At 42.3% G+C, this 144179-nt stretch overlaps 1 long non-coding RNA gene and 1 pseudogene across 1 annotated transcript; both read right to left on the bottom strand.

Moving 5' to 3' along the window:
- Positions 1-50155: 50155 nt before the first annotated feature.
- On the bottom strand, positions 50156-121653 carry LOC123478931 (uncharacterized). The gene is made up of 3 exons (XR_006654351.3): positions 121528-121653; positions 119167-119230; positions 50156-50337 (listed from the first exon to the last, which is right to left on the bottom strand). It is a non-coding gene; the product is annotated as an uncharacterized lncRNA (long non-coding RNA).
- LOC112298207 (U4 spliceosomal RNA) lies at positions 90507-90612 on the bottom strand (annotated as a pseudogene).
- Positions 121654-144179: the final 22526 nt, after the last annotated feature.

The following is a 144179-nucleotide window of genomic DNA, read 5'->3' as shown; positions in this document are numbered from 1 at the left end:
CACATCTCCTCTGCGAGTTGCTAGCTCTAGTCCAGCCACCAGAGACCCAGCCCTGTACTCTCCCTGTGAGGAGACTGAGAGGCAGAGGAGGCGTGGGATCCCTGACTGCCGGGGTACGGCAAGGAGGGAAGTTCTTCACGGGAGCAACACGATATAGGCTGATGTTTACTTCCAGAGGCGGATCTAGGATCGTGTTCTTTTTCATTTAAGCCTTGACCCAGGGACAAGGATTTATGGCCATCTCATATCCCCTAGACGGGCAGTAGGAAGAAAGAGTACGATTCCGCCAGAATAGGGGAGTTAAGGGTTACAGTATCTGATTGTTCCGCAGGAGGGCGGGTGGCATGCTGTGAACGTCCTGCAGAGTCCTTCCTGTTCATTCTGGGGGAGAATATATTTCCAGTAGTGGATTTTGTAAGTACCAGGATTTTAGTAGGTACCAGATCTTGTTGCCCTGGGCAGTCCTGGGGAGACGGCATGGGGGCCTTGCTCTATGGAGCCAGTGGGGTGTGGCACAGATTCTTGGTGAGGGTGGCCAAGTCTTGAGAGGGGAGGTTCTCCAGCTACAAAGAATCTACTCATCCTTTCAGAACATGTACCTTAAAGAATAGGTTGACCATAGGACCCTGTTTTCCTGGGTCAATACCAGGCATTTATATTCTAATTATGTGCATTCCTTTTAACCAGGAGGCTGGGTAACAAACTGTATGGTCGCCCTAACTAAAAGTTACTACATTCCAAATCTAACTTTTTGTGTCATAATCAAATCACAATCGTCCACTTGTAAACTGCCCACTTTATCCTGAAAGCTTATGATCTTCAGCTAGATCACCTTTAGGGGACAGACTGTCAGACTGTCACCTTTAGGGGACAGTCTATTCAAAAGTGACATTTGTTTGGGGCAGCTGGCCAATGTGAGGAGAGCCATCGTCTCTAAAGATCAACATTGAGTGGAGCCTAAGGAATGGTATTTTCAGTTTTGGGGGGTTGGACAGAAAAGACATCACAAAGGAAATATTTTGAGTAAAGGGGGAAAGATGTCGCAGGCAGAGGAGACAGTGAACCAAGGCTCAGAAGTAAGAAGTAGCATTGAAGCCTTTGGAGAACTGAAAGGCGACCCAAATGGCCGAAGTGCAGGGAGCAAGCTGGGTGGAGAGGTCTTAGAAAAGAGGCTGGAGGGAGGGGCGGCTTCGGGATCACAGAGCCCTCGGGCCTTGCTGGCGACTTTCAGTTTCAGTGGTTGGTCATTGGAATTCGTACCTGGCTGGTCCTCTGAATACTCGGGGTTTACTTTTTACTTTTTGGAACGGGTTTTAAATGCACATTTTTCCCAAGCATACCACACTTTTTTTTTTATATAATTGAGGAAATGTAAATATTGACTGAGTATTGATTATGTTAAGGAACTGTTGTTACATTTGTAGTTCTGCAAACAATATTTTAAAAGTCTTTAATTTTTCTTTTCTGGGATGTATACCTAAGTACATAGGGATCAAATAATATAATGTCTGAGATTAGCTTTAAAATGCTCCAGCAGAAATAAAAGGGGAAAAGGAGATTCTGAAAAATATGGGGGTGTGTACAGGGAAATGGGGGTGGGTACAGGGAAATGATGACCGTTGACGTTAGGGACAGCGACAGGCTTAAGTGAATTGATTTCTCGTATTTTCTGCCTTTGAGTATGTTTAGAAATGTTATTAGAAGTTAAAAAGATAAACTGCATAGTCCCTGGGTCTCACCACAGATCTACTGGGTAGTAGGATCGGATATAGAGATTGGATTGAAAGGTGATAGGAGTGGGTGGTGGCAAGGGGGTCTTCTAGAAAGCAAAAACAATTATCCAGGAGAGAGACAATGAAGGGTTGAATCTCAGCAGTAGAGGTGGGGCAAGGAGGAGGGACAGGAGATGTTAGTTGGAACTCACTATGTTACAGAACAGACCCGGGGGGTGGGGGTGAACAATATACTATTACCGAATAGACCCACCCTTGTGTTCCAGGGGTCCCCCACCCTATACTAGGTTCGCCTTGCCTGCCGCCAGGAGAAGATGTCTCTCAATGCCAGAGATTGGTGAAAAGGAAAGGGATTATTTATTTAAAGAGTTATACAAACTTAAGAGTAATAACTTAATGTCTTTATTGAGATCCCAAAGTCCTTTAGAATACCCACAAATGCACAGTCCTCCCTTCCCCCTCTGCCTAGTCCTGGATACTGTGTCTCAGAAAAAGAAATAGAAGTCCGTGGTTCTTCTCTGCCCAAGCTGCGTGGTCCCAAAACGACCCCAAATGGCTGCCGCCCCTGGGTTTAAATCCCAGGCCCAATCTTCCTCTGCCGCACCATTTCTGACTCCTCCCACAATTGGCTGCAGCTGCCTGCATTCCCTATCCTTTCAGCTTTTCTGGGCTGCCATAGTAAGTCTGGGCTGGTATGGCCCTGTGGTGTGGAGCCAATCATCTCCAAGCTTTTACACAGGTTCTGTAACCAGGGGGAGTTGCCTCGAAGTTACATCATAGGTTGGAGTCACTCCCATCCCCCTGCCTCAGAGTGTGGCCACAGCTGTTTAACATATCTTATGAAACCAGTTAAAGGTTATAGATATGTTAAACGATCGTTCCAGAGGTTATCTGCAAAACTGTTGCTATTCAAAGCACCTCTCAATGGCCCTGCTCCTTGCGTCCCATCCCCCAACTCACACTTGTGGGGGTGAGGACATCCTATATATTTTTTTTTCTAATATTTCCTGGACACTGAGTTCTGGACCCCATTACAAATCCCTATTTGGGGCCCCTCCCTTGGCTGCACCCTGTTACAACTAGACAAGACCTAGTATCGGATGAGATTGAGAAGGTAAAGGTGACTCTTGAAAGACTGAATGAATGAGCAAATGAATGGTGCCATTACAGACGTGGGAAATACAGAAGGAACAGATGTGAAGAATGAAAACTAGGACTCATAGTTTTGGTTACACCAAGTCTCCTCTGTTAATGTCATTTCAATATGTTTGCCACATTTCTTATTACTCAAAATCACCTAGACTTCAACGGCATGCAAATCATGCAGTTTCTCTGCCTTGTCTTCCAGGAAGGAGTTTGTCTTTATTCAGGGTTTCCAGCAGGTCTGCCTTTGAATTAGTTTGACCTGATTCACTGCTCACAGAGGCGCATGCCATCAACCTGCCTGCGTCTTGTGTTTTACCCCTCTGCCTTTTTCCACTATCGCACCTCTTGTCATTAGAAAGAAGGAACAGGCCAAGGCTTCTTGGCACACAAAGCACAGGGTCCTCTCTCGTCTTTAATCCTCCAGAAAGTGGGACGGTGTGTGTAACGCACCCATAGGCACTAAGCCCCTGAGATCAGAGGCATCTGTGCTCCTGGAATTGATGGTTTTTTTCCCAGTCATTTCTTTCTTTTTTTTTTCAGCTGTAAGAACCTGAGCCTGAGACATGACATCTTTTATGAAATCCAGTTAAACCCCAAGCTTTCAAACAACTAGGTTTAGGTTTGCCCAAGGGACACAAGGAAGTGGCCTGTGAGCCCCTTCTGTGATGGGAACCTCCCTAGAGATGGGGTCTTCCCTGTAATCTCTGTGGGCTTTCTGCAGAAAGCCATATTTCTTCCTAGTCTTTCTCTCCATCCCTGTCTGAACCCGCCTTCGTCTTCCTAATGGCTAATTAAAAAATTACAACCAAGAGCATTAAATAGTAAACCCCTTCCCCGCTGTTCTCCATTTAATTTCTGAGGCTCTAAGCAAAATGTCTTAAAAGAGAATTAGAAAGAGCAACCTTTCTGCTTGCAAACTGCAAGATAAACAGCCTTGTAGTGAGGAAAGGCTTTTATTCTAATGGGTGATCCTTCAATGCGGTGTATGATTGGGTGTTATTTACATCTCACTCCAGAAAGATAAAGTTCAGAGGGTCACATGCTCACCAACATTATGACTTTTCACTTGCGCGCATTCAAGAAGGGGGTGTGTGTTTCCTCTTCCCTTGGTGCCTGTCGATTCCATTCCACAATGAGGCAACTCCGAGTTTTAAAATTCACAATTATTTCTTTTTCATTTGAGTTAGAAGTCTGAGCTTGATGAAAACTCATCTCAATTCATCATGTGCACACTTAAGCAGCTGCCTGATTCCATTTGCAAAGAGAGATCTTGGAAGGCAGTGTCTAAATAATAATCAACACAGTATTCCACTTGTATTTGTTTATACATTATCTTAACACTTTATTACACATTTTAATAGGACAAGAGTTTAAAAGCCGGAATCAGACATAGTCAGCTCGGTCTATTTTAGATTGTTCATCATCAATTGTTTTTTCTTGTGATTATACAGTTTTACTTTATCATCCCTTTGATAACAATTTCTGCATGAAAATTGACTTTATATTTCATTTTTCCCGTCTGTTATCTTAGCGGCATTCAGACGCAAACACCCTTTGTGCTGCACTGGTAATATAACTGATCAGGCGAAGCTGGGCCATAAGAAATCAAAACCATAATAATGTCTTTGGGTTTTGCATTTTAAATACTGTGTTCATTGTTGCACTGAGGTTTCTGATCCCTTTCCAGACATTACGGAGATTACCTTTGGTAATGCCTATTTCATTGTACTTTGATATAAAATAATGTGTGCCATAAATCATGTGAGCGACTGTCATTAAACAGGAAAGCACCTACTTAGAATATGTAACAATTTGCTTTTCTAATTTGAAAAAGATTGAGGCATTTTAATTATAGGAGGTCTTTGTAAATGAGACTGGAATTCAATACAAAATTGTATTCTTTATGGAATTGTAGATTAGAAATTATAAAATCCTTATTCATTAATTTTACATTATTTTTTTTTTGCAAGCACTAAATAAAAACATTCTTAGGAGGGTTTTCTAAATAAAGCACTATCCTTTTGTCACGATTAATCTGAAAAAAAAGTTGGGCTCACTTCTTTCAGAAAAAGGAAAAAGAGAATCAGTAGTTATTGCAGATTAGCCGGTAACTGTACATTTAAGAAATTCCTCAGTTTAGAGTTAGGAATATCGTTGTCTAAGAAGTTGAGAAAAGACAAAGAAGGGACGTAAAGTGACAAGGGGTGGGGGGAGAACTATTTTAAATTATTTCAAGATTGCTTCCATTTGGAGGAGAATGAAGGGCTGGAGCCTTGGCCGTGAAGAACAATTTAAAATTATTGGAGCCCTCCTCTTTAAAGGTGATCGGGGCTCTGAACATGGACATTATAGCAAGATTTAAAATTATGAGAGCTCTTCACATTATTTAAAACATTGATTTTTTATATAATGGATTTCCCCGTTTTATTTCTTCAGTGGCTAGGTAATTACGGCGGCCTAGAAACGGAGCTACTTCATTCTGAAACTGGTATTTTTTCTTTGGCTTCTTCCCCTTTCTTTTCTTTTGTCCCCCCTCCCCCCATAATAAGTTTTCTAGTTTCCCTTGCTGCTGGGACAGACACATCATTCTTTGTTCTTGCTCATAAATCACTCTGTGACCAAGGAACCAGGAAGTTATTAGGGGTGAGGGGAAGGTCAGGTCAAAAATTCAGATTGATCTAACCTATTCTCGCAAAATAGCACTTTACCTACCTCAGACCTAAAATGAAGGGCCAATGCAAAGCTGCTCCAGCATGACTTTTAGTGGTGGCTCAGGAGGGAGCGGGCTTCTGCAGCTTTTACAGGGAGTGTAACAAAGAACCAGAGGACCTGCCAAGTTGTCATGAGTATTTAGTTCCAATTACATTTGCCCATACACACCATTCCCAGGACACTTTTTTCCTTCGCCTGTTCGTCCTGTCTCTCTTCCCTTCTTCCTTTGTCTCTCATCAACATGGACAGTTAAGAAGGAAATTCTAAAGATTCACTGTGAAGGCTGATCAAACGGTTAAGATCCTTTAGTTGGAAATTCTAGATGTTTTTGTCTTTGTGTTAGAAATTGGTCTTGGGTACCTGCACACACAGTCTGTATAGACCGTCGAGGGGAGCGATGCGAGAGAATCTGCAAGGACCCTCGTCTGAACAACAAATATGTGTCTTCCCCATCTTTCTCTGCAGCCAAAGAGAAAATTCCTTCCCCTTTCCCTGTCCTCTTCCTTGGCGGGTGAACTATTGGGTAAAGGGCAGAAGGGGTGGTGGATGCGTTTTTGTAAAAAAGCTGTATCAAAGTGAATCAGACATAGTATCAAGTTTTTACCAGCCTGAACTCACACTTGCCACATGCAAGGCTTTTGGCCTTTTGCGCCAATCGTAACTTCAGTCTAAATCTAAAGGCACAGGGAAAGCAATAGAGCAAAGCTATCCAGATGTTGCTCAGTCTGTGCGATTGTAAATCTCACAGCACCAGCTTTCCATCCAGATTTGAGTGCATTGGGAACTATGTGAACATGCCAAGACATACTGGTTTCTCGAAATGTCTGGCCGTTTCTATATGAAGTTTGGGACAGCTGTACTGAGGTAAGCAATAAAACTGTGATAATAAGGAACATTTCCACATCAACTCACTGAACTACTGATCTATAATGAGGACCAAACTCAGAGGTGAAGGAGGATGATTCTTCATTATTGTTATTTTTAAACTCAGTGTCAATTATTCAAATTATTCCTTGACTTTAGCTTTGGTCAAGATTTCGGGGTGTTTGAGACCAATTTATATACATAGGGTGGGCAACATTAGGTTTACATAATAAAAATAAATAAGAATTAATAAACAGTAACGCAAGAATAAAGTGTGTATTTTACATACAACTGTATACCCATTTTTGCCCACTTTGTATGTCCCACTTTATTCCAAATAAGTTGAATTTCAATTTTACTTTTTTAAATCAATTAAAATAGCATAGGAACATGTTATAGTTCTTTGAGTTTATAAAAGTTTGTCTTATCATTACATGTAAGACCCAAGGAGTCCTCTTTGGATTTCAAAATCTGGGGCTGACTCTCAGGGCCCAGGCTGGGGGTCGGATTGTGCATTCCGAAAGCTGAGGGCTTGGTCTGGGCGTGCCTCCAGTGTGGCCCCTGACATCACAGCTCGCCCTGGGGAAGGAGAAGGTGTGGCAAGTCAATCGACTTTTCCTGGTGCCTTCTCATTCTTGGTCACTTCCCAGCTCGTTGCCTCCTCCTCTGTGGGACAGACAGAACATTACAGGATGCAGGCCCAGAACGCCACGCCTGGGATTGGTGATAAACCATTTGCATCCCTTGGCAGGGATTTGCAAGGCAGTGCAACTAGAGTTTGGGAAGTAATGGGGCACCCCTGAATTCCTGACCATTTCTCCCAAGAAGACTGACCATTGATCAAACAGAGGTTGAAATGGTAGGAAAAAAAATAAACAATTGAACAAAACCAAAAATTAAATGTGATTTATTTTATATTATGTGAACTTTTAAATTCTCAGCCTTTTAGTAATCAGAAATTGGGGGGGGGTTGTTTTGTTGGTTTTTTGATGACTAATTTTACTGTCTGATGGTACTAGGAAGACTAGACTTTGAAAGCAGTGAAATCATTCCGTGGGAAAAGGAAGGAAGCGGAGGCAGGTCCATAAAGATGACAGCTGCTACTCTCTCGGCACCACCTGACGGGCGGGCTGGGGGCAGCTGACACACACGCGTCACGGGACATGTGTGAGCACCATTACGGAGGCATCGGCCCCCTCAAGCCTTCTTTTTGGTTACAGTTGGGAAATATTGAAGCTATTAAGGTCTCATTTGCTCTTCTCTGGAATTTGAAAATTATTTTTCCTGGCATTACTCATTTTTTTCCCAAAATAGATCTCGTTCTTCCTTTTTTAAAACTATAACATGGCCCTCAGCGGTTACTTCATATATTTTCCTGTTATTTATTTTGAAAGAGTCTTGCAGCTCTAGGAAAACATGACAAATTGCAGGAGGAGGTGGTAGCAACAAAAAGAAGAAAATGTTAGTGACCTCTATTTACAGAGAAAATCAGCCCGGTTTTCTCCGAGCAGGGTCACTTGTTTTTTTGTTGTGTTTTCTTTATTTGTTTCTTTGTTTCTCTTTGGAGACCCTTGGCAAATAAGAAAGCAAGCACTGTCCAAACATGGATTCCAAACTGCGGTATACTTCAAATATTTATATGTAACAACTTAATTACTGTGAAACACACAGAAATAAAATGACCATATGTTTACGTTCATTTGAAGATAAGGTCACAAGTTAAAATTCGAGGCCTTCATGAGCTGTGGGACAAACAGCTCATCCCCGAGCTCCCAGCTCCAAGCAGGACACATGCCTGTCCTGCCACATTACCTGCACGTAGGCCTCGCTTAGGGCTCCAAATCATACTAGCTGCCTTCCCCTCCCTTCTGCCCTTTAAAAATCTGATGGAGACATGAACCTGCAAGATGGTCTTAGGGCACTGTTTTCTACGATGAATAAACTTGAGTGAAATTCTTTTTACCTTGCAGACGTTGGTCCACGCGAAGGGAAGGTGTGGTCTGGTGAGAAAAGGCAGCTCACCTGCACCCATGATGGTGTGTTGCTCGCTCACGAGGAAATTGAAAAAAGAGTCGCAGCACTTCTGAGCTGCCAGGGGAACTACAGGCTTTCTCTGCCCTCTGGTTTTCTTCTGGGGCCTTGATGAGATATATCCACCTGGGAATCAAAAGCAACATTGATGAATTTTATTTTGTCAGCTTCTTTTTTAAAAACATTTAATTTTTATTGTGTAAAATTTTAAACACGAAAAAATAAAGAGAAGTTGCTATCACCAATCTACAATATTGGCCAGTGATGCACCTGAAGATGCACGCATGTGGAGCCCTGGTCGGGTGGCTCAGTTGGTTGGAGCGTCGTCCCACACACCGGAAGGTTGTGGGTTTGATCTCTGGTCAGGGTGTGTATGGAAGGCAACCTATCAGTGTTTCTCTCCCTCATCTATCTATCTCTCTCTGTTCCTCTCTCCCCTTCCCTCTCTCTAAAATCAATAAAAAAAACATATCCTTGAGTGAAGATTAAAAAAATACACATCTGTGGACATGTCTGCGGGAGATGGAGGGTGAGTGTTTTAGCTCCATGGCGGTCTTCGGTTCACACCTGTGCATTCATGCAACTAACCCTCATCCACCTGCATCGCAGACGGCTTCTGAATTGCTTTTGGATCAGGAAAACTGTACCATTGTCACGGAAACAGGGATTCAAAGAGAAGAAGGTTAGAATGACTTATTCCTAAATTGGTGCTTTCCTCATTCTTAATTTATGACTGGTAGGTACTTTAAACATGTTTATTAACAACTAGGGACAAAGAGAAAAAAACTACTGGCTGAACCCCAACTCATGTTTTCTGCTTAGCTGCTTGCTTTGAGCGGAGCCAGACTGTGTGTGCGCCTGTACGTGTCAAAATGAGAAGGAAAAACCAAGTTGAAGAAAGAGAAATACCTCAAGAAAAATTGCAGCCATGGCAATCCTTGGACCAGGCTCTTGCAGAACACACCTGGCTTCTGGAAAGGATGCTTTGCTTACTGTCAGTGATAATGTCAAGCCCAGGGTGCAACGAAGAATATCTAACAGGGTCACTGATGTATCCCATTGTGGAAAGTGAAGTTGTACAGCGCTGTATCCAGGTTTTCCTTTGATATTATCACCATGTGATGACATGGCTTCTAATTAAAAATCGGTGCCAAAGATGATGCAGAACTGAATTGGCACTGGGAGCATTGATTGACGTGCTGTTAGGAGGTGTCAGGGTTTACTAAACAGAAGGACACGATTGCAGGCAGCCCTGTCACCAAAGGACCTACAGTTGGGGAAATACTCTGTGTGTTTCAGTCTCCCCGCCCCTGAGAGCTGAAGATGTTTGCGTTCTAGACAGGTGGGTGCAAGAGCGTCCAAAGGGACTGGTGAGAGGTGTTTGTGAACGTAAAGTGCTCTGGGATCTGTGCCAAAGGAAAAGACCCTCCCCAGCCCATAGAACGGCCCATCCCATCAAAGTCTCCAAAGGCTGGGCTGGCTTCAAGGGTGAGTGGTCTGAGCCACCAAAAGGTCCCTACACTCCTTTAATGAACTGTTGTCGCAAACTTGTTCATTTTTGAACAAGGGGCCGCACATTAATTTCACACTGGGTCCCATAGTCAGTCCTGTCCAGAGGCTCCTCTGCGGTGAACCACTGGGGGCTGGGTGGCTGGGCTGTCTTCCGAGGAGAGCGCTGCAGAGCCGCCACTGCCTCCTTCACATCTGGGGCTCCCCTGACAGACTGGGGAAATGGAACCAGTGCTGGTGTTGGGAAGACTTCTGAGTGCCAAACTGCACATCAGGACAGCCCAAATTCTAAAACACTCTGTAAGAAAACCTTGGGGTCACGAGGACCTCGGTAAAGTTCTTTAAGATAAACATCTACTCTGGGAAAACTAAAGCGGATCCCCTGTAGAGTGTCATGTCTTGACGACCAGGGCTCACTTCGTCTTCTGCTGCGTCATCTCTCTGTGTGAAGCGTTACTCGAGTTCAACAATTTTTACAATCTGAAAACACTCCATTCTGTAACATTGGCTGTGTTTTGTTGGTTAATGTTCGAATACTTCATGCTCTCAATGACAGCAATTTTTTCTGATTTTGTGGATTCTTCTAAAATTTAGGTTTTAACTCACTTGATTTTCTAACAAGCAGCATGGTTTGTCTCTTTGTTCGTGCTTCCCTGCTAAGAGTTTATAGGGCTAGAAGCAGTAATTAAACATCTTGGATTCCATGGAGGTTTAAGAACCCTTGTGCATTAATTACTTCTATAAATGGCCAAGGATGGAATAGTGCATGTCTTTAGGAAATTTTTTTTTAAAGATTTTATTTATTTATTTTTAGACAGAGGTGAAGGAAAGGAGAAAGAGAGGAAGAGAAACATCAATGGGTGGTTGCTTCTTGCGTGCCCCCTACTGGGGACCTGGCCCACAACCCAGGTATGTGCCCTAAACTGGGAATTGAACCAGCGACGCTTTGATTTGCAGTCTGGCATACAACCACTGAGCCACACCAACCAGGGCTTTAAGAAATTTTTTAACAAAACCTTTACATCTCCATATTCTGAGGTAAAGAGATCACACCCTCAGGAAAACAGCTGCTGAGGAGCCTGGGGCCTGGATTAGCGCTCTCAGTGGACAACAGGTGAGTGGTGGGTGAGGCAGGACCAGAACCCAGGTCTTCTATGGGACCCACATTTATATGAAGTCTACAAGGATGTTATCACATTTATTTAGCCCTTGAACCTGATAGTCCCCCTCCGTATTTCCCCAGGCTATGAAATGCCTGGATTGGTAAATTGCTATAGGGCTTTGATTTATTTCTTGTTGCTTAGGAAGCAGCACCTCACATATCATAACACTTTTCTTTAAAGGTTTCCTGCCTGGAGAATGGACACACAGTGGGTTTTCCCTTCATCCAAAATCTGCATGGCACTTGCTCTATTTGTGGTCGGAAGAGGTAAGAAATGATCCCCTCCCCCTTTTATGTTTCTGTTTCAGTTTTGCACCAAATGAAAGAGAAATAAAGGTCAGACAGATGGAAATCCAAGTCCCAGCTTCGAGAATGAGGCATAGGTCCATGGAGTACCCCTTACCTCAGCCCAGGCTGCGGGTGTCCCCGAGGCTTGAGAAGTCCAGAGCAGGCAGGCTCCGCCAAGTAGGTAGCTCCTCAGGAGAGAACCGCCAAGCGCTGGCTGATCCTGCGTAGTTCCTTCTCTCCAGAAGGAACAGAGAGAGATGCTAAGAAAGCAACTCTGATTTTGGAAAATTCTTCATCTGAAAACATGAGGAGTTCATCTGAAACATGAGGAGTAAGTATTCCCCAACAATAAATATAAGAAAATAGTTATTTCTCTTGCATTTAACATAGGATGATATCAAAAAGTGATGTGCTACGAATTCATATTCCAATAACTGAGAATTTTTTAAAGGTGAAAAACAGATCCCTTAAAGAACATTTACTATCTCGAAATTTTTATCAGTCACTTATGAAGGAGAAATTTACTTTAAAGAACTTTTAAACTTACCTGTACATATAAAACAATGGCTGGGTTCATTAACCACATTATTATTTTTTACTTATAAAAATTTCCATTAGAATGTCTACATGCTCATACTACAGCAGACGTGTTCAAGTATCTGTACATTCCTGGAAGGAGAGTCAGGTATTTCTCTAAAACAGTCTCTAATTCGTGATTATAACAGCAATGATTTCAACAAGGATGCCCCCAAACCTCCCCATTTGTATGAATTGGGGATGTTTTAACACGTTAGCAATTCCAGGCTTGTTTCACATGGAGAGAAGTGTGGCCACCCAAAGACCTTTAATGGTTTTTGTCACCGGGCTGCCCGTCTCCCAGAGAGGTCTGTTTCCACTCGGTCCTTTCCTTAAGAGAACTATTAATTTGACTGAGGCACTAAGATGCTAGAGAGCAGCGAGCCTGTCAGGGCCGCCTGCAAAGCTGGCCCTTTAAGACTGACTCGCACAGGAGCCCATTCAGGCTAATGTGAAACCCAGCAGTGCCAGGAGAGGATTCAGTGCTGGTTTGAGTTAAGCTGAGTCTGAGCGAGTCTCTTCCTTTACACAGAACATTTGCAAACATTAAAAAGTGAACTGGGCTTCCTTATTTCAGGGTTAGAGCTTTCTGGTGTTATGGGACAAAGAAGAAGATAATTCAGTTAGGGAGTAACACAATCACCTTTGATAAATTGCGTTTTTAGGTCATCTTGGATGCAAAAAGGATATTGGATGGGGGCAGGGTGGTCTGCCTAATTTATTCCTGAAATTTGCCAGCGCTGGGAAGGAAGGGTACCTGTCTGTGTGTCGTTAGGCTCTCTGCTGGAACGCATATCTGTTGGAGGGGAGTGTTTGCCCGCTTGGAGGAGGCAGCAGGCTCTCTTTGGGGAGATTTGTTACAATGATGATGATTATTGTTGGATTATTATAGTTGCTCACTGGCAGGATTATAGTTAAAGATTTGGCAGTGTTTACATTATAAATGATTATTTTTACAGCTCAGCTATTAAAGTTTACTTAGGTCTGAAATTTGATATACAAGCTTTCCATCCAGGAGTGCTTTCCTTTCAAATAGAATTTTAAAAAATGGTTAATAAAATCGGTCTGTCTAATTTTTCTGAGTTATATGAGTATTCTGGAAAAAACAGAAGTGTATCGTTTGTATAAGCTTCCTAACACTTTTTTGTTTTCATTTGGCCTTGAGTTTAAACAAGATGCTATAAAATTTAACTTCATCAAACTGAGCTTGGATGGACTGACAAGAAATAATAGTATACACAGAGCTAGACTAGAGAAAAGAAGTTACATTTAACTTTTAAAACTCTACCTGTGGCCCAGAGTGGAAGACCTTTTGGAGCAATCATCACTGTGCATTTTTATTATGCATTTTATACCCTTAAGTACATAATCACTTGCTCATGTCTATCTGATAAATAATGAGATTTTTATTTCACATTTGCATTGTTAATTACAGCGTATTACTGAAGTGAGATACCAGGCATCTGTTATTAATAGAATGTAATTTTTTTAATAACAAGGGCACTTTAAATAGACTAAGAGACAGCATCCTTTATTGGAGGCCACTTAGCTCTGTTGATAGCTTTTTGTTTGGAATTTAGGGGAGATTCAGCAGAAAACAAGGAATAACACCACGTGAATGGAGGCTTTCAAGATAAAATATAATGTGACTTACAGCCTGGCAGGAGTCTGTGTTCTCACCTTCGAGGAAGGAGTCACAAGTTTTGCAAATGCAAAAGCAGTAAGAGCAGTGTTCATGTCTTGGAGAAGGTGAAAAATCGCACCCACGAGTTCCCTCTAAATGATTGACAGCCCCTGGTCACAACACGAGGGTTCACTCAGGACAGCCAGTTCCAGGGGTCTCAGGGTCATCACTGTCACCACCCAAAGAACGTTCTTCAGAGCACAGCTCATTTTCCCCCTGCCTTCTTTGGCTGGAGTCTTGTTGCGAGGTGGTATAGTGAGAACAGAAACAGCTGAAGAATCTAGGAGCCAGGCAATTCTCCATCTGCCCGTTATAATAACCACCCATGTGGCGCTACCTCTCTAGTAAATGAGGAGTACTGACTGTTGCCCTTCCAGCCCCTGAGGGCTGCTGCTAGGATCACGGTGCAATAAACACCCCGGAGGACAGAAGATGCACCATAAACATGCAGTAATCAAGTAATGACTGCCCTTTGGGAAGTGCTCTGCATGTCAGTGTTTGATGCTTTTTTTTTCATTTGTTCGTTCGTTTGTTTGGGGTATTTTGGCAACACATTGTACAGCTTTATCTGCTACAACCATGGAGATATAGAGCTGTTCCAGCACCACAAAGGAACTCCCTCAAGTTACTCCTTAATAGTCATACTTTCCCCTCAATGCCAGCCTGATCTATTCTTCATCATTACGATTTTGTTATTTTGAGAATGCTACTGTATATAGATGGAATCATACAGCACGTAACCTCCTGAGCCCTGGCTTTCCTCTTAGTCTAATTTCCTTGGGATTTATCCAAGCTGTTGCCTGCATCGTAGTCCATTCCAGGGATTTTCAACCTTTTTCATCTCATGGCACATATAAACTAATTACTAAAATTCTGCGGCACACCAAAAATGTTATATTTTTTACCAATCTGACAAAAAATAGGTATAGTTTTGTTTCATTCACATGGACAACTATTGATATACTGCCTGTTGTCATTTTTTAATTTGACAGCCTAAGAAAAGAGAGGCCAGTGCCCGTGACCCAAGAGTCAGGTACTGCATGTTGTAAACGTCCTCGCGGGGCGCCTGGTGCCCACTCTTCATCCGCCCGCTCTTCATCCGCCCACTCCTAAAGGACGACGCTTGTTTCTGGTTTGGGGCTACTATAAATAAAATGGCTTTGAGCGTTCATGCACAGGTTTTTCTATAAACACAAGTTTCTGTTTCTTTAAGAGAAATGTGCAGACGTATGGTTGTTGGGTCACATGGTAGGTGCATGTTTAACCACATAAGAAGCTATTTTCTAGAGTGACTTTGCCTTTTTATATTCCTACTAGCAATGTATGAAAGATCTGGTTCTTGTGAATCCACACCAGCACTTGTTACGATCAGCATTCTTACTTCAGCCATTTCAATAGGGATGTCCTGGTATATGTCCTTGTAGCTGTAATCTGCATTTCACTGTTGGCTAATGACAGTGCACAACGTTTCATGTATTACTTACCGTCCATATGTCCTGTTTGCTAGAGTACCTGTTCAAGTCATTTCCTCACTTTTCCAGTAGCAAATGGGCTTTTGAAGAAGGTTTGCTCTCTGTTAGGACTGTACTCTCCCCGTGGCACCTTCATGACAGGCTGTAGTCATGCAGTAAATCACTTTCTGACCACTGTGAGCGTGGGCCATGCCGTGATGGGCCACAAGGCAGCCCTCAGGAAAAAACGTGCTGCAGCTTCCTTCTAACGTAGCTTTTCTTGGTTCCATATTCCATGTTTGTATGCTAGAAACCCTTGTGGTCTTTCACCAGCGATGGGAAAATCTCACTAATTCTGAATGATGAAGCAAGAAGGAGAGTAGAACAAGGATGCCTCGAGGGAAATTACAGGTGAAGAGATGCTTTTAAAGAAATGTGGCTAGAAGTCTGACTCCCATTGAGAAATCAAGAAAGTTGGACACATAAATATTAAATGCAACATAATAATTGATTTAGGGGGTGATTAACTCCATTAAAATGGAATGAGAATTGAGAGTTCACTTTATAAAAGAAATCTTTCATTCACTTTTACTATGCACTCAAAATATTAACTTGAAAACTTTACTTGTCCAGGTCTGAATCTTTTTCTTAAATTATAACATACCTGAAAATTCCTATGAAAGTGCATGTAAACATTTTACATGTGTAAATGCTAAAAAGTAAATTAAAGTAATCTAAGTAAAATAAAATTTACGATAGTCTTACTTTGAATATTAAAAATGGAACTGCCCTTTGACACAGCAATTCCGCTGCTGGGGTTATACCCTAAGAACCCTGAAACACCCATCCAAAAGAACCTATGCACCCCAATGTTCATAGCAACACAATTTACAAGTACTGGAAGCAACCTAAGTGCCCATCAGCAAATGAGTGGATCCAAAAACTATGGTACATTTATACAATGGAATTCTATGCAGCAGAGAGAAAGAAGGAGCTTATACACTTTGCAACAGCATGGATGGAACTGGAGAGCATTATGCTAGGTGAAATAAGCCAGGCGGTGAGGGACAAATACCATATGATCTCACCTTTAACTGGAACATAATCAACAGAAGAAAAAAGCAAACAAAATATAACCAGAGACATTGAAGTTAAGAACAATCTAACAATAGCCAGAGGGGAGTGGGGAGGGGATAGTGAGGAGAGGGGTTTACAGGAGCTACTATAAAGGACACATGGACAAAATCAAGGGGGAGGGTGGAGGTGGGGGAGGGAGGTGGGTTTGGCTGGGGTGGGGTGGAGGGATGGGGAGAAAAGGCAGACAACTGTAATTGAATAACAATAAAAAAATCTAATTAAAGAACAAATTTTTTTAATAGAGAAGGAAATGTGTGATTTAAGAAGCTGAAAGAATATAGTAGAAAGACTCTTAGTATGAAGAGTAGCTATTTTGCAGACTTTCATATTAAAATCCCTCTACTTAAAGCCACCTCCTTAGACCTGGGCATCTGGGCCCTGGCCTTGGATTTTGCATTAGAGACCCTACTTTGGCCCAGTCCAAGTGCTTTCCTCCCTTCAAGGAGAGGATTCCGAGTAGTCAGTGGAACACTTACCTGGGCTTGCACCATACCATCCCTTCAGGCACATCTCAGGTCCCAGGGACCTGGAATTCCCTGAGTCTGCTTCCAGGGCTTGGAAAGACCAGGCTTCTTCCTCCGCACCACTTTCGTCTCCTTCCCCCAGGCTAACTAGGCTTCTGGCGTGCTCATTGCTCATTCAGGAGCGCCCGGGGTGGGGGGTGGGTGGGGGGAAGCTCTTGTTTAGGGTGTGGTTGTGGCCTGAGTTTGCATTTTGCGCTGGAGTTCTCCATTCCTGCATGTGAGGCTTTTCCTGCCTGGGATGGAGCCAGGTGTGGGAGAGATGGGGACAGGCAGCAGGCTGAGGTGGGAGCGGGAGGTGGGCTGGGCCCAGGCTCCACAGACACGAGGGCCAGGCCTGGTGTAAGAATGATCCTGCAAGTCTTCACACACACAAAGGATGTATTTCAGGCTCTAACTGAAAATTTACCTGTGCCACAACTGAAATATCTCCGTTGTTAATTCACGCTCTGTTTCACGTTGTGATAGAGATATTCTTTCTGACAACTCCTATACTGTGTCATGCAGTTTAGAACTTAATTCTACTCTGTCACTTACAGAAGCTATTGTTTTATATGAGTTTTATTTTATTTTGTCTCAACTAGACTGTAAGTCCCTAGAGATAAAAAAAAAAAAATAAGACTTATGTCTCTGTGGTATGCACCTACAATGTCTAGCAGAATTTTGAATACAGAGTAAATAATAAATACATGTTGCTTGATTGCTAAACCTATAATGCCTTATAAATAGGTTAAATAAGATGGGCTAACAGTTTCAAACTTGAGGTTGTTGAGCGGGCAAAGAGCATTTTCTCCAGTACAAAAGAAAAAAAATAGGGGAAGGGAGAGTAAAGGCAAAGAAAGTCATTTCAGCACCTGGCATACCTCAGGGATGGAACCTGTAAAAGGGTCTTTCACAGCCCCTCCCCTTCCCCACGTTCTACCATTCACCTCAGAGTCTTTAAAATTGATACACAGACCTAGAGGCATCTCGTAGACAGAGCTGATCTCAGTTGTAAAAACAGTGGTAAGCAAGGGATTTGCAGAGCTCTGCTGTTTCACAGCAAACAACTTATTTACGCCCAGATCAATAGTAAGTAAACAGAACGGTTTTATGTGTGATTATGAGGATTATGTGTTAGAGAATCTGCTTTTGCTATTGAGGCACAGTCAACAGTAACTTCCTCTGCCCTTCTACTCTGATACTACCATGGTTTCCCATAACAATATCAACAAGAGTAAGCTTATTCTCCTCAAAATCAGTTTCTCTTATATTCTGAGAACAGTAGCATGAATGCTCCTGCAGTGAAAGGCTGTAATTCACCTAACAATCTAGCATGGTCTGATTTGGCAATCTTTAGACTAGACTAGACTCCCTGCCTGTACGTCCAGCTTTACTCTGAGAATGGGGCCATCCTTCCTGTAAAGCAGAGGGTCTCAGAGTGTGGTCCAAAGGCCAAGGGGAGTCCTGAGATTCTCGGGTTGTCTGCAGGATCCGTATTCCTTTAACAACAACAGTGGTATGTTATTTTCTTCCTCACTCTCACTCTGTCATGAGCATCCAGTGGCATTTTCCAGAGGCCACATGCCATGTGATGACATCATTACTCTCAGGGATAAGGTACTGTATGCTTGTGGATACTGGGCTCTTAGAGATTACTCAGTCTTAATTGCTAACATAGTAAATACTGATAGATATAACCCTCACAAACAAAAGCACTTTGGGTTTCTCCAGTTTTAAAGGTGTAAAAAGGGTCCTGAGGGTAAAGTGAATGACTACCTACTCGTACATCTCCAGTTAACCCTTGGGTATACCAAAGTTCAGTGGAAAGTCATAAAGGGGATTAAAAGTTAGATTTATAAGAAGAGATGGAAGGAATTGGGATTGATCAGCCCAGAGAAAAGGAGAGAGGGAGATGCCTTAAAAATGATCTTTCGGGTGGGCAGACTGTTGATGCACAGGACAAGAAGAAATTGGCCTGAAGTAGCATGTATGAGATTTAAACTGGAGATAAAAAGGGATTCTGACAGGGGTTGTGAAACAGCTGAGTGCGTGACTGACAGGAGCTGTGGAATCTTCTGCGCTGGAGGTCTTCAGAAACTGAATAGATTTCCATCTGTCTGGGATGATTTAAATGTGACCATGCCAGAAAGGCGAGGAGATGGAGCAGATGATGTCTTGGGCTGCCCTTCCAGCCCTTGGTTCTATAATTAACTTGATGAAAGGAGCTGTGGCAATTTGCAGTGAAGGGTTTAGGCAGGAATGTGCTTGCTGATCTTGGGATAGGTTTTGCGTGGGAAAGCCAGGGTCTGTTTCATGGCTGGTGGCGATCCCCTATCATCCAGCGAAATGACTGATGCCCAGAGAGGTCCACTCCAGGTCAGATTTAGAAAGAGTGGGCCCCAGCTCCCTGCAGAACCTCTCTCATTGTCTAGGAATAGGGAGAAAGATTTGGTAGGCTGATTTTAATCAGCCCAGGTAGGACCTGGAAAATTTCAAATATTAGATATAGGTTTTTGGGCATGGAATGCTCATGATTCTAAAGAAAAAAAATACAATTGTTAATTTTATGAAAAGACTATCAGAAAGTCTGAATAGAAAGTATGAGAATAATGCTCTTCATGTACACAGGCTTTCAATTTTAGGTGTATGGGTACTCTCTTTTTTCCTTATAGAAGTAGTAGAATTTCATTGCTTCTAGTTTTCAAAGATTGTTTTGCATTTTGGAGGTTAAAGTTTCCTTGTACTAAGTCAGAGATCCAGAGATTTAGCTAAATTCTAGTGTAGTTTGTTTCTTTTGCTTATCACTTGAATTTTCAAGAACAATTTGCCTGGGCCAAAACAAGAGAAGGGAAAGAATGCACATTTTCTGGGGTTCTTGTTGGATCCTGACAGTAGGAGCAAAATAGTAGAAATCTGTAGAACCATCTGGGATAATGAGCTGGATTAGAGAATATAAACAAGATTTTATCTAAATTTGGACCCAATCATTATGGTCTATGTTGACATTTAAATATTTGTATCAGGCATTATCTTGGCTTGGGCTGATTGATAGAAAGCAGAGAAAGAAGACAGGGCTGGGAATAACCCCTTGGGTACTTTTAGAGACTGTAGGGTAGCTTGATCAGATATTCAGGAAAACAGCCCTGGCAGATAGCAGATAAGCCATTGTGGGAAATGATTACCAGGCTCTATCTATCTCCAAAAGATTGTAAGAAGCTACTGACCTGTCTTTTGACAAAGCCTCCGTGTTGAATGAAATGGGAAGACCAGGCCTAGGGCAACAAGGTAAATAAGCACTCTGTCCCAGAAAAGAGGCACGGGGAGAAGTTTATGGAAGCTCTAAGACAAAAAGCCTCTTTGAATTTTAAGACCCATGTCATGCAAATACTCAATTAAAATAAGGTGTCTTCTAACCTTATTGTGTGCCTCAAATTCATGCCCCTCCAAACTGAAAGAGAGAGGGAGAGGGAGGAAGAGACAGTGGCTGGGGAAGGAAGAGAAGGAGAGAGGAAAAGAGGAGAGAATAAAATTATCACTCTATCTTCCTAGCAAAATTTTCTTATTTTTGTAAAAATACTGTGCTTTGAAAAGCTGATATATTTTTCAAATTTTTATACTAATATAAAAAAGATGTAAAGATGACAAAAAGATACAAAGATGGCATTAAAAAATAATATAATCACTGGTTTTATTTTTCCTCTGTCCTTTACGTGGGGAAGTTACAAATTATTTTCAAGAGAGGAACATGACATTTCCACAGATGGGTACTTTCTAGTACAAATGTAAATTGCAGAGTGAATAACTTTTTCTTTTTCCATGGGAAATGGTCTCTGTAGTTGGACAAAAGTTACTTTAAAAAGATAAGAAACAAGAAAAACACTTTGCATAATTACAATTGAAGTAGATATAGTTGTGCTTAAGTTTCTGCATTACCTGTGTATTTATTTTCTCTCTTTCCAATTCCTCCACCAAACTTTTTTGGAATCAGGTTTCAAACTTGAAATAATGTCTGCTCTGTGTGAATTTAGATGTGTGGGAGTGTGTGCAAGTGTATTTTACCCCACACTTTCTAAAGCTTCATCTGAGAGCTTTGTTTTGTAAAATTCACTACACTTGGAAGCATAGATTTTTTTTCTTGTTGGGGCAGAAATCAACCATTCCAATTCCCGTATTTTAATGAATGGAACAAGAAACCCAAAGTGGGTCCCAAAGTCTGACAGTAACAGAACTCAGAAGAAATATTGGGGTTATTTCCTATATTCAACTTAAAAAGTATTTCACATTGATTTGCTCATTTTTCAGCAAAATCATGCCTTTTGAAGAAACCATATTGATCCCAGCATTAGTAAAAAACACAGAATCTGAGATGTAAGGAACATGGGCTCTAGAAAGATTGACTTAAAAGCATTGCTCATTTTATCCTTCAGTTTTGTAGAAGGGCCTGGGGAGAAGCACTTTCAACCTTGAAATGAGCAGAATGCTCAGTGTAGAATGGACTCCATGTTTGGTTAGACCACAATGAAGTGTGTTGAAAGCCATTAGCAATTAAGAGTATGGCTCCGTGCTGATTTGCTTTATGGTATATTTCATGCTGCTCATGCACAGTGGGTAATACACATGGATTCAGCATAAATTTAATTTTGCACATTAAGTAAAGTGCAATAGATAAATTATGCCTGAAGAGGAGCCACCAGCTGCTCTAGGCACTTCAACTAATGCACCCCAGAGGTGCCTGAGCACATCAGTTGTGTCGAACCACTAATGCATCCTGGATATCTGCATGGATACATTTGCTGTGTGGAGCCAGGAGTAGCCTCTTGGATGTCAGGGAGGGGCTGGGGAAAGGAACTGGTCCCATTTCCTGTGCTAATCTGCCCTACCCCTACTGCACTGCCCTGTGCCCCGAGCTCTTGATCCTTCTTTGCCAAGCCTGGCTGGCCTCAGTCAAGGGCTTGACCGAAGGGTCCTAGACAGGATTTTCCCATGACCCGAGGAAGTGAGAAGGTGCGGGAGGGACCCCCAAGAGTCCCTCCCTGGCTTAGTTGAAGGATCCAGAATCCATATGAAAGGGCATCCCACTGTGGATTCAGAAATCGGAAAGGATGCATTACTGCAAAGATGGCTGAATTAGAGCTGCTGGGGGAACGCTTACTCTTGAATTTCTTGGCATCCTTGGACCTCATTTCTCAACCTTAATGTTCACTTTATGGTCATTTTTTTTTGTATTTAATATATCCACATCCCATACAGGGAATTGAAGCAGAACACTCCAAGGGCTTTAAGGAAGAAAACAGATCTCCACTCTGTGGCAGGATTCATTCCTGTGGCTGGGAAGGGTGATGACATGCTTTAAGTTATTTGAGATGAGTAAGCAGTTACAAGTTCCACTGGAAATGTGGCTCTGAAGGTTTACAGCCAAACCCTGATAATGGAAGTTTCATCCTCTTGGCCACCCCCTCCTGGGGCCCCGTGACTGCACCTGTTCCAGGCTTGTGCTCTTTCCCACGAGGTGGAGAGGAATGCCTCGTTGGCACCTGTCATCGTGTCCTTTTGCCCATCGAAAGCACCCTGCTAGGACTGGCTTTCTCCTAGTAGTCCTTTTAGCTCACCCTTTTCTGGGTTGGACGGACTTTATTGGAGGCTGCTGTATGGTAGAAAAGAAAACCCAAACTCTGGGAGCCCCGTGAAAGGGCAGAGCAGACAGTTAAAGTGTGGTAAAAGGAACCACTTACCTTGAGTCAGACTCCACACTAACTCCTTCACTTGCATCATCTAAGTTGTCATCGGCACCCTATTATTTTCACTGTGCAGAGGAGAACCTGAGGTTTTGAAACTCAAGTTATTTGCCCAAGGGCAGATGCTGCTAGAAAAAGCAGAACCAGTGGTCAGCTCCAGAGAGCAGGATGTAGGACCCATGTTCTTCGCCATCACATTACTCTGTGTTATACAGCACTTTGGTACATTTTGACCCCGAGCTGTGGTTTTTCTTTCCCTGCAAAATAACATAGGTGGTCTTGAACTCATTCTTTTTTAAACAGACAAAGCAGATCACTCTGTCTTTCTTTTTTTAAAGTATATTTTATTGATTATGCTATTAGAGTTGTCCTAATATTTTTCCCCTTTGCACCCCTCTGCCCTGTACCCCCATTCTCTCCAGCATCCCCCCACCTTAGTTCATGTCCATGGGTCATGCATATAAGTTATTTGGCTTCTCCATTTCCTGTCCTGTTCTTAACCTCTCCCTGTCTATGGTGTACCTACCAATTATGCTTCTTATTCTCTGTACCTTTTCCCCCATTCTCTCCCCTCCCCCTCCCTGCTGATAACCCTCCAGGTGATCTCCATTTCTACGATTCTGTTCCTGTTCTAGTTGTTTCCTTAGTTTTTGTTTTTTCAGATTCAGTTGTTGATAGTTGTGAGTTTGTTGTCATTTTACTGCTCATAGTTTCGATCGTCTTCTTTTTCTTAAATAAGTCCCTTTACATTTCATATAATAATGGCTTGGTGATGATGAACTCCTTTAGCTTTACCTTGTCTGGGGAGCACTTTATTTGCCCTTCAGTTCTAAATGAGAGCTTTGCTGGATAGAGAAATCTAGATCGTATGTCTTTGCTTTTCATCACTTTGAATACTTCTTGCCAGTCCCTTCTAGCCTGCAAAGTTTCCTTTGAGAAATCAGCTGATAGTGTTATGGGAACTCCTTTGTAGTTAACTCTCTGCTTTTCTCTTGCTGCTTTTACGATTCTTCATCTTTAATCTTTGGCATTTTATTTTATTTTTTTGTATTGCCTATCATTTTATTTTATTTTTAAAGTACATTTTATTGATTATGCTAATACAGTTGTCTCAATTTTTTTCTCCCCTTTATCCCCCTCTGCCCTGTACTGCCCCCCTCCCGCCCCATAGCATTAATCTTTCACCTTTAACACTTGTCATTTTAATTATGATGTGTCTTGGTGTTGCCCTGTTTGGGTCCAACTTGTTTGGGACTCTCTGTGTTTCTTGGACTTGTATGTCTACTTCCTTTGCCAGATTAGGTAGGTTTTCTTTCATTATTTTTTCAAATAAGTTTTTGATTTCTTGCTCTTCCTCTTCTCCTTCTGGCATCCCTGATTCAGACGTTGGCACATTTGGAGATGTCCCAGAGTCTTCTTAAACTCTCATTTTTTTTGAATTCTTGTTTTTTCATTATGACCTGGTTGACTTTATTTCTTCCTTATGTTCCAAATCGTTTATTTGAACCCTGGCTTCCTTTCCTTCACTGTTGGTTCTCTGTGGATTTTTCTTTATTTCACTTAGTGTAGCCTTCATTTCTTCCCTTATGTATTTGCTGTACTCAGTGAGATCTCCAAGCATCCTTATCATCAGGGTTTTGCACTCTGCATCTGCTAGGTTGGCTATCTCCATTTTGCTTAGTTCTTTTACTGGGGTTTTGATCTGTTCTTTCTTTTGGGTCATATTTCTTTGTCTCCTTATTTGGCAGCCTCCCTGTGCTTGTTTCTGTGTGGGGGGTAGAGCTGCTTTGACCCTGTCTTGGCACACCCACTGCATTGTAAGGGGTGAAGCCCTAGGTATTTGCCAGGGTGGTATAACCCGCTTCACCACTTTGTGGTGCTGTGTGTGGAGGTGGGTCTGAGAGGGAACAATGCCACTTGCTCAGTTCTCTCCCCATTTCCAGTCACTTCGTCCACTTCCCACATGTGACTGGCACCCTTCTAGCTGCTGCTCTGGTGGTGAATCCCAGAGTGGGTGGGTTTGCATACATTCTAGGGCTGTGGGACTTCTTTAAACTGACTCTCCTGAGAGACCAGCAGTTTATTCTGGTGCCCCAACCCTCACTGGTTTTTACAGCCAGAAGTTATGAGCCTTTGTTTCCCAGCTGAAACCCCAGGCTGCATGCTCTGGTCTGGGGCTGGGATGGCTTACTCCTCAGGTGTCCCTCCCGGTTTTTATCTACCACATGTGAATGTGGGACCGCCTGTTCCGCTGGTCACCTCTGCCTGTCTCCACACTGCATCCTCTCTGCCCGCCCCCCACCCCGCACCATCCTACCTGTCTGGATGAATGTTTCTTCTTTAAATCCTTAGTTGTCAGACTTCCATACAGTTCAATTTTTCTGGCAATTCTGGTTGTATTTTGTTTTGAGGTTAGTTGTGATCTTTCTTATGGTTGTGCAAGGAGGCAAAGTGTGTCTCTCTATGCCTCCATCTTGGCTGGAAGTAGGTCACTCTGTCTTTCAATGGAGACTTTCTTCTGCAAGGAGACTGGTAAGGATGTTCTTCACATAGGAAGTCTATTCATGATGAATCATTTTTGTTCCCTCTGATGTTCTAGAGGAAGATTCTGACATAGTAGGAGAGAGAGAGAGACTCCTATTATCCCCTAGTTTGTTGACTGATTTATAAAAATCAACTTCACTTTGGAGGCTTCCAATGCTCCCTCTAGAAGAACATAAGTCACAAGAGTATAGACTTCTGGGTCTTTTGAGGTCCCTCCTTGGGCTCAGTTAGAGGAAGGGATCTGGGAGGGACCCTTCCAGTGGTACACTGGAGCCTGTTTGCACCAGCTTTGAGAGACCTTTGTTCGCATCTCTTCCCAATTCCCTGTGCAGTGACATCATGTTGGTACCTTGACATGGAATTGGACATGGTAGGAGTTCTTATACCACAGAACTTTGGAAGGACTAAAAGTCAGGGCTTTCTTCTTTTCTGGAGAGTCATTTGTGAGATACTTATCAGGACACCATGGGCATGTGTTCATGGCTTCACAGGCCTTTAAGACTGTTCCAGATACTTAGTAGTTCTCACTCCATTAGCTTTTCAGTCCAAACTCTTGGAAACATATAAAGCCTCACTCATGCCCTGGGTTTTAGCAATGTTGAAGTTCGGCATTACTATTAGGGCCAGCAGAAGGTGTTGTGATAACACGGAAAGCAAGCATACGGTGGTAGACTGCACCAACACCCTTTCCTAAACACAGCCGTGCCCCACACAGGAACGCGAAGGTACTACGAACATCGATAAAGAAACAAGATACATAACCTTTGACACATATTATTACTGCAGACAGAAATGCTCTTCACCAATGACGATTTCCACTTTGGATCCAGTTTGCACTGAGTAGGATCAGAATGTCCTTAAACTAAGCATTAGATTCCCAGGATTCCATCCTTAACTTACCTAAAATTCCCTACAGAACCCGGATACACTCATTTAACCCATCTGCATGAGTTGCTGGCACACTAATATTTCACTTAGTGTTCTGTATTTGCAGGCAACAACTACAGAATTTTAGTGGAAGAGAAATCACTAGAAGATTTTTGGACAACTCAGAGAACAAATGGGAAGATGGGAGAGCCAAGCTCTGAGAGGAACCACCACCAGGGCATTCATGCAAACCAGTCGTCTTCTTGGTAGCTAACAGCCACTGTGAGGGAGTCGTCCACAGCCACGTGTCCCTCCCATTATGGCACACTCTGCTTAAAGTTCAATGTTGCTGAGAACTTGGGAGGGGTAAGGACAGAACACCTCCACACAAAGGCAATTTCCTAAAAGGAAATCAGGATATATTAGCAAAATACTGAAAAGTAGATGGAGCGTGACCAGCCTATACCTCCCCAATTTCATCGTAACATTCAATGGAGAAGCCCAGAAACCACTGTGCCGTTCACAAATGAAGAATTTATAACATGTCTTGAACTCCTATGATGAGGTTTTGAAGACCTCTGTCATTTCTGAACCATAATCTTGAGCAGGATTTTGTTTTTACCTTGAAACTGAAAAGTCAAAGACTTATATTGTGTCATTTATAGACGTCTATGAGCTTGTATTAGATCCACTTCTTGTTCCATTTATGTTTCCGCCTAGTGTGGTTTCTTTCTTCTTTATGCCTACTTCTAATTTATGTTATGTAGCTATATATTACATATGCTCCTAAGCTTCCTAGAATCCTTTTTGCAACAATGGAGTGTATAAATAAATAGATACATGTAATCATTTCTTAGGGTTCTTTTCTAATTTTAATACCCTATTGTTCTCATTCGGAAAATAGGATATTCAAGTGAATAGAATATGCTCTCTTAAATTCAAATATAGTATCAGAGTCGCCCTGTCTTGACTGATACTTACTCAAAACACAGAGTTGCTTTTTAAATCTCTTTATTTAAATTCACATGCAGAGGAAAGCAATACCGGAGAAGCAAGAGGAATGGTAATTATTTCCCTGGAGAACAATAATTTTGCAATAAATTTCAAAAACAGCACGATTTAGCAAATTAAGCTTACAGCCAAGGATATTAAATAGAGTTAACTTTGTAGAAATAAATTCTGATACCACAGGCTTCAAACATTACTTTAAATGTGTTCATTTTGAAAAAAGTCCAGTGAAGGGGCCCTAAGGCTTTGGTTTGGGATGTTGGGTTTTGTTTTTAAAGGCTAGAGGAGTGAAGGCTTTTTCACATCAGCCAGGATAGAAGGAATACGTGTCTATATGTGCACTTTATTTTGATATTGCTACACTGATGAGTACGCAACACCGACAGCAACACCCCCTTCAAAGGGAACTCGTGCTTTGCAGCCTTGTGTCTGTGCTTTGGCAACTCCGTACGGGAACAGCACTTCTTTGATCCTATACTTAATACTGATGTTGTTTATGTTTCAATGTTAAAGAATAACTCTTAAAGCCACATGCCCTAAGGTCAACAATAAAGGCACATTCTTGCCTTTTAGAACAGTATACAGCAAATCTTAGGCTTCCTTCTGTACCATGTACTTCGCTACAGCATCTGAGAGGGCTTGAATGGAGTGATAATTCATTATGAAAGCCTTTCTTTTTAACTCCTCAACGTAGGTGCTCTCACCTGTTCAATTGCTACTTGAACTTTTTTTCTTTTTTTGCCTACTCTCTACTGGCGAATCAAAGCATCAATCCAATAAATAAATAAATAAATAAATAAAGATACATACAATGAACAACTCAGGCATGTGTGCACACACACACCCTATCCATCCATCCATCCATCCATCCACCTAGTAGATACTGTTTCTTTCTCTACCTCAACCCAGGGGAATGGGACAGATGGCAGGCCAGAGCTGGCCCTCTCTCACTTAAGTTTGAAGCATTCCTCCCAAAGTGCTGATGCTGGTCCACTGTCAGACTACACTGCACTCTCATTAATATTAACAGTTTCCTCTAAAGTGTCTTACTCTTTGACTCTTTCTGTTTAAAGAAACCTTTATTTTTATACTGGTTGCTTAGTCACCATCAAGAAATTCCAAGATCTCTGAAGCAGGAATATGCAGGAAATGGGCATTACAGTTCCTTGTTCTTTGGAGGTAGCATAGAGTGATTTTTGAAAGACCTGGAGAAATTGTGGTTAGATCCATCTAAGTTGAAATACTTTCTACTTTAGAAGTGAACTGTGCTGAAGAATTAGCCATGCTGGTGTTGACACTGACCTGCTGTAGTACAGGTCATTACTATGAAACCCCATCTAAATGCCTATGCATGTCTGTGCGCTCGTGTGTTGCCGAAGATAACATATGTACTAGTTACAGTTGGAGTGTTTTTGTAGAAGAAAACTGAGATTATATGTGACCACCTTAATCTAATCAAGTCGAGCATTTGTCTCCTCTTGACCTGTTTATTGGTTGATAGCCAGCCTAGGTGACTAATAGGCGAGGATGGGAAAGGCTCTTACTGTTTAGTTTTTGTTTTGTTTTCTTGTGAAGTCAAAAGGGTGACTGTTTGGCCTAGTAATCAGATGTGAACTACTCATACAAGTGTCTGGTTCGAATGCTTTCTTTGATTGCTGCTGATGAATCAAATCTCTTTAGTCTAACCTTGGCCTCCAATCCCAGACTCCCTCCGAACTTGCTTCCACAATAACACGTGCAGCAAATCTGCGATCTTGCCAAACCACCTGAAAAGAATTATTTTCTTGCACACACAAAAAATAATTGTCAGTTCTTTAAACTTCAGACTGTAATGGTTTGAATAATTAAAACCTTTTCTACACCTCGGTATCACTCCCAAAGGTTAAATACGTTTCTGTTCTAGCATCTACAGGACAATTATGGGAAAGTGAATGAGTTTTTTTCTCTGAAAAGACATAGAAACCAAGTAGTATTTTTTGTGCCTGCAAATCCTTTTGGGTCTAAAGAACCAGCAAGATAATAAATTGTTTTGCTAAAAACAGGAAGTTTGGCAAAGATGCAAAAGTACAGCTAAACTTTGGCCAGGCAACCCAAAACATTGTGTTCTTCTTTGAAAGTATTTCCAGCAAGAAAAAAAAAAGGAGTGCCTTGAATGCATAGTTTAAGAAACAGTGAAGGCATCTGGCAACATGAGCCGCTTGCCAAACTTGCGGTTGTGCTGTGCTTGCTGATGGAAAGATGTGCCAGTTTGCGATGACTTATGTCACGCACAGCTGGAAACCCATGCATAAATAAGACCTCGAATGTTGTGAAGTCCAAAAAGATTCAAGGAAATATTCCCCCTTTTTGCTCCCTTTATCCAAACCGTGAAAACTATTAAGTAAAATAAAAGGAATTATTTAGAGTTTAGATAGGGAAAAGCCGGCTTCAGATTTCTCAGGGAAACCTCTTTCTAGGCAGGCGAGAGCATTCAATCAGTTGAGACACATTCTAGAAGTTGTTAGATCTTTTTCTTCCCCGCCTCCTCCCAAATTCTTCGTACTCACTCGTGCCAGCTTTATTAATATGATTGTGATGATGTGGCATCTGTTTTGGACAGAGCTGATAGGACTATAATTTTCGCTTTAGTCCATCAGTCTGGAAGTACTTCAAAATATGGGCCAGAAAAAATAAAGAAATTAAAACCCAAGACGTCTGGAAAGAATAGTATCGTGCTTCTGTCAGTTTGAGCTGTGGCAAACCCTGGGATGCCTTGATCGGATGAGAATGTGCAGGAGACAGGCGGGGTGCTTCTCGGGCTGCAGGGCCTTGTCTGACTGCCTGTGGCAATGGGGCTCCTTTTGTCCTCATCCCACACCCAGTGATTTGGGTCATGGTTTTGAATTTATGATTGGAGGAGAGGAACTTCTAATTTTAGTTCTTACCACCTGTTGGGACTGAGACAATGGTCTGATTCCCTTAGTTTCTTATTTCAGTAGGGGGAGCAGGAGGCAGAGCGTCCTGAGACGGTCAGCAAATGGATTCAGCACCTTAGGCCAGGGGCCTTAGGGACACCTGTTTGGGGCAACCAAGAACAAGCCCAGAGAAAAATGACCCCTCTTTTTTGTCTTGTGAGATGGGCTTGCTCTGGTCACTATTCTCTTTCTCTGCCTACTTTTCGCTAATTAGTTTTCCTTTTGAGGCACCTCTTGATTTGAATTGCAAACTGTTCTCTCTTAGAGGGGACACTGAGCTGGCCAGCAGCCTCCTGTAGCCCTGCCTTGGGGATATGGACTTCTGGCTCTGCCCCTGCAGCTGGTGACCAAGTCGATTCTCACTAAGTCCTGGTTTCTTCCTCTGCCGATGAGTCATTATAATGGCACCCACCTTAAAGCCATGTGAAGAAGAATAAATAGGTGTACGGAAGCAAGGAATGGACACTCTGGGTCGCATTGATCTGCACGTGATGGACATATGGTGACAGCGATGGGGACGAGACAGCCCACAGTGTGATTTCCTCTCCCCAGGGGGCCAGTAGAAACACTGCAGGTTTTCTCAGCATCGGTTTGTTCTTTTTCGGGACAGATGCTACCAGCTCTGAGTTTGGTATATTTAAGTATTTATATGTATTTGGGTGGGCAAAAGTAGGTGTTCAGTTCTCTGTATGGAAAATATCTAATACAAGAATAAATAATAATATAAGAGGAAACTGTGTTTCCTGTACTTAAAACTACAAATATATATAGTCTTGATTGATTGCAAAATGATTAAATGTTTATTTTAGAGATTTTGAAGAGACAAAAAGAAATAATAAGAATATCCTTTAATTTGCCACTTAGAATTAACCATTATTTGCATGTTCACATAATTCTTTTCAGTCTTGTTTCTATGACTTTGTTTTGAATTATTAAATTAGGACACTATTTCATACCACAAGTATTCTCCTATACATTATTTTGTAAACATTTCCCCACTTTATTAAAATACCTAAAAATGTTATTTAGAGGGCTTCCTAACATTTCATCATATGCACAGTCTCATTGGGATTGAGGTGTTTCCTTGAAGAAGAAACACCGTGACGACTATCGTTGTCTGCATTTGTACTTCCTTAGCACAGAACTATTGGACTTTAAAAAGTCTTTTCGAGAACTCTCAATAAGTGATGGCTATGCTTTGAATTATGAGGGATCTGCTTTCCTTAGAAAGGGTGGAGGGAGATTTTACAACATCTCCATATGGGAAACAGGGAGTGCTGGGCAAAGCTCACAGGGCATTAAAGTGGCTTCTTGCAAAATTGTAGGCTACAGCCTGTGCCTTCCCCGTAACTAAATAAACAGACACACAAACACACTATATGGATCTATATACTATCATCTATATGAGTATAGTATGTATTTGTGTGCATCTATGTGTATGATGCATGGTGAAGGAGGAGAAAGGGAGGAAAACTCTGCTTCTCTCCCTCCCACCCCACTCACGCTGGATTGGGGTTGATCTCCAGCAGGGAGCAGTGAGACTAGAAGCTGGAGGAGTTGCCTTTAGGGCTGACTTAGTGACTCTGGGGCACAAGGAACACTGCCTGGGACCCTGGAGCAACAGAGCAGAGAGTCATTCTCACCACTTCTGCATGGGACCGGGCACTGCACTTGCCCCTTGAGGACTGATAGCTTAGGTGGCTTTGGAGGACAGGACTCCTGCCTGGATACGACTGTGAGAACTGCAAAGCTTCCTTAGCTGGCTGGGTGAGTGGAGTTCCTGAGAAGAACGGAGCCTGCACAGTGTAGATGCCCCCGGTGAGGCTCCTGGCGGACTGGGTGCTTGAGTGCTTGTGAGAGGCCTCTGGGGAGGTGGGAATCCCAGAAACAAAATGGGTTAGGGTGGCTGCAGGGACTGGCCTCTCTGAGCATCCCAGGGGCTTTGCCAGTGAGAGGTGGATGCAACTCCTCATATGACTTTCTTTGTGCCCACAGCCTGGCCAGACTGGGAGGTATGGCTTTCGTATGTGCAGCGCCCCATTCAACAATGTGAGGAAAATGGAGTGGGGCCTGAGAGAAGAGGAGAAACTGATTAAAGGGGAAAAATAAAGCCATGCAAATCCCAACGTTTAAGAAACTGGAGCCTGGAGTAGAGAAGGGTTATTTAGAGTCATAGAATGTTCAGGCTGGAAGGAATAATAACGTCTTCTATTTCAACCACCTCATTTTACAAAGGAAACACTTGTGGCCTGGGGGACTTGTCACTTCTTCCAGGTCACACAGCAGAGGTCTCCTGGCATTTCACTTAGAGCCCCTTCCAATGCTTCCCATTTCCTCTTGTCAATGCCTCTGAGCACAGAGTGCTGTTAATGAGGGGACAATGCTTCCCAGTTGTTCTCTGTCTTAGTCCATTTGGGCTGCTATGACAGAATGCCACAGACTGGGTGGCTTAAACAACAGAAGTTTATCTCTCACAGTTCTGCAGGCTTGAGGTTCAAGATCAAGGTGCCAGCATGGTCAGGTTCTGGGGAGGACTCTCTTGCAGGTGGCAGACTGCCAACCCCCCAATACATCCTCACCTGGCAGAATGACAGGCAGGAAACAAGCTCTTGACTCTTGACTCTTCTTATAAGGGCACTAATCCTATTCATGAGGGCTCCACCCTTATGACATTTAATCCTAATCACTTCTCAAAGGCCCCACCTCCTAATACCATCACAATGGGGGTTAGGGTTTCAAGGAATGAATTGGGGTGGGGCACAAACATTCAGTCCATAGCATTCCCCATAGAAAGCACTTAGGAATGGGCTGCAATATTAGGTTCTCCTGCCTGGCCTTAGAATTCCCCAGGAGTCTTCCACAATCCTAATACTCAGGCTGCACCCTGATAGATGAGATAGGGTTTCTGAGGGTACGATCCCAACACTAGATATATGTAAAGGGTCCTGGGAGATGGCAGGCAGAGGGGAGGACCCCTGTGTGGGAGGAGTGGCAGGCCACTGAGTCAGCAGCAGTATTTGTGCCACTTGCACCATTGGGTTTGTTCCATGGTGATTACAATACATGAAGCCAGGGGGCTGACTTCTAAAGTCCCTCTCTGTTCTAAAACCTGAGAGTCTAGGTAAAACGAAAGGATTAGAATAACTTCAATTAAGTACACCTTGAGAGGTGGGGGTTGGGCAGGGCAGGGGAGAGGAATGGGGGGAAAATGGGGACAAGTGTAACTGAACAACAATAAAGATAAAAAATAAATTAAAAAGCACACCATTTCTTTATCCACTAAGTCTACTTCTTTTCCTACTTCCCTAGTTCCAAGAGTCCCACAGCTTCATCATTCCTCAAAGAAAAAGAAATGAAAACATGTTGGGTTGCCTAGAAATCACCAAAAAGCTGAACAGCTACCTGGTATTTTTGGTGACGACTGAGACAGGGAGACTCACTCACTCTGCACAGTGCACTCCTCGCTCTCTGGCCCCTGCAGAGCCCCATCACACTCCCCATAACCTCACAAGACCTAGTTTTGGAAACACCAGCGTAATGCTTATGAAGTCACGCCCCACGAGGCTTGGTCTTGGAGAAGTGTTACGGCTGAAAGAACATAGTCCATGCAATCAGAAGTAATTTCAAAATAAATCAAGTCCTCCACTTGCACTTCTCAAATGCCCTGTGTGAAGGGGAAGTGGCCCCACACTTCTCACACTCCCCCTACCCCCTCCATCCATTGCTCCTGGAGGCTGCACTGCTTTCTAAAGCACTGCCCCAAGTCTCCCCCAGCCTTTGCCTCACACACAACTGTGGCCCTTTTCTCCTGCTTATTTTTACCCGAATCTCTATCAGGAAGCCCAAGACTCTCCCCTCAGAAGGCAGGGCTGACCTCAGTGGGCTGAAGGAGGTGGACACTCTAAAGCCCAAGTGCTCAGAATCAGTGAGGAGGTGAAGGAAGGGAGAGGCAAGGACACTCAGCTGCTAATGATTGTCACCACCTTACACAGACTTCATTGGTGAGGCTGTTGGAGCTCTGCACAGGTCACTGCTGGGAGTCATGAGGCTCCTGGGGCTGAAGGGGACAAGGAAGAAGAGAGGGAGAATGGGCCTTGGCTGCCTGGAAGCAGAGAGCCGGCTTGGGTGACCTCTTGAGGTCCTTCCCTACAGGAGACTCCACATCCCCTCACTTTTCACATACGGAAATATATTTGGCAGCGTCTCATGCTGGGCTCTGGGTATCACTGTCTTCACACACAGCTGGCTGGAAAACCCAAGTTCCAGAAGTTCTGAACTGACTACAGTTCTTCGGTGAAGATGCTAGAAACAGAGGCCGAGTGAGCATGGTTTCATGTTTCCTCAGAGTTTTCCTGAATGCAAGGGAAAGCGCTCTTTTTTTCTCTTGGTTTATTTATGGCCCAAATTTTCTTTTTCTTTTACTGTAGCACTTGGGGTCAAGGCTGAGAGGCTCCACAGAAAGCTCTATGGCCATGACGTCATCTTATGCACAGAAACTTCCGTTCTCTTCCTCTGTGGATGTTGAGGATGTGCTGTAGTGTGACACAGGGCCAGGCTCTGAAGATGGTCTAGAGCCCTCCCTGGAGCGACACAGGATGGAAGGAGCCGTGTGGAGAGGCATCAAACACACTATATGCAAAGGGGAAGGAGCTGTTGAAGATGTCTTGGAAACCTCCTGAATTGTGGGGCAGGAGAGTACCTCTTCAAACATATCCTGAGAGCATTCATTATTCCGATACGGAACAGGGGGACGGCCTTCAGTGCCCATTTCACCACTGCATGTGTGTTTGTGCCAGCTGCGTGCTGTCCAGAATGCGTTTCCTCCCTGCTCCTCTGACAGCACCGTCACACAGGGTAGGGGTCCCAGAGCTCGGAAGGCCACTCGAGGATGCCCAAAGCCAAATGGCCACAGGGACTTAGGAGGGCAGGAACATTTCATCCTTCAAAAACCTGTTCTCTACTTGGCAAGTCTTTCAGTGAAATGGGGGAAAAGATGGGTTTTGGAGCCAGAACTACCTGGGCTTACCTGATGCGTTAACTTTGTGAGTTCAAGCATCTGTACAAAATGCATTAATAATGTTCCCTACTTTATCCAGCTGTCTGAGGAACAGATGAGATAACATTTCTAGTGTGTCTGGCACGATGCCTGGCTCACAGTAGATGTGCAATAAATGCCACGTTTCTCTCCTTCTTCAGATACACCTATGCACACACCTGGAAAAATACTTCAAGGGAGGTTTTGTTTTGTTTTGTTTTTTCCAAAGGATTGATTACTTTTGTTCTGCAGCACCAGTTCCTAGCAGGCAGAAATAGTGAGCGTATGGAATTGAGCTCTTCCCAAAATATGGGTGAATGTGTGACCTCGAAGTAAATAAATTGGTATTGGGTCCTTATGGTGCGGAGTCAGAGAGGTGGAAAGCTCACTCCTGCCCTCCCTGAGTCAACAGTGAAGCTGGGAAAACAGGTACACATACTGTCAACATTCAGAGATGAGAAATAAAGACATTTGAGTCCTGTTCCTGCCTAGTTTGGTTATTAAGCCTCCCCCAAAACATGCCACTAGCCATCCCAAGGCAGCCAGTTCCCTCTCTCCCCTTTTGCGGGGGCCCTGAGTAGCCTTTCTTTCCCTGGGCGACTCAGCTGCCGCTAGGAACACCCCCATTATAGCTCTTCCTCCAGACGCCCACACCACTGCTGCTGCAGGCTCTGCTCTGGCTGCCCACCTGCTCTCGGTTCTGCTACAGACAATCCCTGCGGGGGCTGAGGCTGAGGACTCCACATTGCCGGGGCTCCCGCAGTTCCACCGAGGGCTGTCATTTCTCCCCTGCTTCCTGCTTTAAATAGAAGATTCTCCACGGAGCACCATCCTTAGACAGCAATGTTAGTGAGTCAAAATGTAAGGGTTAGACTCCAGCACCCACCACCTCTTTATCATGACTGTGCAAATTAATAAATAATTAAGCCTCGATTTCCATGTCTGGAAAATTGGGGCTAATAAATTAGTACCCTCATTTTGGAGACTAAATGAGATGACATAAATTTAGCGCAGCACATAGTGGGCTACCAGGAAGTGTTTGCTATGTTTATCTAACGATTGCAATTTGGGGGGTTGGCTGTGTGCCTCATTTGCCTTTTCTTTCTCATGTCCTCCCCAACTCTCTCTTTGTGGCCCAGGATGGGACAAACTTCCACTTAGCCCTGCATTTGGAAAAGCCATTTTTCTCCTATAATCACTCTTTTTTTCTTACCAAGGTTTTGCCCTAGTTTTTGAATCCCTGTGAGAGTTTGAGACTTTTAATCCTGGCATCTAGTGAAGTTCTCAAAGTACTCAGCATCATTTCTTCCAAATAGCCTGGGACCTATCTCACAGCTGAGGAACCAGACGCCTGCTGGACACTGAAGTCCAAGAACACCACCCTTGAGACCTCATTAAAATCTGCAATGGAAGTCATTTTGTCACCGAATGATGCAATTGACAAATGTTCTTGGAGTTCAGAGAAAAAGCTTTCAACTCTGTATAGAGTGGACACCAACATAAAAATATGGGCTTGGGTGTTGTCAGCTACTGCCTCAGAGGAGTCACTCTTGGTTAGAACTTTCCAAGCATAAAATGAATGTACCTGGGAAGGGTCATCCTGACTCGAGGAATCTTCAAATATGGACTGCACGGCCACTTTGTGCCCTGAACCTCAGGGCGGGGGCAGGGAGCAGGGCAGAGGATGAGTCCGGTAACTCCACAAGGAGTTAGAAAAGACAGAGGGCAAAGAGTGCCCTGGGCAAACAAAGAGAACAGAAGTGGAGAAGATGAAATGGAGAGTAGCAGAGGAAGAGGGCAGAAGGGAAGAGGAAAGAAACGTAAGAAACTTGAGTGGTTATTTAAGATAAGAAAGGTTAATACAAGACGGCAGAAGAACACTTGCCCAGGTCTGTCAGCTTAGGCAACTTCAGTCAACTGCAAAGCAGTGACCGTCTTAAAAGCGCCTTGTCTCAAGTGCATGATACTGAGAAGTAGGTTTTTAACAATAAACAAGAGCAAACAGATGACATTGTAGGACCTAGAAATGACACCATAGGTGTCCAACTGAGATCTTTGCTCTCTGGACACTTGCACTTTAATTTGATGAAAATGAAAGTTTGCTTGTTCTCCATTATGATCTCATCCTTGACCCACAATGGCACCTTTTGGAAGGACTTCCATAGGTTTCCTTCGGCCGTATTGTAAGAAGACTGATTTGCTTAAGGGAGGTTATTTAAAAATATATCATTGATCTTGGGAAATCTCTTAAAGTCTATGACATTTCTTGGCTCAGCAAGGTCAATTTTTGTTCTAAAGTTTCTAAAGAAAAACTCTTATCTTTAAAAGGTTGATTGATTTATTTTAAATAGCAATATTATTCCTTCTTGTACCCTGTGAGCCATCCTCATTTTAAATTTAGTTCTCGAAGGTCTCTGAACTCATTGGACCCATAAGAAAAGAGCATCAGTCTCTCTTCTATAATTCCTCTGATGGCCTCAAATCCATCAGGAGCTCCCACGGTCCTATTAATGAGTAAAGTGGTATTGCCCCAAGGTGCGATTGGGCACTTGCTTGGAGCCCTGTAGAAAAGTACCTTTTATACGTTTCCAGGCCACAGAGAAGGAAGGATGAGGCTACCTTGAGAATGATTTACACCTAATGTATAAATACTGAATACAAACAATTAAGAAATTGTTAGGACACTTGCTTTAGTGACAGAAGATTTACCAATCAATCAAGAACAATGATATTAATCAATGAATTTGATACTCAGAGTTTGACTTCCTTCAGAGTTTCTGGGCCTTCACCTATACAGCCCCCCACAGTTCTGCCTGCCACGCAGTTCACCTCCTCTGCCCACAACGAGGGCATCTTGGAAGCAAGGGACTCCTCCCATACCTTGGTACTGCACCAGTTCCACGAGAGACCAAAGCTCCATCCCCTAGTATGATGACCTCATTGTGATCTTGATTTAATTAACCCATATCCAAGTTCTTCCTACCAAGAAGTAAACCAACACCACTTATTGTCCATGTGATTTTGTTTTTTTAAAGATTTTATTATTTATTTTTAGACAGAGGGGAAGGGAGGGAGAAATAGAGGGACAGAAACACCAATGTGTGATTGCCTCTTACATGCCCCCTACTGTGGACCTGGCCTGCAACCCAGGCATGTTCCCTGACTGGGAATCAAACAGGCAACCCTTTGGTTCCCAGGCTGGTGCTCAATCCACTGAGCTACACCAGCCAGGGCTGTCCATGTGATTTTGCATATGTCACCAACCCCCCTGGGGACTCAATTGTTTTTTTGTTTTTGTTTTCTGTGAATTGGGGTGATTGGGAGGACTTGCTGACACCATGTATGAAAGGACTTTATAAGTTGTGAAATGCGGAATCAGGGCCAGACCTGCCTGTAAGATGTGTGGGATCTGAGACGAGAGTGCTACTAGAAGCCCACATACCACGTGTTGAAATCTTTACATGTTATAAAAACTGTCAAGTCAAAATTTAAATCTTTCTGCCTTCACCAAGACATGAGGGTCTTGATTAAATGTAGAATTTTTTGACTCCTTTGTTAGAATGTGACTCCTTCTGACACCTCTCCCCTTTCCTTTCCTCTCCACCTCTGTCTTAGCACAAAGGCCCTTATATGGGTATGTCAGTTCACTGACTGAAGCTCTCGTAACCTCCTCTCTGAGCAGCTGCTTCTAGGAGAACTCCACTTGCCTAAAGGTGTGCCAGGACCCAGAGAGGAAAACAAGAGTGGTTCTGTTTATGGTGCACATGGTGAACACGGGCTTTATCTTTTCTCCTCTAATCCCCTCTCCTCCCTTCTCCCCTCCCTTCCCTTCTCTTTTCTTTGACAGTGAGCTAAATTTGTAACTGTCCAAATGCAAGGACCATTGAGAAGTCAATTTATTGAGATCATTATCCTTATAGTATTTTCTTAGCATAGATAACCATACATTAAAGATACTTATGGCTGAAGAATGAATTTTGTCTTTGTGATTCTATTTTTCTATACTTCTGGAATTCCAAAACCAAGTTTATATCCTCTGACCCTTTCTTTCTTTTCCCAGTGTTTGTAAATAAGTTGCAGCTGAGTAACACAAATGAGATTGTTATAGTCTAAATGCAAAATACCACCCACTCATGCGTGGGTAAGAGTACTACTGCTATCAGTTATTATATTTAGTTATTAAAGTACCCTGAGAATACATACAAGGTTTGGGGGATGCAATTTTAAACTTACCTGGAGACTGCTTATTTCTTTATCAAATATTTAAGTGGCCTACTCTCCATAGTGTGATGGTTTAAGATCCAAAAGTTACAGGAAGACATTAATGTAGGAAAGTATTGATCTGATGCATTGAACCTTTGGCTGCTCCAGGCGTAGTAGTCAGATATCACCACAGTTAGCAAGAGTTGGAAAATTGGTTTTTAACTGGAGGTCACAACTTAGAAAATGAATGATGGTTTGGTTTTGCTGCTTTTAGACATTTTGCCTTAGTAATATCAGTCCCTTGCCCACTTACATGGTATTTGCATCCTTATGAAAATAAGACCTAACTTGGAATAGCACAGTCCAGGACATGACTCGCAAAGTGCCCTATGGAAGGCCTGTGGCAAATCCGTCACCAGGGTTCTGAATGGGTGAGCATAAAGCCTTGTTGGGTCTAAGGATGAGAATCAGGGAGACAGGCCCCCTCAGGAGTGCAGGAGATCTTATGTGACACTCACTGGAAATCCACATGATGATTTTTGAAGGGAAGACTTGCAGTACCTCTCACCAAACATTGTAGCCTAGCCCGACTGGATTCAGAAACGGCTGCAATAAAACCCGAGGGTTTCCCATCCAGGCTTCCCACCAACTGGTTGATTCTACCCATAGGGCTTACAACATTAAGTTTAAGGCTTTGGTATCTGTTCATCGTATTTGTATTTTCTGGTCAGAAGTTTGGGAACCAAGATGTACATTTTGATGCCACTACTTTGTTGCTGCTATTTTGTCACCAAGGACTTCTCATGACACCAACAAGAGCTAACATTTATAATTATTGTTTTTGACCCTATGTTAAATCTTCCACGGGCATTTCCTCATTTAATCCTTATAATAACCCTACAAGATACTATTATATCTATCACACAAAAAAGAAAATTGAGGCATAAAGAGGTTAAATAACTTACCTGAGATCACAGAGCTGAGAGATGGTGAGCCCAGGTTTCAAACATAGACAGGGAGGTCACACATGAATCCGTCCTCCCAATCCCTCTTAACATCTCATTTACAGAACTCTTAGTGAGGGCGGTTTTGGACTTCATAGGGTTTGGAATGTAGATTTGAGCTGATCTTTTGTACACGCTATGAGACCTAGCTAACATCTGTTTCACACTTGTTAATAAAGAGAAAGAAAAGGGTGAAAATTTGATTTCTAGGAGGCAATAACTCTAGGAGCTCTGAGTTTGAGCTCCAAGGGAACAAAAGGATACCCCAAATCATCTACAACCCGAAGGCAGTAAGGAAAGGAAATGGCTGTCCCATCTGTTAAAAATTCAGGCCCCTGGTCCAGGTCTGGCAAGAGGTAGTGACGGATGCACTCCGAGCAGCAGAGATGTTTGCCCTTCACCAGAGTCCCTGGCTGTGGCTCGCATCAGGGCCTGGAGCAGCTCCAGAGGCAGGCTGGTCTCTGGCACCGATCCGCCAGACCATGCCCCCCCCCTCCCCACACCTTGGGGCTTTGGGATTGAATGTCCAAGGAACTGCTGTCATATTGGCTTGAAGTTTCCAGTTCTACAAATCTGATCTCTCCCCAAGGCTTACCTTGATGTTGAGTCCAAGTCTAGTGTATGGGGCTGCCGATGATGTAAGAGGCAAATGCTTGAAAATTGAACTTGGATCCTTTTGGGCTATGGCAGAGCTGAGGGCAAGGATTTGCTTCAGAAGTCTGAGGGGTTCAGCGGATGGTGAGGGGAAAAGACAAACGAAGTATATGCCACATTCCCTAGCACGTGTTCCTGCAAATTTTCGTGAGCAGAATAGGCATCCTTCTCAAATCAGTGACCAATGTAAAATGTGGCTTCCCCAAATAAAAATGTGAGCTGAAAACCTTAGTGTCTTGGTGACCCTTAGAGGGACAGTTGTTGGAACCGGAAAAGCTTGCAGACCTTTAGTGTACATGAAATATTGCGATGATGAATTTCAAAGAAATAAAATTTACTCTATTTAAATAATCTGAATAAAAGTCACGGTATTATACTTGAAACAGTGAACTAGTTTTTACACTATCCTTTGAAGATACATGATTACCATGCTGATAATTACTAAGATGACTTTTTTGTGTACTTTATCATGTTTACTGAATCTTCGCCTGGACTCCATGGTAGTATCCAGAATTTCTAGGATCAATCAGTCGGTGGAAGTCTGGATAAGTAACCCTTTCAAACCATCTCTGGTTTCATCTCAAACTTTTCTGACTCCCATAAGACTAGACTAGGATATTTGGTGATACTGCAAGTTCTTCATTTAAAAAAGCCCAGATTTTGACTTTCCCACACTAGTAAGATTAAATATTAATAATAATAAAAATAGCAACAAGGATAATACATATAATAATAATACGAGGGGACTAGCATAAGGTCTGAAACTTTGAAAACTTTTAATTTATTTTCTAGTTGCCTAAGTAGGAAGCTAAACACATTCTCCTTATTAAAAACAAGTCAAACAACACAGATAAAGCAAAAGTCTCTGGTGACATCCATGTAATCTCAGAGGCTTCCAAAAAGGGAAACACTATTATCAGTTTGCCATGACTCCTTCAGATTTTCTCTACATATTTACATACATACACAGGTCCAGAGAGAAGCACATACTTTGGATGGTTTGTGTACACATGGCCTCATGGTCCACTTCAGGTTCTTTATTTTCTTAACCGTAGTGATTTTTCTATCAATGCAGCTCTATTTCATTCTCTTTTGACTGGTGTACCTAATGCCATAATGGTTCATCAATCACTCCTAATTTCATCATCAATGCCTCCTTTTGCATGCGTGGACATGCTAGACAAATATTCTCACATATGCACAGAGATGGGTATGCATCCTGCCATTTTTTCCAAGTAAGGGTTTTAATAAAACACAAATTCTTATTCACTCTCCCATTATTTCCTAAAATATAGAAGGGCAATCCATTTTCAGAGGGACATAATTCAAAAAAATTAAAAACAAAACAAAAAAAACCCAGCCTCCTCCAAGAAAGGAAACATGGAAATCTTACCATGTTTTCACTGATGACCAGTGAAAAGGTCATAGGGATGAGCCCTGGTGCCAGCATCTGATTTGGGGAACCACTACTTGAGTCTACTTCAAAAACAAGTGAGCTCCTCTCCCAGCAAGCAACTCATTCAAAAGAAACAACAGAAGACAACGACTGTGATGCTGAGTCAGGCTGGCTGACTTCTTTCGTCTGCTGAGCTGCCTGCTGCTTCTTCCCCGGCTCCTCAGGAGGCAGTAAAGGGGAGCAAAGCTTGGGGAGTACAGGAGGCAGTAAAACTTGTGGACTAGTTCATAATCGGCCTGAGAAGCTCACTCAGACTTAGGAGCTCTGGCCCCTTCTTGCTGCTGGTGTCTAGAGTGGGGTTACTTTCTAAATTGTGGCTGGTGTTCCCAGGAGTATGGCAGATAAATTGATGAGATGGCAAATGGATATATCATCTTCATTATATATAATACAGGGTGGGGCAAAAGTCAGTTTTAAAAAATATTTTATTGATTATGCTATTACAGTTTTCCCAATTTTTTCTTCCCTGTATCCCCCCTCCACCCTGCACCCCCCAATCTCCTGCATTGCCCCCCACTCAGTTCATGTCCATAGGTTGTACATATAAGTTCTTTGACTTCTTTGTTTCCTATACTATTCTTAACCTCTCCCCATCTATTTCATATCTACCAATTATGCTTCCTGTTCCCTGTACCTTTTATCCCCCATTACTCCCCTCCCACTCCCCACTGAAACCCCTCCATGTGATCTCCATTTCTCTGATTCTGTTCCTGTTCTGGTTGTTTGCTTAATTTTTGGTTTTTAGGTTCAGATGATAGTTATGAGTTTGTTGTCATTTTACTGTTCATAGTTTTTGATCTTCTTCTATTTCTTATATAAGTCCCTTTAACATTTCATATAATAAGGGCTTCATGATGAACTCCTTTAACTTGACCTTATATGGGAAGTACTTTCTCTGCCCTTCCATTCTAAATGATAGCTTTCCTGGATAGAGTAATCTTGGATGTAGGTCCTTGCCTTTCATGACTTCGAATACTTCTTTCCTTCCCCTTCTTGCCTGCAAGGTTTCTCTTGAGAAATCAGCTGATAATCTTATGGGCAATCCTTTGTAGGTAACTGTCTCCTTTCCTCTTGCTGCTTTTAAGATTCTCTCTGTATCTTCAGTCTTGGGTAACTTAATGATGATGTGCCTTGGTGTGTTCCTCCTTGGGTCCAATTTCTTTGGGACTCTCTGGGCTTCCTGAACTTCCTGGAAGTCTATTTCCTTTGCCAGACTGGGAAAGTTTTCCTTCACTATTGTTCAAATAAGTTTTCAACTTCTTGTTTTTCCTCTTCTCCTTCTGGCATCTCTATGATTTGGATGTTGGAATGTTTAAAGACATCCTGGAGGTTCCTAAGTCTCTCCTCATTTTTTTGAATTCTTGTTTCTTCATTCTATTCTGGTTGGATATTTATTTCTTCCTTCTGTTCCAAATCATTGATTTGAGTACTGGTTTCCTTCCCTTCACTATTGGTTCCCTGTATTTTTAGCTTTATTGCACTTTGGGTAGCCTTCATTTGTTCCTTCATTTTGTGATCGAGCTCAATCAGTTCTGTGAGCATCCTGATTACCAGTGTTTTGAACTCTGTATCAGATAGGTTGTCTATTTCCTCGTCACTTAGCTCTTTTTCTGGAGTTTTGATTTGTTCTTTCATTTGGGCCATATTTCTTTGTCTCAGAGCACCTGTTATGTTGTAAGGAGATGAAGCCTTAGGTATTTGCCAGGGTGGGGCAACCCTCTTTGCTGCCTTGTGGGGAGGGTTTAGAGAGGGAACCATGCCGCTTGCTTGCTCCACTCTAGCCCTACTTTCCAATGAACTCTCCTTCGAGACTGGGAGTTTCTCCTCCCGTGGCAGCCCCCACAGTATTTTACAGCTAGCTTTGAGTCTTCAGTTTCCCATTCACCCAGCCCTATCTCACCCTTGCGGTCTGCTGCCTTGCTGCACATCCTCTCTGCTCAGTCCCCATCTCCCATCTCTGCCCCTCCTACTGGTCTGAGTGAATGTTTCCTTAACTCCTTGGTTGTTGGAGTTCCATGCAGTTTGATTTTCTGGCACTTCTGGTTGTTTATTGTTTTTAAATTGGTTGTTGTCCTCCTTTTGGTTGTGCGAGGAAGTGCAGCATTTCTACCTACACCTTCGTCTTGGCCAGAACCTCTTGTGCAGAGAGCACAGAAGTAGGTTTACAGTTGCGAGTACATGAAACACATAGTTTATTTTTGTATTAGTATTAATTACTGTATTGTTTTCCATATGAACAACTGTAAACCTACTTTGCCCCACTCTCTCTATATTCAATGTTATATATTATACATAATAATCAATATACAATAACTTCTTCAATATATAATACAGTATCCCCCTTTAACTCAGGGGGATATGTTCCAAGACTCCCAGTGGATGCCCAAAACCTCAGAGAGCACTGAACCCTACGTATACTGTTTTTTCCTGTAAGTACATATTGATGATAAAGTTTAATTTATAAATCAGGCACAATAAGAGATTAACAACAGTCACTATAGTAAAATAAAACAATTAAAACAATATACTGTAATAAAAGTTATGTGAATGTCATCGCCCTCTCAAAATATCTTACTGCACTGTTTGCACCTTTTCTCTTAAAGGAAGCAACCTACGGTTTCTCTCGCTTCCCTTTGGCGTATCCAGAATGCTAGCATCACCGCTTTGTGCTTTGGGACCATGATTAAGTAAAATAAGGGTTCTGCGAACACGGCACTGCGGTACTCAGACAGTCCATCTGATAACCCAGGCAGCCATTATCAAGTGGCTAGCAGTGAGGCACGTCCACAGCGTGGACGCACTGGACAAAGGGATGGCTCACGTTCTGAGCTGGGCTGAGTGGGACGGTGCCGGATTAGATCTTGCTACTCAGGACAGTGTGCCATTTAAAACTGATGAATTGTTTATTTCTGGAATTTTCCATTTAATATTTTCAGACCACTGTGGGTAACTGAAACTGTAGAAAGTGAAATTGCAAATAAGGGGGGACTACTGTAACCCTATATTGGTTTAATATTCATTACAAAAGAAACAAAAGATACTTAATATCTAACACAAGAGACATGGATTGATTGAAAGAAAAATATTTAAAATTGAATCTGCATGTATTGACATAGAAAAATTGCCAAGATTAAAGTAAAGTAAGTACTCTCTGTGTGAGCCTGAGCAATCTTGTCAGCCTGGGGAATCCCAGTGTCCTCCTCCTTCACTGGGCCCCGCTGGCAGGCCAGGAGGATCACGTGCTGTAGATCCCAGAAAGTGCCTGGCACAGGCAAGGGTGTGAATGAACGTAGGTCCAGCTCCCCTTTCTTCACGTTCTTCTCTTCGTCTCCTAGGATTTCCTTCCTTAATTCCCCATTCTGAAAGTTTGGCAATTTTGTTCATCAGCGTTTGACTAAGGTATTCACTGTCAATAACTGTATTTGTATTGAAATCGTGCAAATTCTCAAAAGTAGGGAATCAAAACTAGTGACTCTTCTACACACAAATGAATGAACCTCTTCATAATGGAAGTGCAGGCCCGAAGGTGAAATTCCTGAGGAAGGAGACAGAAAAAGAACACCATGCAGGGTGTTTTGGGGGCCCGAATGGGGTGCAGAAGAATGCAGTTTGTGCCATATTCCAATGAACAGTTATCACTTCCTCTGGGCCAAGGTTTTTACTTTCTGACATATGAGGCCAAGATAAAAATCTAATATGATCTGAAAAGAAATGCTGTTTGTTGGGGGGAAAAAATGAAGCCCGCTCATGTAGGAATAATCTAGGGGAAGGGAAAGCTCCTGGTTCAGTTTTGAAACTGGGTTTTATTTTCTGGGGGACTGAAACGCACAAAGAAGCCCTGCTTGCAGGAATCTCCCGCGGGCCTCCCTGAGCTCCTTTGTGAAAACGTAAGTTATACATATCCTCACCCAGCGTGGGAGCGTCGTGTATTGTCTGGAAACAATTAGAAGTATTTTTCCATCTTGATCTGACAACCTCAGACACAAGGCAATTGTGGGGCGGGGTGGGGGTGGTTCCAAGTTGAAGTTCTACTGTTAACTATTTAAACAGTTAAAGTATTAGAAATAATTAAGTTGAATATGCTTGGAGCCCCAAACGGTGGGCACTGATGGAACAGGGAGGCTCAGAGAGGTTTAAAAGTCACCAGGAAGAAAACTCTTGGAGCTCTGGAAAATACTTTGTCGCTGCTAATGATTTTCCAAGACCCGGCAGGAATATAGAGTGACAATGAAAGGCTGTTCAGGGGAACACCTGAACTGACATCAGAGGCTGCCTGGGGACCTGGGTGACCACAGTCAGCCTGTACACCCTGGTTCGGGTGTCGTACCGGAGCTGTGGCCCCTGACCAGGCTAGACTTAGGGATTCCAGAGAGAGAGAGGCCGCAGGGAACAGACCTTTTGGTCAAGCTGCACCAGTATCCTGGAAACTGCATTTGGATGATTAAACAAAGAAATTATGCTGGTTTACCTATTGGTTTGTTTTGATATAGGGCTGGCAGGGGAAACAGAGGTCTGCAAAGGCTCAGGGGAGCCTCAGGGATGCTGAGGGAAAGTGGGCCAGTGTGGACGAGAGACACGTAAAACCTGAGGCAACCTCAGTTGGCCAGTTTAGGGAATAACCTTTTAAACTTTGTTTTAAAGCTGGAGGTAGAGGCAAATGTTCCCACCTTCCCCCTGTTTGTCAGCAAAGCCCAAATTGCCAAGTGCAAAGGACAATTGTGTCAACAGAACAAGACTTTGCATCTGCCAAATGGTAATCAGCAAAAAGGCCTCTCACATTTGCATCTGGGTAGCAACCTAACACGCTGCAGCGTGTTTTCACAGCTATGTTTTAGTGGATCCTTACGGTAAACTTGTGAGGGAAGCAGGAAGGCGATGCCATTTCAAAGATGGGAAAATGGGGGCTCAGAGAGGATCTTGTACAGCATTCCAGAGCTAGTGCGGGGTGGAGTGAGAGTTCACACCTGGTCCTTCCATGACACTCAATCCCTGTCCCCGCACCACGTGTGGCTGCTGGGCCGCCCTCCAGCAAAGAGCCTGGGCTACTCAGTGAGCTCACGTGGTGGGGAGGTAAGACTGACTAACATCTGCTGCCCTTTGGAATACAGCTGTCCACTTCTTTCCCTGCCTTCCTTCTTCCTTCCCCTTCTCCACTGCATGCGTCTGCAGCCTCCAGATGGAAATGAGCAACAGGGACTTGCCTTCAGCCTGGAGCAGAGGCAGAATGCAAAAGCGATGGTGTGAGATGCCTGGGGTCCTAAGGCTCACGTATAAAATTCAAAAGAAAACCTCTGCCTGCAGAACCACCAGTAGATTTGGTGGAGAGTGAAAAGACATCTCATTCTTCTCCACTGAGCGTAACTGAAGATCTGAAAACATCTTGAGAATAAATCCTCTTTAAAAATACCAGTCTTTTTTTCCCCATGGATAGAATGAATTTTTTCCTTATTCAGTAAGAAAAATATGTAGCATTAAAGACTAGAAGTATTAATAACATTGATTCTACACTGAAGAAAGCTGGTCAGTCTTTACTTAGAAGATGGGTTGATGTTAGTCACAGAATCTCTTAATTGTGATCACAGTGAACCTAAGAGTTGATAATATTCGTGCCTATGACTTTTGGGTCAGGTTGATAATAAACCTCTGCCCCCGCCCCCATGATTCTGGAGCTGGCGACAGCTCTCAGGCTGACCCCCACGGGAAGAGGACAAAGGTAAATGGGGCAGGCTTCTGAGAAGAGAAAAGCAGGAGTGCGCAAGATCAGGCACCGAGACTTTTTGTCTCTGATTCTGCATCCTTTTTTTTTTCCTTGCCTTTCTTAAACCTTTATTGCCTGGGTTCAAATCCCAGTTTGGCCACTTTCTAAATGGTTAAATATAAATATAAATTTTGGTTGCTGAGAGATTAAATGAGTTAATATTTTTAAAATTCTTACCATGGTGCCTAACCCGTATAGTAGATATATTATTTGTAAGCCTCATTTATCATCACCATTGTCATCATCATCATCTACTCACTTCTGTGTGTGTGTGTGTGTTCATCCTCACTTTTTATTGTTGTTCAAGCACAATTGTCTCCATTTCCTCCCCCACTATCCACCTCCACTCCAGCCATCCCCACTTCCCATCCTTAATCCTACCCTCCTTTGGCTTTGTCCATGTGTTCTTTACACATGTTCCTTGATGACCAATCCCCCTTTCCCCCCATTAGCCCCACATCCCCTCTGGTTACTGTCAGTTTGTTCTTTATTTCAATGTCTCTGGTTATATTTTGCTTGCTTTTATGTTTTGTTGATTAGGTTCCAGTTAAAGGTGAGATCATATGGTACTTGTCTTTCACTGCCTGGTTTATTTCACACAGCATAACACTCTCCAGCTCCATCCATGCTGTCACAAAGGGTAGGAGCTCCTTCTTTCTTTCTGCTGCATAGTATTCCACTGTGTAAATGTACCACAGTTTTTGGATCCAGTCATTTACTGATGGGCACTTCGGCTGTTTCTAGCACTTGGCTATTATAAATTGTGCTGCTATGAATATTGGGGTGCATAGGTTCTTTTGAATTGGTGTTTCAGATGTCTTAGGGTATAATCCTAGCAGTGGAATTGCCAGGTCAAAAGACAGTTCCATCTTTAGTTTTCTGAGGAAATTCCATACTGTTTTCCACAGTGGTTGCGCCAGTCTGCATTTCCACCAACAGTGCATTAGGGCTCCCTTTTTTCCACAACTTCGTCAGCATTGTTGTTTATTGATTTGTTTATGATGGCCATTCTGACTGGTGTGAGGTGGTATCTCATTGTGGTTTTAATTTACATCTCTCTGATGGCTAGTGATGCTGAGCATCCTTTCATATATCTCTGGGCTTTCTGTATGTCTTCCTTGGAGAAGTGTCTGTTCAGGTCCTTTGCCCATTTTTTAAATTGGGTTGTTTGCCTTCCTGGAGTGGAATCATGTGAATTCTTTGCATATTTTGGAGATTTAACCCTTGTCTAAGGTATCATTTGCAAATATATTTTCCTATATGGTTGATTCCCTTTACATTTTGCTGATGTTTACTTTAGCCATGCAGAAGCTTTTTATTTTGATGAGGTCCCATTTGTTTATTCTTTCTTTTATGTACCTTGCTCTAGGGGACATACTAGTGAAAATATTGCTGTGTGGAATGTCTGAGACTTTCCTATCTTTGTTCTCCTCTAGGACTTTTATGGTGTCATGACGTATATTTAAGTCTTTTATCCATTTTGAGTTTATTTTTGTGTATGGTGTAAGTTGGTGATCTAGTTTCATTTCTTGCATGTAGCTGTGCAGATCTCCCAACACCATTTGTTGAGAGACTATATTTACTCCATTTTATGCTCCTGCCCCCTTTGTCAAATATTAATTGACCGTAGAGACTTGGGTTTATTTCTGGGCTCTTTATTCTGTTCCCTTGGACTGTTCACATTGGCCTATGTGTCTGTTTTTATGTCAGTACCAGACCGTTATGATCACTGTGGCCTTGTAATATAGTTTGATATCAGGTATTGTGATCCCTCCTGCTTTGTTCTTCTTTCTTAAATTTGCTGCAGCTATTTATGGTTCCATATAAATTTTTGAAATGTTTGTTCTATATCTGTGAAATATGTCATTGGTATTTTTAATAGGGATTGCATTGAATCTAGAAATTGCTTTGGGTAGGATGGCCATTTTGATGATGTTAATTCTTCCAGTCCATGAACATGGTACATGCTTCCATTTGTTTGTGTTTTCCTTAATTTCTTTCTTCAGTGTTGTGCAGTTTTCTGAGTACAGGTCTTTTACCTCCTTGGTTAGGTTTATTGCCAGGTACTTTATTTTTCTTGTTGCTACATCCATTGAGATTTTTTCTTCTGTTTCTGATATTTCATTGTTGGTATACAGAAATGCCTTCGATTTCTGAATATTGACTTTGTATCCCATTGTTTTGCCAAATTACTTATTAGTTTGAGTGAATTTGGATGATTCTGCATCTTTTTATCCTTTTTTTAAAATGCAAAACTTGAATTAATGTGTCCACCATAGTTCCTCATTTCCTCGACAATTTTGGAGGAGGTTAAGAGACTGGCCTACAGGGAAAAAAGTGAGAGTTGAGAGCCGGACAGCAAAAGCAGCATAAAATACACAAGACTTTCAGAACTACATTCATTCATCATTCTGGGGCCAATGCCACCACCCACCTCAACAGGGCTTGAAGACAGGCCTATTCCATTCCCAGGTATAATATCGGAACTTCCGGAAAAGGAGTCAAATTAGATTCAGCACATGCCACTTGAAAACAGAACGTTTATAGTATTATTGAAAAATTATTTTTATCCAAGTAATAAATCTGTCAGGTTCTATTTTTTTTTTACTTTGGTAAAAAACACGTAACAGAAAAGTTTACCATCTTAACCATTTTTAAGTGTATAGTTCAGTAATATTAGTATATTCACGTTGTTATAAAACAGATCTCCATAACTTTTTCATTTTGCGAAACTGTAACTATACCCATTAAATGACAACTTCCCTTTCCTCCTCTCTCCACCCCCTGGTATCACCATTCCACTTTCTGTGTGTATGAATTTGACTACTTTAGACACCTCATGCAAGTGGAAGCATACAGTATTTGTCTTTTTGTGACTAGCTCTTTCATGTAGCTGAATACCGACGAGATTCATCCATTTGTAACCTGTGACAGGATTTCCTTCATTTTGAGGCTAAACGGTATCCCACTGTGTGCATACACCACATTTTGTTTGCTCATTCATCTGCTGTTGGACACTTGGGTTGCTTCTACCTCTTGGCTTTGGTGAATAGCGCTGCTATGAACGTGGGTGTGCAAATATCAATTTGGGATGATGCTTTTATTGGTTTTTAAAGGAGTAACTCTGTTATTCAGAAAACATGACTATCAAAAATAACTTTAAAACAAGCCCTTTTGAAATTTAAAGCACCTACAAAGAACTGAGTTTTCTTCACAATAAATGATTTTTTACAGTACACTAACAGCTGGATTAGAGACATTCCAGGACTTGTGATCTTTCTCTCCTCTAAATAAGGATCTCATTTTTCAGCCATGGCTGATCCACGCTCTTCCTGTCCAAAATTTCAGGTGTGAGCATTTTATCCTTTCCTTTTCAGGTGCCTCTGCTTCCACTCTATGACCTTGTTTTCCCCAAACACAGAAGAGTCCTGACCTGTCCAGGGGCCCACCCTCACCCTTACCTGGAGGGGCCACCACCGGCCTCACCTCATTGGTTATCATTATTATGTCATCCAGATCAATCACTGGGCACTCGCGCTGTAGTAACTGTCGCTTTGATCATTCGTTACACTTTGTTAGTCCTCATCAGATCCAGGCCCCACTAATCGGAAACAGCGGCCTTCCAAAGCAAGGCAACCTGGTGACCAGGGGCAATTACCACATTGTTTGGTTTTTAAATTAGTCCCTTCTTGGTGCTCTGATCACCATCAGGAGGCCGGCGGTCCAGAAACCCGGGGAGTGCCTGCTCCCTGCCTCTTGCAAGAGGCCTGACCCACGCACACCCTGCAGTGGTCCCAAGTTGACTGCAACCCCACTGGGACTCAAAAACATAGTCCAGGGCTGAGAGGCTTAGTCTCCGCATAGAAGGGAGTCCTGGACGGGCATGCTTGCCCACAGGCATTCACACGTAAGATGACTCCCAGTGCATGTCCTTTCCTGTGGGAGAAGTTATGGGATCTTCTATTAAAACAGAGTGCTGTGGCTCAAAAGAAGTCTGTTTCCTTGTGGCCTAGACCCAGGAGGGTGCCAGAGCTGGGGGCAAGGTGGGAGGAGGAGGCACCTCTGGGTTTCCACATAACTGAGTAGCAGCTCCAGCTTCCAGCCCAAATGCCTGCGGTTGCCCCTACAGAAAGGTGTGTGAGGATCATTTGGCAGGATGTGAAAAGTAAACCTATGCCATCTTCCAGTGTGTCATTTCCCTTAATATCAGTGTTTCCAAACTACAGGCATCGTGGCACTACTTTTATGATTTTTTTTGCTATGTATAATCCTGGGTTTTTTTTAATTTAAGACTTATTTAAAAGGCAACTATTTTATACTTTGATAGGAAAGCAAGTATTTTTTGTTTTCATTTCAGCAATGACCTCTAAAAATGTCATTTATTCCTACCCCATACAGCATGCAAACCTGATGGTTAGCCCACAGACGAACGCCCATTTAGTTCAGTTGTAGTTTCTGTCATTACTTTGGGTAAGACAGCTAGGTGGGCCCTGAAAAGTATGAATCGAATTCGGTGGACAACTACTGCTAATGAACACTTGTAGCGTATTCCTGTTAGGGACTTTTATTACATAGATGCAGTAGTGCCTTATCTTGGAGGAATGACTCCAATGGTTCAATGACAGGTTGCGTGGAATAAACTTACAGTTTTCTGGGCAGGGCATTTTCTTACCTCCCCCTTGGCTCAAATGGGGTAGAGTCTCATCTCCTCATGGGTACCCACTAGAGCTGAGTCCATTGTTTTATCCTCTCTCTACATACTCTGCCCACTCTCTTCCGGGACATGTACCAGCTCTCATACTTTCACTGGCCAGTAGAGTGACATTCCTCTATAACTAAGCTTTTATTCCCAAGATGTCCACTTGGGGACCTCCAAACTGTGTCCCAGCACATCCCAAGTTTGCTGCCTTAGATTTCATGAAGTGTGAATAGGGCCAAAATAGGAGCATTCTTAAGCTACCTTTGGTGACCTCCTAGGTAGACGGATTTAAGTTTCTCAGAGCAAAAGTCATAGGAAACACATAGAAGAAATGCATGTAGCTCCTGCATTCCTCTTCTCTCCGTAGCTGCAGTTATCGGGAGGGACATAGTTCAAGCATGCCTTTTGATTTAAGGTAAAAAGGAGATATTTCGCCCTTCAGTAAGGCAGAATATATCTTAATGTAGTAATTGAATTTAGTTCTATTTAGTCTAGTGTGATGGGGTAGATCTAGAGTTGGGAGGGAAGAATTGACATTGTTTAATACCTAACAGATGGATAGAAAACAAAAAGTTTAGGAGATAAGAATGTCAGAGGTTACCAAGCTGCTGTGGGTATACAGTAAAATGGAATGTATTTGAAAGGTTAGGCTTATGTTTATTAATATATGTCTCTCCTTCTATTATATTTTAGATTTACAAATTATTCAGAGGGCGAGCTACCTTTTTGGCTAAAGCTTGAGAGGACTGCTGTGTTCCAAAAAGATATTTCTGTGTTTCATGTGAGCTGTACCTTATTATGCAAGAAGATGTTTTTTTACTCTTGAATGGTAGAGAATTTGGAAGTAATTTGTTAGCCTGTTAACCCCATGAAGCAGCAGACACTGCTTTCTATTCTCAAATTTGGAAGTCTGAATACCATGAAACAATTATAGGAGGCCAAGCAAACTCCTCAACACGTGCATTGATTTTCATGTCGTGAGACATGAAATTCTATTTCTATATGAGTTCATTAGGCAAGGACCCCTTTATACTTTGGAAAGGATAAATTCGCCATTGAAAAAGGAGGGAATTGCTCCATTGAAAGCTTCCTAATGGAAGCCTCTTGGCACCAACTTCTCTTGTATAGCTCTATATCTAATGTGGAGTCAGTCAGAATGATTGCAGGTGGTGAGCGATGAAGTGAGCCTGACGGCAGGAGCTCAGCCTTTGGAACCTTCACAGAGTCTGATGTAGGAACATCCTCAGGGATGTTGGTCAACGCATCACCCATCCACTCAGTCTCTCCAACTTCCCGGTGAGATTCAGTTGTGTAACTGTTTAGCAGGAATTCTTTAAAAAGCAGTGAATTAGTTATGATCTGAAAGCAGTCTGAAGATATACTAAGTACTATTGTGGTTAAATTGAGGAAGGCTACATTTCTGTACACCTGAAAAAACCATCAGATAATTCTTTGTGTCAAAAGGACAGCGCATTAAGATAAATAAGTAAGAAATAAGAGAAGCCATCGAATAGAAAGTGGAATGCTTGACAGGAACTTCACGTGTGGTAGGATGGATTAGTTCTAGAGTTACATGGGATTGCCAGAGGAAAATTAATTTGTAGGGAGGGCAGTGAGAGGGGAAGGATGGCCAGGCTGTGGATGAGAACCTGGCTAAACAATTGGTGTGCCAGGAACTTAAATAAAAAACCAAACCTGATATTTTCCTTAAAGTGCCAACTTCTTCTATTTTTAAAGTGAGTCATATTCATTCAACAATTATTTGCTGGGTGTCTGCTATGCAATTATTACTATGTTAGGAGCTGTGAGAAAAACTTAAGGGTGAGAAATAAAGAGTCTGACTTGAATGAATTTCTAAACTCATTGGGAAGCCAAGGGTTAGACACAGTAAAAGATTCTAAGGGAGCAATACAATCAAGCAGTATAAGCAAGGGCAGATTCCAAGTTTTGTGGGGAAGGGTGCATCAGTGAAGGCTAGGAATCTTAGTAGTAGAAACTTAAGGGTAATTGTTCAAGGCTTTCAAGGATGGTGGCATTGGACTGAGGCATTGAGGAGTTTTACTGCTTACCAATTTTAGATGGAAATTTTTTCCACTGTAAGCAATTTCCATTTCAGACCAAAACTCTGTTCCTCACTCTTTCTTTGCAGATTTTTCTACAGCTTCCCCATTAAATGTTAGTAGTCTTCAAGTTTTGTACTTGACCGTCCTGCTTGTTATAAAACCAAATGATGGGTTAATTCAGGAGCAGAGAGACCCTTCTAAATTGCAAACCACATCATGTTATTCCTACCCTTAAAACCTTCCATGGTTTCCATTGCACTCAAAATAGAACTCGCAATCTTTGAGGTGACTGACATCAAGCTTGACTTGGCAGTCCAGCCTCCTGCCACCCACCTCCTGACTCACCACTCTGCAGGCACTCTTTCTCCAGTTTCTCATAAGCACCACTCTGTTCTGCCTTGGGGTCTTTGTACTGCTTTCCATGTTCCAGAAAGACCCCCTACTCTTTGTTGGCCAAATCACATTCATCCTGTATGTCACAGTCCAAAGGTCACTCTGAGGGGCTTCTCTGACCTAGAATTCTCTGCTCATAGTGCCCAGTCTTTTCCATTAAACGCTCACTGCTATTTATAATAATATTCTTGATTGTTGGCTGGTATATTCAACACCTGTCCCTCTTCCTTCTAGATGGAAAGCTCACAGGGCAGAAGTCCTATTGGTTTTGTTCACGACTGGGATTACCTGGCCAAGCCTGGGGGCTCCATAGGGTTTTCTAAGTAAACTAATGAATTAAAAGGGGGCCATTTTGATAGTTTTGAACAGATAAATAGTTAGCTCTGCCAGCTATATGTAGGATAGATTGGAATGAGGAATAATAGGAGTAGGCAGAAGCATTAGAAAGCCTTGACTCAAGCGGCATTATTCCCTCTTGGACCCCTCCCCACATACTGTGTCACAACACAGTGACATGGGTTGCGCCGCCCTGGTGAACACCAAAGGCTCCACCCCTTATATGTAACAGGAGCACTGAGACAAGTAATGGCCCAAATGAAAGAACAGATCAAAGTTTCAGAAAAAATACAACTAAGCGACAAAGAGATAGCCAATCTATCAGATGCACAGTTCAAAACACTGGTAATCAGGATGCTCACAGAATTGGTTGAATATGGCTGCAAATTCGAGGAAAAAATGAAGGCTATACTAAGTGAAATAAAGGAAAATATACAGGGAACCAACAGTGACAGGAAGGAAATTGAGACTCAAATCAATGGTGTGGACCAGAAGGAAGAAAGAAATATTCAACCAGAATGAAGAATTTCAAAACAGAATGAAGAAACAAAAATTCAAAAAAATGAGGAGAGGCTTAGGAACCTCCAGGATGTCTTTAAACTTCCAACATTCGAATCATAGGGGTGCCCGAAGGAGAAGAGGAAAAGCAAGAAATTGAAAACTTATTCGAACAAATAATGAAGGAGAACTTCCCCAGTTTGGCAAAGGAATTAGACTTCCAGGAAGTCCAGGAAGCTCAGAGAGTTCCAAAGAAGCTGGACCCAAGGAGGAACACACCAAGGCACATCATAATTACATTACCCAAGATTAAATAGAAGGAGAGAATCTTCGAAGCAGCAAGAGAAAAGGAGACAGTTACCTATAAAGGAGTTCCCATTAGACTAACAGCTGATTTCTTGAAATACCAACAGTGATGAAGCGGGGATGGGAAGGAAGAGGCAACATTATCACTCTTTTCAGACTCTATTCTTTTCTACAAGGAAAACTCAAGAGAAAGACCTCTAAGAATGAATAAACAGTCAAACAAATCAGGTATTTTCAAAAATATTCATACTGGAATCATAGCTTTCCTACAAACAAACTAGTTTTAAAAGATGCAATAGAAAATGTATTCCATTCAGAATAGCACATAAAAAAATTAAAATGTGGATAGACTAAATAAGAAATATATGAAACACTTTAAAAATAATAGCAATATTAATAAAGAAACTTCAATGAATCTTTGAATTACAACATTCTTTAATAAGAAGACTCAGTCTTAATAAAAGTGAATTATACCTCTATTAATCCATAAATTTAAGACAATTATTTCAAAGTGCTCAGTGGATGTTTACAAAATTTGATAAAAATTATTTTGAAGTTCACCTGGATGAATAAATGTTTGAGAATAACAAAAACACCATTTTAAAAAAAGAACCAACGTGGAGGAAGATACCTTTCCCTATATTAACAATTTTAAGCTATTAATAACCAAAACAATATGGTAAACAGTAAGAGAAGAGCCTGAGAAACTATTGAACCTAATGGAAAACCCATAAATGAATCCAAGTATTTATTAAATTTTAATATGATAAATAAGATATTTCAAACCACTGAGGCAAGGATAAATTTTTCAATAAACAATTTTTATACACTGTAAAATTAGTTGAAAAATTGAAATTAAATCTCTTGCTATACCAAAAATCATTTTTAAAGTATTTACATATAAAACATCACATATATTACAATGTTATAAAATATATATAAACCATTAAGATATTTTGAGAAGATATTCACAGATGTTTGGGTAAGAAAGTACTTTTTATATTGATATAAAAGACAGAAATCCCACAGGAAAAAACTAATATTCTACTACATAAACATTTAAAATTCTTTGTTAGACAACAATAAGGTTAAAAGTAAAAAAGTTAAAAAATATTTGCAACATTTACAGTACACAAAATTTAGTATCTCTAATAGAGAAAGAGCTCTTAAAATTAAAATTTTATGTGGCTAACTCTCTCAAGAATGGGTATTAAGAATAAGGAATTCACATATACACACATGCAAAAAAATACATATGTCTCACAACATACGAAAAATTTAATTTCACTAGTCATCAAAGATAGACAAATAATATCAATAGCAAAATATAATTTTCAACTACCTATCTGGCAGAATCAACATTAAATGATAAATTAACATCCATTAATATGCTGGAAGTGATGTGATATCAATTAAAAAAACTTCCCTAGAGGGTAATACATTTTAAAAGCCTAAAAAAAAAAAAAAAACAACAAGTAAATATAAGCCTTTGAGTCATAATCATGAATCCCCATTTATGGAAAACTTTCTTTTTCAAATTAAAACTATGCCCAAAGACTTTATAAATTAAGTACACAATTTTCATTTATGCTTTAAATACTTATCAAGCACCCACTCAGTTCCAGGTACTGTAACGAAGAGTTGAGACAAGGGAATAAACAAGACAGAGAATCCCTGCCCTCACGGAGCTTGCAAATAGGAAAGACAGATAGTAGATAAGGAACCAACTGCAAAAAATGTAATACTTTGGACTTGATGAACATACAGTGAAGAAAATATGCAGAGAAACTGTGATAGTCAGGGAAGGCTTTTCTTAAGATGCTGTTTAAGCTAATAGCTGAAGACTACAAAGGAAATGTTTATGCCAAGAGCCAGGCACAGAAAACAGCAACATAAACCCTCTGACAGAAAAGAACTCAGCACATTGGAGAACTGACAGAAGTCCAGGAGGCTCGAGTAGAGCACCCTGGGGGGTGGCGGATGGGGGTAGGGTGGCAGGCAGTGGGGACAGGGTGGTAGTAGTAGGTTGAGGCAGTGAAGGGTGAGGTGGGCGTTGACCCTCAAACAGGAAGGAGATTGTGGGTCACGATAAGCAGTTCAGATATTGCTCTGTCTACAATGGAAAGCCACAGAAGGTTTTTATGGAGAGAAGAGACGGAGTCTAAGTTGTACTTTAAAATATTACTTCTGTTACTATGTAGAGAATGGATTAAAGAAGGAAGGATGGAGTGAGAAAACACACAGATTGGTTAGGAGGTGATTACCATGTCAGAGAGAGAGAGAGAGAGAGAGAGAGAGAGAGAGGGGATGGTGGGCTGGATATATGTGGTAGTGGAGAGAGAACAATTTAACAAAGGAGGTTATAATGGTAAATATTTTGGAAACTACATCTACATTCTGCAAAAGAGGATACACTGAATAAATTTATATGTTCCTAAGGTTATTAAAGTTGAACTTCTTGCGTAAGTATTTCTGTGTTCCATTTCACTCTCAGAAGTGCCCTGGGTTTGAATGAGAAATTACAGGCTCACTCCACAGTGCTTCATCAGTAACAGAAATGTATGGAAGAAAGAAGGCTCTGTTAAACAAGTGGAGAGATGTTTAGTAGCAGACAGACCTCAGAGAGGTGACCTCAGTCATGGTGAAGTAGGGGCTGGGTCATTAGAGGCCTGGGGTAGGGGCGGGCTGGGGTCTTGAGCAGAGTAGAAGAGGCTGGTACCACCAGTGAGGTGGAGCTCATAGCCTAGACATGAGCAGAAAGAGTCATCAATGTCATCTACACCAACAGCCCTGTTCTTCAAGTGTCAGTGTTCATAGTTTACACTTCACAAAGAAAGATTTTATTATCTTTGGTGTCATGTTGTAGGAGACTTACTTTAATTCTTTGGAAACTAGAAAGCCGTGTATCTGAAATTCACAAAAGCAGAACCGGCCATTCAATCCTTTCAAATAAAACTAACTCCTTGTATCAGTGGTCATGGATTTCATTTTTCACCTTGTAGTTTATTCTACAAATATTTGTGTATCACAGCACCGTGCTATGTGCCAGCCAAAGTGACGGGAGATGAGGATACAACTAGGGTTGTGTCCCCATGGGACAGCATGCCGACTGGTCCCACCAACCGCTGCCCACCTGCCTGTGTTCCCACATTGCTCCTTGCAATCGAGGCTGTAAATATATACACGCTTTCCAACAGGCATTTTCTATCACATTCTCATGTACAAATTCTCCCTCTCCCAGATTCAGCCTCTCTCCAGCAAGTATATATTAGATTTTTCTCTCTCAGTATTTCTTTGCTTTCCTGCATTTTCAAAGGCTAATATGTTAAATGTGTTTTTTAAAACTATGCATATAAAGATTTGAATATAAATGCTTATCGAAGCTTTATTTGTGAATTCCAAAAGCTGGAAGCAACCCAAATGTCCATCAATGGATAAATGAATGGTGGTATTCCCACACAATGCAACTGTGCTGATCGGTAGAGGGGACCTGAAATGTAGAACAACATGGGTGAGTCTTAGAAGCATTATGTTGAGTGAAGGAAGTCAGATTCAAAGGGCTATACGTTGTAGGATTCCATCTGCACCACACTGCGGAAAAGACGAAACTACGGAACTGCAAAACGGGTTAGTTGAGACTGGGGGTGGGCAGAGGGCATTGACTACAAGGGGGCATGAGGAAAATTTGGGGGTGATTTAAATACTCATATCTTTGTCATTACATGACTATATATGTTTCCAAAATTTAATGAACCATATATCCAGAAAGGATAAATTTTATTGTATGTAAGTTATAGCTCAATAAACCTGACAGCTGAAAACTTCTGGCAAGTTGGTTTTTATTTTTCGACAGACACACACACCCCACAAAAACAAGAGGAAAGAAGAAACATGGGACAAGAGGGGGAGAAGAAAAACAACTGATACGATGGAAAAGGGAGGAACGTTTTCGTGAAGATTCTTTGGTAAAGCAATGTAATTCCTAGTTGACTACAATAGGAGTATAATGCTTAACTGCCTAAAATTGCCAACTACATGTCAAAGACATGTTAGCAGAATAAAAGATCTACTGTAAAATTTAAGGTCTCCCACATAAGAGTAAATATAACATTTAAAATAAAAGTTGTATCACTATAGAATAAAAAGTGATCTCTCTCTCTCCGTTTATGATAGAGTTATAACAGGAACTCCCTCCAGACCAGAAGGCTCAGGCTCATCTGCACAGCCATCTTAGACTACGTGTATTCTAATGGGTGTATTCGGGCCACCCCGCCCTTCCCCTCCACACACATTACTTGAAGGCCAAGGAGACAGCGGGGGCTCTTTCCCCAGCACCAAGCTCTTCAGAGACACAGCCATACACAAGTATTATCCAGTTCAGGTCATGGTCAGCAAAAAAGAGGGAGCGACTTGTGTTTTTGCCATCTAGACAGTGTGATTAAAATTAATATACAGGATCCCATTGGAAACCCACACAGGGCATCAGATTTCATTTTTCAGTCAGAAAGGGGAGCCACAGTTGCAAAACATTTGGGCCAGTTAATATGCATGAGTCCAGAGATAGCACAGAAAATACTAGTATTGTGGCAAGTGACGGTAATTTCGCTTATAGAAAGAGGTTGTCTAAACTACGAGAAGAGCTGACTTCGGAAGGCCAAGTCTGTACTGTGCAAATCCACCCCCTCAGTCCCACCTCCCGCCCCAACCCCAACCCCAAACCTCTCTTTTGAACACTCCCATTAGTGTTCTAGCTCCTTGCCCAAGAACTTGAAAATGCAAAGATGAAAAGTGAGCTTAGCTTAGGGGTCTTTGCTGGGTGTGAGCCCCCTTTCTTCTCTAACACAGGCCCAGGAGCTCCACGGGGGATTAAAGAGGAAGAATCCAGCAACTGTAATAGAATGATTTGAAGGCAGTATCATAAGGATTTAGTGGGAGCCATGTGAATAGGGGTCCCTTGGGTCTCTGGGGCCTGTTCCCCAGACTTTGGCCATGCTGTTTCCACATATGGGAAAATACAGGTAGAGTTTTCTTTCCAATCTTAACATCCTCTGGTTAAATCATATGCTTGCATTTCTCAGCCATTTCTGTGCAAATATGTTTTCCTAATGAGGCATTATATTCCTATGAAATCAAGCTGCTTTTCCTCAAAAATAATATTTTGTTTATTTAAATGCGAACCTTATTAGTTTGTGGACAATAACATCATGTTATTTTAAAAATAGTGTATGATGATACTCCCAAATGCTGGCAGCCACCAACCACAATTTATTTGTGTTCCAAAAACACAGTTTTGGAACACAGTTCTGCATAAAATTTACAACATGTGATAGGTTTCCAGGCTAGCCCATACAACTGTGCCTAATTGAATAAAAAAACAAACAAACTCTAATAATACTATAATAATGGTCCCAGAAAGAAACTGAAAGCTTCAGAAATCATTAAGATAAAATGACAATTCAAGAGAGCAAACAAAGCCCAGAACGACTATAGAAAAGGGGCACCAGCAATTAAGCACATCAAAACAAACCCAAATCCAAAGCGTTTCCCTCAAATGTGGGTTAAGAAAAAGTGACTACAGTGAAAAAAAGAGAGTTTTTAGATTAAGTAACATGGCGATTCTCATCGGAGTTACCAGGCCCTTCTAGGGGCTGAGAAATTAATGGCGTGGTCCATATTAAACGTCAGTCCTATCAGAGAGAACAGATTTCTATGGTGCTGCATACTGCTAATGTTAGGGGCGCACTTCACTTAGGGGCGCACTAAGGGGAAACCGATAGGAAGGGAGAACTGAAGAGCAGTGGTTCTCCTGAGGGAAGAGGAGGAAGCGGGTTTCTTGTCATCTTTCTCATTGTATGATAAACCCTCTCTTCTCTATCCATTTCTCCCTGGTGACCTCTTTCTCACCCATGGACTGACTAACGAATTTTAAACGGATGGCTCTCAGGTTTGTTCCTCAAACTCACCTCATCTTTCTGAACTTCAGACCTACCGCATGCCTCCCACTGAGTTGTCCCACAGGTGAATCAAGTGACGTTCGTCCACCAAGTACACTCCCTCCCAATCCCACCCAAGCGTTCCCTCCAACCCCACTCACCCACAGAAAACAAAAGAAAAGAAGCCCTCGTCTTCACTGGTGGCGCCCCTCCCGTCACCTCCCCAGTCACCTGGGGTGCAGTACGACGGTCACTTCTCCCTGGTGCCGGTGTGCAGTCTGCCTTCAGACCGTCTCCACCTCCCCATGCAAAGTCGCCCTTTGCTCCCGCAGCCCCACCCCAGCACTACTGCAGGGACGCGGTGGGTGCAGCATCAGCTCTCCCTGCCTGGAGTCTTGCCCCTTGCAGTCCACCCCTGGGTGGCCGACAAAGCGACTGCTGCTCTGTCCAAAAGCTTGCAGGGGCACCTCACCACTCGTGATAGGGCTGCTCAAAGGGAGAGCACCAGTCAACCCCGAAGTCTGTGCAGGGCTGTGGGGAAGTGGCCTAAGACAGTGCTGGCTAAAATGCAGATTTCTGGGTCCTGCTCTGGGACAATGGAATCTGAATCTTTGGGGGAATGGGAGCTGGTAAGACCTACAAATTTGCATTTTAAGCATGTTGGGGTGATTTTTAAAAAATGCAGGTACAGCCCTGGTCGGGTGGCTCAGTTGGTTGGAGTGTCGCCCATACACCAAAAGGTTTTGGGTTGGATCCCGGGCTGGGGCGCATAGGAGAGGCAACCAACTGATGTTTCTTTCTCTCTCTTTCCCCACCCTCCTCCTTCCTTTGCTCTTTCTCTAAATTTAAGAAACATATCCTTGGGTGAGGATTAATGAGAAATAAAAATTACAAAAATAAAATGCACTTATGTTAAAAAACCACTGATGTAGGAGATGACCGTCACTCCCTTGGACCCGGTGAAAGGTCATCCATGCTTCTCAGCCTGCCCACTTTGAAGCCTCATCTCCTTCCAGTCCACCCGTCTCTCTCTTTTGCACACAAAGGGCTGTTCCCTAGATCCCTTTGTGTGAGTCTTTGCCCAGCCTGGGACACCCCTCCAGCCCCTAATTCCCTGGTGAATACAAGCCACCTTTCAAGTGCCAGCAGAAGCTGGCAAACTGAAGTAGAAGGGAGGAAGTTATTTGTCCCAAGGTTTCTGAGGGGGCCCATGGCAATTCTTGGGGTACATTTTAATAGCCATTTTCTACATCTCCTCTGGTTACCACTAAAGGAATCACCAGAAACCCCCTTTTCCCCAATCTTTATTTGAGAGTAGAACCAACTATCCCATTAAAAAATAGGACATAAAAATAAGCTCACATCTGCCCCCACTGACATTTATACCAGGCCCACGTCTGAGCCACGTGGAAACAGGCTTTTTAAAGAAATGGCTTCATAAAAGGAAAGATACTCAAAAAAGGAGAGTGATCATTATTATTTGTTCTAAAATCCTAGTGTATATTTTTCCATCTATTTTATTTACAATATAAAGTGCTTTTCTCAGTAAATCAACAAATATGAGTATTCATGTCACCAAGTGCTGATGATTAAAAATAATTACTTTAATGGTAGCTGGCCTGACGCCAAACACGATCGGGTTTGCATTTCAAGCTTGATCGTGGATAATTTACATCTCCTTTTGCACCAATGCCCCCCCACCTTTAATGGATTCTATTTTAGTTTTTATGAATTAATAGAAATTTAGTGCCTGATTCCCTATATTATAGTCTACCATTTGCTTTTAGAATCTACAGAATTATCTTTTTTTTCTCTTTAAAGCAGGGTGGCTCAACATCACATAATTCTTCAAGTTACTTATTTAAAGTGTTTAGCTGCCCCCTTTCCATGAGTCCTGAGTGGAGGTGCAGGATTGGGACAGAATAGAAAGGAAAAGCATCTCATGTCTCATGTCTCCCCAGCGGCCTTACTGACTTTGTGGAGGATTTTTGCAGTCCAGTCTGCCTCTGTCTCCCTCAAAAGTCCCAGGCTCAGCCCAAGGGTCCTGTAGTCTTCACTGCGTAGGGACTCTGAGTGTGAGAGAAGACAGGGCCACCTCTTCTCCTTTCTCTTTCTTACTCTTTTGGGGCGTGACATGTAATGAGGATGTGTCAAAACAGAGTTACAAAAATTATAGCAAGTTTTTTAATGTTTACATTTAACAAATTAATACTTTCACCAAAAAAGGCAATATAATTGTACTATTCAGAAGGCAATTGTAAGGTTTATTTAAAAGATATGTATTAATACATGGCACCCTAAAGGCAGTGTGGCTCAGTAAGTAGGAATCCAGTTTCAATTTGTGTCATTTTTTTCAATCCTGTCTATGTATCTCAGTGACACTACATGGACAAAGGACAACATACAGTTATTTGAAGATAATGCCAAAAGTAAGAAATGTGATGTCTCAGGTAAATGCAGATCTGGATCAAACAGCCCTTTGGGTTTCCAAACTAGATAGATTTGTAAATATATGTTAAGTACATACACTTTAAAATGCATCAATTATTGATGAGGTCAGGGGAGGAAGGGACGCATTTCGAAGATTTGGCTCAAATGGTGTGGTTGCAATAAGTAGATCAAGAAATGTCTCCAGGTCAAATGGAGGTCCTACTGGCGCTAAGAAGAGGGAACAAAAGGGTTAAATGAGCAAAGATGCTCCAGGCATGTATAAAGCTGGGGCAACCTACTACAAACACTCCTTGCATAGCTTGAGTCCTATTAGCCAATGGCAGGCATGGAGAAGATATGGCTTTATTTGCTTATTCTGATTCATGTGTTATTTGCACTAGTCCTTTGACAGTAGGGAAATGTAACTGTAACTTAAACAGTGCCTTCATTTGTAATATCTTCTTTGATCGTCCTGTAAAAGCTCAAGATAACTTTGGAGAAAAGAACAGTGAACCATTTTGCAGGAGACCTGATTGCAATTTGAGATGAAGAACTGGGCACTCATGTTACAGAGCAAGAAGAAAGGACTGAAGTTGTTCCATTTGCTTTGGAAGGAAAAACAAGGCATGCCAGGTTATTAGTTTGTCCACAAAGGAACGAAGCCCTTCTACATAATTACAAAAGAAGTTACTCTATCCCAAGGTTCATGGGGCTCTCCCACTTCGCCTGGCCTAGAATGTATCACTCCGTGTGAAAATGGCCTGACAGTGAAACTCTTTTTCCCCAGCATAGCCTCACTGCACGGTCTGGTGAGCTCCATCTGGTTGGACAGTCCTGATACAGAAAGTAACCCTCAGGCATTTATGACTGATGTGGAGCCCCAGGCCAAAGCTAGCCACCTGCACCTTCTACACCAAGTCACCGGAACCTTCCACAGAAACCTCTCAACTCTCTAGAAAAGTCACAGCACAGACAGAAAAGAAAAGAAAGGAAGGTGGGGAAAGAAGTGGGGGGAGAGACAGAGTGAGCAGAGAGAGAGAAGGGAAGGGAAAGGGAGGGGCGGGGAGGGGAGGAGAGAAGACTCACAGGCTACACCTACATTACTTTCAGGTTAATTCTCCTCGGGATTCTCAGACTACCCCTGATCATCAGGGTGCGCATAAGCTATGTGTAAGAATATCCTAAGAAATATGTCTTATGCAATAAAACATTACTTTTTATTTATTTATGTTTTCACTCAACAAATAGTTACTGTGTACAATGCTATGAGCGTCATGCTAAGTGTCGAAGAAACAACTGTTTCACAAGACAGTCTTTACTCTGAAAGAGATGGCAGTGCTGTGAGGACACAGACATGAAGCCAGGGCATTCTAGTGCCTTATGGAGAGTGTCCTATGCGCAGTTATTCACAGGGCAGAGCGGGAAGAGACATGGGAGTGGGAAGGAACTGTGCAGACACGCCGTGGTCCAGCAGAGGCAAAACCTGTGACCTTTGTCTAGGAAGACCTTTCAATCCTATTGGAAGAAGGACCTAATCAATTAACAGGCAAAGCAGCATAAGTGTGTCTTGTGCTCATAAAGTGAACTTGTAATTGCGATGGTTCACACCGTCGGAAGAGAGGGCTCTGCGTGATTCTAGGGGCACACTAAGGGATGTGCGTGGGAGCAGAGTTAGCAACCGCTGCTGCTCTCAGCAGAGGGCACAGCACTCTTCTTCGTAACAGTGACAACATGCGCTCGCCTCGGCAGCACGTACACTAAAGTTGTAATAATGACAACGGCTAAAATGAATTGAGTTGCCACTGGCCTAGCACTTCCAATATATTATTTCATTTGATTCTCACAACAGTAATTTGAGGGAGGCACAATGATTACACCATTTTAGGAAAGGTCTGCTGAAGTTCGGTGATTTAACTTGCAGTTGGAAGTGATGGAGCCCAGATTTGAACACAGCCAGTCAGGAATAGAACCCATGCGTCCCTTTTCTCAAGTTCCATCTGAGCTCTACCAGCCCTTCCAATGACTGAGCCCACATCCTGGTGGCTTTTCAGTCATTGCCCAAAGTCGTGGAATGGGACCAGACTCCATGGCTCGGTGGGGGGGGACTGAGACAGTGGCCACGCCTCCTGCACATGCACACAGCAAGGTGGACTGAGGTTCCTGAGCTCACTGCTGGTGCAGGCAGCCTCATTCAGAGGGGGAGGAGTGGCTCTGGGTGATCTGATGGTGTATTACAGTTTTCTATTCTCTAGCCCCTCCCTCTTCACCCTGAACAAGGGTGGTTTGCAGCTAAAGCGGTGTGTGTGTGTGTGTGTGTGTAGGTGTGTTAAGGGGGAAGCAGGAGGTGAGCACACAGGGGACTTGCTCTCAGAGCCAACGCTGCTGTCGGCTACATTCCCCTCCCTGGGTTGGGAGAGCCACACCGTCTGTGGCCTTTAAGCTCTGCCTACCAAAAATGCACCTTTCTCTGATTTGTGATTAAACTACAAATTCCCCAAAGACCTCTGTCTTCTCTCCCCTGCCTTACTTCAAGTTGGTGGCACGACTCTGATCTAAAAGGCAGCTTTTGGTATACATGGGGAATGAAAAGAAAATAAATAGAAAGAAAACCACAAACTCGCTTTGTAAGCAAGGCCATTTCTAATACACAGTGGCAGGTTAGAGCTGGGCTGAGGGAGTACTGGAACCGATTACTCAGGCCCGGGACTTATGTAGGTCAGTGTAAATAACCTCGGGCATAAAAACGGTTAACTTTTGTGATGGGCGAGGCATTCCATTTAAGTAGATGGCACAACATATTTTATTGTGGTTCAAGCCAACTTTTGATTGAGAAAATGGCATGAAGATCGGGGTAACAACTGGACTTCATTCTTCCTTGGTCGAAAGGATGTCGGTGGGATCTCTCAGACTTCCTAGGAGTGCCAATTGTGCCAATGTCACCATTATTTCACTGTCCCTTTGGGGCGCTTTGCAATTAGTCTGAACAGTCAAGTATGTCAAATACACGGTTAACTGGAAGAGAATGAATCCTGCCCATTTTTAATAGTTTGTCTTACTAATCTATTAGTAACTACTATCATTAATCTCTTTTAAATTATATTCAGTTAGAACAAGATTCAAAGATACAGTAAATTCTGATTAGTAAGCTATTTGCTAATTGTTTATTCATTTGCTCTTATTAATTATTGCTTAATAGAAATAGAAGTGTAGAACACTTCGCTCAACCTATCATTCGTAATTAAACAGAACAAAAACTTTCCCAGAGACATTTCTCTTAAACCCCAATTGACGGCAATAACTGCCCATGTTTAGCTGCTAGTTCCTGGCCCTGGTGGTACATAAGGAACAGGAATTGCACGTGTTGTCCTTCTGCAAACCACACTGCATTTGGTGTTGGCTGTTGCTTTGCTTCTATGACGCTTCCTGGACAATAGGTACTTGGCTACCTGCCCCACCCCCTAATGCCCAGGTATCTCCCAGTTCTCCAGCAGTTCCTGCCCAGGGTCATCTATTGCCCTTTGGCTCTGGTTGTTGATCTGGTGTCTGGACACACAGCCTAACCATTCCTACTGCGAAGGTGACATTATTTGAGGACCTCTTGCCATGATCACCTGGATGCTTGACATCCTTGTTTGTACCATTTTACAGTTTCCCCATCCCATCTGAGAATTCCAGTCTTCCTGATATCCACACTCAGGCATGACAGAAATAGAAAATATGTCAAGTGATGGGATGTCACTGACTTGCTTGAACTGCTGATGTCTGTTTGTGGACTAGAATGCATTGATTCTCCACCTGCTCAGCTCTCATCTTTGACACTGTGCCCTTGGAAAATTCAACAGACTGATGAATTTATATTAAACATTCCTGTAGTAATCATCATTTTTTCAGCCTTCTTTGGAAGGTCTCTTTACCCTACTTTAATTTTCTTGATAACACTTACAACCTGACACTAAATTTTATATTTATTTATTCGTTCATTGTCTGTTTCTACCATTAGATATAAGCTCCATGAGAGTAGGAATTATACATTGGTACGTAGAACAGTGCCCAGCACACGGGTGGCAGTCAATATACACTTGCTGAATAAATGTTGAGTGAATGAATTAGCCACAGACAAGGAGGGTTTGAAACATGCAGGGAGAAATATTGCTGACTTATCCATATCATATGCTGACAGGCCCTCCACAGAAATCTTCAGGACTAGGATCTTCGGGGTGTTTGGCGATAGCCCCACTTGGTACTGGGAAATGGATGGGGTACTGCGGCGCAGTGTTGAAGGGCACAGCTCCGGAGTCAGACTGCCTAGGTTGGAATCTGGTTTTAACTCTTACCACCTGTTCAAAATTTCTTACAAGTAACTTAATTTATTTGTAACTCAATTTCATCTCTTCAGAATGGGGATGATAACAGTGCCCCTTAAGGGTACTCAAAGGGTTGTTATGAAGACGAAATAAAAGAATAAATCTAAAGCCCTTGCAATGGTAATTTGCTCATGGTAAGCACACAATAAGAAGAGCTATGTGGTTACAAATAACAGAAAATGCAACTCGAGTTGATTTAGTTGACTTAAATGATGATGGGAGTTTACTGGTTCATATAACTGAAAAGTTCATAGGCAAGATGTGATTTAGCATATATTGATAAAAACTCTGTTTATGTTTTTGTTTTGTTTTGTTTCTTTTTTTTTCAATTCATTCCATTTTACCGTCCCCCCTTGGTGACTTCATTCTTTATGGCAGCAAGGCGGTGCAATAATTTTTGACCTTACAGATATATTGTACACTAGCAAAAGGAAGAGAGATTCTATTTAGATCACTTCCAGGGCAGTTTGGAGTAGTTCTTGCCTAAAAGCAGTAACTCTGACAGTCTCCTGACACCTCTCTGGGAAAATTCTATCACATGCCCATCTTGACACAATCACTGTGGACTCTGGGACTAGACACAGTGATTGGCTTAAATTAATCACGCATAACTTCCTGGATGGCAGAGGGGGTTAGCTTGCACTGAAGCATTTGGGCTTCGTGGTGGAGGAGTAGAAACCCAGACCAAAATCGGGGCATTATTAATAAGAGGAAGGAAAGACTGATACCAAGAATAGCAAAAGTAATTCTACTGATGAATAGAGAACTTCTTCAATCCCACTGATGCTATAAAATGGGAAGAAATTTCATCACTATCACCTTCACAAAACATTTACTTTGGTGAGATGCTTTACCTGATGCGCTGCCATGGACCATTCCTCCAACTTCATGGCTTGTTAGAAACAATTTTTTTCACTCCAGTCTCTCTGTAACAGCTTCTCCACCAACAAATGCATTCTGTTATTTTGTATTTTCTTTTGGATTCCCTTTTGTACAATATGAATAAGTAGACTTAATCCCTTATAATCTTTAATTGTATTCTCAATTTTATAAAATAAAAGCATCTTTTGCAATCAATTCTCTCCTATATGATAAAAACCAATAATAGTGAATGAATGAAAAGTGGGATGATGATAAGTTTCATGTGATTTTCTTTCTCATAAATCTTATGTGATTCTGTCAATTTGCACAGGATACTGAAATATAACCATAATTTTATCACAGTGACAAAGGTTCATGAGACAGTGTCAGCATCTTGATTTGGAAAATATTGAGGCCATTTTTTATTTTTATTTTTTGTTGGCCTCATTTTTTGTTTTAATGATATGCATAAAAGACACTGCTTTCATTGTACCCTTCTGTGTAAAACACTACTATTGACATCTAAGGATTAAGTTCTAATTGAAGTAAGATTTCACATGGTCTATTATCTGTGATCCTTGTATAACGACCACAAAGACATCCTAGAGCCGGCAATGAAACAGATAAATATGTTGAAAAGACAGCTAACAGCTCCATTTAGCTCACCCACGCTTGTCAAACTTGACACACACGATTTATCCCAGACTGATGGGAAGGGAACATAAAATACAGCCAGACTGTGGTACTGTATGTTTCTCAAATGGTATTTCCTTGAGCTGAACACCAGGTATCTCATATGCCCAAATAAGGTATTCATATAGCGGTAGATGGGCTTTTTGCCCAAACATCATATTTTTTATGCTTCAGTTTGGAACTTCCTTGTGAGCAAGGTTAATGGTGAGTCATCTATGCAGTCAGTGTCTTGGATGAAATGAGTGTTCATTTCTCTCCAGCTCAAAGAGAGAGTGGAGAGATAGCCGTGACTAAACCCAAACCAACCCTAAGGGAGAGGTGAGAAGTAAATCCACCAAATGTTTAACAGACAGTATTAACTGGAGACAGTTACTGCGAACGACAGGCAGTAAAAGGGCTGCCGTGAGGGCGGTGCCAACAATGTTGCTAGGCTCTAGCTTTTTTTTAGAACTTCACCCAACAGTTTTGCCAGGGGGAACGTGCCACAGGGAATCTGATTGGTTCAAATCTGAGTCTGTTTTCAAAAGTGACTCAATAACCTGGATGCCAATAGCCCAGTGACTTTCGGCCCTTTTCATCTCATGGCCCACATAAACTAATTACTAAAATTCTGCCGCACACAAAAAAGATACATATTTTTTGCCTATCTGACAAAAAGTAAGTGTAATTTTGGTTCACTCACACTGGATGGCTATTGTTATGTCGGCTGTTGTCTTTCTTTTTTCTGACGATCTAAGGGAAAAGAGGTCAGGGGCCCTGGCTAAATAGTCAGGTACTGCATGTTGTAAAAATGCTTGCAGCCCTCCAGTTGGAAATCGCTGCAATAGCCTGCACGTGGACAGTGCAGCTTCCTGTAGGCTGGGGGGCCGGACCACAGGCGCAGTGCTGTCCACCTGTGTTAGAAACAACACACCCCTTCCATGTGTGTTCCCCTTCCTGAGCCACATTCCTCCAGCCACTTCCTACTTCCCGGCTCAGGACTCACTTAATCTGGGCCAAGTTGAGTGGAAAATGTATACAAAGGCCCTGTCAGAAGGAAGCCAGCAAGGGAACCCTCTGTGGATAAAGCAGAAACACCCTGCCACTTCCCAACAGCCCTCCCCTCTTTTACTCAGGACCCTGGAGACACACGCATTGAGGATGAGAGCGAGCGTGCGGGTGAGGGGCAGAGACATGCGGTGCTGCTTGGCTCCAGGGTGGGTTTTGTCGGTATCACCGTGGTTTCGGTCACTTCTCCCCTTGCTTCTACTTCTCTGGGCGGAGAGTTTCATTTTCCACCCTCACCTAGATGAGTCAGGCTGGAGGTAAAAATAGGCTACAAAAAATCAGCAATTTCCAAACAGCCTCTTCAAGTCAGTAAAGCCAGTGAAAGGTCTTTGCTTTTTTTTGCTTTCCAAAGGAGGGAAGGACGAAAAGGGTAGTAGAGACAGAGATGGCAGGAATACATTATACTAAATACACTATACTATAGTTTAGTACACTATACTACATAGGCAGTTATGAATAGGCAACAGGCCACACAGACAGGAGTGATGCTAACTGCTAACCAGATCCCTTCTTTACCTGGAAAATTCCCCCTAAGCTCAAAATCCTTATCCCCTGGGAGCCCTCTCCAGGCTTTCCCAGTCAGAGTTGATGGCACTCGCCCCATCACAGCGATTCCCCTCTTGCACCTTTTCCCTGCATGCTTTCTCTAGCCAGTCTGCATACTTCTAAAGGAAAGAAGTCTTGTCTATACATTTTTGTTTCCCAAATGTGGAATAACTATAGTATTGATGATGATGATGATGATGATGATGAAAGCTAACACTCACATAGCACCTACTATGTGCCAGCCGTTGATGTAGGTGGTTCACATATTTTCACTCATTAACCTTCACAACAAGCCTATGAGGCAGCTTCTATTATCCCACTGACGTTACAGATGACAAAACGAGACCTACAATGAACCAACAGCCCTTTAAAGACTAACTAACAGGGACAAACAGTTTGTGGGGGTTGGGCCTGCTGCAGACACACTCAGCATTTGACACTGTCTTCTCTACCGCCAGAGTGTATGATGAGTCAGCAAATGATTTTTCATGAATGAATGAACGAATGAATGAACGAACTGGAAAGGAACTGGAAACAAATGTCACCAGAATGGTTTAAAAAAAATTTTTTTTTGTCCATGAGCTATACGGAAATCATATACTGTTCTCAAACTCTTAGTCTGACAAAAGATTGATTTTTGGATTAATGAGTTTCTTAATATAGACAATCTTAGAGAACTTTAAAAATAAATGCTACTTATTTATATACAAATATTGCATTACATGTATATGTGTAACATGTACATGTATTTAAAAGTTGGAACATAAGGCTGCAACAAGTATTGAATCAAATAATTCCAAATATAAAAGTCACCTACAACAATCACCAATCTTGCATTTGTCCTCCCTACAAATTATTCATTAATAATAATTATCCAGACTTGGATTGAACTGCTCCAGGAATGGGAACTCACTACCTTTCGGAGCAACCTAATCCCTCTTAAAATGTCTTCATTGTTTCAGCACTTCTTCCTTACGCCGAGCTGCAGTGTGACTGTAGAGTCACTTCGCTAACTATCCAGAGCACCTGCCCACTGATGCTGGAGGAGGCAAAGTGCTGGGCCAGAAGACATTCGTGGCTCTCTTTTCTCTCTGTATTGCCAAGTTATTACACATGAACCCCTTGGTCATAAAGGAACCGACCATTTAGATTTTACTCATTGTGCCCATATTTGATTTCTTAACATTCTTCCATTTTGGGGGTTTGAGGAGGCCTAGAAAGGAGGAGGATGAGTAATAAAAAGCTAACGGGACAGGAGAATCTGTAGTCACTTAGAGCATGGCTCCTGCAAACCCGAGTCTAGTGTGCACGTGAATCTCCTGGGGATCTTGTTACATGTAGGTTCTGGTTTAGTGGTTCTGATGTAGGGCCTACGATCCCATGTTTCTAACAGGTTCCCATTTGATGACCAGTTGAGTAGCAAAGGGTCAGAATTTAAGAAGGTGTGAGAATGCATTTGCCGTACTTCTCCTGTTCTTCGCACTCTCCTTTAAACTAGGATCTCCGCTTGTGTAAGGACTCTAGTGTGTCCACTCACCTGACTGAAGGATTTCTCAAACTTTAACGAGTAGGAAGAGTCACACAAAGAATTCCTTAAAAATTCAGATTCTTGGTCCTTTCCAGATATCCTAATTTGGTAAGGTCTAGAATGTGACTAAGAAATCTGAACTTTTAAACAAGTGTGTCCTCCCATATGATTTTGATGAAGATGGCCTTTGGCTCAGGCTTTGGGAAACACTGCCTGAAATGAGTAAGTTAAGTGGAAACACCGGTTTTCTACATAGCTCATCATTCTTAATCATCGGAGTGAAGGATGTCGACTAAATGGTGACCACATTTTGTAGGAGCTGGTAATGAAGGCCCAGAGTCACAGGGGCTGGTCTAACTACTCTCTCACAGCCACAGGGACATGCCTCAGGAATGCCCCCTGACTGGCAGAGCCAGTCCATATGCCTTTGTCACAGGAAACTTCAATAAACAATAATATGCAGGGAACCAATGATATGGTAGGTAAACGGATACCACTTATTACTGAATTAGCTAAGCCAAGGTGCCACTTATCTGGGCTCTTCCTCTCAACAAATGGCATCTTCACAAAACGCAATGGTGCTACAAGGACCCAGCCCAGCTAGTAGCGCTCTTGTTTTGATCTGAATGGTTAGAAAATCGCCCAGCTCCCATAAGGCCTGTAAGAAAATTAGCCACATTTAAAGATACCCAGGACTAGGAACTTATAACCCTTTGGCAATCGGTTTTCTTCCCAGAGGATATGCGGGGAACAAGTGAGGTCAGCATTCTCTACTAAGCTCTCAGAAATAAACCACCCAGGGGTTGACAGGAAGCAGCAGGGAGAATGGGGAAGAAGAATTGGTGACATATGCGATCTCTGCATAATGGAGCTGAGACCAAGGAAGCTTCTAGGTTGATTTCTTGAGATGCTGGGAGGTGGGTAGGATTTCTGCCGTAAATATTTCTTAGGAAACCAAGAATCCCATTTGCTTCCTGTTCAGACAGGCAAAATGCCATTGAGCTCAAGTACATACTAGGTAAAGCAAATGGGTGGAACATGCATTTTCTTACTCTTATACCATGTGTGTATCACCAGAGCTCTCGGCTCGTTCACACATGCTCATATAATTATTGGTAAATGACCCTATTGTGATGATAGTTTGCGAAGGTTGTGGTAAAATGATGAAATGAAATCTGTGCTGCCTGGGTGGAAAACGCAAAGGAAACACAAGTTTTGAATGTGGATTTTGTGTGTACGCATTTTTGTGCTTTCTACGTGTTGGAACAATGTGACTTATGTTGTCGGGATACCTGGCAATGTGCCGGTAATATTTGAAAACAAAATTGCTAGGAAAGTTATTGCAAAATGCAGACATGCATCAGCAGAGTTTGTGCTCTTTCCACTCCCCAGTCCTCCCCGATGAGGCAGGCTGATTGGATATGGTGATAGAGGATCAAAGGGGTTTTCGGGATGGCCATCCTCTGACCTTTCCAAAGCAGACAAACACTCAGGGTTGCTCGGAGACATAACAACGTACAGTGACGTGGAGACTTTTGTAACAAGACACAGATGTAAACAACCAAAAACGCGCCCAACTTTGCTCCCTTAATTAGTGGTGGTTTCATCCTTTTCTCCCCCCAAAACTAGTTGGTATTCTTTAGTCTTACAAGAATTGGTAAGCTTCTTAAAAAAGGATTTCCCTTTTTTTTTTTGACATTTTGGGACTGTGTAGCCCAACCCTTATGGTTAAAACTGCTAAAAGCTGAGGTTAAGTGGCTTGTTCAAAAATCACATCCGTTAATCGATTGCAGAACCAGAAGGTTGAGAATAAGGCTCTGGACTGGCACATTCTACTTTGGCCCTTGCCCTGCCCATCATCCAAGTTCAGGAATATTCAGGACTTGTGTCACCTTGGTCTTTTAACCTTGACACTTTCATTTGGATGATGCTATTTCTATCTTGTCACTCCTACATCCTCAGACCCTGGCCTAAAAGAAAGAGACAGAAAAAAGAGTTCTTACAATGTTTTCAGAATGAATGAATGAATGAATGAATGAATCTGTATATCAATTATCTATTGGATTTTCTGTACATTTTTACATAAATGTATTCTTTTCGAATACAAGCCATGGTTTTAAAAATAAACCATCATTCACTTTCCACTTTACACACACACTGCAATCAGCAATAGCATCACCAATGGCACCATCGTGATGATTCATGCCAACAGAGTCTACATTCAAAACCTTTCACACTCAGTTTTATATTCCAAGGGTCAGCTTCTTAGGAGGGCCAATTACAAATGACAAATAATGCCTCATGGGGCGATATTTATATGGAGACCTTAGAATCCATTTTCTCCAAAGGTAGTCTTTCTGATTAGATTATTACTTGTGGCTGTGGCTAAGATCAGCCACTCCAAATTATGTGAAATCTATCTTTCTCATGCTTTACACACATACACACACACAGAGGGCGTAAAACATGCTTGTGATTCTAATTCCTCTGTTTTCAGTTTCTCTTCTTCTCCTAAAACTGATGCATTATTTCTAAAAGTACATTATTTCTCCAAGTTTCCTGCTGCTTCTTCGGCTGCCTTTCTTGTACCCCTGATCAGTACCTGCCAATGCTGGCTCCCCCATAATCCAGGGCCTGCCTGTTTTCCTCACTAGCGGATGTGCAAAGGCACAGTTTTAAGACAGAAAGCTGATTGGTGCAATTTTTCTTCCTTTGAGCTCGGATAAGCCCCATCAGGATTGTGGAGCTGATGCCTCCACCTCCAGAAAAAGGTGTCTCCAGTATCTCTCACTCCTTTCCAGGTTTCTCCAGCTTGTCCTGAATGGAACTGGTACATCTTTAGCTGCCCCTGGTGACTTTCTTTTGGTTTCCTATTGACCCAGGGCATGGGATGTGTGGCTTCCAACTGAGCAAAATAAAACCGGAGGAAACTGCGTGGGGAGTGGGCCCTGTGGAGAGGAAGGGTTCTGGTCCCCCCCACCCTCTATAGCTCCTGTGCTCACCTGTGTTTGTAGAATGTGTGTGTGTGTGGGGGGGGGACACTGAAGCAAAAGGGAGGCAGACAGATTATTCTTTATTCATTGACATTTGATAATACTGTTTTGGCCAGATTTGCACAATTGTTAGAAAGCAATTTTGTAGCCTGAAACCCTCCTTTACTAAGATGAGGCCTTTTATCCTATTGCAGTCAGATTCACTATCTGAAGACACCCATGTGATCCTTTACAATGCTGGCCAGGAAATTCAACAGAAAACCAACAAACCACCCACAGTCCCTGTGGATACATAACCCGAGTTAGATTTGAAATGCTAAAAATATTTTAAATTCAATGACTCAGTAGCCGCACCTACGCATAATATACTGTATGAATGCAAGTGTGCCTGCAACTCTGCAAATATCTGCTCATCTCTATGGTGACATCGCATCAGTTTTTACTTATGTGTCGACAACCGAGTGTTCTCAATATCCCTGTGCAGGTTCTGATATAGAAAGCAGAGCGCAGAAAGGGGAAATATGTGGTGAGGGGCCCAGCAGGTCTGATGTGGTGCAGCTCGGTATGCAGGGGAGCTGAGGCCTGATGAAATCTGAGAGCTGTTTCTACTCAGCTTCCTTGAAGTGCTTCCTCCAAATCGTCTCATGGGATCCTTGGACCAAAAGTAGATGGCCTTGACTCCCACCTACCTCTGCTTTGAAAATGTAGACCTAAAGGGTCCCGGATGGCTAGGGTTTGGGAGCCTGCATTTTTTTAAGACCTTCTTTTGATGCCAAACACGTCAAAAGAAATGGTAAAAAGAAGTCTGGGCTCTTTGTCAGACCAGCACGTGCAGGTTGGGACAGGCAGAGTGTGAAACCCGCCGCCCGTCCCTCTGCAGCACCGTCTCCACCCTCAGCAGAGGCCGCGGCACCACTCCAGGTACACAACCCTTGGCTGATTTCATTTCTGCTCTTAACTCCTTTGCCCAGAGAACACATGTGAGGCAATCGTTGCTACCTGTCATGATAAGCCAGTGCCCTAGAGAACATTACCTAACCCAGCTCCACCCTCTCTGAGAAGGAGTTTAACCCTAGAAAGTTCCTTAAACGGGCCCTGAAAAACCACCGAAGGAGAGATGCCCACCTACTGAGGGAAGGCCACGCGGAGGGAATGTGATGCAGTGGACACGCTCCCTCCCCTATCTTGAGAGATAACTTAAAATGCACTTGATGGCTTTAGCTTTTAAAAATAAATACGTATTCTCAGTGCCTCCTTTCCTACCCCCTGCCCACGCACACCCATTTTTGCCTGCTTTACACACACGTGTACCAACGTCATGGCCACCACCACCAGTGCCACGTGGCATAATCGAACAGATCCAATCTTGACTCCTGCTGCGCTATTTGAGAGCTGTGTTCCCTTAAGACATGGTATTGATGTCTCAAATTCTCCAGATCGAAAGAAGTACTAACGGCTCTCTCATATGCGGTTGTGGGGGTTAAGAGAGGAGAGGAAGTTTCTCACCTAGAATCTTGCCCAAACATGGGCACTCTGTAAAGGTAAAGGTCCATCCACCTTCTCCCCACCCCCACCTTTGTTTCTCCTTGACAGAACCCTATGTGCTGTCCTCATAACTTCCCATTTTCAGAGGTCTTCATGTCCATAAACTGTCCTTCCTTCCTCACACGGGGAGGGATCTTGCCTCCCTGCACTCTAATAGTGGCCCTACCCCCCCTCAACTGCCTGTTTCTATACCCGACAGCTAGAGTCTCTGGAAGTTTACCTCCTTTCTCCCCTCCATCTGCCCTGCTTCACTTTAAAAATACCTAGACAGAAAAGGCATGTTGCTGGAAGCACTTTCCTCAGCGAGACAGCTTCCCCTCTAGGTCTCGCACAGCCATCTAAAGGTAGGCTTCACAGATTGCAACTGAGTGCCACGGAGGGGCTGGCTCTCCCGGCAACTGCTCAGCTGCTTTCCTCCTTGGGCTCCAGGGTCTGTGCTCCCCGAATGAAGATCCCTTTGACTTCAACACAGTGGAATAACACCTATTTCAAATATATTATTTGATGAAAGCAGATGTCAGCAGATACTGCCTATGTAATTGATATTTGATTTATTCAAGATTTATGCATGCTGTGCCTTAGATTTATTAATGATAATCCTCGGCTCTTGTGTTTAATATAGTGGAACCAAAACATAATTTGCTGGGATCAGTCAGAAATGCATCAAAGTGATTAACTCTACATGCAAACCATTATCCAGTGACATCCCTACTGTGCACAGTGCAAAAGGAGGCAATAACACAGTAATTGGCTTCACTTATGCAAGTTAGATATTTGCTGTGATTGCCAGTAAAATGTGGTCCCTTTTATCTCTGATTCTGCGTCTCCAGATCCCTCATCGCCCTCTGATGCTCCTTTTGCAGGCAGCCCTCTCCTGAACTGAGCAGGTGTGCACACACGCGCATGCGGCACCCCCCGCCAGCAATTACATGGTAGGAAAGGTGCAGAGTCTTCTTACCAAAACAGACAGGAGGGTAACTGTCCTTCTCTGGAGGGCCCCCGGATGAGGCACCACCCCTGGTGGGGATGAGGGACCACCTCTCTTTCCCACAAGAATGCCAGCAAATAAAAATCATGTCCCAGCAATGCTCTTTAGCCCCATCTCTCACCTACAGCAACACCCAGACATGCTGAAAAACCATCGCTGCCTTGGAGTAGACTTTTGAAGCCATGCAAACAATCACTGAGATAACTTTTTGTGGGGGGGATGCCTATTCATTTACATTTGTTTTCTGCTTTGTTTTGTTTCAGCCAATTAAAACTTCATTGGATGAAAACCCTTTATTATAAAACAATATCCTTCCCCCTTTTTGTTTTTAAAAATATTTTTTCTATCATGCACTGCCGATAATAGAAGATGAGAGCAGTTTTGATTTTAAAATTTTGAAATTAAAAATAATATACTCATGTGGCAAAATATTCAAAGTCTATGAAATGTGTGAAATGAAAAATTGAAGTCTCCCTTCTCTGTTCTATCCTCTATCTCTAGTCTCTCTCCCCAGAGGTCATCACTGAAATGGCTTTTAGTGTAGCCTTCCAAATGCAAACGGTATCCCTACAAATATACGCACATATGTTTTCCATTTAATACTGTATTTTGGAGATGTTTCCCTGTTTGCACCAGGAGAGCTACCTGATAGTCTCTGTTGCTATCCATCATCATTTTTAATTGCTTAAGGTTCTGCCTGACCTGGAGATGCTGTGCAGTAAGCTTTCTACTTGAAATCATGTAAAAATTCCAGCCTGGGACCTGGGTGCACAATTTAGAACAAAGCAGCATCTTGTGAGGACTTACAGCAAGAAGGAAACATGCACTGCATCCCATGTTTTACAGCAAAACTTGTAAACGGTCCTTGATTTCTCTGTTGCCTGGAATGGCATGTGTGTTCAGGGTATCTGGTGGGGTATGTCCACTCCTCAGGATGACATCCTGACGGGGGAGGGCATTTCCGACTCGAAGGTGTATATTGGGGTTTTAGCATATTCAGCATACTTTGGTAAACACTGCTGACGCTGTCTACCTCATGGATCTAACGTGACTCACGGCTAACTTAAAATGAAGTCCCAGGACGCTTTTGTTTGGTTCCTTTATGGGACAACACCAGTTGCTCTTTATCAGTTTCTCTTTTGGTCCACAAGCAGCATTAGAGGTATCTTAAGAATATCCAGGGTTCTTGTCTCTGATCACAATTTATCTACCACTCGGTTTTTATTATTTTTCTACAACTCTTTTAAAAGAGGGTAATCTTTGTTGAGGTTTTGCTTTTTAAGCCCTCCAAGATGGGATCATTATTTCACGATTCTGGAGCATTCCTAAACTCTGAAATCAGCTCTGCAAAAGTATTTAAAAATAAATGAGCTTTAAAAAAAAAAAAGACTATATAGGAACAACTCACAAGGGGCATTCCTTTGCATTTTTAATACTATTAGGGAATTGCAGTGAAAATCAAATGGGTACCTTTGGATGCTTTCTAGTTTTGCGGGGGCGGGGGTTCAGTCACAATGAACAATCCCCATGTTCTAAGCGGCAGGATCCGAGAACTGGGCCTGTCAATACACATCCCAGGCTTTGGTCCTGAAGAGCAGTCTCCACTCAGCAAACCCACCTTGCTCCGGAGCTGTGGACGCAGCAGTTTGCTCTCTGGACTCCTTTCTCGGAGCTGCTACAGAAGCTACTCCTGCTTCAGCAATACGAGTGATCTATTTTTCCTATCCTGAAAGTTAATTGATTCCTGCTTCTGAGTGCCATGCACTATGAAGAGCTATAGCTTTGCTGGGCAGCAGGCTAGCAGACGAAGTCCAGCTGGACTCACTTCGAAAGGCTGCCACAGAGCTCGGCACAAGTCTAAAAATAGTTAAAACAGAACTAAAAGAAACCTGAGGGAGTGGTTTCAAAATGTAAAGCGTGACTGTCAGTCTTTGCAGTCTTCAGACTTGCAGGACATAAGGGGACTGTTGCTGGTACAGAAGGGAGGGACCGGTAGGCAGTGTGTAAGCTGGTAATCGTTAAGGTGAGCTGATCCTTGAGCAAGGCTCACCCAGGTGCATATCCAACTATATACGCTTCTTCTAGCTGAGAGGGCCAGGAAGAACACTTAATCACTCTGGGCCTCGGTTTTTCTTTTGGTGAGAAATGTCTACCTTGGGTGTTATGGTGAGACCTAGGAAAATCCGTATGAGGACATGTATATTAGGAGAATGATACAGGATGATAGCAGAGTGCTTGGCACCCAATGGATAACGGTATCAGTAATAGCAACCTCACTATTCAACAAGATCCCAACATTCCAGCCAGTAGCCATTTTCTCAGGGAAAGGCTGTGAGAACTTCAGATACCTAAACCATGCTATGGAGGACATAAGACATCTACCAGGCCACCGGCTACACGCTGTCTACCACCATGGTTTTAGCCTCACTACCCTAAAACTCCCTCGTGCTTCCTGTGAGCCAGTGGTATTGACAATCCCACAGGACTTGTTTAGCTGGTGTTTACTGACTGCAGGTCCAACATCTAGACCCAAGGAGTATAATAAGCAGGAAATGTATGGAGACCCTCCAGCAGCAAATGCTTAATTTACTTCAAACTACCAGGGGAAAGTCCGGCTGAGGCTACTGAAATTTCACAAAACATAAGTTCCCCTCCTGGAAGTGGGTCCTTTCCTTCCAGAGAGCACAGTCCATGTTCAAGTTATTGAAATGACAAGTAATGCTGTGTTTAGGTGCTGTAGGCTTATGAAACTTCCTTTACTTCTGAGCCACTCTTAAACTTGAAGCCAGTCGGTAATTTTTGACTTACCCATGCTATTCAGTTAGGTCTGCACAATATCAAGATGTCAGGGTGAAAAGCTATTCAAGGTTCTTCTGGGCCACTAAGTCATAGATGTTTGTAAAAAGGTTAGAGTCTGAAGGGATCTTAGAAATCCGTTAACTTAGTGTCTTAATTTTCAAACGCATTCCTGTGCAGAATGCCAATACATGCAATTGATAAGAGTGCAGTTACTCTCGTTGGAAGCGGGGAAGAGAATTCCCCTCTGGGCAACCCTGGCACCTGAGCCACCTCTGGAAACCACATCTGTCTAATTTAATTTTCACCCAGCAGGAGAGGGCTGAAGGCAGTGCTGCCTGGAATCAAGGTCTCTTGAGCACAGCATCAGCTTCACCTGGGAGCTTGCTAGAAATTCAAGTTCCCAGGTCCACCCCAGACCTCCTGGAGGCAGAGCCTGCGCCTTTGTGCTTTAACAACCCCTCTAGAATGATGATTCTGATGTATGTCACTCAGGTTTGAATACTGCAGGCTCACTTAATAAAACTCAGCTTTGGCAGACGGCAAGGCTAGCCCTCTATAATCTCATTGAGATTGGGGGGTAGTATGCACCTGTTTTAGGAGTGGTTCTCTCCTGCTGCATACACTTTAGCAGCACTGCAGAGCACTCTGAGTCTGTTATACTTTGGAAACAATTCAAATGCTGGTTCTTTTAGACAAATGGCTTACAATCAAGAGATTTTGATTCCCACAATAGATTATTTTAAATGGATTTGGCCAGTAGCTCAAACTGTTGCAATGAGGTTACAAAAACTATATTTATTTCATAAAAATTATAATTTATCAGTTATAAAAATAGAGTACACCTTAAATTTAAAGAGTGATTTTAGTTTCTAAAACATGTTTCCCATGCACTATCTTACTTTATACTACCCTCTCCTGACACCCTACAACTTCCTCCTTTCCATTTTTCAGGGGTGGAAAATGAAGAACAGGGAAGTTAGGTAAGATTTCCTAGGCCACACACCGAGATAGTGGCAGAATGAATATCTGAACCCCTTCCCATACCTAGCCCATTGTTTTCTCTGCTCTAGGAAATGTATTAGACATTTCCCTAAGATGCGAATTTACACCAGATCAGCTTCCTCTATGGAGCTTTATTCTTTTCTCTCTCTCCTGTTGTTCATCATTATAGTAATAAGCTTCATAAAGGGCCTAACATTGTTGAATCCTCTCTTCACTGAAAAGTTAGGGAGCTCCCTGCCCCATCTTGGTGACAGGTGAGATGTGAGGTGTCATAACTAAGGCAACTATTCCCTTCTGATCCTACTGGTGGGCATCTGTTTCTAGTTGTAACTGGCCAAACACCCCCTTTACAGGAAAACTAATAACATCTTAACATATGGTCTTAAATCTGGGCCGTCTAATGACCTTGCATGGAGATTAATTGAAGGTGTTAATGGCACAGTTCCCAGCCAGGAATGTCAAAATACTGGCTTGGCCTCCTATGTACATGTTTTAAGAGGATTTGCTATTGATACTGAATGGGATTAACTTTAAATATAAAGAAAAATACTGTAACTTCAGCAACCACCTGTGAAGCAAGTTTCTGTAGCTAAGGCATCTGGATTAGTGCCCCAAGCAGGGTGCAAGATAATGAATTTGACATCGCATTTTGACTCCCTGGGAGAAATTTCCGGGATACAATCTTCTTAAGTGAAGGTATTATAAGGAGCAAAATTCTGCAGAGGGTGAAAAATTCATTCTGTGACCTCTTTATGACTGTGAATGGAAAATGCCATTAGAGATTAGAGCTGACTTGTGGGTTCTGTACTATGACTGCTCCCTGCCTATCTCACCCAAGCGGGAGAAACGGGCAAAAGACTGATGAAAAGAACTAAACTTTGAACTATATTTCCTAAAGTATTTACAAAGAAATGTATTCAACTGCTAAGAAATTTTGGGCTTAGTTATCATAATTCTCATAACTTCATCCAGGTACAAACTCCCCTTCTCTCTATCGTTTCTATTTTCTATTTTTTCTTTCTATTTGAACTCCCCTAGTACTCATGTGCTTGTGTATGTGTGTTTATTATAATTCACCTTAAAAGCATCTTGTGGAATATAAATTATGAAGACATAAAAATAAACATAGAATAATCTTCTTTCATGCATATATTTACAAACCCATAAACTCTCAGGAAGAGTGAATTGGATTTTTAAAACATTGAGAATTACTTTTACTGGGCTTTTCTTTGCCCAGTTTATTCAGCTACTTTGGCCAAAGGAACCGTATAAAACATGTCAAAATCAGATCAACTGCTGGCTACACGACTGACTAGAAAGTAAAAATTATTGACTCAAACAGAGCACCACTGATTCAGTCATGCCTTAGGGAACAGACCCTTGAAATCACAATTTCACAAGTCTTTCTTTGAGGAATTACTCAGTGCCTAGTTCTTGGAGTATTCCTTCTCCGTGCCCTCGCAACCCTTGGTACATACAAGTCTCTGCACATCGTATAGCATTTGTGTGCATTGTCTCCGTCCCCACCTGTCCCGACAAACGATGAGCTTCTTGAGGGTAGACCTGGGTATTCTTAACTTTTCAATATCCAATGTTTCCAGCAATGACTGACATATAATGCTGAGTACATGGTCTTGTGGATTAATAATTCTGTGTGGTATACAAAGTCTTAGACAATGTTGTCTTGACTGCAAGTGGGTTATAATATATTTGTGGTATTAGTATTGATTTACCTGAAACAAGCAGAATAGAATTAATCCATAGTACTGCTGACCACATAACACATTTGGTTATAGAAACTCATTAAAGCCAACTAAGTTTATTTAGGTCACCCTGTAACACACATTTGAGCGTACTGAGAAACATTTTGTGGCACATGAAAAAATTCTAGATGCTTAATTAATCTTTCTTACAAACTTAGCACATTTTATGCGCGTGTACTTGTGCCAACAAGACTCCACATGTGCATTCTGACTTTCCCCCAAATAAAATTTTCCAAATTCTTTAAAAAAAATGCTTAACCCACTATGTTCAGATGAAAGAAGTAGAAAATGGAGTGGACCAGCTTTATCTAATTTTCTAAATTGAATAAAATGAAAAACAAATAAATGGATGATGAAAAGCAATGTATGTCTGATTCACTTGGCTTTCCTGTTGGTCAAGCCACTCAGGTAATTCAGTTGGGCAGGCTTAAATTCCTTGCACATTTTGCTTTCAAGATCGGGCAGAATGGCCTGCCATCCACTGGGCAGCCCATGGCAAAGAGAGCCACACAGACCGTAAACAAAGGAATGCTGAGTGGAGCTATCACTGGCTCGGGTATCGGAGAGCGGAGAAACACCAGTAGAGTTATAAAGAGATTCCGTGGCCCCGGACATCACAAAGGCACTACAGACCGTTTCCCCCTCACTAAAATGAGGCAATGCAAGGATGCCTCAGTGAAAAAAGCAATTAGTGGTAGGGAATGAAGTTCCTTACTTTTCTTTGCCCATTCTCTCCCTCCCAATCTTTTCAAGTCTCCCTTGGGTCCAATTTGGGAATTCTTGCAAAGGCTAAAGTCCAGCAGTTTAACAGCTATTAAACACGGTCGTAAAAGTGAAGACGCTGCCTGTGAGTTGGGCTCTTGGTAGCGTCGGAGGAATATGGCAAATAGCACAACTCTTTCGCTGAAAGGGAATGATGGAAGAAACGAAGGGAGGGGTTGTGGATAGGCCAGACTGGGGCTTTATGAAGACAACCAGTGGGGCATACTAACTCACTTTGGTATTGCTATTTAGTACCTGTGAAGTCTACCATTATGCATTATTAAATTCATGTATTATTGAATCATGAATCCTTGTTCCCTGATAAGAAATGGAGATGATTTCTTAGTTTAAATGAAAGCCCTGCCTCCTTATTTAAATAAAAATGCATTACTGGCTGCCTAGCATGCTAATCAGAAAACTGCATTAAGCAGGTAGGACTATACGAATTAAAAAATAATGAAACAAGACTTTTCAGCCAGACATTGTTCCCTCGCCTGCTTTTCATGACAGCGGATTTCCTACTCGGAGTTGATAAGACAACGGCAAATGAAGATAACAACATGAGAGGGAAATCATTCACTCTAATGGGCTCCACCTGTGCAGACTTCAGCTCATTTACATGGCTGCAGAAAAATTAGAAATCATGCGGCAATTAGTCTGTTCTAGATTATGCAGTGTGTCAACTGATACCACTCAGGAGAGCACTAGTGCTAAAATGGTTTCAGAAGATAAATCTACTCTCCTATACAAACAGTTTTAATTACCTGGAAAACGACATTGCCTATTGAGAAGTCTCCATTGTGAACCTGGGCTGCTCTCCTGCTATTGGAATCAGATGTTGGGACATTCCAGTGTTTATGTAATTGACTCATATAATATTTGATGACTTGTTGAAACTGAAATTGGGCTTTTCATTCAAGTCCTCAATTGTTCATCAAAAACCTCTCTAATGTCTCCCTCAGAGGTGGTCAGGGAGGGGATGTGCTAGGGTTTTTTTTAATGCTTCTGTTTACTATGTAGCTCTCCTGGCCTGTACAAATCTGATCATTTGTTATAAAATAATTTCAAATATAAAGCTGGAGTCAACAGATCTACCTACTGTGAACAACTTACTATGAATGAAATGTTAAGACCGTTAAGATTTTTGGATTCTTACTCAACACAGTGGGATAAAATTTTTCTATTCATTTTGGCCTTCAAGTATATTTATAACTTTCTTAAAAACCATGGAAGTACCTGAAGAAATAATAGTCATGAAAATCCAGGTTTTGCATTTATAAGAAATCACTTAAAGGTTTTGTTTTGATTTGCTTGTGTATAAAAATGTTTGTGTATTCACATGCACTTTATTTAGGCCTTATTATTTTTTGTAATGTTTTATTGGGTTTGGGGGTACTGCAGTAATTCAAGGTTAATGGAGGCATCCTGTAAGAGAAAGTTTTGGTTCTTGGGTGGAGGTTCTTGGGGTTTGTCTTCTGCCTGCACTTTTAGGGAAGAGAGGCTCAAAGGCTCTTTTGGAAAATAGCAGGCAAGCACTTAGCATTGTCTGTTACAGTCTGCCCCCAAAGCAAACGACAAGTGGCTTCTGGTCGGTGGGTGGGAATGGGAGTAGGGCCTGCCTTAAAAGGCAGGCAATGGGCACCTTCGGTGACAAAAACAGGGCCTCTCTTAGCTACAGGTAGAGAAGTCAATCCTCTAACCTAGTGGGACTTCAGCCAGGATAACCTCTCCTGGCTCAGAGAATTTTCCAAACTTGCTCTCGGAGATCAAGTTCCAAGATTCCAAATCTGACTAAAAATACAGTCTCCAGGGACACTTCCCATGGAACTTTAGGGACCGGTTTTTACTTTTTGTCCCAGAAGCATTAGTCTAGTGAGGTTTCCTTCAATGCAAGCCTTCCAAGGATACATACATTTAGCAAACATTTCTGTAGCCCCTTCCTGAACGACAAATGAAAACAGTGCGCCACAGGTTCTGCAGTGAAGACACTTGCCGAACCCAGCGTTTTCCAAATCTAGCTGAGCACTACAAACACTCCGCCCCACGCTTTTTGTAACAGAGTACTCATCCACATCCAGGACCCAAAAGAACAACATCGGGTCATACTCCCGTAGCGGGAGACTAAATTGCCCAGGCTCTGCCTATGGACAGAACTCTAAGATGTTAGGGTCACAGTTTATGGTGCTGGAGAGGACAGAAGCCATTTCACTGGCTGAGTAGATTTTCTAAACCCTTTGGCTTATTCCAAAGGCCGTTTCCTCCCATCTCAACACCTATGTGCATACACACACGCACAGGCACACACACGAATACAGGCACAGACACACACACAAACCCCAGCTACACCAGGTCCAACACAATTTTGCAACTGAGGTTCCTCATGTGAGCCACTGAACACAGCAAATGTTTTGAGCAACAATTTTCTCATTTTCTCAAGGCTGGGACTTCATCAGTACCATTCTAGATGCCTAGGAAAGCAGTTAATTCATTACCCACGATGAATATCTTAAGGCACCAGAGCATAATTCTCTCCTAGAACCAGAGTACAGTGACACCCTAGTAATATTTTTAGGACGATATATATTTTTCTGGCAATATCTTTTCTTACATTACTTCACCTTCCCTGAAAGGGAGTGTGAAATGTCTTATGATATAGAATCAAAGAATGATGGACCTTTTAGTTTGGGCAGGATCTTTGAAACAGTGCAGTTCCTTGTCCTCACTTTACAGGCAAGGACAGTAAGATGCACAGGGAACCCCAAGTGGCTGTGGGTGACACACTGGATCAAGGATGGAACAAGGTCTTTGGATCCAAGGACTTAGCTCGGGTCTGTGGACCCAAGAACGGAGTTTGTTCTGCCACATCCCTGTACTTTGTGGGGGCTAGAGCCATGATTCTCGGCTCCGCTGCCACCCAGGCTCCTTCCAGGGAGGGGGAGGGGGTCCCATTCAGAAGAGTCCTAGCCACAGACATGTGAGTTCATCACGTCAGAAAGTAAGTCACGCAGAGAGCGACCAGAGAGCGACACCGACAGCACTGAGAACAAGGAGCCAGAAAGTCCTCGGCAGAACTGTGAGCGTCCTAGGAGAGAGGAGGAAACTGGGTGAAAGGCAAGTGAGTGGAGCTGCAGTCCCTCAAGAAGCACGCAAACTTGTCCCGGAGGTGAGAGGTTCCCTTCCAGGGCTAACGTGGCAGCAGCCGTCCCGTTTCTAGGGAGATGTTTATAAACAGAGTTCCAGCTGGACAGTGTGAGCGTGCACAGGGTGGGGAGTTGGAGCTCAGCCTGGGGTCTCCAAGCAGTCTCACATACACAAGGACCCTCCTCACAGCTGAAGGGGCAAGTCAACATTACAAAGGCAACACAACAGCAGCTAAACTTTATGCTTCTTGGTGCATTGATTTGATGGAATATGAAATATTACCCAATCACTAAAAGTGATGGTGATTCTTGAAATACTAGAATTGGACTGAGAAATATGTTTAAGCATTAAGAACAATGGAAAAAAGAAACTATGTATTTGATTACACAAAATGTAAACTGTTGGCATGTTAGAAAATGCAACAGAATCAAAGGCAAGCTGGTGAAGTGATCTGTCATCAGTATAACAGGCACATGTTTTAACACCTTTTTAGGGTGGGGGGCAAGGTACCCGTGCTTTTGGATCAGGTAGCCCTAGCCACAGCAGCTATGCATGAGCCCTGTGGAAATGTGTTCTTGGCCACGAATGTTCTTTGCTCTTTAAATCTCCTGAGGTGACACGTGTCCTCCCACAGTTTCTGTGAGCCACTGTTGATTACAGTTATTGGATGATCTCCACAGGCTGCAGTGATATTTATAGCACATTTCATAACATCAAAGGGTTTCTCCTTCTCACCTGCTAACTCTTATCTTCATTTCCTCAGTTACTTCAGTGCAGGCACTTGTAGTGACCTCAAAATTTGCATTTAACACCCAGAGTGACACCCTGCTGCAGGCCCAGTGCCAATACTTGCACCCCTTTTTTTAGTGATTTTATGTCAAAGGGTCTGCAGAATATATTAAATGGCAGAGCTGATGTAACAGATAAAGCCACGTCTTTGAAAATACCCTGGGATGAATGACTGGCTGAGGGAGTTCCCAGTATGCCACCCAGCATATACAGTATACTGCACCGTGCATACCAGTTTCCATTGACTAGAGCATAGTATAGCACTCAAAACACGGGACAAAATTAGCGAAGGGACTATTAGCTGTAAGCCCAAGGAAGCTCAGTCCTTCATCTTCTTCTGTAACTCTGCTCACTCCATTGGTGATCTCATCCTGAATTATGGCTCTGAATATCAGAAAGTGATGACTGCTTGGAAATGTATGTCTCCAGCCCAGACTTGTCCCCTGAACTCCAGACTCATATATCCAACTGCTCGGTTGACATCTCCGCTTGGAAGTCTAATAATCATCACAGACTTTCAGGTCCCAAACGGAACTCCTGATCTCATACCCGCACTCCTTCCCTATCTCAAAAAATGGCAATTCCATTCTTCCAGTTGCTCAGACCTCTCTTTGTCTTACCCCCATCTCTGTTTGAGCAGGAAATCCTGTTGGTTATTATCTTCAAAATATACCCACAATCTGACCATTTCTCACCCCTTACACTGCAACTTCCCTGGTCTAAGCCGCCATCATCAATCACCTCGATAATTGCAGTGGTCTCTACCTGACCTCCCTGACTTTGCCTTTGATATCCACAGTCCACGCTCATCTTAGCAGCCAGAGTCTGTCAGGTCAGACCTTCAACAAAGGCTTGCTCTGTCTCTCCGAAGAAAAGCTCAAAGCCTCACAATGGCCAGAACACCTTACCAGTCTACCTCTTTCACACAATGTTACAGTCGCCTCTGTTTTACTCACTCCGCTCAAGCTATTCTTAACTCCTTGCACTTTTTTTTAAACATGCAAGACATGTTTCCACCTTGGGGATTTAAAAAAATTTGGTTTTTTCCTTTTTTTCAATCAGCAATGATCACACCTTGGATAAACCTCATTGGCTGTGATACTGCCACTGTGCAAAGCTGGAGGGATTTTTTTTTTAATTTGCCTTTTCCCTGGCTTTGGTCAGTCTTCTTATATTCTCCAAATATCTACATGACTATCATCTCCCTTAAGCCTCTGCCTGAATGATACCGTCTCATGAGCTCTTTCACAGACCACCCACCTGACCCTGGGTCCCTCATCCCAGCATTCCCCATTTCCTTCTGAACTGTCCTCCGAGCACTTATTCCATGTGAAATTATACCTTTATCTGTTTACTCTCAGTTCCTCTGAAGTGTTACCACAACGAAGGTAGAGATTTTTGTCTCAGTTTTCCTATTGCTATAAACTCAGTGGCTAGAATAGTGCTTGGAACACTAAAAAAAGTATTTGCTGAGTGAGTAAAGGAAGGAGAAAAACATTTACATATATGTTTATTCATATAAGATTGTATGGTCACATAAGGTACGTGGTCTTAGCTAGGTGTAAGGATAGTGGGAACTACAGCTCAGCTGTGTGCCCAGAAGGGAGAGTCAAATGGAGCGTGGTGAACAAAAGCAGTCTTTATGACATGTCATTAGGTCATATATATTGATAAGATAGATGTTAAGTCCCTGATCGATCCTGAATAGGCAACTCATAGAAGAGAAAATCTAAAAAGTTAGTAAACATATAAAAAGAATATGTAATCTCAGTATTACCAATAAGAGTGCAAATTTAAACAAGATAACATATTTAGGAAGTTCTAGTTTGCTGAGTTTTTTAATGAGTAGCTGTTAAACTTTGCCATGTTTTTCCTGCATTTATTGTGACAATCATATGGTTTTTTCCCTCCCTTAGTCAATATTACTAGTTGATTGACTTTGGAATGTTAAAACAACCTGCATTCCTAAGAGGAAAGTCGTGATGTACTACCCTTTTTGCATATTTGCCAATGTTTTAAAAGGATTTTTGTGTCCACGGTTGTGAGAGAGAGGGTCTGTAATTGTCTTTGATTTTAATATCCTTACCAGGTTTCGGCATTAGAGAAATTGAAGTATTCCTTCCTGGGCTTTATTCAGAGAGAATGTATGTATATTTGGTATTAGTTCTTAGAATGTTGGCTAGAATTCACCAGTGAAACCATCCAAACTTTCATTTTTCTTTGAGGAAATTTTTAATAAAGAATTCAATTTATTAAATAGATATATAACTATTCAGATATTTTACTTCTTCTTGTATATTTTGGCATGTTGTGTTTTTCTTTTAAAGAAATTTGTCAATTTCATCTGAATTCTAGATTTATTGGTATAAAGTTGTTCATAATACTCCCATATTATCCTTTTAGGGTGAAATATCTTAAAACTCCATGTTAGTAAATATACAACAGGACTTATCTTTGTAATATGCCATATTTTTCGGACTATAAGATGCACCGGACCGTAAGACACACCTAGGTTTTAGAGGAGGAAAATAGGAAAAAAACCCTGTTCCACCACTGTGCCCCCTCCCACCCCACCCCCCACAAGCCAGGTAAGCTACATTCAGACTATAAGATACACCCCCCTTTTCCTCCCCAATTTGGGTGGGGAGTTTATCTTATAGTCTGAAAAATATGGTACTATTCTTAGAATAGTTTTAAAATCACAGCAAAATTGAATGGAAGGTACAGAGATTGCCTCTAGTGCACGTGGCCCCCCTTATTATCAATATCTCCCACCAGAGTGGTACATTTGTTAAAATTAAAGAAACTACATTGAGAGCATCATTATCCACAAAAGCCCACAGTCTCCCTTAAGGTCCAGTCTTTGTGCTGTGCATTCTGTGGGTTTGGACAAATGTATGACGACAGGTATCTACCGTTATAGTATCACATAGTTGTCCTGCCCTAAAAACCCTCTGTTCTCCACCTATCCATCCCGTCCTCTTCTTTAACCTCCGGCAACCACTGATCATTTTCCACTGTCTTCCAGAATGCTTTTTATATAGTTGGAATCACACAGCATGTAGCCTTTTCAGATGTATCTCTCACTTAGTAATATGCATTAAAATTTCTTCCCTGTATTTTCATGGTTTAATAGTCCATTTCCTTTAAGTGTTGAATAATATTCCATTGTCTTGATGTATCACAATTTATTTATCCAATCACCTGCTGAAAGACATCTTGGTTGCTTCCAGGTTTGGGCAATTATAATTAAGCGGCAGTAAACATCACGTGCAAGTTCCTGTGTGCACGGAAGTTTTCAATTCCTGTAGGTAAGTGCCAAGGAATGTGATTGCTGGACCGTATGATATCAGTATATTTAGTTTTGTCAGAAACCACCAAACTGTCTCCAAAGTGGCTGTACCATTTGGCATTCCCACTAGCAAGGAATAAGAGCTCCTGTTGCTCTTCATTTTCACGCCAGGATGTGGTATTGTCAGTGTTCCGGATTTGGGCCATCCCAGTAAGCAAGTAGTGGTGTTTCATTTTCATATACTGCTTGTGGGAGAATAAATCTGAATAACTATAGAAAAATGCATACAAAATCTTCGAGACAAAAACCTTTATTGAACTATACTATATAATTTAAGTTTTACAAACTTACATATATTTTTACACGTACATATTTGATGTGTATATGATGTGCAGGTATATATGGGATTATTTCATGCTCTCTCATCTCTCCTCACCTTTCCTCTCTCTCTACTCCCAGCTGATGAACTTATTTCTTCATTCTCTGAGGACAAAAATCAAGTAATCAGAAGAGAACGACCTGACAATCCTACCACGAATCTCCCACCCATCTACATCTGTACCCACGTTCACTACCTTCTCTCCCACTGCAGTTCAGAAGGATCAAACTCTCCCCTTGTGCACTAGATCTTATCCCGTCTCACCTCCCCCTAGTCATGTCTTGAAATGATTCCTCTGTCCCCTGCATCATAAATTTTTCCCTCTCCACTGGACTATTACCATTAATTTACAAATGTTCTGTGTTATGCTGTGACTTAATCCCACACCTCTTTTTACCTGATTCTCTTTATAGCCCTCCACCCCCAGCGGTTGTTCACACTAGGCTGGTGTCCTTAACCTCCGCTGACACCACTCTTGCCAAACCCAACGGTCAGAGCTTATCCCTCACGTTACTTCACCTCCAGCAGCATCTGAGGACACAGAGGAGCAGGCCACTCCTTTCTTCTTGAAACACCTTTACTACTGGCTTCCAACATTCTATACCTGCCTGTTTTCCTTTACCTCACTGGTTGCACTATCTCATTTTTTTCCTCTTCCTCATTTTAAAAACCTTGAAGATTTGGGAATTCTCAGAGCTGACTCTGTGACCTTGTTGTGGTCATTTTCCTCCCTAGGTGACCTCATGTAGCCACCAGTCATGGCTCTAAATACCATACACACGAAGGGGGACCCAAAAGAACCTGGGATTGTTTTTATTAAAAATTGCCTATTTATTCTTGCACGTTTAAACTTCAGTCACCTTAAAGTACTCTCCATTTGATGCAAAACACCTATCAAGACTTTTTTCCACTGCTCAAAACACTTTTTGAATGTGTCGGGTTTGATGCCTTTTAGTGCTTCTGCCATTTTTTGTTTCACCTCTTCCACATTGGAAGATGTTTCCCTTGGAGGACTTTTTCCATCTGGGGAAACAAAAAAAAGTCGCTCAGGGCAACATTAGGTCATGCCATTTTTGGTCAAAAACTGCTGAACACTCAGCAGGGTGTGGGCTGGGCACTGTAAATTATCCACCATGAAATGGGCAAAGGCATTGAGAGAGTTTTCAAAAAACAATTCACTGAAGCTGAACGTAGCCTCTCACACCACCACCAGCTGGTACACTGACACAGATGGGTGCCTAGAACACTCACCTAGCAGGGAAGCCTGTACCACAAGGGGCCTGCCCTCCAGGAGGTAATTCCAGTTCCTTGGGGGGGGGGGGGTTCCCCTTCATATACTGATGTCTTTCAAATTTACATCTCTAATTTAAGCTGCTCTCTGAGCTCTAGAGAGTGTTCTTGAGCTCAACAGTTTCACCTGGACTTCAATCAGTTTGTTCAGAAAACATACAAACAAAAACTCTAGATGCCCTGCTGCAAGACTGACCTTCTCCCAGTCTTTTCCATCAAAGTAAAAGCTTTCCTTACATTCTGGACCAACACTATGGGGCCATCTTCTTTTCTACATACCCATTCCATCCAACTGACCACAGGAGAGAGAGGGTAAGATTTTCCTATAAGGGGGATGTTCCCATAGACATTGTGGGGACCAGACAGAGTTTCTGATGCTACAGTCAAAGACAAATAGGGAGACTAATGCAATAGCTCATCAAAACATAACAGAAGCCTGACATTTAGCTACTGGGTTAAACAGGGCTGGGCGCTGTATAGAGGATGGAGGAGTGGGGAGTCAGAAGAGCTGAAGTGCTAGACAAACCTCGGTCAACCTGCTATTCAAGTGTGCCTTCTGATTTCATTAAAATGTGTCATTTGACAAGTCATTTGATTAGAGCACAGTTTTGGCCAGTGAAAGAGTCCAGCACATCTCAGGGCCAGTTTTGCTCCTGTTAGATTTGAGGCAAGCTGAATTTTTAAAGGGCAGCTTATCTTTTTATTATGTTGGCAATTTTTCTTGTGTTTTATGTAATAGCATTAGAATGGTTATTTTGTACAGATATTTCTCAGGTTGTATTCTTATATATTTCTTTTCCCTCAACTTAACAGACTCCCATTAAACATACTCCATAACACATCTGTCCCTATTAGAACCACTCTTGTTTTATTGTATGTACATTTTCCCCTTTATTTCATGACCTGACTCACTTTCAACTACCTTTCTCTTCATCTTATTCTGCAAATGAACTTTGTGTGTGTTCTTGGATATAAATGTATAATCAACAATAATAGTATTTCTTTGTGTATGATGTATTGTCAAGTTTCATAAATGGTATTATGCAATAGATCTCACTCTTCTTACTTGGTTCAATCTACATTGTCAGATCTATTTATGCGACATTGCCACGTGTATCCCTAGCTCATTTCCCCTGACAGCTTCACAGTATTTCAAAGGGCATCAGCATGCCTCACGTTTTCACCCCCTAACTATGGACACCAAGGCTGTACCTCACTCCCCCACCCCACCACCACCAATGCTGCAATTAGCATGTTTCCCCCTGTGACTAAAGGCGAGAGTCTTCCTGAACGGGGTACTCAGGAGTGTGACCGAGAGGTCACGGGGTGTGCGCACTCGTACCTTCACCAGGCACTTCCGGTTTGCTTCACAGAAAAGCTGTACTGGTTTACATTCCCACCAGCCTCACAACTTCTACCTTTTGAGTTATGTTCAGACGTCCTTCCTCATCTTCAAGATAAAAAGATATTCTATGATGTTTCCTTCAAAGAACACTATAGTTTACCTCTCATACTGAGAACTTTAATCTACCTGGAGTCTGCCTTTGTATATATTATAAGGTATGGGGCCTCAGGTGTGTTTTTCTTATCGCAGTGTGCATGTGGTGAGTTTTCCAAATGCTCTCTGTGACACACACACACGACACTGCTGGGTTTGAGGCCACCAACGTGACGTGACGGGTTTCCATACGTACTCGGGTCTGCTTTTCAGCGCTCTTGTGTTCCAGTGGTGTATCTTCTTTTTTTGCACTAGAAGTATACTTATTTTTGTCTAATTGTATTACATAGCTTTATAGTACGGTTTTGGGGCAGGCAGAGCAAGTCTCCATTCGACTCTTACTTTCATAAAATCAACTTGCCTATTGGTATGTGTATTTTGTTCTTATTTTAAAAGTTAAGCTGTAATTTACACACAGTAAAATCCACCCTTTTCAGTATATAACTCTTTGAGTTTCAACAAACACATATAGTTGTGTATCCAACAATGCAATCGCGATATGGAACAGTTCTATCACCTCTAAAATTTCTCCAGAGCTTCTATGTAGTCAACGCCACCCCCACTGCCACACCCTGGCAATCGCTGAGCTGGTTTCTGTCCCTAAAGTCATTTGCCAAAACGACATAAAAATAGAATCGGACTTCTTGAGTGTGGCTTCTTTCACTTATCATAAAAATTCTACTGGAAGTTGATAGGTATTGAATTTAATTTAGAAATTAATATGGGTTGTGTTGAAACTTATACTACATCAAGACAGTTCATCCATAAACACGCAGTCCATTTATTCAGATTTTATTATACAGGGTCCAGCAGCAGTAACACCTGCTTGAGTGTGGTTCATAGGGTAATAATACGGGTGTAATAATTTATAGTTTTAATTTAAACATTTCACCTAAAATTTCATATGTTGTGCTTGGGTGTGATATTGTTATGTTACAGAATTAGATGCTTGTGATTTTGTAATAAGAAGGGTCATTGTATGTACTGAACTCAGGCACAATATAATAGTATTATTTATCCAAAAAGATATTACATATATTTTCTAGGATATTTTCTCAGTCCTTTATAGTTTTAGTTGTTGTTGTAAACAGTATCATATTTTCTTTGTTTTCTATTTCATTAGAGTTAATGTAGAACAAAATATTTTAAATTATAGTTATATCTATCAACAGCTTAAGATTTCACCATTTTTTTCTATTAAGTTTTCTTTTTTTTAATTATTTATTTTGAGAGAGAGGGTAAGGGAGAGAGAAAGAGAGGGAGAGAAACATCGATGTGTAGTTGCCTCTTGCATGCCCCCCAGAGAGGACGTGGTCCGCAACCCGGGCATGTGCCCTGACTGGGGATTGAACCAGAGACCCTTTGCTTCACAGGCCCATGCTCAATCCACTGAGCTACACCAGCCAGGGCTCCATTGAGTTTTCTATGTTGATAATCATATCCTCCCCACCTATTAACAGTTTTATTTCTTCCTTTCTGCCTGTGTTCTCCATCCCCCCCCTTTTCATTCTTATTTTGCATGTTTGGTTCTCCAGTACTATGCTGAACAGTGATGGGGATGACAGGTATTCTTATCTCCTTCTTGTTCTTAAAAGGAAAAGGGAGTATGTCTTAAATTCCTCCTAAAGTATGACATACAATTAGGGGTTTTTCAGTCTTTATCAAATTAAGAAGGTTTCTTTCTTTTAAAAAAATTCTCATTTGGGTATAATTTACATATAATAAAGTTCCCTAATTTTATGTGCACATTTGAAATAATGGCTTTACTGAGATGTGATTTACAGTTTCAATTCCACTTGGGAGTGGAAGCGTCGGCGAGGTCACACAGTGACTCTGTATTTAACCCTTGGAGGACCTTCTGTAATGTTTTCTAAAGTGGCAACACCATTTTACATTCTCATTGGCACTCTATGGTGTTCTTATTTAAAGTTCAAATGGAGAGACAAAAGACCTAAAATAGGCAACACAATTTTGAAGGAAAAGAACAAAGGTGGAGGACTGACCCTATCTGACTTCAAGACTTACTATAAAGCTATAGTAATCAAGATGGTGTGGTATTGATGAAAGAATACACACAGAAATCAGTGGAATAGAATAGAAGGCTCGGAAGCAGACTCACATAAATATGGTCAACTAATCTTTGACAAAGAAGCAAAGGCAATACAATAGAGAAAAGACAGCCTTTTCAACAAATGGTGCTAGAACAACTGGGCATCCACATTAAAAAAATCTAGACACAGACTTTTTATACCCCTCACAAAAATTAACTCAAAATGGGCCACGGTCCTAAAAGTAAAATGTAAAACTATAAAACTTGTAGAAGATAACAGAAGAAAACCTGGATGATCTTATGCATGACAATGACTTTTTAGATATTAAAGGCAGAAGTTTTTTTAAAGGCAATTAAGAAGCTGGGCTTTATTAAAATTAAAAATTTACACTTGGCGAATGACAATTTCAAGAGAATGAGAAGAAAATCCAAATATTTGGAAAAAACATTTACAAGAGACACATCTGATAAAAGACTACTATCCAAAATGTATAAAGAATTCTTAAAACTCAACATTAAGAAAACAAGTCAATTAAAAAATGGGCCAAGGATATTAATGAACACCTCACCGAAGAAAATATTTAGATGGCAAGTAAGCATATCAAAAGATGCTCCATGCATAAAATGGAGCAAAAATAGCCTCTTCAACAAATGCTGTTGGGAGATCTGGACAGTTACGTGCAAAAAAATGAAACTCAATGACCAACTTACACCATACACAAAAATAAATTCAAGATGGATAAAAGACTTAAATATAAGTCGTCACACCATAAAAGTCCTAGAGAAAAACATTGGCAGCGAAATCTCAGACATCCCACACAGCAACATCCTCACAGACATGTCCCCTAAAGCAAGGGACATAAAGGAAAGAATAAACAAATGGGATCTCATCAAAATAAAAAGCTTCTGTATGGCTAAAGAAAACAGCATTAAAATGAAAAGAGAACCAACAGTATGGGAAAACATATTTGCCAATGATACCTCAGACAAGGGTTTGATCTCCAAAATATATAAAGAACTCACATGACTCCACTCCAGGAAGACAATCCAATTAAAAAATGGGCAAAGGACTTGAACAGACACTTCTCCAAGGAAGACATACAGAGGGCCCAGAGACATATGAAAAGATGCTCAGTATCACTAGCCATCAGAGAGATGCAAATTAAAACCACAATGAGGTACCATCTCACACCGGTCAGAGTGCCCAACATAAACAAATCAACAAACAAATGGTGGAGATGATGGGGAGGTAAGGGAACTCTAGTACATTGTTGGTGGGAATGCAGACTGGTGAGGCCACTGTGGAAAACAGTATGGAATCTCCTCAGAAAACTAAAAATGGAACTGCCTTTTGACACAGCAATTCCGCTGCTGGGATTATACCCTAAGTACCCTGAAACACCCATCCAAAAGAACCTGTGTACCCCAATGTTCATAGCAGCACAATTTACAATAGCCAAGTACTAGAAGCAACCTAAGTGCCCATCAGCAAATGAGTGGATCAAAAAATTGTGGTACATTTACACAATGGAATTCTACGCAGCAGAGAGAAAGAAGGAGCTCCTACCCTTTGCAACAGCATGGATGAACTGGAGAACATTACGCTAAGTGAAATAAGCCAGGCAGTGAGGGACAAATACCATATGATCTCACCTTTAACTGGAACATAATCAACAAAAGAAAAAAGCAAACAAAATATAACCAGAGACATTGAAGTTAAGAACAATCTAACAATAGCCAGAGGGGAGTGGGGAGGGGATAGTGGAGAGAAGGGTTTTCAGGAGCTACTATAAAGGACACATGGACAAAACCAAGGGGGAGGGTGGAAGCAGGGGAGGGAGGTGGGTTTGGCTGGGGTGGGGTAGAGGGGTGGGGAGAAAATGCAGACAACTGTAATTGAACAACAATAAAATAATTTTTTAAAAAAGATGCTCCATATCATATGTCACCGGAAAAATGCCAATTAATGCCACAGTGAGATACCACTACATGCTCATTAGAATAACCAAAACCTAGAAAGTGGACAATACTACATCCTGGTGAGCACCCAGTCCTTCTGGCACCGTGGTAAAAAGCCCCTTTATAAACTCTCTTCCAGTTAGCCAATTTGAGTGTGCCATTAATTTCCTGTTGGGACCATCACTAAATAACTGGGGAGTTTTTAAGAAGTACAAATGTCTGGGGGCTTTCGAAAGCTCCAGTTGATTCTCGCTCATAGCTGGAAAATGCCTGCCTCAAACCGTGATGGTGATGTGTGTAGTGACTGAATCACGCACCACATACATACACACCCACAGATACAACCTTTACCAAAAGTGAGAAAATCACATGAACTGAGCAGGCTGGATTCCGGTGATCTATGGTTTTTGAAAACTCCAGTCAGGCTGACGTTTTGATTGATAAATGTGCAAACACTTAGAATCCAGCAGCCTTGTAAACACATTCAAAATTATTTACTTTCATGCTGTTTCTTTCTTCTTCTTCTAACACCCAAATGTCAATTCTAATGGAAGCCACATCTCCACATATTGATTGGTTCATCTTGACTTTATTAAGGTTTAGTTTGGCTGCCCAGGAAGCTTTGCTAGTATTTGAAACATTTATAAAATTATCTACCCGGGAGGGGCAGGGAGACAGATGAGGTAGGTGGGGGCAAGAAAAAATATCACGTGTTGCCAAAGTAAAACATGGTTTGTTGCCAAGATTTCATTAATTCAATAAATAAAAATACAAGTAAGCTCCAACTTCAACAAGCTCAAGTTTCCCTCCTAGCTGTGAAACCACAGCACCCTGATGGCTTCTAAATGTGTCAACACACGACCTTCCCATCCCAAACTCACCAGTGGGGAGAGTATGATTTATGAGATTGTCTGACCATCCCTGAAAGAGGTATTAAATATTTTACTCTTATAATAAGTGTTCTTCTTTCATGCAGTAGTAAATGATTGCGGGTTCTTAGAGAAAAGGGTGAATTTGTGGAGAAAAAAAAAAGATCTAAACTTGGAAGAGATCTGCAAGCAGCGCTGTGGCACCTTATGGTGTGTGAGCTAATTACTTGCCCTAAGTTGCCTAGTAAACGGTCTCTGTTTAGGAAGGTTAAGTTTCATCTCGGTTCCAAAAACTCAGAGTCAGACAGGGAAGGGAAAAAATGATGGTGTCTGTGGCGAGGCTGGCAGTGCTGCCTGCCGGCCGCTTATGTGAAACAGTTTTAGAAGATGTGTTATGAGGCATGGTAATGTGTGCCATTTTTCATGAATGAAGTCAAAGGATTTAGCAGGTTGTGTCCAAGAACTTGGATTTGGCAGTGGAAAATACCAAACAATGTGTAAGCTTTGCATCCTCTGCTGCCCAGGATCTCCTACGATATGACACGGAGGAAGAAGACACTATTTTTTGGACTGCCAAACACAACAGTTAGGAGATGAGAAATTGGGCTCACTCAACTCTAAAGTCATTTTAATATAGAAGAAAAGTTTATTTGGGTTGTTGAAGTCCCTCAGTTTAGAGGTTGTCAGTGGAGAATATGAATGTTCTTTGAAAATAATAAGTCAAAATGGTGGTATCTCTTATTCTGAGAAACAGGAAGTGACCCTAAAAGAAACAGAATGTGCAGTACCTTTCCCTTGAAGTCTTTTTGTTCTGATTTCCGAGAAATTTGTGCTCTAGTGAGACTGAGGATATACCTAACCCTCCAAGCCAAGGATCCTTGTTTCCCAATAACAAAAAACAGTGTTTGAACTAGTGTAAACTCAAAACAACAACATTCCTTATAGGGACACGGGAACATCTCATGGAACTCAACAGTCCACAGGGAGGTCAGTCTTAAGAGAGGCCAGAATCAGGAACCAGAAAGCCATGAGGAACCAAGGCATCTTCTCTGTCCATCTAGCTGCCTGCCTCTCTGGTCTCCCACTTTAATTTCTCACTCTATTCTGCTTCTCTCATTTTGTCCTATAAACTGGCTTTCTCTCCTTATTCAGGTCCAAAGATGACCACTGCACAATGATGTCTTCTATTCCCCCATCTATGGGTCCGTAGTTCCAGAGACCAGCTAAGATCACAGATTAACTATCCCTTAGAGAGTGCTAACCACTTTCTAGACTCAGTATCTAAGTAATGTGAATGTGGTATTAATTCATTTAAGTCTCCTGTCTCACCTGTAAGTTTTACCCTCATTTTACAGACAACAAAACTGTGGCAGAGAAATTAAGTGACTTGTCCAAATTCACCTACAAATGAGTTGTAGACATGGGTTTCAAACCCGAGAAGCCTAGGACCAGGTCCATGCTCTTAACCATGGCTATTCTGCCCTGAGTCTCAATTCTATTCCCTGGAAAAGAGAACGCAGTTGACATCTCTGGGACTGGGTAGGCATCACACTCCAACCAGCCCTGGCCATGGTGGTGATGGATGGACCTCAGGAGGACAGCATGGCACAGCATGCATTACAAGGCCCATCTCAGTGCTGGTGAGAAATCAGTTTCCCGGGTTGGGAACTGGTCTTCCATATTATATTACTCTATGGAAATGCTCATGCTCTCCGAGCCAAGGCAGGGATAGTGTAGCAATATAGGGTCGAAGGTCATTAAACTTTGTAAGACGCAGAGGATTTTCTGGATAGAATTATTTTCAACGAGGCAACCCTGTATCTGGCTGGTTGTTTTCACTTTTTTCTCGAATTATCTAGAGGTGGAGATGTGAAATTCTCCACATGGCAATTCAGCCACGTTCCTGCAGAGTTCCTCCTGGGAATTCTCCCATTAAACCTAAGTGCCTCTAATGGCAGCTCAGCCTGATTTGTCTTGCTTTCAGGGTACACTGTGCACCAAAAGGAACATGTGAGGATATTCTGAAGTAATTCTGGTTTTTGGCTGAGTGTCACACTGACTTAATTAGAAAATGTTATCAAAAGACTAATAACAAAGGCATAATATATTCCTGGAATTATGTGTCTGGAAATAGTTTCATTAATTTATGTTACGTATATATAAAAAATAAGTACATAAGTAAGGAAAGCATTCCAAATCTCAGAGAACATTGGCTCTATAACAGAAATGATGGGGAAGATAAAACTGTGAACTAAGAACTAGGCCTTTTTTGGTACATATTTCTGACCCTCACCCCATAAATGCCCTAATGCATGAGGCATCGGCCTATGTGGAAATTTTGATTCATTCAACACTTTCCTAATACAAAATTCCATTGAATATATATAATATTCTACCACAGCAAATGAACAAAGTAAAAAGAAAAATCAAACAAGATATGCTCATTTTATTCTAAATTACCCAAAGATGTTTTCAGCTTATTCTTTTCTTTCCAAACATTCTCAATTTTTGCTGCTAATAATCTTTTCACCCCTTTCAGACCTCAGATCTTTGAGCACTTCTCATCTCTCCTCTATTGCAGCCAAAAGACTATTAGCAGATGAATTACCCCCATTCCTACCCCCTCCACACACACACACACACACACACTTCTTGGGTCTACTCCTTGACATCTTCCCTACAATCTTGGTTTAGATCTGTTCCACCCCACGCTCAATCAGTAACAATAAGCAGCCTTTGAGTCACCCTAGGCCTTATTTTCGTTCTCACAAAACAATGGCAGTCAGCTCCCACAGGTTGCACTTCCACTATGTCTATTTATCAGGGCCTCTTACTACCTGTGGAACCAATGGAAGCTGCAACCCAAGTGCCCTGGGACCTATCGAATGTCCCCATTTTAACTTCACTCTAATTCTGTTGAGCAGCCTGCTTTCCCTTTCAGTCAGAATTACATCTGACTTCTGAATGATATGTACCAGGGAGGATTTATAAACTCAGTCCCTTTTCTGCCTACACATAATCTCTTGTGTCAGAGTCAAGTAGCACCTTTCTGCGATAGGCCAGGTATGTATTATTTTTGTTGCTATTTGACAGATGAGAAATCTGAGGTCATTGATTCCAGGTCCATTCTACTCCGTATCTCCTCGAATTAGAACTTGTTTCATAGCCACCGAAGCCTTGGTCAGGTGCTCTAGAGATCAGGCTAGAAAGCTTTACCTGCACAGATGGCTGCACAGGCGCACATTACAAATATTTGATTAATTTACTCCACAAATGATTATTGAGCTCACGTGCCAGTCACTGAACTAGTACCTGGGATAGTTATATTCTTCCTACCACCTTTCTGAAGGTATTTGCTAAAGACCTTGGCAGGAGTTGCAGGCTGAACATTTCAAGAGTATTCAGTGAGGAAACCATCTCCAACCCCTGACAAAGCAGGTTCAGTGGCCCAGACCATACAATCTTACCCATAGATGCCCCTAGAGTTACATGATATCACTGGTTCCTTTGGATATTTCCTTCACCTATACCTTCTCTGTTAGCCAATCTCTCTCCCTCAACACTTCCTTCCTGCCTCTCACTAATAATGCTCAGGGTTCTGGGGTTCTTCCTGCCCTCAGTCCCTTCCACTTGTGAAGAAAACTCATCGAACTAGCCAATCTAGAAGCTCTCTTCTTCCAGGAAACTTTTCACAAAGAACAATGCTTAAAGGGGGCATTATTCAGCTCATATGAATAAATTACTAATTGAATGTCAGATAATTTTTCCTTGGTTGGGATGGGAGTGTTCAGCTACAAGGTGATTTTTAGCTAAAGGAAGCTTTCCTGAGGTGGCTTAAGACATAGCAGATCTTCGAATAACATTGTTTTTTGCAACATCACTTCATTATAACATTGATGAGATGCTGTAGGAACTTAACTCATCTATATCAATTAGCCTTTGATAATGCTGGTTTCATTATACACCATTTCCCTCCAAGTTGCAGAACCTATCGACATTAAATGAAGATTTGCTGTACCTTGAAAAGTCCATACTATTCTGCCCACTCCTAAGGCCAGCTATGAAGAAAAGTTTTCATGTGCTCTGAACAGAGAAAGGCCTGGGCCTCAAATAACCTGCAAAATTGACTCATGGGATTTGTTTTAAACCTTAATTCATCTCTAGCCCCAAGTTCTCTGCCGTCAGTGGAGCAGCACTTTCCTTCAAGATTTAGCATGCTTAGTGCGAACATACTGGTCTTGACTTTCATTTCACTGGACACAGTAGTACAGTGTAAAAGGGGGGTGGCTGCACAGCTGCTGCTATCCTGTGTGTGTGAATGGTAACTTTGGAAAAGACACACTCCCTGGGAATGTGGGGAAGGACCACACAAAGAAGGCATGGTTGAGGCCAGCTGTGTGTGTGTGGAGTCGGGGGGGGGGGGGGGTGCAGCATACCAGGATGGGGAATCAGAAGACCTGGCTTTCTGTCTCTGCTCCATTCCTTCAGGGGCTGACCTTTCCAAGGCACTTCCCCTCTCTGGGTCTCAGGTTGATCCTCCGGGGGTGGAATGTCCCCAACTCAAGTTTGTCTGTAAACTCTTAGATTCTGGGATTCCTTGGACTTTGCTCTTAATCCAGTCTTTATGAGTCTGGTTTCACCAGCAACTCCTTACAAGGAATGAGACCCAGCTGTGGGAGGCATCAGCGAGAGACACCAAGTCAAATCTGGGGTGCAGGAGCAGGAATGAGCCACGCACTGTGTGCCACCAGGCTCACAGTTCTCAATTTTGTGAAGCCTGGCAGGTAACAGGTAATATATGATGTGCTAGATCGATGGCAATAGGAAATTGTGAAGCTTGCTGTAAACTGGAGAGGGCATGCCTCACCTAAAGGCACTCAGATTCATATCTTTTAAGCACAGCACCTGTCAAACCAAACAAATCTATGAGCTGGTTTATACCCAAGGGCAGTCAGTTTGAGACCCCATACCATCTCTAGAATTAGAGAAAATACTTTTTTTGAGGGCAACCAACTTGTCACCAGCCAAGAAATTTTTCTTTTCAGAGCTTCAGGTCAGTGGATTTCATTTCAATCAAATGCATTCCATGAAATGCAAAAGCAGAGAGACAAACAGGATGGACCAAACAGGAAGGTACTTAAAAACTTACAGCCCATCTGTAATCACACTGGGCCCCAAGCCTCAACCCCAGAGTTCATTCTGCTGTTGAATTGAAAACCTTGTCTGCAGCCAAAATGATTCCCAACTGCCTTCTGAGCTGTGCAGTCCCTGGGAGCTGGGGAGAGTCGCATAAGAGTGTGGCTTTTCAGATGAGAACAGCAGGCAAGAAATAGAGACTTCTTGCTAAGCCCCATTAACGTTTTAATAGAGCAGCTCTCTTTGAAAATGTTTTATTCATAATTGACCAATTGTCATTAGATATAGTTACACTCCATGGCATCTTATTAGAAGGAGCTTGTTTGAACCCCCCTCCCCAAGTATTCATAGTAATTCCTAACAGATGATGTCATAACAGGCCGTTACAATCCGTAACATGTAGATACCATTAAAGCAATGTGTGTGCCTTTTTGATACTGAAACATCTAACTTTATTATGAAGTTTGCTATAAAAGCTGCTATGATGTATTTAATCACATTAAAGCATTTATTCTTTATTATTGAAGTCACACTGCCCCTGTGATGCCTGTTACCCCTGCCACAAATGAGAATTGCCAAGTCTATCAGCTCGACTTTTAAACACTTCCTTAGGAGATTTCTTTCTTTCTTCTTTCCTCTTCTTCATTACTTTTCTTTGCTATGAAAAAGCAGATGTTCTAAAGTACAAGTAACTGAAAACCAGCAATATATGCTCAAAGGCTGAAACCTAATATTTACAATAAGCTGATCCAATGAGAAATGTCTCCCTGGTGACCCTGGTCATGAAGTGGGACCCCACGTGGTCAACGGTCCTGGCTGAGGCAGTTGTCATTTATCAGAAACTCGTCCACTGTGATTCTCAATTAGGGACTTTCCTGACATCAGCAACTCTCCATCCACTTGATACAAAAGTCAAAATAAATATGAAATCCCTCCTTACTGCATCACATTCCATTGGCTTTACCACTGCCATATAAGGCAGTTATTATGGATTCCATAATTTATGTAAGGAGATTTGGGTTTGGGGGGCGGTGGTGGTCATATTTTTTGTCTCTATCACTATAACAAACATTAAAATTTCCTAATAAATCCTTCAGGTAGGAAATACTGTCATAAATATGTATTTTTAATTCCTAATGAGAGCTATAGATATTTATATGCAGACCAATGGCAAAAAATAAGAGAAAGACTGGTAGTCCCTAGAAGAAACTGTAAAATTCAGACTGCGGTAGGGACTTGACTAAGTGGGGTACTCAATTGCTAAGCCTGGCTTCTGGGAAATGTATGAATGTTGGGGAGAAATTAGAGCCTCCCTTAAGAGCTTTTGGTCCAAACATGTTCTGCATATTCCATCAGTTACACATTAATTTGATATAACAAGTTTCTCTTTTCAGATGCAAGCATTCCTTAGAAGATTTAAGCCTGTGGATTATTATTTTTTTGGTCTCCTTTCCTTACTGTAGTAATCTTTAGAAGATTCCCTTAATTCAATCACCAAACATTTTAGTGATACCTATTAGTTATAACGCAGAACACTATGTCCACTGTGGGGCTTATAAAACCAAATGTCCAAATCCTCCTAATGGCTCCTCAGAGGAGAGACTGCAGGTTCCGAAACAAGTACCTCAAAGTAAAAGGCTCCTTCTCCTCCCTACCCTCCAGAACCCTCTGGATCTTTCTTATTGTTCCTGTAACCTGTACCCATTGAGACACTACATGTCCAATTTCTTTCCCATGCCTTCTTTTCCACCTAGAATTTCTTAGTCCCACAGCTCCACAGGCCTACTCTCGCTCTTCTAAACCCTACTTGAACCAGAGCCCCAGGCTCCCATTTGATACGAGGAAATGCTTCCATTTATCCAGATGGAAAAGACTGTTTTTCTGTAGGTCCCACACTTCTCAGCCTGCAGGTTATTGTTGGAAGGAGCACTCATTCTCCAGTCTAGCAAATCCATGAGTAGGATTCCAGATAGACTGAGCCCTGTGGTCTTCCTCTCTCTTCCCATTTACTGACCACCCATGACGCTCCTCCCGAAGGATTAATAAAGTAACTGGTTGTGAGTTGGAAAAAAATGGGCATGCATAGCTTAGACCTGCCTTCTCTCCTTTCTCCTGACTCAGAAGAGTACCTCTATCTGTTTGGAGTCATGAGTAACGAACCTATCCCTGCAGGTGAGGCCTTTGATTGTGGAGGGGAAGTCAGACCCATTTCAGCAAAGTGTTAGCAAAGACCATTTAGCTCTTCATCTAAGTCACATTTTTAAATCCACCTCTAATCAGTAAAAAGCTGATAGTTGGATCTCCATTTGTCCAACTTCTGTGCTAACCTTGCATCTGCTCTGAATCTGTGCAAGAAAAAGGGCTGTTACTCTTTGAGTTCCCTAAAACCTAGCACTTTGACACATCCTACGCTAGAGGTGGTACTGACTCCCCCCTGCACTCCAGGTTGGTCTCTTACAGCATTTACTTGGAGACACTTTCCTTAAAAACAGATGCAGGATTATTCCACAGACTACCTTGGTAATTTTGTCAGTACAATGCAATCCAGTCCCATTCCTCATTGGAGAAATACTTCTTCTTGGACATAATAGGCAGAGTAATCTGATTAAATCCTAACTTATGAAGGGGAAATGTCAGGGAAGTAATATTGCATTCCCCTTCTCAGAAGTGTTTGCGGTGATTTGAATGGAGAATCACGTGAAGAATCAGCTAAGCCAAAGTGATGACTAGTAATGGCAGAATTGTAGGTATAGCTGAGCCAGACAGTTGGGGACAAATCTAATCACCCTGCTCTAAGGATGGAAAGCTTAAGTGCTTTCCATAGATTCCAGGCAGGCAACATAAAAGACTGAAACCTCAAGTATAAGAAAACCAGCAGCTCAAATATAATGATAACAGGTAATTGGTATTTGGCTTTGGCATTAAGAAGTAATACAGTATGAAATTTCCTCAAAAGATTAAGAATAAAGCTACCATATTACCCAGCAATCCTTCTGAGTATCTACCTGGAAAATTTAAAAACACTTTTATGTAAAGATATATGTTCCCCTATGTTCATGCAGCATGATTCACTATCTCCAAGACATGGAAACAATCTAGGTATCCCTCAACAGATGACTGATAAAGAATATGTGATATATATACTATATATATACTATATATATATAAGCACACACACACAATGGAATACTTCCCAGCCATAAAAAAGATGAAATATCGCCATTTGTGACAACCTGGATGAATCTGGAGGTTATGGTGCTAAGTGAAATAAGTCAGATGTAAAAGAACAGGAACTATATGATTTCACACATATGTAGGAAATAAAAAACGAAAAGTATCAAATGAGCAAACAAAAAACCCAAATGCAATGATACAGACAACACAAGGGTGGTTACCAGAGGGGAAGGGAGGTGGGCGGAGGATGAAGAAAATAAATGGGGTCAAACACACGGTGGCGGAAGGAGACCACGCTCTGGGTGGCGAGCACACGGCGGAGCATACTGATGTCATGCTATAAAGTCGTACACCTGAAACGTATATGTTACTAACCAATGCGACCACAAAAAATAAAGTGGATAAAAAGCAAACAAAAGAAGACATAATACAGAGCAGAAAGGTTCAGGCAAGCCAGATACTGTGGACATCAAACAGCTTCAGTCAGAGTGCAGCAAAAGAATTTATTTAAATTCTCTCCAAAAGAGCAGCCTCTACTCAGAGCCGAAACACTGTCACCATGCAGAAAAGGGGGAATAGATGTTTTGCATGTTCAAGTGAAACAAGTTATGTGAGTAGATTTTTACGTAGAAATGCACCTCCCTTCAATGTTAGCAATGAATTCATTAAAAACTCAGGATCAAACAACAAAAACAATGACAAAAGCAAAGACGACACTGTGTTGGCTATGATTGGCCTAGAGGTGTTCTTTGCCACCTTTGGTCCTCACTGAGTCCGGTCTTCCTTCACCCCTCCCTTTCCTCCTAGATGTTAGTTAAAATCTGGCATTCCTAATTCTGATTTTTTTTAAATCACCATGAAAACCTTCAAGGAAATGAGCATAGACTCATTTTCAGTAGAATGGACTCTGGCTAGCCTAAAAAGGCTTGTCTTTCAGCCCTGAACAGCTGCTAATACCACCTTTAATGAGACATATAACTGGTGCCTTCTGATGTTACTTTTGTAACAAGTTGGATTATACAAAATAGCAAAATTTTGCTAGAGCGAAAAGATTGATGGAATTATTATAATATTCAGGCTTCTTCAAAGCACACAATTTCCCACCATAAACTCTAACATATTTAAAGCCTAAAGCATCTGAAAAAATCTGGGAGTAAGAATATATCTTTTAAATTATCACCTTTATCAGCATTACAGCATATTTCCCTTCAGCCTCCCTCAGGTTTTCCCCTGAGAACCTAGCAACGTTATCCTCCTTACAAAAACTTACTCCTCCGAGACAAAATAGGTTCAACAATTTGGCCCAACCGAACCTTTAAAATGTTTATCTTAATAAACAAACCTGAAAAAAGGTGAATTTGCCCACTCCACTGGCTACCTGATGACAAGGCCCCTGGGTTTTAGGGAACCGCCAGGAAATGCGGTCTGTCTGCGTGCTGAAAAGGGCCCCTGTGTGTATAACTGGAAGCAGGCAATGCTCTTTCAGGAACTCATTAGGGCCCTGGTGCTGTTTGCAGAAGAGGCTGGTTAGCCCTGCAGTGTGGCAGGGGTCCCTACTGCAGAGGGTGACAGAGTCTGATGAAAACAAAAGCTCAGTGATGACTCGAATCCTGCTGCTTTCATTTCAAATTCCCTCCCAGAAAGAATTTGGTAGATTTTGTAGAACTGGGCCCTTAAATATATCAAGTTTATGTGAACAGAAGAGTTTGGGGGTAAGAATCAGATTCACTCAATCTCATGATTGGAACCAGGGCTGAGGAAGGGGATCAGAGAAATAATCATTCATTGACAGGCCTGGGCTGGGTCCTTCTTTTGGCCTTTCAGAAGATGAGCTGTTTGGCTCAATGCACCAGCCTATTAGTGTTCAAGGTGTATTTCTCCCCTAGAACCACTGGTTAGTTGACATAATTCAGTTCTTGTGGAGATCTGTGCTGCTATAAAGTGTTCGATTCCTCAGATGCTGTTTGTTTGTTTCAGAAAATGGTTTCTGGATACAGGACACTGTCTTCGCGGTCTTCCTTACGGGCAAAAAGGAAGTGTGGGCTAATAACCCATTTGCACCTGGGCAGATAAATGACAAGACTATCCACAAACCCAGAACAAAACATGGTGGGCAGAAGGGAGGAGTTCAATACTTTTCAGTTCAATTCAACAAAGAGTGATCCAGAGATTCCTGCCTTTTTTTTCTTTTTAAGATTTTACATATTTATTTTTAGAGAGAGAGGAAGGGAGGGAAAAGAGAGGAAGAGAAACATCAGTGTGTGAAAGAAGCATCAATCTGTTGCCTTTTGCATATGCCCCAACAGGTGACCAGCCCACAACCCAGGCAAGAGGGCATGTGACCTGACTGGAAATTGAACCAGTGACCTTTTTTGCTCTGTGGCATGACACCCAACCAACTGAGCCACACCACTCAGGTACAGAGATTTCTGTCTTAAAGGAGTTGATTTCTGTCTTATAGCTCAAAACCAGTGCATCATCATACACTGAGTGTGGTGGTTACTCCGAGGGAATACGCAGCCTGGATTGCCTGGAACAGTCCTAGTTTTCACACTTTACCCAAGTGTCGTTGTTGCTCAGAGAAGTGTTCCTGTTTGCAAGGGTTTGATTCCCAGTCAGGGCACACGCCTGGGTTGCAGGCCAGGTCCCCAGGAGGGAGCACTCAAGAGGCAGCCACACATTGATGTTCCTCATCCTCCCTTTCTCCTTCCCTTCCCCTCTCTCAAAATAAATAAATAAAATCTTTTTAAAAAAGCGTACCTCTTTGGACAACAAATGATATGATCACCAGAAGTGAGAAGAAAGAAGGATTCCAATTGTTTCCTTGGCACTGACTGTCTTCCTAAGCAGGGTGGAACAGCAGTAGCGAGATTGTGATGGCTCCAAGAAGGTTCTCCTAGGCCCTTCAGAAATGGTTCTGGTGTTTGCACCTCCCTGGCTGTGGGAGGAACAGAGTAGCTTTGTTCTGCAGAATAAATGTAACCCCCCACCAATTTTTCTTGCAGATATCAGAGTAGGAATGTCAGATTTAGCAAATAAAAATACAGGAAGTCCATTTAAATTTGAATTTCAGAGAAACAACAAATAATTTTTGAGTATAAGTGATTCAATTCATGGACCATAGTGGGCCAGTGTGTTAATGGTTATGTTCCATGGACACCCCTGCCTGCTCACAGGCGTTCCTTCCCCAAGCTGTTGACAGGGCCTGGACGTCAGAGCGGGCCCTTGGGGAGCCCCTGCCTTCTCTAACATATTCCTCCTGGAGTCAAAACATTTTCTTTTTCTAGGTGGAAGATAAAGGGTTGAACAAGGAGGTCTGCTCCTGGAGGGTGGTGAAGTGAGACAGCCATTTTCTGCCTCTGGAATGAGCAGCTTCTTGGACGGTTCCCAGCTCTGCCTGGAATTCTCAGTCCTTTGACCTCATAATTCTTACTCCTGGCACCAGAACCGGGAGATGTGGAAGACCTGGTGGGGCATGAGAGCATTGGCCTCACTTCCAGTGGGTTTGGTGAGCAGCTTCCCCTTTTTATCCTCACATGCCCTCCCACACCATGGTCTCAGCAGTCTGCGAACGTGGCTGTGTGTTGAAGCCACCAACGCCAGTTTTATTTTTTTTGATATATTTATTGATTATGCTATTACAGTTGTCCCATTTCTGCCCCTTCACTCAACTCCACCCTGCCCACCCCTTCCCTCCCACATTCCCCCCCTATAGTTCATGTCCATGGGTCATACTTATAAGTTCTTTGGCTTCTACATTTCCTACACTATTCTTACCCTCCCTGTCTATTTTCCACCTATCATTTATGCTATTTATTCTCTGTACCTCCCCCCACCTCCCAATCCCCTATTGATAACCCTCCATGTGATCTCCATTTCTGTGGTTCTGTTTCTGTTCTAGTTGTTTGCTTAGTTTTCTTTTGTTTTGGTTTTAGGTGTGTTTGTCAATAACTGTGAGTTTGCTGTCATTTTTACTGTTCATATTTTTTATCTTCTTTTTCTTAGATAAGGCCCTTTAACATTTCATATAATAATGGCTTGGTGATGATGAACTCCTTAAACTTGACCTTATCTGAGAAGCACTTTATTTGCCCTTTCATTCTAAATCATAGCTTTGCTGGATACAGTAATCTTGGCCCTTGCCTTTCATGACTTGGAATACTTCTTGCCAGTCCCTTCTTGCCTGTAAGGTCTCTTTTGAGAAATCAGCTGACAGTCTTATGGGAACCCCTTTGTAGGTAACTGTGTCATTTTCTCTTGCTGCTTCTAAGATTCCCTCCTTCTGTTTAATCGTGCTGGCTTCCACCTGAGGGGGGATTCCAGGGCACAGGGGTCACCTTGGTCAAACACAAAGGAAACCATGCACACACACACACACACACACACACACACTTATGAAACAGGTTTCAAACCTTGGGCAAAATCTGGGAGAACGAGAGAGAGAGAGAGAGAGAGAGAGAGGAAGAAGGAGGAGGAAGAGGAGGAGAAAGAAGAGAGAAGAGAAGAGAAGAGAAGAGAAGAGAAGAGAAGAGAAGAGAAGAGAAGAGAAGAGAAGAGAAGAGAAGAGAAGAGAAGAGAGGGAGGGAGGAAATTTATTTTATAGATTTCTTGAGGAATAAAAGGTATACCAAGGCACCCAATAGACAAATGCACAATGTAAACACATGTATAATGTAAAACTAACAGCACATATACCCTCCCGTAGGACTCCATTACCAAAGATTATATGACAACAACTACAAAGGAGAGGTCAGGAAACTAGCTCATGGGCAAATCCATTCTACTCTCTGTGTTTTATAAATAAAGCTTTATTGGAACACACCATGCCCATTCATTTACATATTGACTACAGCTACTTTTTGCCCTACAAAGGCAGGGTTGAGTAGTTACAACAGAGACTGGCCCACAAACCTAAACTATTTACTTTCTGGCCCTTTTCAGGGCTGACGCCTCCTCTGAGGCATGCCCTCCCGATAAATCAGAGTCATGAGGTTTGTAGAGCAAGTGAGCCGCGCTAGCAGTGTTCACTCCAGCTGGGGTTCTGTGTGACACACCCAGGGGCTCTACCACGGGAAGGCCCAGGCTGCCTCCTGATTGCACGGTCTCTGCCTGCAGAAACCAGGCTCCCTGGAAGGCTCTCTCACAGCTAGCTCTAATCAGCCTCCTAGACAGACACCACTGTCTATTTCCTCACACAGTTACCCTGCAGGAAGAAGAGGCAAAAGGCATGACTGTCTAGAGCTCAGGAATGGACCCATCAAGCAGGCCAATGAGAGCTGGGGGAGCGGATCCAAGTACTTCTGGGAGAGCACTGGGGTGGCAACCAAAGGAGCGGCTCTGAATTTGAACCACGCCCACCTAACACCAGAGAGGACCACCTCCCCTTCCCCAAGGGAAATTCCTGGCAGGAAAGAGGTGGGAGAGAATTGAAAGAGTGACAGCCAGTGGATCACGAGGGGAGTTGCCTTCAAGGCTGACTGTGAACGGGACAGAACCTGAAGTTCGATGTACCAGGACACACCTGCTGAGTTCCATGCACGACGGACTGTCCTGAACTTTGTGTGTCGGCCCCCATTTCACACATTTTTATTCTTTTCACTGAAGTGACTTATTAAATATGTCACTTGGTGGGATTGTGTTGTTATTGCTTTGCAAGACTTTCCAGATGAGAAAGCCCACAAATCAGAGAAAATCCTGTCAGACCTTGTGCTGAAATTTCTGGTTCACAAAGTTTCATCAGCAGATCTAGAAACCAAAATAGGACCTGCCTCCAGCAAAATTATGCAGTGGATAAAGTTTGCCTGCCAAGCCTTTTCTCTCCCTTTCTCTCTTCCCATGGTACAGCCTTCCTCCCATTCTGACCCCACAGCATCATCGCAGGCTCACTGGCCCGGGTGTTTGAGACCAGTCTCGGGGTTCCCTCTTGATGTTGAGCTTGGGGGTGCTGGATGAAAACCTCGTTCTATTAACCGAAGAATGTTTTGCTCCGTGGAGAAAGTGGTGGAAGAAGCTGAGGGGCAGAGAGGCTCATGCCACTATGAGAGCTCATGACATGCAGTCAGTATCCATTCCACGGACAGCCGGGAAGGTTTTGAGAATCCTTGCTGAAGTCAGACCCATTTGAAACCGGAACCTTTAACTAGAAATGGAAGGCAAATCCTTTGCTTGATTCTTGAGTTTAGTGTCCAAGTGATTTGGGCAACTTTTTTTTTTCAGACTCTCAGTTTCCATCTCTGTGATGCAGAGCTGGTTACCACTGAGGGGTGAGTAAAGCTGTCCGCTGACTCTGTCGTTTACAGCTCCAAAGCAGTGCCATGTGACAGCCAAGATGGAGATCTGCGGATGCCCCCAGAACCATGGGTAAGTGTCGCTCCGGCACCTGGTCTCCTGCTTGCACCCCCACAATCTAAAGTGGCTTAAGGGAAAGTTACCCAGGGATGGGACTGTCCCCAGGAGGACTGGATCCATCAGAAAGGACTTGAAGTAGAAAAAGAGCTGGCCCAACTTCCACCCCTGGGCTTCCTCCACTGGGCCCTGTGCTGGCCAGAGATTTTGGCCAGTGTTTATGGTTGCAGAAACTCAGTTCATTGTAAGTCAACCTTATAATCCCTTCAGCCCACAGGTCCGCTGCCCCCACCAGACACTTTTAATACTTCTAGCCACTTTTAAGGTCTAGCCCCTCCCAACCCAACACTCCAGGCTGGCTGTCCTACAATTCACACTGCAAGCCTAGAATTTTTCTCCTTTTGGCACTGCTAAGGGGAGAGGTGTTGAAAGGAAGCCGGAGCAGATGGAAATGGGATTCCATTACTTTGTAAATATCTGAATGGCATTTCTTTTTAATGCGATATGAGAATTTTAGCACGTTTAAAAATTTCCCTACCCTAATCATAAAGCCCGTTTTTATTAAAGGCACACACACCTCACTGTTAGCTGTTAGCTGGAGACGTTTTGGCTCTGAGGTTGGTTTCTATGTGAGAATTCCATCCTGGGCACTGTTTTAAGTCTGTTAGTAACTGGCTTAGCACTTGCCAGTTTCCCTCCCTGGGTAATGACAGAGACACTAACACAATAGCAAAGCTGTTAATCCCAAACATGTTATTAATAAGGCAAGCTGCCTTGCTAGAGGTTGAGAGAGGATAAGGAGACATATGTGGAAATGCTAATATGCGAGCTCATACTCTCTCATACCCATGGATTTGCAGATAATGAAGTATGTCCTGCTTTTCTCAAAATATCACTGTACTTAATCAACTTAGAGCTTCCTCACTAATCACATACCATCAACTGCTGTTTGGTTATCTGGGAGGTAGTGAAGGTAAAGAGTAAGTGTAGATGAGTTCACTCAACGGATGGCACCCAACGGATTCTTGTGGGACTTAACTTTCTTCATCACTTTTGGCACGCTCCTCTATGTAATTTATCGATCCTTTGAACACATGGTAGACTCCATGGCTATTTACTTTTGAAAAGAAAATCAACATGTGTGAGTAAAAACAAACCCCTCTCAATCTGGGCTTTAGTTGCCAAAAAAAAAAAAAAAAAGGCCAAATGAAAAAGGCTGACTATTGTACAGCTTGGTCCAAATGTAGTTTCGGAAGCATGAAGTGGCCAAGTTCAAGTATGAGAAGGTAGAAGAAAGGAGAGAAGTCATGGAAACTGATTCTTTCCTTTCCCCAGAGAACAGGTGCAAGCAGCTGTGGAGGACCCACACAAAGGTCAACTTTGATTTGAAAATAAAATTGTACTGTGGACAGCCGAGGTCATATTTACCTAGCTCAGAACATCCTTGTCCTGGTCATGCTTGAAATTTGATGGAACTCGTCATGTGACCGCTCTGGTGGCGGCAGAGGTGTAGCCGCTGACCAAACTGATGCATCTTGCCTGACATAATGTTCTGGAAAGGCGCAAGTAATTCTTTAACTGAGCCGTAAATCAGAAAACTTTGGGAGCGTTAAAGTAGTATCATGGTCTGAGTTTACCTCTGTAGACTTGGTTTCAGTTTAGTGCAGGCTCCTGAGAATTGCAGTTTCCAAAGCTTTTCAAGTGATTCTGGTGCTCACCCACGTTTGAAAAGAATTTCTGTTTTCCAGATTTTGGTATTTCACAGATGGGTTACATTATTTTTAAAAAGTGCCAAGTGAGGAAAAAGGAACTGTCCGCTATCACCACTGTTTCATGAAGGAGAGAGCAGATTAACACCAAGGAAAAAATTGGAAGGGCAGATCTTTAAACACATTTCATGTTATAAAACTCACTATGTTGCCACACCCACGTTTATGGCAGCATCGCTCACCGAGGTGCCAGGGATGGAAGTAACCACAGTACGCACGGACAAATGAGTGGGTAAATAAAATGTGGGACACGCCCACAATGGGATATTATTCAGCTTTTAAAAGGAAGGACATTCTGACACCTGCTATGACATGGCCAGACCTTGAGGACACGATGCTAAGTGAAATAAGCCAGTCACAAGAGGACAAATATTACTGTACTCTATTTCCATGAGATTCCCAGAGCCGCCAAATTCATAGAGACAGAAAGTAGAGAGATGGATTCCAGGGTGTGCGCATTGGGGGAGGAGGGGAGTTATTTTTTAATGGGTTATGAAGTTTCAGTTGAGTAAGATGAAAAAGTTCTGGAAAAGTTCTGTGACAGTTGCACAACAATATGAATGTACTTAATGTTACTGAACTGTGAAGTTAAAGATAATTAAAATGGTCAATTTTCCATTATATATATTTTACTCCGATGAAAAAAATCATAACGTTGCCTTTACTTTTCTCATTTTGTTCGGTAAACTGTCACTGGAGAGCCGCTGCCAGGCGAAGTGATCTCCGTGGCTTAGAGAGAGGACGCGGCCGTGGGCGCAGTCGCCCGGGGGCCTCTCCCATCAGAAAGCCTTGCCTCCAGGCAGTCCGCAGCAACCTAACGCAGGCTGGGGGTGCGGAGACACTTCCGGATCATAAACACATTAGCCATGCTCTTGGAGAAACTAAACAACCCCCTCAAACATGGAAGTGCCCCAGTCAACTTGCCCTTGAAAGCGCTTGCGCAGTTTCACAGGCGGAGATGCCTAGAGGATGATACACCCAGGAAAGTTTTCAGGAGACCAGAGAGTTGGCCCTAGGATTTGTCTGAGTAGGCAGTAACAGTCAGCGCACCCCCTTTTTCCCTTCGCAAAGCAATAGAGCAACACAGAAAAGAACTGCATAGAGGTTAAAAGCAAAGCAATTTGATACCCGCAGGAAGCCATTTACAGCCGAGATGTTCTCTGAGACAGAGTTAATTGTTGGTGAAATGACAGGATTACACAAAGAGCTATATTGTTCTTTATTATAGTTGTGTGTGTGTGTGTGTATATATATATAGTGTGTGTGTGTGTATATATATATATATATATAGTGTGTGTGTGTACATACACACACACGAAGTGAGGTTCATGATCCTCAGGAGGTTATGAGTGGTTAGTAAGTTTTTCAAATTCAGATTAATCTGTCCTTAGCAACACAGACCCTGATAGCCTACAAGGTGGGCCATGTAGCTGGAGTTTGTAATCATGGAATTTTCATACTGCATTAAGAATCTCTGTGGGTGATAATGGAGCACTAAAATAGCTAGCATTGCACTGATGTTTCTCACTCTCTACATTTGTTTAATTCCTTTGCCAGAGACACATACTTAACTTGTCTTGGTAGATTTTTGTAATGTGTCTTTCAAATGGAAAAACTGTATTAAAGCATTCCAACTTTATCAAGTAGCAAAAACACCCAGGCTGCTGGCCAGAATTTGCATGTTTGTTACTGCATTCCATACCCAGATATCTCAGGGCTGGAGAATAATAACAATTTTCTAAAATGTTATTAGATCCATAATTCTGGCAGCAGGTTCATTCACTTAGCCATTTCCATTAAAGCGGTAATTATTGGCACATAATCTTAGGGAGCATCATGCATAATGGTAATCAATTCCAGGTGAAATAAAAGGCTAAGTACCTACTGTGTGTAATGCTCTATAATTTCTTACCTTTATCTAGCACTTCAGGATTGTGAAGGTCATCTTCAATACTGCATTTGATTCTGACAGAACGCTGCGAGGAAGATAAACAGGTTAATATACAAGGAAACTGAGGCTCAGAACGATTGAATACTTGCTCAAGACCTGGGAGTTAGTAAGTGATAGAGTCAGAAATCAAATCCAGGTTTTCTCAAGCCTACCCCAGCCTTCTCTGTGCTGCCCCACATTACTCCTCCTCATTGTCACCACTCACTGTTGGTATTGCTCTGAAATTATTCTTTATTATTCCGCTGAGTAAATTCTTGTGCCAATGTGTTTTTCTTCTGGAATGCTGTGCAATTTCACTAAGCAACAAGCCATGTGATTCAGACTGTCTTATTTTCATAAGCTCCACGCACTTGGCTATGCCACTCAATTCTTCTGCTTTCCCCTTTACCAATGATAACTTTGTGTGCCTGTTTCTTCCAAGAAGACAAAAAGGAGAAGCTTTGCCTTTGCCCAAGTGTGGGTAGTGTGACATGGTGTGCAGTGAGGTCAATAGACCCAAGTTCTAGTCTTGCTTCTGGCACTGACTATAGACATGAAACGTTGGACAAGGCATTATACCACTGCAGGCCTTAGTTTCCTACCAAATAAATGTAAAGAAATTGTAATGCCTTTGCTGAGCTTCTCAGAAGACTGAGGTTACAAATAAATATGTGAAGAATTTGAAAATAATTAAATTCCTATTAAGGTGAGTACTGCGAAGTCTTTTTAGAATTCCTACTAGCACTAAAAGTGAGAGGTAGGTAAGAAACGTCCCAGTGACTGTCCCGGGTCAAAGAGATTCTGATTACATTTCTGTGTGTCTGTGGGGTGGGAAGTGTGGATGAGAATACAGGAGGAGGTAGAACATGACCTTTCACTCCAGGGACCTAATGTCCTAGGGATAGACACATAGTCTCAGTTCCCTAAGGACCCAGTGTTGTAAAGTCTGGGCATCAGAATAAAACAAGACTTTCTCCATTTCTGGTAGGTGCAGAAACACAGAAGTACTTGGATGGATAGTTTGACAGGGACCTCAGTGAAGATAAAAGTAAAATTATCTGAGAATAACTAAATAACAGTGGTAAGAATACATAGATATTTTTATGGGATAGACTAAGAAGGATCCTGATTCCAATCTGCATTCCCTGCTCACTAAGAACGTAGTGGTCACATTCTTTAAGGAATGTGACCAGAGGAATCATCTTTTCGCCTTTTCTCCATGTCCCAGATCTTGTTGTTTCAAACCATTAACATTGAGATGGCTGTTTTTCATTACAAGTCTTACTGATCACAGAAAAAATAATAGTCTGTCTGAGTTTTCCATTTTTTAAGAACTAAAACTTCACCAATTTACACCTATGAAAAATTCTGCCTCCTTCCAACACTCTCTGCAAATAATTAGTGACAGCTTGATGACTTGTTAACAAAAATGGCGGCATGATACTTGAGCTCTCTATCCCTCAAACCTTAGTTTTAAATCTTCCTTCCTTCTACTTTACTCAGTGTCTTCTCTGCTACGTAGTGTTGGGAGGCATAATTTAAGTCTCTTTTCACGGAAAGAATTCCTTGCTGCTTGAAAGCACCGGCTGAAAAAGATCACCCACTGCACAGTGCCTCATCACCCCTGCGATACACATTGGACTCCCCCCGGCGCTCGTCACTCGGGAGTCGTTCAGGGACACGACGACTTAATTACCTCATGTTCAATATTGTGAATTTCTGCTATTTCTCTCAGGATAGACCTGAACCACAAGAAGAAAGCCCTTTAACGGCCTTGGGTTGAGAATCATGTAAAATACTGGCCAAGATTTTCCCTTTCTAATCGCCTCCCTTCTTTTCATACCTTAGTTTGGAAAGAACATTCTCTCTGCCCCAGGTCTCCAGAATGATGAGATGGGTCTCCAGCATTTGGATTATGAACAGGTTCGTTATCTGCAGCTTACTGCACTTGTCTCTGTGAGGGTCTGCAGGTAACAGGAGCACTGCGCTTTCTCTGCCCACCGAATCAGGACAAAAGAGTTGTTCAATAACTCTCCCTTTCTGGTCACTTCCAAACAAAGGATTCTCTCAGGAAGAAAAAAAGTCCTAAACAATATCTCCCTTGAAAAAATTCAAGATTGTATTATTTGACCTCTGGGTCTGATACCAAGATTGTGTAACTTTCGGAAAGGCAGCCATGAGCAGGCTGCCACAAATCTGTTTTCAAGAACAGGATGATCTACCGTGTGATGGGGCAGGCCCGCACCCCACTGGCTGCGACCTTCCTCCAGCTGGCTCACAGCTGCTAGCCCAGGGAGTAAGGGTCAAAATATTAAAAAGCCTGCCCCTTCTGTGATATCCTACCTTAACATCCTTGCATCCTCAGAGGCAGGCGCTTGAAGCTCAGAAAAACAGAAGACAACCTAAAATGGGAAAAAATAGGATTGTAAGTAAAAGACAATCTAGGCCCTCAATGAGCGATTATGCAGCCATGCGGAGGGCTGATCACAATGACGTGTCATCACTACTCCGGAGCTGTGGGTCCCCAGGGCTGTGAGACTGTGAGACTGTGACTGGGGCTGTGCTAGAGGGACTTAAAGGCGGACCCAATATTTACTGCAGATCAGGTCACGTTCCGGTGTTTCAGAACTTTCCACTGTAATCAAAATAATCTGACAAGTTCAGATGATTATAAGACAAGGTCTCAGAGACCTAGAACATGAATTGACTCTGTTTTTGCACAAGTGTTCAAGGAACGTTCCTCTGTGAGGGGGGGGCGGGGAGAGGAAGGGTCAGTGCCCCCTGTATAGTGCGACCAGATATCCCGTTTTTTTCCATGGACATTTGAGGTCTGCACTTGTTGCTCTGACTCAATAATGCTTTCTCTTCGATTCGGAAGTGTCCCAGTTTGGCAGATGAATTATGGGGTCACTCTAGCCATATGATACTTGGATTTTCTTCTCCAAAAGGAATGGGTTCACTGGCCTTGCACACGGCTCGTCAGGTAAGTTGTGTGTTTGTGTAGGAGGGTCTATGAGTGAAACCGTCTGTTAAGCAGCACTGATACAAAACGTTAGGGAGAGATCGTTCTTGCCCAGCTAACTGAACCAAAATATGTGACGCCAGAGGGCATGTATGCCAAATGTTTCTGAGACAAAATTTTCTCCTCACCTTTCCCCTCACTTTACAACATGAACACGGAGCCAGGGCATTTTGACCAAGGAGAGAGCTGAGCAGCCATTATTTACCTACTGTCTGTAGAGCAGGACCAACACAGGGTGGGCAAAGGTAGGTTCACGGTTGCTGTATGGGAAATAATACCATAATTAATGAATAATAATACAAGAATAAACTGGGTTTTGTGTACTCACCACTCACTGTAAGCCTACCTTTGCCCACCCCTGTGTAAAACTTCGAAAGTAAATGGGGAGGATTGAGAACACTGCAGACGTGTGGAACAGCGAATTCCATCACTTGAATGCCCAAACCCGTAACTGTTGCGCCGTGCTGTTTCTAGCCAAGCTGATGAAAGACGTGCCTTGTGGTGCCGCGTGCAATCTCCCAGGCCCCACCCCTGGCGCTCCCGCCGGTGCAACAGAACTCTGCCTCGTCCAGTTGTGTTCACGTCTGAAGATGACTGACATCAGTGGAGAGCTCCTTATTTCCAAATATACTTTGGGTTGGTAATCATAAATTGTTGTCCTTGGACACAATTCTCCGTCTTACTGGTTATTGCACTGATATTATGTAAATAACAGGTTAGTATGACTAACAAAAGGAATCTAACTTTGATTTCAAAATAAAATATGAAGTTTTTTTCTGACTGACTGAAAAAAAATTCAGGGAAATAAGAGGTGAATGTCCTATAGCAAGAAATTAAAGTTGGATACAGTGATGTTTAAAAAAAGGGTTTATTAACTTTAGATTAAACAGACATGAGGTATTCAATTCAAATGATTTCTGAGGTTTTAAAACTATCATATTCTGTGATTAATACAGTAAATGTATGTTTGATTGAAATATTAAGCAGAGGGAAATAAATAATAGAGTTTTAAATATATATATTCTCATTAGGAATGCAGGGCTGAGGTAGAAAGTCCAGTAAAAATACGGCTTGCTGCTAGGAGATGAATGATATTATTTACGGAACTCTTTTGGACACGTCAGGATGTTCTCATCTGCATGTGTAGCCTGACTGGTGAATTATGACCCGAGATTTCAAATCACTGTCTCTGAACTTGAGCCAGAAATATAAGGTGCTTTGCAGGCCAACCTCCTCTCTTCTGTTTGTTCCTCGCACTCTGCTTGCCACGTAGTCTGGCCACGAGGGTGGGGTGGGACATCCGGATGAAGTCAGTATTACATCCCATCACGTTAAAACAACTAGATGAAAAAGAATTTGTCAAACTTTGGTGCCATGTAGACTTAAAATTTTCTTTTGTCTGATTGGATTTAATCTACCAATCCAACTGAGATTTCTTTCTTTTTTCTTTTTTTTTTTTTGACTAAAGTGAAGAACAACTAACCTGGGCTAGCACTAGGAAGAGAAAAAGTCAATGGCTCAGTTCAAGGGGAAGCAGAAGGCAGAAGCCGTAATCATTTTTTGTTGTAAACTTGCCTATAAATAGACCAAAAATCTCTAAATAATATGCAAATACACATATGACTTTAAATACCCTCTGACACTAAGATATTTGGCTCTAAGCAAGGTCATGTGATCCCTTCCATTTTTGGTGACCTAATCCATAAAATAAGGGCATTCTTGCATTTTTCATTCAACCAATATTTTCTGAGCACACATTATGTGTCAGTAACTGTGAGAGGCTCTAGGAATTCAATGGTGAACAAAATATAGGCACAGTCTTGTCCACATGGAGCAATCCCTCTGAAGGGAAATAAGGTTGGCTACAAAACAACCACATAAACAATTGTAAAACTGCATCCGATACATGTTGCAGTTTTACAATTGCACAAAGGGGCCTGTGCTGTGAGAGTCGATAATGTGTGAGTGACCTGGTCAGGGAGGTCAGGAAGAGGTGTTAAGGAGAGATCTGAAAGTTCTGCTAGGTCAAGTGGAGGAGGAGGAAACAATTGCAAGATAGAAAACCGCACATACAAGGGCCCAGTGGCAGGAGGGGAAGCAAGGTAACTATGAGGGACTGGAAACAGGCCAGTGTGGCTGGAGCCCGGAGAGCAAAGCTGAATACAATGGAGATGAGGCTGGGAAGGTCAAAAAGGAGTCAGACTGTGGACAGCTTTGACGATCCTGTTACACAGTTTTGGCGCCACTGTAAGACCATCAAGGAGTTTTAAACAGAAGGGTGATGTGATTGGAATTGAGAAGTTCTGTGCCACACAAATTCCCCTTCAAAAATGAAGAATCTCTTACCCCAGCTGCAGAGAGTCCTGCCAGAAGGCAGCCCTCAGCTACCAAATCCCTTTGGAATTGCCTGAATACAGAGCCCTGATGCCCAAGGTTACACCCCTTTCCAGGGCTCATATCCGGAGCAGTGCAGGAGTATGAAGGCCTGGCCTGCTTCTCCCACCTTGGGACAGCTCTGAAGGGCCATTCCTTCTTCAGAAATTCCCACAGTGTTGGCCGTCAGTTGAAACTTCAGTTGAAACTTCAGTTGAAACTTGCAGCTCAACTACTCCCTCTTCCCAAGCTTACTTCCCTTCTTCTCCATAGGAAATCCTGCCTGCCTAATCAGCTTCTTGAATTCGACTCTCTGTCGTGAGTCCATTTCCTTAGACACCAACCTGTGACAGGCTGGAAGTCACATGGAGAATGATCTGGAGAGCAGCTGGTGGTACAGGTGGTGGCCCGGATATATAACCGAGGGTGGTAATGTGTTTCCGAATATGGTTATGATGAGAGAGGCATAGGGAGAGTGGGCACATTTAGAAAATGTTTGGGAAATAACGAATAATAGGATTTGGTGACAAAGTGATATGGGAAGAGTGATGGCAGAAAGTTAGAATCATGACGACTCCTTGGTCTCTGGCTCGCACAGCTGGGAACACTCAGAATCAGGTGTGAGGGAAAGAGCAAAAGTTTCCTCTCTTGGTACTTGTCAGGTTGAGACATTCATGTAGAGTTCTGAAGAAGGAAGGTATAGGAGACGGTTCTGCGTGGTGTGGGCCCAGCTCCCACTTGGAAGGGCCAGTGAGTGTGAGGTCTGGCACATAGGACCCACGCCCACAGATAGGTTCTCCCGTGGGGAATCAGGCCTGTATTGTACCTAGGCTGCTTTGAGACTTGCTTTTTGCTAAAACTCCCTCACCCTGAATTGAGGCAGCAAACATTTACTGCGTATCTTTAAAGTAACTTCCTAAAATCTATGCTAAACCTTCCAAGGACAAGTGTAACCAGTTCAACCACTTTTCTCTTTACATTTGCAAATATCTTTCTTTTTTGATGTATTTAGCAACATCCTTCCCTTTGTTTTGTGTAAAAGGTAACCACTTAAAGCAAACCTGTACATAGTAAATGAGGACCATCCTCAATGTAATGTGCCCAGAAAAGCAATAAAAGCCTGTCAAGGCAGGGGTGGGGCGCTCTTCTCCTGAGAGAGCGGCCATGCCGTCCCTTTTCCTCCACAGGACTTGGTAGTCCATGTGAATGTCTCCTCTCAGCCACAACGTCGCAGACACTGCAGGCCAGTGTCCCCATCAGGAAGGGTGTGGTCTGAGGAGTACAGACCATGGGAATATGTGTCTAGATTGTAAAGGGTGCCGTGGAGGAAGATAAAATTATTTGGGGAAAAGGATCAGACTATGAAGAGAAACGGGTCTAGGTCTGGACCTAGGGGGATTAACCTCAATGTCCCTCCCAGTTCTGATATTCTATATTTCCACACCCTCATGAGCTCTAGAAGCATATTTTGTAGCCTTTTAGAAGTAACCCCCTCTTTGAAAATGAGAAGGAAGTTAGGGCCTGCTCCCCAGAAAATAATTTATTGTTTTAATATGCAGTTTGTGCACTATTTCTGGCAGTCCCACACCTCTAAGGTTACCCCTAGATTTCTTATGACCCACAGTCCCTAGGTCATACACTCATACTCTAGAGCACAGGTCCCTACCCCTGGGGCCACAGACTGCTAAAGGTCTGTGACCTGTTAGGAACTGGGCCACACAGCAGGAGGTGAGGGGTGGGTGAGTGAGCGAAGCTTTATCCGTATTTGCAGCCACTCCCCATGGCTCACGTTACTGCCTGAGCTCCACCTCCTATCAGAGCAGCAGGGGCATTAGATTCTCATAGGAGCGTGAACCCTACTGTGAGCCGCGCATGTGAGGAATCTAGGTGGCGCTCTCCTTATGAGAATCTAATGCGTGATGATCCGAGGTGGAGCTGAGGCAGTGATGCTAATGCTGGGGAGGGGCTGCAAATACAGATTATCACTAGCAGAGAGGTTTGACTGTGCAGAGACTGTAATAAATCAATTGCCTGCAGACTCATACCAAACCCCGATCAGTGAGGGGCAAGTGACAAGCTGTGTGTGGTGGCAGGCTTTATCGTGGCAGGTTCCATTGTACAGCTGCATCCGGTGGCAGGATTTATGTCAGAACCCAACGCTTACTTTAGTTGCGCATGGCCTGCCTATTATTTTATTCACTACTTCCGTCGGCGCTTCTTTCCTGCACGGCGCACTTGTCTCAGGCACAGTTTTGGTAGGCCCACATGCTAACTCTAGCCAAAATGAGTAAAAAACAAACGTCACTGGAGAGCTTCTTTGAAAAGGGGAAAGACCCAATGATGAGACAGCCAACAAAAAGAAAGGCTGCATTTATAAGAAAATACCAAGAGTCCTACTTATATGAAGGGTTCTTTGCAATAGGTGATTCACACTCTCCAAGCCCACTTCATGTAATGTGTGGCAACCAGATATCCAATGAAGCCATGAGACCTGCAAAGCTGCTTTGTCACATGTAGACCAAGACCCTGCATTAAAGGACAAGCCTTTGGAGTTTTTCAAAAGAAAAAAACGCGAACATTAAGAAGTTATTAAAGGCCACCACTTACTTCATCAAACATGTCTGCACTGAGAGCATCGTTTTTAGTGGCTAACCGCATTGCTGAAGCTTAGAAGCCCTTTACTGTTGCTGAAGAGTTGATCCTGACTGCTGCTAAGGACGTTTGTCGTGAACTTTTAGGAGAGGCTGCAGTTCAAAAGGTGGCATGTGTTCCTCTTTCGGCTGGCACCATAACTAGACAAATTGATGAAACAGCAGAGGATACGGAGGCACGAGTGTTAGAGAGGATGAATGACTCACTGTGGTACGCTATCCAGGTTGACGAGCCTCCTGATGTTGGCCACAAGGCAACCACGCTTGTTTTTGTGCGATGTATTTTTCAGGAGGACGTGCACGAGAAAATGTTGTGTGAGCTTTTGTTGTCACAACATCACACTGCAGAGCCATCTAGTCTCTGAATGATGACACATCAGGAAAACTGCGTCGGTCATTTTGTGTTGCTATGTGCATGGTGGGAGCAGCTGCCATGACGGGACAGCTTTCTGGCTTCACTACTCGGGTCAAAGAAGTCACTTCTGAATGGGACTCTATGCACTGTGACATCCATAGAGAAATGCTGGCTAGCCAAAAAATGTCACCTGAACTTAACAACATTTAGCAGGATGTAATTAAAGTTACCAACCACATTAAAGTCCATGTCCTTAACTCACATCTGTTCACGCAGCTCTGTGAGGAGATGGACGCAGAGCATGCAGGTCATCTCTTATACACAGAGGTGAGGTGGCTTCTGAAGGCAGATCGCTGGCCAGAGGTTTTGAGTTATGAGAGCCACTCCAGTGATTTCTTGTAGAAAAAGTCACCACTGGCAGCACATTTCAGAATGGGTCACACACAGAATGGGTCACAAAACTTGCTTACTTGTGTGACTTACTCAACCTGCTCAGTGAACTCGATCTGCCACTTCAGGGGAGAATGACAACTGTGTTCAAGTCGGCAGATAAAGGGGCTGCACTGAAAGCCAAACTGGAATTATGGAGACGAGGGGTGAATATTGGGATTTTTGACCTGGTTCAAACATTAGCAGAAATTTTGAAAGAAACTGAGCCAGTTCCTTCTTTCTCCCAGCTGGTGCATGATCACTTGTCTCAGCTTTCAGATGAGTGTGAGCATTACTCCCCAACCACAAAAGACCCCCAAACTGGGAAGGAATGATCCGCAACCCATTTATGAATAAGCCAGGTGACTTTGTCCATGCTAGAAGAGGACCAACTGGAAGAGGACCAACTGCTTGAGATCGCAAATGATAGCGGCTTTAAACATATCTTAGAAACAGCTTCGAACCTCCATACGTTCTGGATTAAAGTCAAGGCAGAATAGCCTGAGATTGCCACAAAAGCACTGGAAAGCCTGCTTCCATTCGCAACATCCTATCTTTGCGAGGAGGGGTTTTCTGCAGTGACGGCAACCAAAAGGAGATTATGGAGTAGACTGGACATAAGCAACACACTTCTGGTGTCACTGTCTCGCATCACCCCCAGATGGGACCATCTGGTTCCAGAAAAACAAGCCCAGGGCTCCCATTGATTCTGCATTGTGGTGAGTTGTATGGTTATTTCATTATATGTTACAATGCAATAATAATAGAAATAAAGTGCACAATAAATGTAATGTGCTTGAATCACCCCAAAACCACCCCGGTCCATTGAAACATGGTCTTCCATGAAACCAATCCCTGGTGCCAAAGAGGTTGGGGACTGCTGCTCCAGAGAAAGTCTCTGCTTTTGCAATCCTACAATTTCTGCATTACTTTATACACACTGTTTTAATATTTTAAGACTCCAGCTGATAGCCATCTTCATTGTCCCACTAGGGTTCTAAGAAGCACCACCCACCTGGAATACCTGAGCTTCCATGTCACTAGTCACTAAGTGGTACTTACACTGACCAGCAGTTACATTCAGGGCCGCCCTGGATCAGAGGGGGAGTAATGGGTTTAAGCCACAGGACAAGAATTAGCAAACTCACTGTTCAAAGGGCCAGGTAGTAATCATGTTAGGCTTTGTGAGACACATGTGATCTATGACATATATAATTCTTTCTCTGAAAGACTTCTTTCAGAGAAAGCTCAGGAGACATAAATAGTCAGACTGCTGGCCACTACTCGTTGCTGTCTCCCGCCAGAGAAGATGGTCAACTCTGAAGTCAGACCAATTAAAACATTTCTCCTGCCCTGAGCATTCTAGCATTTGATCTTGGGTATAGATAGTCTTTAACCTTCGAAGCTCCTGTTTTCACATCTGTAAAATATATTATAATATCTACCTTCTGGGGGTGTTGTGAAGCCTAGATTGTCAATACCCACCCATTTACCTGGTACAAGGAAGTTGCCCCAATAAGGGGTGTAGTGGGAAAGACTGCCTTGTTTCTGAAAATTTCTTTTGCATTTGAATCTGTTGATATAACAGATTTTCCCCCCACATTGTAGCTGGAGACATGTTTTTCTATAACAGACTAGTTATTTGCTTATCTTGTTTGTCAATGGCAGGGAAATCCAGCTCTTCCTAGGTCCTATCGACTGCTGACTTGGGAGGAGAGGGGAGACCCTGAACACGTCTCACAGGCTGTCATTCTCTGCCTTTGTGCATTCACCTGATTGCTTCAGCCATTTCTAAGTTACTTCATCCACCACATTGCTGCTTTTGCCAAAAAAAAAAAAAAAAGAAAAAAAGTTACATGTCCCAAACCATTAGCTTCACACTGGCTCTAGTATTTGTCCCATGAATGTTCCACCCGCCGAGGCGGAATGCTCCTCTCCAGTCTACACCACAAAAAGTCAGTTATTTGCACAGATCCCGGCACAGTAGGGAAACCGTCCCATTTCATACCTCATGGAATCTGCCTAGCTTCTGCTTAAGGTCTCAGGAGTCCAAAATCTCATTCCTCTTTCCTACCCCAAGGGGGATGGTCTTAGTAAGTCATACAGACTTGATTCACCCTCTAGGGAAGCATCTGCCCCCTCCTCCCTTCTCCGTCGGCAAATTCTGCTATATGTCCTTTCACTTCACTGAGCTTCAAATATAACTCAAGTATTAGCTGCTCTGTCTGTTCCTTTAGAGCTTGATAATATGGAGTAAAACCCACAACTGCATACTCTTTGGAAGGGCAAATTCTCCCAGACACCTGTGAATTCCTAGGAATAAGGAAAAGATATTTATTCTCAGAGTCGCTTCAGTCTGTTAGATCTTTCTTCAGCATTCACCTCATGGATAAAATTGTGAAACTCTTTTATTTTACACACATGCACAAACACACTCCCAAAAAGTATTTGTGTGTCTCATAGACATAAATATAGGTTTGGAGGAACTGTAAGAGGGAGTTTGCATTGCAAAAATGAGCACACTTTTAAATGAAATATTAGATAATCTCATTCTTAAAATGTTTGCCCCATTCCCATGTAGGAATTTTACCAGTTTTTTTAATCTTACAAAGAACTCAGGTTCTTGCCATGTGCTCTTCCCTCTACCTCCCTTCCCTAACTATCTATTTTATTCTCTTCCCTTCTTCTCAGGAATAAAACACAAGCTTCTTTTGGTCTCTTGTGCAGAGCACTTAAGGATATTAACTACTTTCACTCCCTTTGCTACTGCTGCGCTCGAGTCTCATCTTCTGCCTTAGATAGCGTGGAAGATGATAGTAAGCTACTTTAGAAGAAGAAAAGAAGTTACTTTCCTAAAAGAATGAGTATTTCCTCTCTGAGAAGAGAGGTTATACTAGTAGCTACAATTTTTAAAATGTACTCCATTACACATTATCTGGCCAAATTACCTCTTTAATTTTCATTTTCAGCCATTAATACTTTAGTTTAAATCAGTTAACCAGATGAGTCGAAAGGAGCAAGAACCAAGAAAACAGAACTAAGAAAACGTCTGTTTTGTTTGAGGAAAGAGAGCCAGGGAGAAAGCACAGAGGGCAAGTTTTGGGAGGTGCAGGGGTATGGGTCAGACAAAATTCAACATCAAAATGCTGCTGGGGGCTGGTGGGGAAAGAGGAGCAGAACTATGAGTAAGAGGACGGGAAAGTAGGGAAAAGAAAATGTATCTGTTTTACCTGGGGCAGGACCTCATTTTTGGTGTCACATATGAGTGGTTAAATCCCTGGTAGAGTACACAAGAGGACAGGGGACATCCTCCTTGATGTGGCAATAACTACAGAGGAAAATCCATGACTTTCCCTGCACCCATCTCCCAACGTCACCGCTGCCCTGAAAGCCTGCTGTGGCCCTGTCCGGCATGGGTGTGGGGACCCACAGGACGAAGGTTGGACATAACTGATTACTGAGGTTGTAAACTGCACAACTTTAACGATGCACATTGGGGCGCAGGGGGCCGGCAGAGAGGGTGGAGGCCATTTTTTGTTGTTTTCTGGAGTCTGCTTTGGAATTTTCCCATATTTCTCTATGTATAACAATAAACATTAGCATTTTCATATGTCATGAAAGTTAAAGCAAGATGTGGGAAATTCAATTGTTGAAGAGCAGAGTTCTCTAATTGCACTCCTCTGAGATTTCCATTACTTTTGGAAAATGTGCATCGATGAAGAGTTTAATTATTGGTGGTGTTTCATTTCTACAGACGGCCTAATTTCCAATCCACTCTCCCACCCCGACGTACCTGCTTGGCTAGGGTAGCTCCCATTGGCTTCTAACGGTTCAGAGAGTGGAGCAAACATGCTGAAGAACGAACTCAGGTCAATGATGATTTTTTATCATCTCCCTAGGTCTGTGTCATCACTGCAGAAATTGAGTTGCTTTTGGGGAATTGATACATGAATAATTCTTCAAAAGAGCTTGGGACTAGAACTGGAATTTTTACTGGAAGGAGTTTTTCATAGCTAAACATGGTGTCCAGTCAGTTCTCATCTATTTTCTGAGACAGTATTGACTTTAATTAACATGCAAATTATTACAGCTTTGCAATACCTCCCCCTAGTACTCAACCACACACACTGTCAAGCAGCTTGGCCCCTCAAATTCACCCTTACCATAACCTTATGTAAAAACCCATATCGTCTCTATTATTATCCAGCAAGGTTTAGGGAAACCCTTATTTTCCAAGCACTAAATGCCTTTGCTTATTAGACTGAAAATTTCCACAGACAGCAGTGCCTTTCACTGTGACCCAACGGATCTGCTCCATACAGGTCTTGTGACTCAAGGGTCTCAAACCCGAGCACAGTGGGTGAAAGACAGGAAAATACCTACAGGGACAGCGAGGCCCTTGCTAGTGAAACGACATCAATTACTGAATGACTAGAGAAGCAGTTTGTTTATTTTCATGTAATTGTTCTCAAACATTTAGCAGAGAATCTGGAGTGAGGGCAGGGAATGAGCCGAAGAAACAGGCAGCGTGATGCCTAGCCAAGACCCCTTGCTGAGGGCCGGCAGCACTCGTGGGCCTGGTGCATGCAAATTGACCACTGACTGGATGACAGGAGGGCTTCAGTTTTATGGAGCAACTGGCGGGATACGAGATGGAAATCAATACCTGCAATCCGAATTTTGTATTTTGTGTGTTGTCAGTTGAAGTTTGATGTCTGTTTCTCTTTCTTGGACTGATTTTCTTTCTGCAATCAGCATGATGAAAAAGAAAATAATGCTCATAAATGAAGTCAGCATATAGTACTCGCTGAGCTGGAGGAAGTTGGCAGCTGCAGAAATTCTGTTTTCACTTTACATTAAGTGGCATTAATTACACTGCTATGTAACTAAGTACAACCACATGGTCGTGCATCAGGATCCTGCTCTTGTTTCAAGGGCACTAGGGTGCAAGTGCGTGGCTATTCGGGTGGGGAGGCCAGGCCCCCTTCTTGGTCATCTCTCAGGAAAGAATGTATCATTTAGCCCCAGGACCTCATTCTATGCCAGAGGTTGTCAAGTGCCTCCCCTTGGCCAGAAAAGGAGCCAAGCCTGGAACAACCCAGAGGTACCTGGTCTACCAGGTGAGTCAAAAATCCATTTCCCCTCTCGCCCCAAGTGTTAGGTGTGCGAAATGCGTCTAAGCCAGAAACCTTTCTCTGCAGGCTTAGAGTTGGCTTTGAAAATGAGGTCACAACCAAGTTCAGATTTTCAGGTTTTCCCATTAAATCTATTAGTGTTACAGACCAATGTGACGTCCAACAAGAATGTCTGGTTTATGCTTCTACTTGTGAATGAGGTGACATAGGATCTAGTAACTCCCAGCCAGGCAGTGGGAACTTCTCAGCACATCCCTGCTAACCACGACATCTTGACAAGGGAGAAAGAGCAGCACTTTGGCCTCCCTGCTACCATTAACCAGCTATGAGGCTTTAGACAAGGTAAACTGTTGACTCGCTGACCCTCCCATGGGTCATTTTAAAGTGAAGACAACTTAGCTGCTGAAAAGTAAGAACCTGACTTAGTAGAACTCGAAGCTCTTCTCAGCTCAAAGATCTGGGATTCAAAATACACTTTTTCTGTATTTCTAAGGGCAGAGACCTTTATTTTTATTTCCATATCCTGAGTAGTTGGTACACCGCAGGAACTCATTCACGTTGGATTGAATAAGTAATTAAATAAGTATAATTATAATGTTCAAGAAAAAAATATTCTCACAAATAATCCATAGTGCAGCTACCCAACCAGCTTTGTGTGTGTGTGTGTGTGTGTATGCAAAGAATGAGATTCAGCAAGACAGTTCTACATGCCAAGGGGCCCTGCCAAGGACAGAGTTGTCAGAAGCAATGAGAAAAAGGACAGGTGGGGACACTCCTACCTTTCAAAGAGCCGGGAGCCTGAGAAGACAGGCAAGTATGCAGTCACTCCCAGAAAAGCCAGGCTGTCTTGTTTGTGCAGATCAGGGAAGACTTAAGGCTGTCTGAAATAATAATTTTGTAGGTATGAATTTAGCTCCTCCCTCTTCAAACCTTTTAAACCAATGGCTCTGTAATATCAGAAGATGAATTTACTTATTCCAAGATCATAGGGAACTTTGTATGGTTTGGGTACAAAACCAGCAACAATAGATGGAGACTCCTCCTTGATGTCCAGATGCAGTGGAGGTCCTTGCAGCTATGATCTGGCCTGTGGAAGTAAGGGGGCATCTGGTCCCAGGCAGCACTCAGAAGGCTTGCCCTTCACCTGAGGAGCTATACAGGGTTCAGAGAAGTCCAAGGCAGTAGGGTCTTGTCTGGAGAAATGAGTTTCAGCAGATGGAGCTAAGATAGAAAAGTATATTTCACTCTGTTAGTGGTAGAAGCTCAGCTATTTGGGGGATTCCTTGGGGACCCATTTTATCAACTTCCATCCACAACTATACTTGGGGTTATGTGCTTCCCATGCTAATAGTCAGCTATGGCAAGTCAAAATTGGTGTAGACAGGGTTGCTGCATACACTGTAGATACACTGTAGAGCTTAGTCTGACACCAACGCATTTAGCCCGTGAGGTGAATAGGGATTAAAACCTAGCCTGGTCTCTACTCACTAAGTCATGAGCCCCTGGGCTGGACATGCTGTTCCCCAGTGGAGTGCTGTGGCTAAGCTACTCACTGTTGGAGTTGCATTTGCCCAGAGCAATGCTTTTTTTTCCTCTAATTTGCTAGGTCAGGGAGTTATGTGCCAATTATTCTCTATTTTCTCTTCCCCATTCATTGCTTTTCTTTGTCCTGCTCTGTGTCCCAGATGGTGGCCTCCATACAATGCATCTGAAACTTTCTTATCTTTTGGCTTCCAGTGGGGTTTGGCCAACTGGAATTACCCATAGAAGATGGGAAGGTGGGAGAAATGAGAGACCAGGTCATTTATTTTCTCCATCACCACCCTCTGCCTCCCCACTCTCATGCATCATGCTCCATTCCTGTACCATCATGGCTCTGACAGTGGCTGTGGGCCTGCTGGGCAGCCCCAGCTCGCACTGGGTTCTAGTAGCACCATTCCTTCTAGTCCTTCAGGAGGAGGGGTAACAATGGCTTTCACTGTTGCTAGTCCCTGAGTGTCTCATCAGCACTTGTATGTTCCCTCTGCCCTGCTCACACCTCTGCAAATTATCCTTTTATTCAATTCTGTTCAATTGAACCCTTTGACTCTGTCCTCTTTTCCTGGTGGGGATGCTGATTGATATAGGGAACCTTTTTCTAATCTGCACAGGTGGACCATATAGTCTAGCACAAACAATGGCACTTTGAAAATCAAAACAAGTATCCGCCAGTCACCTAGGGATCTCTGAGATTTTCAGAATGGGTGCACTCACAGAATCTGGAGTGTTTAGTAAGTATGCATTGCTGCTCCTGCTTTCAGGGGTCTTGGCATTCTGGCCACACAGTTCTTTCACTACTCTCCTTGCTCCAGGCTGAATGTTCCTCGCTCTCCTTCTAACATGCCTTTGTAGTTGGTGTTGTTCCACTACCTGAAACTCCTTTCCTCTTTTTGGAAAGGGTATATGATACAGAATAAAATTTTTTGCTCTTAAATTGGACAGAAATGGATTAGATACTGGCTCTGTCAGTTACTAGGGAAATTTAGTTCCTGATCCCAATGCTTCACTCTCTTGTTATTATAGAAAGACACATCCACACCCTTGCCATCACCTCATTGTGGGTAGTTTGGACTTCCTTTCTACCCCTTGAAGTTAGGGTTGGCCATGTGACTTGTTTTGGCCAAGGGGTATCAGTACATGGGACTTGAAATATGCTGGCAGAGTGTGGCTTGCCCATTTGTGTTCCTGTAATACACCATGACAAGAGCATGTCCAGTTAATTGTGGTTCTTTCAGCCTTGGCCCTAGAATGAGTCATATGATGCAGACCACATATTCCACATAGTCACAGCCCAAGGAGGATATGACAGGTACAGCAGCTGAAGGCCAGGGCCCAAAGACAGGAACCTGGAGACCAGCCCAGCTGGGTTACAGCCAACCTACAGATCCATGAGCATGAAAGTAAATGGTTACTGTCTCACACTACTGAGTTTCAGTGTGGTTTGTTACACAGCATTGCTCTAGCAATAGCTGACTAATACATTACCTATGTGAACTTGAAAAGTAATCCAATTTCTAAAAGCTTCAGTTTCCTTCTTTGTAAAATGGTAGTGGTTATAATAATACTTATTTTATAGGGTTGTTGTGAAAGTTAAATGAGGCACACGGAGTGGTCTGCATGGTGCCTGGCACAAAATAAATGCTCAAACGGGGGTATTTTTCTTAGTTTGTAATCACTGGAAAATCACTACACAGTGTCCACTCAGCTCTCCTTTCATGCACAGAGTATTTGCTGAGCACTACAGCTCCCACAATGACTGTCTGTCTCTGAACTTCCATCCTATTAATTACCTGTGTAATTAATTTGGCTTCATGTCTTTTCACCCACTGTTTTTAATGTCTATTATGTGTGCAAAGTATATAATTCAAAATATTTTCCTTCCATCAATGAAAACATGGTCATAAAACTCTGTTACACATTTTCTCTGTCATTTAAATTTCATAACAATTCTATGAAGTAAATATTGTTATTATAATAAAAGGCCTAAATTCCTTGGCCAATAAGTGGTGGAGAAGGGTTCAAACATGTCTCTTTTTGCTGCAAAGCACCACTAACTCTTCATTCTATTAGAAGAGATGACATATAACCAACTAACTCCAATTCAGGGTAATTACATATACCTTATCATTAGGAAAATTACGTGCTACAGATGGGCAGGGAAGATGGGCATGCCTCCCTAATGGGTGTTTATCCAGTGTCATTAAAAGACAGGTACTAAGCTCTGGGATATGGAAATGAACTCAACCAACTCTTGTTTGGGGGGACACAGATTCTAATAATTAAGCCAGACTCATGGAAAGATCATTTCAACATAATCTGGAAAATAGTGAAGCTACAAATATTAGATTTGGAGAAAGCTTCTTAGAAGGAAGAGGATTTGAGCTGTGTCAGGTTAGTTGACTGAAGAAATAAAGGCAAAACTTTTCAGGCAAAAGGAACAGCATGAGCAAAACCTCTACACAGTTATGTACAATAAGTCATCTGCACACATGTATTTGACATGTTGCTACTGTCGGTAAACTGAGGGCAGAAGCTACACCTCCCCTGCAACTCCACCTCCTCCACACGCCATGCAACACAAAGATGAGGGCCTAGGGGGAGCTCAGTGAAATCTTCTGTTTGATTCAATGAACGCCTCCTACTCTCCCTGAGGAGATACAGAAGGAATAGGTGGGACCATGGTCTCCCTAATTTCAAGGCCAATGCCATGCTGCTGCCCAGACAGTAAGTAGGGTTGGAGCATACAGCTGAAGACAGGCACTACTATTTCTATGGGGCAGGGCTCATCAGTGGTGGGACTGGAAAGGGAGTCCAGGATGGCTGGTGCTGTATTGATGTTAGCACACTGTTTCTCAAGAACCAGCAGTTCTGGTGTCTGAAGTTCCCCCAAAGCTGACTTCGACACATTCAGGAGACAATTTCAACAGAACACATGGAGGACACAAAAACACTCCCCTAATTTCAACAGGAGTAAACCAGAAACACGTGGAAAAACATCTTGTTCAGATGAGTTGTTTATAAATCTTCTCTTTCCTCTCATGAATGTATCCCGTCATCATAGTCTTTGTTCATTCGGAGTATTAAATGACCTCAGTTGCCTACATAGGAGAAATTATCTTTAAATTGCACTTGACAATTTCTTTGACTTTAGGGGGACTTTCATTTTATAATTGTCCATTGTTCTTGCTTTTTGTGCTTTAACAGATGAGAACTGTCCATAGGAGATAATTCAGCAAGTTAGCTATCCCATCGCCAAGCAAAACTAAAGTTGTTATCAGCTGCTGGAAGATAATTCAATTCTCCTTTAAATGGCGTTTGCAGAATAACTGATAACATATGTCAAAATTATTTTAAAATCTGAACTAGGAAACTGTGGGAACCTCTGTAAGAGATGTGCAGCTGATCTGCAGTTCTGCGAACTGAAGCTATTTGCTAATGTTGTTTATTTTTTAACTAAAGTACTAAGTGTCTCATTCAAGTGGCGATAGGTGGTTAATCCTCTGTAAAAGTTCTTGGATGCATTCCTTGTAAATGTGAGTTTTTAAGAAGAAAATGTTACAGGGTTTCTTAGGAAATCAATACTTTACTATGCAATAATTGGATCTGCAAGTTTAATGCTCTCCATGAGCCACAGCACAATGAAAGAGGGCACTGGGTGAGATGGTGCAAATGGTCCTTGCCTGACCTGGAAAATCTTCTAGAATTTGAGGCCTAGTAAAGTGCCGTGATGTCATTAAAATATTTTCACAAATACAACATTTATTATGGAAACCAAATTGCAAGAACATCTGTCTGGATGACACTTTGGCCCAAAGTTGGATCTAAACCTGGTAACAGTTATAATTGAAACTGTGGCTTCATTTTTCTCTCAAGATCTTTGATTTTTTCCTTGCCTCTCAGAGCAATTTATTTCTCAAAACTACAGCAGTTAATTTTTGTTTTCCTAAACCTTCCTGGGCAAACACCCCAGCTCTTCCAGTTTCCTACCAAGAAATCATGGAAGGCGGGAAGGAAGGGAAGACGCCCTCAAGGAGATAGGCGGTAGCTCAAAAATCACTCTTCCACGAATTTCTGGGTCACTGTCTAATTGATACGCCTATTGGCAGGCCTCAGGTTTAAGCCTCTTCTGACTTCACAGGCAGGTCTTATTCTGCATCCACCCACGTGTGAAGACTCGAGGCCTTGAACGTGGACACCCCCACCAAATGCAGCCAGCTCCACTTAAAGCACTCAGGCTGGGGGACTGTACCATAGCAAAGTACCCCAAACAGTTGTTTTTCCATTATGATCCTCAGCCTGGCATTTATTATCATTTTTTATTGCACACTTTTAAAGGCAATGGTCCATTTTACTTAGATCATTAATTTGCAAAAATCATGACATACGAGCAGAGATGGTATTTTTTTATGGGCCATGCTACACCTATATGGGTCCCCAAAGTAAGTGAGGTGTGGGTCTCAGCACATTATAAGAAGAGGCCCTAGGACCACAAGCTCCGTACTCTTCCCCAAATAGAAAAGACCAGCGTACTTTCACAGGAACAATACAGCTGGATGAAATGGAGATATGTATAAACAATTGACAGTCTGAGTAAATGAACGAACAAATAAGCAATGGAGGGAAACTCTGACCAGCAGTGGAGCACGGCCCACAGACACCTGCACGCAGAGCTGGGGACCTTGGGCCTGCTTATGCCCAGTCACTTACCAGCAGTGTCGCTGCGGTCAGCGAACCTCTCAGAATGCACCTCACCCTTGCCTCTGTAAAATGGTGATGCTGATGATGCTGATGATGATACCTACTTCATAAAACTGGCCAGGAGAAGAGCCCTGCAGAGTCAGGGTTGCAGAGCTTTGGTTTAAATCTGAACTTTTATCCCTTGCTTCTTCCATCACACTAGGCATCATAACCTCTCCACACATGTGTTTCCTCATCTATAAAATGGGAATAATGTACTAAATTCCTAGGGATATAGGTGAGAATTAGATGAATTAATACATGTAAAGCACCTAGAGGAGTATATGGTCCATAACAGGCTAGATATATTACAATATCACTTTGGTATAATAGTGTGCCTAGATACACTCTACATTACCTTCATTCTTCTTGTTATTATTTTATTATAAGATTATATACATTGTGATTCTCAGTTGCAATTAAGAGAGTCAAGTCTAGCAACTTCAGCAGAATGAGACAATAGAAGGTATTAAGGGGATCATAGACTCTCCAAAATAATCAGGGACCCTGGCTTGTTCATTGTATAGAGCCAGATGCAAAGCAGGCAGAAATAAGGCCCAACTGCACTCCAGGACTGTTACCGTGAAACTCCCCTGTCCAACTCTAGGCACTGACCCCCACTGAGGCTGGACCCCAAGAGCTGTGCCACTGCCCTCTGAGAAGAAGTCTTTCTGCCCTGAAGATCCAACTTCTCTTTACATAGCTGCTCCCTCTTATTTCTCCAAGTCGCAAATGGGACGGCTCTAACTGGTAGAACCAAGGCTATTAGTTTGTATTCTGGCTCCAAGGAAGTCTGATAAATGCAGCCCTTAGCTTTCTTCCCAGCCTGCACCCCCTAAGAAAACTAAGAAAAGCTAAAAGAAAGTTGGAGGGAATCAGCCTACAATGTCCGCTATGGGGATTTTTAAATAAATATAGGTCTAGCTGCCACTTTTTAATCTAATAAGGTAGATAGGGTTTGCTTTTGGTTTGTTTTTCAGAGATCAGTTTGGAGTTATGAAAGATTTATATTGTAATTCTGCTTGTAACACTACCGTGTTTCCACTAAGCACAGGCAAGCAGAACTGACCTATGACTGGCTCCCTGTCTGTGACTTGGGGAGAAGCGTGATTCCTCTTCTACCATCATTCTGTGCCCTGTGTAGACCAATAAGATAGTCCTTTTGCATCTTCACTCTTCAGAGGAGTGTACACAGACGAGTGTGATCTAAAAGGGCCTGGATGGACGCATGCACTCCCGGAGGAGGGACTCTGGAAACTTTAAATGGACACTCAAAGTACAATGGCCTATGAAGCACTGGCTGCTTGAAGTTAAGAAGACTCAGCAAGCCTGGGGACCATCAATGACCAATAATGCAATTAATCATATTTCAAATCAACAAACTGGTAATTACCTACAAGGAATGGTTTAGGTATGAGTGTCGATAAATACAGAGATTCAAGAAGTCTGGCCCCTAGTTCTCATCTGTCACTGCTGCATATGTGAACTTCTTCAAGTTATTTCAGCTCTCGGACCTCATTTTAAAAAGTCTCCTCATTTAAACTCTACATCTCATTTACATTTTTAAAGTTCTACCTTCTGTGCTTTCATGTATTTACATACTTAAATATTTCTTATGAACAGAAATAATTTTTTTAAGTTTTACAATCCTAAGTCTTGTCTCAAAGACTATAAAAAACAAAGCACTTGCCCTGACTGGCATGGCTCACTTGGTTAAGCGTCATCATCGTGCAAAGCAAAAGGTTGCCAGTTCGATTCCCATTGGGGGATGTGCGAGAGGCAACCCATTGATGTGTCTCTCTCACAGCAATGTTTCTCTCCCTCTCTTTCTTCCTCCCTTCCCCCTCTCTAAAATTAATAAATAAAATCTAAAAAAAAAAGTGCTATATTATCATGCTCTTGTTAAATTTATGAAAAGCATACCAAGTATTATCAATGCAAAAAAATAAGTAAGCTTGATCATATTCACTGTTGGTGAATTTATTTTCAGGCAGTGAATTTTATTTTACTTTTGCTTGTTTTCCTTCAATCAAGGCAGTGAATGACTGGCTACTTAGATGTGGAAATTACACTCTCTTTATTTCCTATTTAATGTCAAATAAACTTATACAGTATACCTAAGCATATATTAAGAAACCTATCAAAGCAAAAAAAAAAAAAACTTTCAAAAGTTCTTGTTTTAGAAATTGTTGCAAGACATGAAAGTTAACTTCATTTATGTGGCTTAATCTTCACAGCATATTAACCTTGCCAATGAAAAGTAAACCTAAGCCAGCTTCCTTATTGTCTCAAATTCTGTAAGAGTATCCATGCTAAAGTAATAAAAAAGTAAATGGTTTAGATCAGATTGTTGGAAAGGGCAAAAAATGATTATTTGAAAATTATATAATCTTTTCTGCTTATAAAGCCCTAGAGAATCTACTGAAAAACTATTTTCTTCGAACTGTTTAGCTGAAGTAACTAACTGCTTATAAAACAGTAATCAAAATCAATAGATTTACAAAATACATACATTTTATAAACATCAGCAATAATCAGCTGGAAAGTAAGATGGGAAAATGAGCCCACCTAACTAAGCACAAAAACATACTCTATCTGAAAGTAAATGTAGTAAGAACCCTGTGATCCATATATAAAGCAAGCTACAGAGCTTGACCAAAGAATATATACAAGAATTGGGTAACTGGTGAAGAAAGCTGCATTCTTGGGTAAAGTTTCAACATTGCAAAACTAATTAGTAAACTTAATGGACTTCAACTCAAAAATCCCAACAGTGTTTTTTGTGAGGGGAGAGCAGTGGGGGGAAATGACCAAAACGCATCTGAAGGAAAATACACAGGACAGATCAAGTATTTCTCTCTAGCACAGGGGTGGAGACTGGACTGCATCGAGTCCTGTCTCTGACATTCAGAGCCTGGGGGATCTAATGCAAATCACTTTTCTTTCTCTATGGCTTCTTTGTTCCACTGGTGAAAAGGACTCATCGTCGTCATTGTATTCCACAGCATCCAATGAGACAATGTACGGGGGTGGGAAAAAGTGGGTATATAGCTGTGAGTACGTGAAACACGGTTTATTCTTATATTATTATTTATTATTGTATTATTTTTCCATATGAACTATATACCTACTTTTGCCCACCTCTGTATATGAAAGTTTTCTGTAAAATTCCAAACAGAGATACAAATATTAGTTATTATTCATTTTCAAAGTTAGATCAATGAAGCAGGAATAAGACTCTGAGGTCATATAATATATGTACACTCAGCAATAACTGCTCAAAAGAGGACTGGACAGCATACAATGAAGCAATAAAAGCTGAACTAGTTCAAGGAACTGATGAGTTTTTAGGACGTGAGGAAGAGGTCTATCAAGGTGCATTAACAGACAAGTTTTACAAATACCGCTGTCAGTATGAAAGAATGGACAGTAAAAAAGTAATGCATGATTTTAAGCTACTTAAAGTTATATTTCACTGAGCATTTACTATGCACTAAACACCATAGAAGCTTTATTTCACAAGGAGTCTATGAAAACATTCCTTATTATTCTTGTTTTAGAGATAAGGCTTTATAGGTAAAAATGGAGAGCTAGAATGAGAAGCAGGCTAGTTTGACTATGGAATCCTCAACAAACTGCTTAACAATCACAATAACCTGCTTCTAAATAGAACTTTGATCTTTGCAAAGCACTTTCACATTGGCTTCCTCATTTGAGCTAGTCAGTAACCCTATGTAGGTAGACTAATCTTATACTAATAATCTAGATGGAAAACGGAGTCACCAGGAGATTGCCCTGGTTGCACATCAGAATTTCCAGTGGAGCATTATAAAGTTACAGATTCCTAGTCCCTCCTCTGAAACCTATTAAATAAAAAATATCTAGGAAAGATGCCCTGGAGTCATTCTTTACACACTCGTGCAGCTGGGACTTCCAGTCAAGATGGCGGTGTGGGCAGACATGGCTCAGCTCTATGCACAACCATATCAAAATTACAACTAAAATATAGAACAACCATTACTCAGACTCATCAGAAATTGAGTTGAATGGAAGTCTGACAACTACAGAATCAAAGAAACCACATCCATCCAGACTGGTAGTTAGGGCGCAGACACAGAATGGGCTGGTCCCTCACCTACGTGTGGTGGATAAAAATTTGGGAGGGATATCTCAGAGGCAAGGAGTCCCAGCCCCACACCAGGCCCCCCAACCCATGGTTCCAGGGCCAGGAATATAAGTCCCCACAACTTCTAGCTGCAAAACCCAGCGGGGACTGAGTTGGTGGAAGAAACTTCTGGAGCCCCAAGCAGTTCCTCTTAAAGAACACACACAGGGACTCACCTGCTCGGACCCACTCCTTCTGAGCTCCAGGACTAGGGTAGCAGCTTAAAAGGCACCAGTGGCATATGGGGAGGAACTGAAGTGTCTGGCATCAAAGAGAACAGAAGCCATTGTCCCTTTTCTAAACCCTCCCCCAAAGAGCCACAGAACAGGCAAGCTAGTGTAATATCTGGGACTCCATCACCTGGCTAATGCTGTTTGACCTGCCTTGGAGATCTCCAGAGACTCTGCCATAACCAACCTACAGGCCTAACCAAGCTGCTTTTCCATATGAATGGCTGGTCTCGGCTCATGTTCCACAACTTCCTAAATCCTATCAAACAAGCAACAGGTGGCCTCAGTGAGCCCCAGGCCTGGCACTAACAGCAGCCAGCCTAGATTCATAGTTTGGCTTCACCGGATTGGTAAAAAAT

The sequence above is a fragment of the Desmodus rotundus genome, chromosome 5 (assembly GCF_022682495.2).
Source record: "Desmodus rotundus isolate HL8 chromosome 5, HLdesRot8A.1, whole genome shotgun sequence".
In the NCBI taxonomy this organism is placed as follows: Eukaryota; Metazoa; Chordata; class Mammalia; order Chiroptera; family Phyllostomidae; genus Desmodus; species Desmodus rotundus.
Note: the sequence above shows the minus strand (reverse complement) of the source record. Positions and strands in the feature narration are given on the sequence as shown.